At 45.7% G+C, this 144,179-nt stretch overlaps 2 protein-coding genes across 20 annotated transcripts; one reads left to right on the top strand and one right to left on the bottom strand.

The window, feature by feature from the left end:
* Positions 1–12,848: 12,848 nt before the first annotated feature.
* Positions 12,849–115,587, bottom strand: LOC125147929 (vegetative cell wall protein gp1-like). 19 transcript variants are annotated; one of them, XM_047825424.1, is made up of 8 exons: positions 114,419–115,468; positions 106,238–106,400; positions 104,569–104,741; positions 16,414–16,739; positions 15,170–15,277; positions 14,371–14,830; positions 13,542–13,667; positions 12,849–13,350 (listed from the first exon to the last, which is right to left on the bottom strand). In XM_047825424.1, exon 1 carries the CDS (start codon positions 115,444–115,446, stop codon positions 114,472–114,474), a length of 975 nt encoding a protein of 324 aa, XP_047681380.1. In that variant the 5' UTR covers positions 115,447–115,468; the 3' UTR covers positions 12,849–13,350; positions 13,542–13,667; positions 14,371–14,830; positions 15,170–15,277; positions 16,414–16,739; positions 104,569–104,741; positions 106,238–106,400; positions 114,419–114,471. The 19 variants fall into 19 exon arrangements, with proteins under 19 accessions (XP_047681380.1, XP_047681396.1, XP_047681377.1 ...); XM_047825440.1 differs by having other exon boundaries at positions 12,849–13,667; positions 114,419–115,587; XM_047825421.1 differs by having other exon boundaries at positions 12,849–13,667; positions 14,614–14,830.
* On the top strand, positions 115,450–117,346 carry ADRB1 (adrenoceptor beta 1). The gene has a single exon (XM_047825419.1). It carries the CDS (start codon positions 115,585–115,587, stop codon positions 117,004–117,006), a length of 1,422 nt encoding a protein of 473 aa, XP_047681375.1. The 5' UTR covers positions 115,450–115,584; the 3' UTR covers positions 117,007–117,346.
* Positions 117,347–144,179: the final 26,833 nt, after the last annotated feature.

Consider the following 144,179-nt stretch of genomic DNA (forward strand, 5'->3'; position numbering starts at 1 on the left):
GCTTCGGATTCTGTGTCTCCCTCTCTCTCTCTGTCTCAAAAATAAATGAAAACACTAAAAAAATTTTTTTTAAAAAGAATGAAATTTTAGGGGCACCTGGGTGGCTCAGTCAGTTAAGCAACTGAATTCAGCTCAGGTCACGATGTCTTGATTCTTGAGATCGAGCTCTGCGTTGGGCTCTCTGCTGTCAGTGCAGAGCCCGTTTCAGATCCTCTGCTCTCCTCTCTCTCTGCCCCTCCCCTGCTCACTCTCTCTCTCTCTCAGAAATAAATAGACATTAAAAAAAAAAAAAAGAAATTTAAAAAAATTTTTAAATGCTGAAGAGCCCATAAACCCTCCAGAGAGTCATGGTGTGGATACAACTTAATAACGGGAATCACTGAGCAGGACTTGGCTTAAAGAAAACTGAGTGTGTATGGTGCCTTTTGGTCTACTCCCCATCAGAATCAGAGATTTGAATCCGGATGACTGGAAAGTAACACTTCACTTCTCTTACCTCACCTGCTTCCCCACTCAGTTAAGAGAAAAACTCCTAGAATAGAAATGTCAAGACCAATTACATGTACGGTTCAGAACTTAATTTTTCTGCCTTTCCGGAAGCTGCTGCATTATCATTCATCAAGGCAAAGATTGCAACACTGTAGCTCTGCAAAACCTTCACAGAATCATCTGGCCCTTGGGTTGTTTTTTTTTTTTTTGGTTTTTTTTTTGTTTTTTTTCTACTTTGTTCCTTTTCAGTTAATGCAAAAGAATTTTTTCCCCCTAAACATCTCCCACTTCAGGAAAGACTTTGACAACCCCTCATAAGCCTGCATATTTTGTGACAGATCTATGATTATATTTAAGGAGGCTTGTCAGGGGAAGCACACTCAAGCTTTTTTTGTTGTCTTGATTTTAAAGAGTGCAGTGAACTCACTGATGTTCTAATGAGGGCCTTCTGCATCTCAGAAAAGGGGGCGGGGAAGGATGGGACTTACAGAAGGTGGTAGTTACCATTAACAAATAAAAAGCAAAATAAATAAACATTCTGAACTAAGCCATGCTAAAGAAAATCGGTCTGGATCAGGGAAGCTGGGGCAACATGAGCTGAAATGCTCTGGTTGAGTAAAGGGGTCCATAGTGGGGACAAGTCTCCCAGGACACAGAGGTTGTAGGTTTTGTTGTGGTGGTTTTGCAAGGCAGCGGTCAGTGGATACAGCAGGAGACCAGATTCCCTCTGATTACAGAGAAGAGCTTTACAACAATGAGACATGTTTGCAAATGGAATGGACAGAAAAAAAATCACGCACTCCCATTTCCAGAAGTGTTCAGGCAGAGGCTGGGTAATCACCCGGCAAGGAGCGTGTGGAAAGTGTTGCTCCTTTGGGTTGGAGGCAAAACTAGATGACAGAAGGCCAAAGGCGCCTTCTAGCTCTAGAAGTCTGCCATTCCCTGGCTTTGGACCACCAACAACCCACTCCGGGTCTCGATTTCCTTTTCAGAAAGATGAGAGCCATGACACAAGATAGATATCTAAGATCGTTCCCAGCCCAAGATGGTGTAAGGTCATCATCACTTGGTAAACTAGTGTATGTTGGAAGGACTGTTCAGGCATCCTAACTCACTGCCCAACTTGGAAGAGGTCACTGAACTTCCCTGGGCCTTGCTCTGGGGTCTTTCCTATAATCTGTAGACAAGATTGAGGACTGGGTCACAGTACGCCCACCAAATACTTGAGGCACCCCAGTAAAGGGCAATAGGTCGAATGACTGAAGTCAAAACATCTGTGAGACAGAGGTTTTCTGAAGCATATTACAGATGATATCAATGAGAAGGAGCACTGACAAGGCCTCAGAGTTTCCAGTCACAGGATGTAAGAGGGCTCACCACGAGGCTCATGATGGTGATCCGGCGTGGGGAGCAGGTTTCGGGTCTAAAGAGCCAACTCCCCAGCGGGGAGTAGGCACTACTCCTGCCTCCTTCCCAGAGGACTTTACAACTTGCTGTACCCCAGGGACTCTTCCCTTTTCAGCCCCATTCATGTTTGGTATACAGCTGGTGCCTAAAATATGTTCGGATGAACAAAATAAGTTTTGCTGAGGGAAAACATCCGTCTATAGCAAATCTATTCTAAACTTCTATATCAACTTCAAAGATGCACATTATATAACAGATAATTACCTTGATAATTGTTGTTGAAATACCAGAAAGGAAGGCGGGGTGGGGGGGGGGGGAGGATAAGGACATCTGTGGCAGCATAGGGACATGTGTCAGGGCTACCAGGCTGGATGACGGCCTGGATGCCTTGAGACCGTTCCCTAGCATGCTCCCTAATTTCTGGTTAAATTTGTCCATGATTGAATGAACATCTGCCTCCCAGGGAACCATTTGTCCTTATACATAGAGAAAAGGCATTCACACTAATCCAAAAAGCATGGTGACTTATTTTCTCTCTAAACTGTTGGGAAAAGAAGAGAGTAGGGCTTCTTTACCTATACAACTGAAATGCAAAGACTTTAAAGGCTCTTTTCCTGCTTCTTATGGTTTGGATCTCCAGGCCCCCGACCAGAGAGCTCCTGTCTAAGCGGCCTGCCCCTGAGTGAAGTAACAGAATGACGGGAAGAATCAGATTCTCTCCTGCTCCCAGGACCCTCTCTCATCTTCTTCCCACTTCTGAACACTTACCCCAAGGCCCAGTGATAATACCCCCTAAGCATTCTGTTGATGCCTATTTTGTGATAGTCATCAGATTTCATTCCCCATTCAGCTCAACAGTCCAAGGCTCCCGGATACACTCACGTACCTCTGTATCACATGAGCAGTGCCCTCCCTGTCCAAAGTGGGGCTTCAAGTGATTGCTGAAGATGTAGCTAGTCTATGGCTTAGGGTGTTACTCTTCTAAGAATAGATACATCCTAAGACTTTGGTCCAAAGAATGAATCTGTTAGAGGCAAAGAAAGAAGGGGATAGACAAGTTAGATTTGGTACAGAAAACCCTAACTGCGTGACATGCAGCTCTTCCCGAACAACGGTGAGGACACATGAACTGAAAAGAGACTATTTTCAATTAGAGCTATTTTGAAAAATTCAGAGTGTATGGTTGCCAAGTATATGGCACTTTTCAAACTATACAGGTCACCCTTCTTTCAAACCCACTTTTCAAACTATACAGGTCAATGGATGATACCTACTTATGAGTCTATGGCCTCTAGCGACAATTATTTTCCAACTCTTCAAATGGTTTGCAGAGAGGAACTAGTCTGTACTCCCTTGAAGGAGTCTGGTTTGAGGTCTCATCACTTGCATACAAGTGTTTGCTCTCTGCTTAGACAGTAAGCTCGTTGACAGCAAGGATCTTGTCCTAATCATCTCGATAGCCACTGTGCAATACATATGTGATGGGTAGATGGGTGGATGGTTACACCTCACTGGGGCCCACAGTGGAAACTGGAGATGCTGTAGGGACAGATTTGTACAGGTAGATGTGGACGTAAGAAGACACCAGAATGCCAAGTAGAGCGAGAAATGGAGGACAGAGCCCTTGGTCCGGCTGGTTTCACAGAGGGACAGGAGAGGGTCTCTGCGCCTTTGTTTCTCTTTCTACCAAAGGAGTAGGTTTAAACCATCTCTAAGGCGCCTTCCAATTCGAGATGCTTTTGGACCACAAACTGTGAATCACCACTCACTGGGCCCTGTAGAACACAAGCTACTTTCATCAGAAGGTCAGTTGGAAGGTGGCAGGCATGTTTTTTCAAGCACTATTTTAAGGATAATCCTTAAACCTTAATCATAATTCACATGATGAGCTGTTTTCCTCCTACAAGAGGAAATTCTTGCATTTCAGAACCTGCAAGCATGAGCAGGAGCCCCTTGTCACAGCACCGAGTCCAAAGAACATCCTTTGACTTCCCTCTTCTTTGGTCCAATGCTACTGATTCCTCTGTGCGAACCTGCCAACTTGGAGGCACCGGAAGATGGGTCCCACACCCATCCCACCACACCCACCCCTTTTCTAGCCGAACCCTGACCTCTGCTTCTTATTATAAGCCAGCGTATACAAGGCAACAGAGACTACCAACAACTCGGTACACACAGAGCTATTGTGAGTCAACTGCTCCGAGCGCATTCAAGTTCAAGGGAATGAGGGGGAGAAGGGCAGAGGGATTCGAATCTTTGACCTGTCACATGGAAGAAGAAAGGAAATCTCATGCTTCTATCCTGTAATGTTTATTATCTTGGATCACAGGCAGTGAATCTACTTTATTATGTCCCTTTCCTTCTCCCAGCCCTAAGTTAGGGCTGCTGGCTTGGAAGGCAGGCTACATGGGCCAGGAGGGGAACTGAGAGACCGCATCTTGGATGGAGCCTAACGCGGAGTAGTTGTGCTTCTTGAACCACCATCGACAAGCCCTTTTAACATGCTGTAGACATTGTGAGGTTTGTGGCTGGAATCTTTTTCTGGGGAGATAATACACGCATCAGTTTCCTGGGGCTGCCATAACAAATGACCACAAACTGAATGGCTTCAAACAACACAAAGTTATTCTCTCATTGCTCTGGTGGCTGGGAATCTGAAATCAAGGTGTTGGTGGGGCAACAGGGCCTCTGTAGGCTCTAAGAAAAGAATCCTTCCTTGCCCCTTCCCAGCTTTTGATGGTTGCTGGTATCCCTTGCCCTTCCTTGGTTTGTAGCTACATCATTCCAACTTCTGTCTCCACCTTTACATGGCATCACCCCCCACGTGCTGTCTTCACATGGTCTTCTCATAAAGTTACCAGCCATTAGACTTGGGGCCTACCCTAATTCAGCATGACCTCATCTTAATTAAATACATCTGCAAAGACCCTAGCTCTAAAGCGGGTCACATTCTAAGGTTCTGGGTGGACAAATTCGGCGGGGGCCGGGGGGATAACACTATTCAACCTAGTACCACAGAGCAAAGGGCAAAGTCCACAGCCTAGAACTCAGGAGATCTGGGTTCAAGGTCTGGCTCTTTTATTTACCAGCCACGCAGACGTGGATGAGTCATTAAATGCCCAATCCCTTTGCTATAACGTGGGAGCAACGCCGACATCTCAAGGTTGTTGGGAGACAGGAGTGAGAACCTCTGGGGGACTGGGGTATGGAATTCCTTTGATGTAATGGTAGCACTCAAGTCCACCACTAGGCTGGCTAAGCCGGAAGTCACAGAACTTTAGGCGACAGACAGCTTCTGAGACGGCCCCCAAAGACTCCCACCTCCTGACATCCACACCCTTGTATAATCCCTTCCCCTTGATTATTGACTGGACATGTGACAACTCACTGTCTACTGAATCTGGCAAAAGTGATGGGCTGTCACTCCTGAGCCTCCAGCTTGTGTCTTGTTCACCGTCTCTTGCTTTCTCACACCCTCGCTGTGATGGACAGCAGGCGCCATGTTGTAACTGCCCTACAGAGAGAGGCCCACATGGCAAGGGACCGAGGGAGGCCTGTGACCGACAGCCCAAAGAAATTGGAGGATCCCGCCATTACCACTTAAGTGAGCTTAAATGTAGATCCCCCTCCCCCCCTCAGTTAACCTTGAGAGGGCTGCAGCCCCAGCCAACACCCGATTATAGCCTGTGAGGGACCCTGAGCAGAGGATCCCATCCAGATTCCTGACCCACAGAAGTTAGGAGAATAAGAGTTTGTTATTTTAAGCCACTAATTGTGGGATAGTTTTGTGTTGTTTTTTTTTTTACACAGCCATAGAGAACCAGTTGCTACAGATTGAATGTTTGTGACACCCCCATCGTCTCCTCATTCTTAGGTTGAAACCTAATCCTCAGTGTGATGATATTAGGAGGTGGGGCTTTGGGGGACGTGACTAAGTCATAAGAGTAAAGCCCTCATGAATGAGATTCGTGCCCTTATAAAAGAGACTCCTTAGAGCCTCCTCTCCCCTTCTACCATGAGAGGACCCAGCGAGATGACAGCCATCTATGAAATGGAATATGGCCAGACACTGAATTTGGCAGCTCCTTGATCTTGGACTTCTCAGCCATTCAGAACTGGGAGAAATAAATTTCTGTTGTTTATAACCCATCTCCAGCCTGTGGTATTCTGGTACAGCAGCTTTCACTAAGACATTAATTCAGTTTGTTAATCAATTTAAAAATTGAGAAACAGGGGTGCCTGGGTGGCTCCGTTGTTTGAGCATCCCACTTCGGCTCAAGTCTTGGTCTCACGTTTTGTGAGTTCAAGCCCCTCTTTTCTTTCTAGGAAGCAACTTTGTTCGTGCTGGCACTGCTCAGTTGGGTTCGTACTCGAAGAACTGAGCCCCGAACACCACGTGGCATAGTTTTTTATACATTTTCTGCTTCTTTGTCTCCCATGTACAGCAACACACAAACATGCAGTCTGATTAAGTGGTCTCATGTTACAAAGTCATGAGGGATGTTGTCACGTACATGTATAGCCAGGTTTCCTTGAGGGGTTTTTTAAGGGTTTTTTGGAGCTTTTTTTTTTTCCCTGTCCTTAGGGAGGGGACCATACCACAGCCACATCTTTGCCACATCTTTTACCTTGCTTAGAATGCCTTCTGCCAAGCCTATCAAACTCCTATTCACCCTGAAAAGCCTACCTTAAGTCCCACATTCTCCACAAAGCCTGCCCTAACCCAGTAGTGCCCTAGAGTTGGCTCATATAAGCTCACAAGAGTCAATTGGTAATTTTTCAGGAATTTTGCAAGCCAATTATTGAACAGGGGCATTGTTAAAAATTCTGCAAACTTACAATGAAAGAAATTATATTAAAGACAGAGGTAGTAAATGCTCAGAACTCAGTATTCTGAACTATCATAATACATTGGACAATAATCTATGCTGGAGCTTAACTGCCCCGCCTCACCTTTGCGGTGGAGCTACTCTATCATGGTGTGTCCTTGTGTGTCACTTCCCAACTCCACATCTCGTGAAGTCACCTTGGCGACTTGAAATTGACCGTGGCGGCATTACGGTATTTCCACCCTGGCAAGCGGCAAATGCGACCAAATAAAACTTCAATTTTCTTCCCAGGAGCTGGTCGTTAAACATTTTTACCAGCACCACCACTGAGTCCGGCCAAAGTAATCCCTCTGAATTCTAAACTCTCATAGTGCTTCCTAACTTTTCTGCTCAGTGAACGGTCACTTGGCATTTGCTGCCCTAGTTACCAGGTGCATTTCTTGTATGTGTGTGCACACACACACGCACATATGCCTTCTCCCCCTAACTGGGTTATTGTCAGCTTTAGGGGTGGGAACAACATCCCCTTTATCCTTTCTGAGCTGCCCTTTCCTTAAATAACTGAACAAAATGCATCCTCCTCCCCCGGGTGAAACCCAGCACCGTCTCTAGACTTCCCGGCACTCCTAGGGGCTCACATTCTCACCATCCCCCCTACTTCCATTCTGGCTCCTGGCCTCCCCTTGCTGCTACACTTCTGTTTCTGTCCCCCACCAGCCGCTACCATTCCTCCTTCACCACCACCCCTCTCCCCAGCCCAGGACCATGGACATGGCAATACAACTTTACCAAGGGTTTGGATTAGATGGAACTGGAGAACAGCACAGGAATCAGTAATAATTCACCATCAGGCATCACTTCCCTGATAGACACATTCCCGTCACCAGGGATCTCTCCTTGCCCTTTTTCTCAGTGGTCCCCTCTCCACCAGGACCTTTAGCTCCATGTTTAAGGGATCTCAACCTTAGGGGCGCCTGGGTGGCTCAGACGGTTGGGCGTCCGACTTTGGCTCAGGTCAGGTTCTCACAGTTTGTGGTTCGAGCCCTGCATTGGGCTCTGTGCTGACAGCTCAGAGCCTGGAGCCTGCTTCTGATTCTGTGTCTCCCTCTCTCTGGCCCCCCCTCACTCATGCTCTGTCTCACTCTCTCTCTCAAAAATAAACACTAAAAAAAATTTTTAAAGAGTTCTCAATCTTCTGTTTCCTTACCCACAAAAGGAAAACCACAATTTGTATAACTTTATGATGCCAAGAGATTTGCTATGAATCACTCCCCAGCTAAGGACCCATTTTGCACGTGAAAAAATTACGATGAAAGCTCTCAATAAGTTAGGTATAGAAGGAATGTACCTCAATATAATAAAGGCCATATATGACAAGCCCACAGCCAACATCACACTCAATGATCAAAAGCTGGAACTTTTTCCTCAAAGATCAGGAACAAGGCAATGATGCCCACTTTCACTGTTTTAACTCAACATAGTAGTAGAAATCCTGGCCAGAGCAATTAGGCAAGGAAAAAAAGCCATCCAAATTAGAAAGGAAGAAGTAAAATTATCTCTATTTGCAGATGACATGACACTATATATAGAAAACCCTAAAGACACCACCAAACACTGTTAGAACCCAATAAACAAATTCAGTGAAGTTTCAGGATGCAAAATCAATTCGCAAAAATCAGTTGTGTTGTCATACCCTGATAATGAGCTATCAAAAAGAAAAATTAAGAGAACAATTTTATTTACAATTGCATCCAAAACATCTAGAAATACATTTAACCAAGGAGCCAAAAGACTTGCACACTGACAACTGTAAAACATTGAGGAAAGAAGTTGAAGACACAAAGAAGTGGAAAGATACTCTGTGCTCATGGACTGGGGGAATAAATATTGGTAAAATGTCCACACTACTCACAGGAATCGACGTATTCAATGCAGCCCCTATCAAAATCCCAATGGTGCTTTTCACAGAAAGAGAATCAGTAAACCTAAAATTTGTATGAAACCACAAAAGACCCCCAACAGCCAAGGCAATCTTGAGAAAGAAGAGTAATGCTGGCTACATCACGCTTCCGGCTTTCAAACTCTATTACAAACCTGTAGTAGTCAAAACAGTATGGTATTGGCATCAAAATAGACACATGGATCAATGGAACAGAACAGAGAGCCCAGAAACAAACAAACAATTATGTGGTCAATTAATTTACAACAAAGGAGCCAAGGAAACGGGGAAAGGGCTGTCTCTTCAATAAATGGTGTTGGCAAAACTAGACAGCCACAAGCAAAAGAACGAAACTAGACCACTGTCTTATGCAAAATAACTCAAAATAGATTTTTCAAAACTTGAACACAAGACCTGAAACCATAAAATTCCTGGAAGAAAACATAGGCAATAAGCTCCTTGACGTCAGTCTTGTGATGAGTTTTTTGGACTTGACACCAAAAGCAAAGGCAACAAAAACAAAAATAAGCGATTGGAACCACATCCAACTAAAAAGCTTCTGCACAGCAGAGGAGACTATCAACAAAATGAGAAGGCAACATACCGAATGGGAGAAAATGTCTGCAAACCATGTATCCAATAAGAGGTTAAAATCCAAAATATAGAAAGAACTCATACAACTCAATGGCAAATATATATATATATGTGTGTGTGTGTGTGTGTGTGTGTGTGTGTGTACATATATATATATATAATTTTTAAATGGACACATATATGTATATATGTATATATAAATAAAATATAAATATATATGATTTAAAAATGGACAGAGAAACTGAATAGGCATTTTTCCAAAGAGAACACACAGATGGCCAACAGGCACATGAAAAGGTGCTCAACATCATTAATCAGGGAAATGTAATTAATACTACACTGAGATACCACCTCATACCTATTAGAATGGCTAGTATCAATAATAATAATAATAATAATAATAACCAGCATTGGTGAGGATGTGCAGAAAAGGGAAGCCTTGTGCCCTGTTGGTGGGAATGTAAGTTGGTGTAGCAACTATGGAAAACAGTCTGGAAGTTCCTCAAAAAATTAGAAATAAAACTACAATGTGACCCAACAACCCCACTTCTGGGTATTTATCCAAAAGGATTTATTTCTTTTAAATGTTTATTAATCTTGAGAGAGAGATTGAGAGCAAGCAGAGAGAGAGGACAGAGAGTGAGGAGAGAGAAAATCCCAAGCAAGCTCCATCCTGTCAGTGCTGAGCCCAACGTGGGGCTCGAACCCACAAACCGTGAGATCAAGACCTGAGCCAAAACCAAGAGTAGGATGCTTAACTGACTGAGCCCCCCAGGTGCTCTAACAAAAAGAATTTATTTATTTTTTCTAAATGTTTATTTATTTTTGAGAGAGAGAGAGAAAGAGACAGTCATACAGGCAAAGTACGAGCAGAGAGGAAGACAGAAAATCCAAAGCAGGCTCCAAGCTCTGAGCAGTCAGCACAGAGCCTGATGCGGGGCTCGAACTCACAAACTGTGAGATCATGACCTGAGCCAAAGTCAGACGTTTAACCAATTGAGCCACCCAGGCACCCCCCTAATCAAGAGGATTTAAAACAGGATGTTGAAGAGATAGCTGCACACCCAAGTTCACTGAAGCCTTTATTCACAATATCCAGGAGGTAGAGGAAATCTGAACGTCCATCAACAGATAAACAAAATATGGTCTATACATGAAACACAATACTATTCAGCCTTAAAAAAGAGGAAATCCTGTCATGTGCTATAATAGGAATGACTCTTCAGGATATTTTGTTAATGTAATGGGCCAGTCCCCAAAAGACAAATACTGCATGTTTCCATTTATACAAGGTATCTAAAGTAACCAAGCTCATAAAAACAGAAAATAGAATGTGGTTGCCAGAAGAAGGGAGAGCGCAAAAAGAGGAGTTCTTGTTCAATGAGTCTAGAGTTCCAGTTTGCAAGATGAGAAAGTTCTAGAGGTCTTGTTGTACAACAATGTCCATACTGTTAACAAAATTATAATGTACCCTGAACACTTAAGAGGGTAAATCCGTGTGTTTTACCACAATTTTTTTTTTAAAGGGCACAGACCAATCTCCTTCTGAAAATACGTGATTCTATGACAGAACTCTAGAAACAATACGAGGCCATCATGCGTGTGCCTGATATAAATTAATTTTGGACTCTCTGTGGTTTTGGAGTATCTAGACTGCTCTTCCCCACCAGCATCGTGGATAAGTAAGAGGTAAGTTTAATGAGGTGTTCAAGTGTCTCACTGAGCCCACTTTTAGTCTTGGGACATTCCATACACTCTATATTCTTCTTACGATGGGAAAAACCGGCTTCCCTCCCGTTACAAATGCAAACGCACACGGCAGACACAGCCAAGGGATGGCCCCACATAGGGAGTCCTGGACAGAGCCTGTTATCACCGCTCGAGGCTGGTCTAGTTCCTGGCCCAGCACTTGCCTCTGCTAAACCTCCTTGTGCATCCAGAACCCAGACGACTGCTGCTTACAGATGAGCTTCCTTTCTGCCGGAGAGCAGCCTGCTGGGAAACACCACCCTACCTAAGTGAACTTACAGTAGATTCTTTAGAAGCTGAAAAATCCTCTTCGCCCTCCATTCTTTATTTTGTGAATTAACATTTTTGGTAACAGTGTTTTCTTGAAGCAGGGTTTCCACTCCAATCGCACGGGATGGTTTTTCTAACGCTTATGCCAAAGGATGGCCACCCATCATCATAGTGGCTTTGCTGGAGACTCTAAATGGCTTCCCAAGGCCGCAAGCCTCACGTAGACTTGGGGTTGGGAAAAGACCAGTTTGGATTTTGCAAGTGCACCACAGGCCACCTCCCACGCCTGAACGCATTTATCAAAATGATTTGACGTCCAAATTAACGTCAGACGATTTTAACCCATTTATGTCATGAAGTCACACATTTTCAGAGCCAGAAAGGATCTGAGAGGTCTTCTAGGTCAATGCCCTCATGCTACTGAGGAGGTAACTGGCGGGCACTACGTAGAAGAGGGCCATCGAATAACACCTGCTGGCCCAACAGAGACTGGGCCAGAAGCCAGCCAGGCCTCCCAACTCCCCACTATTGTATCTTCCCATTACGGCCTGTCAGAGTTTCCAGATAACCACAATATTGACAAGACCCAGCCAGCGGCCCACCAACTTCAGTCAATATTTGCTACGAGAAAATTCCAGCAGAACCTAGAGATTTGGAAATTTGTGTTCATGGGGTTCGATGTGTTCAACCGGGAAAAGAGGCTTTTTGACTTTTCTGTAAGCGATCTGTTTACTTAGTTCACTCCTGTTGAGTGTTTTGTACCAGATTCATGCTCAGTAAATTCACGTTCCACAAACATCCAGCCCATGTCTCCTGCATCCTCCGCACCCCTGGAAAGGACGCACATGACAAATGCCTTCTGGGCCCTTGAGGCAGTCTAATAGGGGTAGCAGGTTAGGTCTAGGATGTTTTCGTATTCGGTCCCCTGGGACTTCACTTAATGGGACCAGTGATTCAAAAGCCAGAGGACCTGGCTTTGAATAGGGTCTGACCAGTCCCTGTCTGACTCCCTCAGAAAGGTTCAGTCCTGACCTGGCCTGCAGGAGGGATTTTTTTTTTTTTTTAATTTTTTTTTTTCAACGTTTTTAATTTATTTTTGGGACAGAGAGAGACAGAGCATGAACGGGGGAGGGGCAGAGAGAGAGGGAGACACAGAATTGGAAACAGGCTCCAGGCTCCGAGCCATCAGCCTGGAGCCTGACGCGGGGCTCGAACTCACGGACCGCGAGATCGTGACCTGGCTGAAGTCGGACGCTTAACCGACTGCGCCACCCAGGCGCCCCTGCAGGAGGGATTTAAGAAGCTGTAGCCCTGAACTCTAAGCTTCACCTCATGCCAACTGCTAATTTCCTAAGTCGGCATCCACGCTTTGTTCTACTGAGCCCAAGGGGTAGCCTCTCATGGCATCATCTTCCGGGTTCCGTGGTTTGTTCTCTGCACACTCATTCACTCACTCTCCCCCGCAACCTTACGACAGTTGTCCCTACTGCTGGGTTCTGGATTCCCTGTGCCTATATGCTGCCCTCCTCTTGGGACACAGGACAATCTTAACTAGACTTCTTCAGGGCTGAAGGCTCACCTGGCTGGTGGTTCTGATCCTACATGTCTATACATTCAGCTCGTGCCCCAGAAGAATGGGGGGCCTGTAGACTAAACAGCTCTCTGGCTTCCCTTCCAGTCTCTACTACGTCTGACCCATCCCTCCTTCAGCTCTTGGGTCCTGCTCCAGATCAAGCCTATATTGTTTTATGAAAGTCAAGGGGGGCAGGCTAAATACACATGACTTAAAGAAGTGCTGTGCACACATAAATATACAAGCACATGTATTATTTCTCTGGTCGTTGGCATGAAGGCATACAGGACAGGGTGCCAAGAATTTGGCCACTAGAACATAAAGCTGTTGGGTCTCATAAGGTAAGCCTGATTATTTATTGTCTCTAAAGTCATCTGGTGTTGAACAGGGGCTGAAACGTTCTCACTGAATGCAGATGAAAACTTTGAGGATCTGAACATGGTGATGGGTCCATCCTTGTCCCCGGGCTACCATGGACGTCCCTGATATGTGGAAACTCACTAGCCATAGGAGAGAGATCAAAACAAGACTTTGAATATTGAGCACCTATTCCGAAAGCATGTGTGTATATGTTCCTTATAAAAATACCAAATCGGGTGACATAACGAATAGTCTGTTTCTATTTAAGTTTTGTTGATCAGCAATCCGGGTCCATGATTTCTTCCCCTTGACAACTGCCAAAACCACGCACCTTCTTTTATACAGTTCTCAAAAACGAATCCAGCCTGGGCCGCTGTCCTCCGCTCAAGACTTGGCTTTTTCCTGGAGCCCTGAGAAAGGTCACGCAGGAAGTGGAGTGGGAATAAGCTGGCGACCCCTGGGTGGAAAACAGTGCAGCCTTAGCTGACAGAGCAGCAGAGGAGGCCCCCAGAGGCCCAAGAAGATGAAGGCTCCCAGTTGATTTGGTGATGGGGCGGTAAACACAAAGTCAGGGGTGTGGTGGTCACGGAGGCTGACCGCGCTGAGTACGTTACGGAACAACTAGCGACAGGTCCCCTTTGACCTCTCGTTCTGTTCTGACCCCAATAATTCAGAGATGTAAGATTTGTACAGTCAGCTCTGAAGTTATTTCACATGGTAATTCCTTACAAGTATGTATTTGGCTCGCAGACCTTTGAAATGATGTTGTAAACTGTCTTCAGTTGGATTCACCAGGAGTAGAGTTCGAAGAAGATTCACGTGTGAGTGATTTACAACGGAGGCGCTCCCATGAGAAACCAGCAAGGGGGCGGGGGTGGGGGGAAGGCAGCAGCTACAGCAGCCCCAGGGCCATCCACCAGAGAAGGTCTCAGGTGGGAGCCTCTGGAAGCAAAGCACTCAGAAACTGGGGGATGGGCGCACAGATCCAGTGAGCAGGCTCCGGCAGGGTCTGGGGGCAGCACTCATAGTGTTGCTACACCTAGGCCAGCTCACTTGGTCCCTAAACAACTCAGGGAGGCAGGAGGGATTATATCCTCCATTTACAGACTGGGGGAGCTGAGATAAAGAGAAAGTGCACCCGAGGTCACACACGAACTCACCTGGCTGAGTGACTCAGGGTGGCTCCGTCGGTGCAGCATCAGACTCTTGATTTCGGCTGAGCTCATGGTGCCACGGTCACGGAATGGAGCCCCACGTTGGGCTTTGCACGGACAGAGTGGATCCTGCCTGGAATTCTCTCTCTCTCCCTCTCTCTCTCTCTGCCCCTCCCCGGCTCGTGCATGTGCATGCGCTCTCTCTCTCAAAATAAATAAATGAACATTAAAAAAAAAAAAACAACTCACCTGGTTGTGCCTGGTCTTCCAGACTCTTCTTCCGCTCTGCCACAGAAAGGGATTCTTCCTACTGTCCGTGACAGTTTCCCACCTGGCCTTGGCGATGTGTGTTGTGCGTCCAGGGGGAAGCAAGGTAATTAGCAAGTCAGAGCAGCTGCGTTCCAAAGCCAGCTGGAAATCACTTTTGGATTTGTTGCTGTTGTCAATTATCCAGCTTCTTAGCCCCCTAAATCAGAACAGATAATTAGGATTTGGGAACAGTTGTGTGCTTAATAATCTTAACAGCTCTAGGAAGCGGACTTCAGAATAGGGCTGTTTTGGATAGACATTTTGATAGACATTCTCCTAATGTGCCTTTGCGTTGCCCCAGCCTGAATCTGGGCCGCTCCTGTCTGGGGCAGGGCCCTCCCTTCTGCTCATTCTCCACCCACGTCCTCCTGGCAGTCAAGACCCCCTGCTTTAAGCCTCTGGGCAAGCCTTGCCGGAGACCCCCATTGCCCCCAGAGGGACTCCCCACTGTGGACGTTGGCTGTGCAGCCTTTGGGTGATGTCTCGTCCTGCCTACCTTTCTAATGGGTTTGCTTCTTTCTGCCCAAAGCGAAGATCTGCTTCTTGGGACCGGGTTCACATCCAGCGCCACATCTGAGTATCGTCTACGAAGTCCAGCATGATGCTTTGAAAACAGCAGATGCTGGCACGTGCAGTCACTCAATTTCGGAGACCGAGAAATGGAAGCGCTAGGAGAAGCCCCCCCCAGATAAAGTGCAAGCCCCGGGCAACGTTTAGCTGGGAAACGCTTCCTGTCGGTTTTCCTGGTTGAAACCAGGATGGATCTGAGATCTCTGTTGGAGACCACCCCTTTTAGGGCTGGCAAAGAAAGGCACAGGCTCTGGAGTCAACCTGACGGCCTGCGATATTAAGCGTGTGACCTCAGGCAAACCTACGTCCCTTTTCTCTGCCTCTCTTTGCCACTCTGTAAAGAGAGGTAAGTGATAGCTCCTGTCTCATACGGTTGTGGGGATTAAATGAGTCTCAGGTGTATAAAGAGCTTGGAAGGGTGCAGATTAAGCCTGCCAAATCTATTATTATCGTTACTATTGTTCTAGTTTATCCAAAGGATAAAGAATTTGCCTAACATTCCCTATCTGGGAAGACTGTGCTCACATATCACCTTCTCGGTGAAGCCTCCCCCAACCGCCCTGTCTAAATGGCAACCCTCTCCCTTCTCTGTTCTCCTTAACCCCCTTCCCTGCTCATCCCCTTCTAACCTACTCTGTCATTTGCCTATTAGCTGTTCCCTTCACTAGGGGGAAGGCAAGGGCAGGAGTTTGTGCCTATTTTATTCCCTGCTGGACCCCTGGGGTCTAGACCGGTGCCTGACAGGACGCACGGTAGCGGCAGGAGAAATATCTACCGAATGATGACGCGACCAGCCTGGGATGGGGTACTGCCCTGGCCGCTGTGAGCCCCACCACAGACGGCCTGGGTGACGAGCTGGGGTGTGGCTCCCAGGCTCCCTCCCCACACCCCCACAACTCCCAGCACGCGCAAATACACAGTGACATTTCAGCAGCAAACCCCAGAGAAGTTTCTACATCCACGAGCAGGTGCTGCAGGCATTAGAAGGAAGAGTGGTGGGGCTGCTTGGCAGAGACTTTCAACTCCCGGTGTGGCTAGCTGTGAGACTTGGATAAGGCCCTCTGCCTCTTTGGACCCCCACCCTGTCTGGGGCCTGTGGTCGCCAGGCTCCTACCCCCCGCCCTTCCCCACCCCAGACTCCTGGGTCGTGTGGCTTCAAGCCTTCCTCACTTGCGGATTCCAAGATGCCAAGGTCTTGCGCAGCTCGCCTGGTCTTCCCTGATTCAAATCAACAAAAGTGGCTGCGGGCGCAGCCGCTGTGAATGGAGCCCTGGCCCAGGGGAGAGGAAGGGGCTGCACCTGCCTCTGGGGTTGGGGGGTGCTGCGGCCCTGCCCTCCTGTGATCCCGGGCAGCGGGACTCAGACGCTCGCTGGATCCCCTGAAGCTGGGAGCTGCTTGGGTGGGGCACGCGTCTGCACCGGGCAGTTTTTTTTTTTCTTATTGCCAAGAATTTCCGCTTCCAGTGGCATTCATCTTTCCCAGGAACACCCCTCAGCTAAAAGCAAAAAGAGAAAGCAAACAAAAGAAACCCTCCCGGAACAAGGAGACTTTCTTTCTCTGACTGCGAGTCCCTGATAAGGAGAAAGCCTCTGCCAATTGTGGCATCCTGTTCTGGACCTGCCCTGCCAGCTCCTCTCCCTGGCAAGGCCCTCGGGGCTCCTCTGGGTGTTATTAATGGAGGTGGGGGGTGGGGGCTGGATGGCTTACAAGGTCAGCGGTAGACAATCTTTTGAGAATTGGGGACATGAATTCAAGCTGTCGGCCAAGTGTGCAAAATTGCCCAGCTGAGGCTGATGAACTTTCCCTCGCTCCTATATACACTTCTTTTTTCTTTTTTCCTTGTTTTCCTTATTTTATTTTATTTTTAAGTAAGCTCTACGCACAACGTGGGGCTTGAACTCATGACCCTGAGATCAAGAACCTCAGGCTCTACCGACTGAGCCAGCGGGGCACCCCATCTCTCATACACGTTTCTGAATAATACCTTAGATGCATTCCTGCTAGATGTTTAAAAAATAGAAATGACTGTATCATCTTTCCTAGTCCCAGAGACCTCTTCCACTTTCGTAACAAAACCCACAGGCACGGACCCAACAGAGACTGAATTGTGTTGTAGAGGGCTCTGCAGTCCAGTGTAGAGAACTGAGCATTCAACATGCGGCTAGTCCCAGGGCACCTGGGTGGCTCAGTCGGTTGAGCGTCCGACTTAGGCTCGGGTCATGATCTCGTGGTCCGTGAGTTCGAGCCCCGCCTCGGGCTCTGTGCTGATGGCTCAGAGCCTAGAGCCTCCTTCGGATTCTGTGTCTCCCTCTCTCTCTGCCCCTCCCCTGCTCATGCTCTGTCTCTCTCTGTCTCAAAAATAAATAAAAACATTAAGGAAAAAAATTTTTTAACAAACACACAAAATGCGGCTAGTCCCAACCGGGATGGGCTGTGAGTGTAAATGCATACCAGACTGCAAAGATTTAATAGGACCAAAAAAATGTAAAATAGCTCAATGGTAATTTTTATACTGATTACACATTAAAAACGATTATATTTGGGATCTATTGGGTTAAATAAACATATTAATAACAGTCTTTTACTCCTTAAAATATGCCTACCGGATAATTTAAAATTACATACATGGCTCCTGTTATGCTCTGTTGGATTGTACTGATATAGAACTCAGTTTTCCTAGAATTCTTTCTAAGTCTCTAAATTCCAGAAAGGAAGACAACACTTTGCCTTGCCCACTGTCCTTGGATATTTGATCCATTTTTTCCCAGATTACAAGATAAGCAAGAATAATGCTTTCCTTCTCACTGGTTATACATTCCAAAAGCCCTGAGAAGGGAGGTGAGCACAGGGCTTTCATCAGTCAAAAGCTCCAAAAGGCATTAAGTTCTCATTTCTTTTTTTTTTTTTTAATTTTTAAGTTTATTTATTTATTTTGACAGAGACAGAGACAGTGCGAGTTGGGGAAGGGCAGAGAGAGGGGGAGAGAGAGAATCTCAAGCAGGTTCCCAGCTGCCAGCACAGAGCCCATTGTGGGGCTTAGACTCACCAAACCGTGAGATCATGACCTGAGCTGAAACCAAGAGTCGGACGCTTAACTGGCTGAGCCACCCAGGCACCCCTAGTTGTTATTTCTCTCTGCAGGCAAGCCACGGTGGTTTCTGCAGTGGGCAATCTTCATTTCCAACCACAAGTCTTACTTAGAAATATCATTATTTTAGACTCTTCTTTGTAAAACCACTTTTCTCCTCATTGACCAATCAGTGGAAGGTGTTGGAAAAGCCATTGATCAGCAGCTGACATTTTTAAGAATAAGTTACAGCCTTATTGCTACCTGCTGCCCTAACTTGACTCTCAGAAGAGAAGTTTCTATGACTGGTACCCAGGAGACATGAATGCCAATACCATTCTTTGACTAGTCGTTACATGATCTTAAGAAATCCACTTCCCTGGGCTGCAGTTCTGTCATCCATAAAGTTGGCAGGTGGCTTCTAAAATTCCTCCTACTTTTTGTACTAGATTCAAAATCCTAGACTTAAAAAAAAAATTCAATTTTTTCATCTTGCTTCTTGATTATGACAAGCTTAATGATTTGTGTCACAGATTAAAATGCAACACCACAAATACACTTCTTGTAGTCAACTCTTCGATATTGTGCAGGAGTTTTCGGACTACCTTCTAAAGATTTTTCTTCTTTGAAGTTCAGGATTATCACATCTAAGCAGGAGAAGGACCCGTAGCATGTACCTGATTATTTTATAGGAAAAACCATATCCAGCACGTGCAATTACCCCAGAAGAGCAGTTTGGTTATGTCCACCAAGAACTTCAAAGTTCATCTGCCATGATCCTAGAGTTCCCTTCTTGGAATCTATCACAAGGAAACTACCAGGAATTTGAATAGATTTATGTGGAGAGTTAATGAGCCAGGCTCCTTAATATAGCATAATAGCAATAATAATAATAATAATAATGATAATAGGGAAAAGTCAGATGTCAGGTGAATGGTAAAATAAATAGATTAAGGAAGTCTACAATAGAATGTTATTACAGCATTAAAAATGGTTTTATTTTTTTAAAAAAATTTTTTTAATGTTTATTTATTTTTGAGACAGAGAGAGACAGAGCATGAACGGGGGAAGGTCAGAGAGAGAGGGAGACACAGAACCGGAAGCAGGCTCCAGGCTCCGAGCCATCAGCCCAGAGCCCGATGCGGGGCTCGAACTCACGGACCGCGAGATTGTGACCTGAGCTGAAGTTGGACGCTTAACCGACTAAGCCACCCAGACGCCCCTAAAAATGATTTTAAAGAGCTATTTCACAATCTAGGAAAGTATTCCCAACACATATTTTCAAAGTCAGGTTATAAGGAAATTCTTCAAAATCATAACAGCAATGCTTCCCACATAGTAATTTTGTGAGTGATGTCTATTTTTACAGTCATGCTTTTCTCTGTATTTTCCAAATTCTTTAACAATTCTAATTCCTTGAATAATCAGAAAAATGATGACCTTTACCGCGAAACTCATCACGCTTTTCCAAGCCCCATAGTGCCCCAGGCTGCATTTGCTTCCGTGGCAGATTCGTAGCCGAACTGGAGAATCGGGGGCTCTAATTGTTTTAGAACAGTGCATAGTAGGGCTCAAAGATTTGGTTAATGACTGACGAATCGGAGGGAAGATAATACATTACAAAGAGTCAAAATAATTTTTAAACTTCAGGTTTAATTTTCAAATGAACGACACGGAAAAAAATCGTTATGGGTTGAGAGCAAAAACGATTGTGATGAACCTGAGTTCAAAGGACTTTACAGAGGTCTTTACAGAGGTCATCTCCATCAGTGCGTTCAGACCACCATCACAAAGCACCACAGACTGGGGCGCTTCAGCAAGAGAAGTTTATTTCTTACAGTGCCAGAGGCCGGAAATCCAAGGTCAAGGTGTCTACAGGTGTGGTTTCTCCTGTGGCCTCTCTCCTTGGCTTGCACATGGCTGCAATCTCGCTGTGTCCTTGTATGGCCTTTCCTGTGTGTGCTCCCAGCCCGGGTGTCTCTTTATTTGTTTAAATTTCCTCTTCTGATAAGGACACCAGTCAGACTGGATTGGGGCCCACCCTAACAACCTCACCTTAACTCAGGCTCCTCTTTAAAAGCCCTATCTCCAAATATAGTCACATTCGGAGGTCCTGGCGATCAGGAATTAAAATTCAACGTGTGAAAATTAGGGGCACACACTTCAGCCCATAACAACATCCATCTCAAGTGGTTCCGTTGACTTTAAGTCTTCTAAGTAATCCCAGCTGATTCCTGGCTTCTCAGAGGCTGACAGGCCAGGAAGCTGGCAGGGTGCTTATTCATCAATGGCTATAAACTATTGGTTACGGGCTGCTAGTGAAGAAGTGGGAAGAAGGAGGGGCTCAGTGCCAGGACTGGGATCTAAGAAACCAAAGATTTTTGTATGGAGCAGAGGGTCCCTTCGGGGAAGTTTTTGGAGGGAACATCTTAGAAGAGTCAATGTAGCAAATGCTTGCATCCTTGGCTAAGAAATTGGACTGGATCCTGTAGATGATGGGGAATCATTAGACAGTATTAATATAATGCTTGTGCGACTTCCCCGTTTCTTGTTTGTTTTCTTTTATTTTAATACTGGCAGCTGAAAATGACCCTTCTGGTCTACGTGAGCCTTCAGAGCTACTGCTTATTAACACAGAGCATTTAAGTAAAGACAAGCTTGGCAAACAAGACTTGGGGTTAAAAGAAAAGACAGCCTTTGTTCCATCAAATACAAATATCACAGAATTGAATAAGCCCTACTCTGTTTCACCGGGCCTACACGGCCAAAGGAAAAAAGTTAGGTCAACTATCCTGATAATCCTATTTTTACTTATGGAGGTTTTCGCTCTAGTGGAGGATGCCTACCTAGTCTTACTCCCCTTTAGAAAATCATTAACTCCTGAGCCATCTAAATGCTGGAGGTAAAATGGATATTCCTTCCAGAATTTTCTTTTTTGGAGTTCCTCTATGGCACAGGCTGATTCTTTCTTAACCCCTGACTTCCTCTGCTACCCTTGTGAGTTGCCAAGGTCCCCACCCAAAGATCCCCAGAGGAAGGCAACCAACCACAAGAATACCCACTGGCTGTGATGGAACTTGCTTTTCTCATTGAAATGGAGATTGAAGGTCAGCGAACCAAACAAAAACCAAAGCATAGCGAACTCATCAAAATGCAGGCCCCTAAATTGAGACTAACACTGCTTCACTCTTCATTTAAAAGAGAGATGGAACAGAATGCCACTGGCTTCCCAGAAAACATGGCACTTTTCCCTAGTTAAGCAAAAGAGATTTAATTTGCCTTCTATTTTAAGGCTTGGCCCTATATTTTGTCTCTATCCGTGTCCTTTTACCTCATTTCTCTTACCGACTTCCGATGGTTTTTTTTTTTTTTTTTTCATCATTGCAAACACCTTAAGTCTTTTTTGGAACGAGACACACATACAGACACACTCGTCCCAGCAAATAATACTTGAAGGTCCTCATTGGTCACGCTACTGCTCAGGCTCTTTTCTTCCCCTGACTCTGTCTCCTGGAAGGCTGGACTGTGCAAAAGGAAACAGCTCAGTCTGCCATCTACATTCTCAGCTGGGTGTTGGGCAAGGTGAAGTACAGAGAAGATCGGACAGAGGGTCTATTATCTGTGCCCCAGGAGGGTTACGATGTGTTATGGACTGAATGTTTATCTGCCCCCTACCAGATTTATATGCTGAAGCTCTAAAACCCACTGTGATGGTATTTGGAGGTGGGGCTCTTGAAAGGAAATTAATGTTTAGATGAGGTCATGAGGGTAGAGTGCCCATAATGGGACAGTGCCCTGACAAGAGGAGGACTAGATACCAGATGTTCCTTTCTCTGCCATGTGAGAACACCGTGAGAAGGTGGACGTTTGCAAGGTAGGAAGAAAGCCCACACCAAGAACCAAATCTGCTGGCACCTTGACCTTGCACTTCCCAGCCTCCAGAACTGAGAGAAATAAACATACGTTGCTTAAGCCATCCAGTCCATGGTGTTTTGTTATAGCAGCCCAAGCTGACTGAGACACCATAACTGCACTGGCCAAGGCTTGAAGATAAAGCCGGAAACTTCCCAGTGGGTTTTGCCTCCAAGCCTCCTGGCAAGTCATGTGCATGACCCACAGACAACTCTGATGGGTTTCTGTTAGCTTCTTGCTGAGTGCCTGTGACTGGTGTAGCCCTTTTCATCCCGGAGGATCCCAGAGCCTTCACCATGTCATTTCTTTCTCCCTTAGAAAAACGGAAGCACCAGTCCTCAGACACCAGCTTTTGCTATACCCCAAGGATCTGGTGGCATTTCACGGGAAGTATAATTTTCCTCTTGTGTGTTCTTGGGAGCTGGCCTTTTCTCTGCTAATGTTGCAGTTTCCATAAAGTTTCACCATGTGCCATCTCTCTAAATTTATGGCTAATTTACTTTTTTTCTACCCCATTCAATGAAAACCAATCACAATAAATTACACATTGCGTTTTTCAGCCCGGCAGACATTCCAGTTGACGACAATATGTTAATTACAGAAGCTGGCACTGTTCAACTAAATGAAGACTGGTAAGACCTAATTGCCTGAATGGGGCGGGGGGGATGATTCTAAAACCTGTGCCATTGCCAAGGTCTTTGCAGCCTGCTAAGCAAGCTGACCGCGTTCCCATGAAGCAGCTTACAGGGAGCACAAGGGAGTGGAGTTAGAGTGATTATTCTGAAATTAATCTAGATGAAACCTACCTAAACTCCGGAGACATTTGGATTGTGATCAAACACTTTAACTCTTCCTGTATTGTCTCTTTTAAATTTTATCCAGTGAGGGTCCTCATCTGTAGCTGGGTGAAAATTCTAGCAGTTGCTCAGGGCTTTCCACCTCTCACAGTCCCTTGAAGCCCCAAACAGACTTAATTTGGTAAACAGAATGTCCTTCCTCCTTCTCAGCATGGCATTATTTGGGGTGGGAAGCCTGATGGTGGTGGGGGGGGGGGTGGGCACGGTTCTTCTGATCTTTATTCTGTCCTCACTCACCTGCCAGGTGGAGGGAGCAGAGAAGCAGAGGCTGCAGACAGCTCCTATTCCAATGGGAGCTCCTCTTCCAATGGGAGCTAAGTGAGGTCTTCTTTTTGGCCTGGCAGAGTCCAGGCTGATGCTCCTGTGGGGCCCTTTCAGAAATTGCCTGCTGGTCCCTCTCTCCTGCAGCTCCCTAACAGGATGGTTAGATCCTTATTTTCAGCGGCCTTCTTCATCAGGCCATCCTGACCTCCTCCAGGTTATCTCTCCATGTCCCTTGCCTGGGTCTCCTGGCCCCTCCAAGCTGGTCATGGAGCACAAGACCCAAGATGGCCCCATAACTGCTCTTCTGTTCCCACAGCTGTGGGGAGCAGGGAGCTCCCACCCCACACCTCTGACACACTTAGTCCTCTCTGGCCTTCCAATTTCCCACAGCACTGAGACCCTAGCCCATGGAGTCAGAGGTCAGCCCCCCTGGGTCTCCCGACTACATCAAGACATTGTCAAAACTCTCGAGGGCTGCTCTGGAAATCCCGGTGGCTTAGGCTTGGGTGAGGGGCGGCTAGAACTCACCGCACAACCCCCCGCTGCCCCTGAGCACTCCTTCCACCATATCTGATCCCCTCTTTGTCATCTTCGTCCTGGCTTGGACGTCCAAGAGTCCCGAGGGTCACGCCCTTTGGAAAGCTACATATAGGAGCTACGTATGGGGAGAATTCCATGTCTATCCTGGAGTCCACTGGTTCTCAGTCTGGCAACATGGCCACCTAAGAAGCACATGGAAATGTATGAGGACCTTCTGGACACTTGCTGAAACCATGGATGGAGAGATCCTCCTAGCATTTGGTGCCTGGGAGCAGGAATGCTAAGTGCTCTGGGATATGCGGGACATCCCTACACATTGACCCAAAGGTCAGAAGGATTTCCCCCCTGGAGATATACTGGTCATCAAAAGTAGAACAAAAGAGCCACATACTTCCCAACGCATGTATTCCGGAGACCCCTTAATGCTTAGTGAGAGCTTCTCCTAAGACCGACTCACTGGGCTATCATCGTTTCCTTTTACCCAAGCCATAACACCTCGGCTGCAGATGCCATTTCCGACCCTTTGAATGGCACTCTGGACACAGTGGGTTCCAACAAGGTCTGCTGAATTTGATGAACTAAATTGCGTCCCACCACTTCATGAGAGTACAAGCAAGGACCCAAACACATAAAATCTGAGAAGTAAAAGATACAAGCCCGGACTAGACAGGAAAAAACAACAACGGTGTTCAGGAAGTGTGTTCACTGTCCATTCATGTGTTCGCTATCCCTTCCCCGATGGCTTCTACTTCCCCCCCAACCCCACCCCTCCCCGCCCGCCGGCCTGGCCAAGAATTCTGTACATACCCAAACACCAACTCTAGGCCTCCTGCTGATCACGTAACGGAGGAGAGCCATGACAAGTGACAGAAATGGGAAAGATGTGCCTCGGGGAGGCAGAAGTTACCACCCTGGAAGGTTCGAGGGCCTTAAGGAATCTGCACGGAAGGCAGGGCCTGGAGAGACAAAGCGTGGGCAGGGCCCTGGTGGGAAAGAGCCCAGAAATGGGGGGAGACAGGCTGGGAATGGTTTCACCAGGGCAGAATTAGGGGACATCTTCTGAGGGTCTTGAGGCCCTTTCTGCTGGTTTGTGTTCGGCTTTTGAGCTTTAGGTGCGGGAGTTCACAAAAGGAGTATGCTCTGTGAATACCGAGTCAACAAATAGCTATTACATGAGGGTCCTCGATACGAAAAGCCCAAATTGTCTTTGAAAAGCATTTTTAATTGTGGCCAAAGACACATAACGTAAAATCTACCATTGTCACCATTTTAAGTGCATATATCAGCGGTATTAAGTAGGCTCACGCTGCCGGTGCAGCTGACGTCCGGAACCCTTCCATACTCGCTAAACAGCTCTCCCCATCCCCCTCCCTCCAGCCGCTGGCAGTCCCCACTCTCCCCTCCGTTTCTAGGAGGTTGACCTCATGGACGTGGAATCCTATAGTCTTTGTCTTTTTGTTGAAGAGCCTGCACTTTTAAGTCCTCCTCTGTGTCTGTGATCGCGCGTGACCGTGAGATATGGGAGGGAGGGAAGTTTAAAACTGGGGTTGTCAGTTTGAAATTGCCACCAATACTGTCAGCGAATCCGGGAAGAAGCCAGCCCTGGCGATGCCCCTCTCCCACCACCCAGGCCCATGGCAGAGGTGCCCTCGTCCAAGCTTTGATTCTGGTCCTGACTTTCCTCCCTCCCCCCGTCCAAGACTGCTGGGACCAACTGTCACATTGGACCCCGGAACAAACTAATTCACACAAAGCTGCTAATAGCTGACAATGTAAGAAGTCACATTGTGTTTCAACATAAAGGACTAAATCTCTACGAGTGGAATTTCAGATGACAGCCTGCTATAGAGTGAATGTTTGTGTCCCCCCACCCCCCACCCGCTGCCAAATCCCCATAGGGAAACCTACTCCCTATTGTGATGGTATTTTGGGAGATAATTGGCTTATAAAGGTGGAAGCCCTCATGAATGGGATTAGTGCCCTTATATAAGAGACATTAGAGCCCCCCCTGCTCCTTCTGTCATGTAAGGACCCTCCAAGGGGACAGTGGTCCGTGAACCAGGAAACAGACTCTTATCAGACACTGAATCTGCCGGCACCTTGATCATGAGCTGCCCAGCTTCCACAACCGTGGGAAGTAAATGTTGTTTACAAGGCACCCGGTCTATGGTATTCTGTGGCAGCAGCCAGAAGTGACTAAGACCCAGCTGTAGTTTGGTACGGGAGACCCCATCCACAGCAGCCCTTTGCACATCTACACAAAGCAACGGGCTCCGTCTCTGGCCACCACTTTGCTTCTGTGGTGCTCAGATCTGAAACACTTTGCCTTGCTGATGCCTCCTAGGAAGAATTCACCTACCGAGGCCAAGGTCAACTGGCAGAGCGCTTTCCAGCGATGTGACCTGCTGCCTCCCTGTGTTGGAGCAGGGCCACCACAATCAGCCTCTGCTGCCCAGGCAAGCTTCTAGAAGAACTAGGGAAACCACACCGGGTCGGGAGCCATCTATGGCACCAGGGGAAAGACCTCGGAATGCCAGCTCTTTGGGGCCACCGATCTAGAGATGCACTGTCTTAGCTGAGGCTCCAGAAGCAGAGCCTGAGACGGGGCCTGGAGGCACGTGATTTATGGAGGGAGTTCGAGGAGGGCAGTGCAAGAATCGCTCTCAAGGAAAGGTGAGCCGTGACCTGAGGCACAAGGGCACTGGAGTGTTTGCAGGTGGCAGCCGCGCAGTCCTTTGGGGCAAGGGGCTGGCCTTTTGTGCCCCCTGCGGTGGTGGGGCAAGCCTCCCCAGTGAGCAGATTGGCCGGCCCTGGTAAAAGGACACGGCTGGTTCCTCTGGAGGAACATTAACACCTGCGTGACTCATGTGTGCAAACCACCCACATGCTAGAAATCTGAAGTGGTTGCCCCTGGAAACAGTAATCAACTATGGTCCAATTATGGAGAGATTTCCCTGGCCACGAGGCAGCCGCGGTGAAGAACGACCCAGTGCGAGAACTCAGGCTGAGCTAAAGGTGCTGCTAATTTACGTAAAGGGAACATAGCCCTTACCCGCTACACGGGACGACATGGACGCGGCACTTTTTAAGAGAGAGGAAAAAAATACCTCGCTACACGAGTTTACTGCCTGTGAAACCCACTATCATAAAATTCCCTCTGATATGAATCAGCACCAGGCAGGCCTTGAAATATTTAGCATCTTCTTCGGAGATGTAATTACCACTGTGCTTTGTCCGTCTGTGTTTGCTGTACCCTCTGGACGGAACAGGACGTCGTTCTAACGATTTGGCAGATTTGTCCACCTGGCTTTTGAGCACTTGGTCATTTTTCCATCTGATGGCGAATGCCTCCCCCTCCCCCCAGCTTCCGCCCGCAGGCCGGTCCCCCGCCCCCCACCTCATTGCTCCCCAGTCCAAGAGGAAAGCGCTAAGAGAACTCAACAGAGGAGGGCTGGTTTTCCCGTCGCTTGCCTGCCCTCTCTCTGATCCTTCCGGAAGACGCAATGGGCAAGCCACTGTGACGTTAGCGGGGGGCAGCTCAGGAGGCCAGAAATGGCATATGCCTCGATGACGTACCCTGAGGGATAGCACCTGCTTGTTGACAGAGTGGGTGGGCCCGAGTGAGGCGTGGACGGGCAGAACAGGGACGGGCCAGCTGGGAGGCCTGGGTGCGAGCGCAGCTGGCTGGCAGAAAGGAACGGCCACTGCCATCCGATGGAGCTTGAATCTGACCTTCTAACCCGATGAGTCATCTCCTCTGGGTTTCCCTTGGTTTCTGGCAGGATTTGTAATCATCAAGGTAGCCCTCATTTCAAGGAAGTACCTTCTTTATTTCGTTATGGCTGAACACGATATCAGTGAATGGTTTGCCCAACCCAGAAATTCCAGTGACGAGACTATGCCCTTCAGGGTGGGGTGCACCCCTCCACCTCCTTCAGCCCGTGTACACACGTGCCTTAGTCCCCAGGAGTCAGCCTCTGTGGGGGAGTTTCCAGCGCTGGGGCCCAGCCGAGAAGAGTCTAGACCCCCTGATCGTATGAAAGAAACGAGTTGCTCCTCTGCCAAAGTGCATTGCCTCCTCTGTCCCAGGGTCCCTGTAGTGCTCTCCACGCTCTGGAGTGGGAAGTGTCGGGACCGGCAGGGATGGGGACATGGTCCGGCACAAGGGGCTTCCCGCTTGCTTTTGTTCAGCCGTCTTCAAACCGAGGCAGAACGCGAGCAGGGGGCCGAACAGGCTGGTGCAGGGGGGACAGCTGGCTCCCTGCTCGCTCAACTACCTTGGTCCACAGGCCCTGAGGGAGCTCCCTGGAACGCGCTGGAATCCCCAGAGCCTTTTGGAGACCACTGATCCCGTGCCACACCATCTTCCGCACATGAAAACAACAAATAAATAAATCCGGGCCTAAACAGGAAAACAAGAAACACAGCAGGTCCGTGGGGGAGCTGGGCCTGAGACCCTCCCCAGTCCCCAGGCAGATGGCCTGTCCCATAAGCATGAGAAGGCTCCCACTGGAGCCACACCCCTTCCCACGTCAACCGCTCTCCTCAGTCACTGCTCAGCACTGAATTCCAGGCAGGGTTTTTGTTGTTCCCAGACTCAGGTCTCTGCCTCTTCAGCCCCTCTGGCCCCCGGCTCCATCCATGTGTGTCCTGGGAGCGACGTGTCCAGGCTGGGGCACAGACTGTTTGCCTTGTTGGGGCACAGGGCTAGCGTGACTTCCTTTGTTTGATGTTGCTAAGCTATCAGAAAAAAAATAATAATAATAATAATAAACCCACAGCTCCACAATGACGCTTTAGGTCTCCCGGGCCACGGGGGCTGAGGCTGGGTGACAAGACCACGGGGCAGAAGACAGCAGTGTTGCGACCAGAAGACAGACAAACGGCAAGGGAATGACATTAACCTTCCGGGACCTTCCGGTTCTGTCCCGTCCCCTCAACGGCATTTCTCACCTCGGGAAATGGGCAGGGCTCGTGCCTCCCGTCTCTCCTCTTCTGTCTTCTTCTTTCTTTCTGCGCTCCTACCCCCTGCCTCTGCCCTCTGTCGCTCATTTCCTCTCCTTGCGTCTTTCACTCACTCATTCTTTATGTCTACACGTGTCTGTGTCTCTGTCTTTTTCTGTGGGTTCTCTTTTCCTGCTAGGCTTCCTCTCTCCGTCTCTGTCTCGTTTTCCCTTCGGTGGCCCGTGGGATCGCACACACGCGCATGCGTGCACATGTAATATACACACACGGACTCGCGCAATTCATATTCCCGGATACAAAGACACGTCCCACCCGGTTCACGCGCGTACACGGTCCCACCCGGTTCACACTCACACAGACTCACACAAACACACACTCTCTCACCCCCTCCCTCTCTAGCCTAGCTAAGTGAGTTCAGAGAAACGCCAGCTCGTCCCCACAGCCTTACTGACCCCTCTTTGTGTTAAGAGCGGTTAGTAACCATAGGAGTCACGCAGTTAGTCAAATAGGTCCTCGGGGGGCTAGGACCAATAAGCTGGAAGGCCTTGGTTACAAAGCTGGTTCCAGCCACACCACCCCCTGGAAAGGGGCCTCCTGTCTCAGTCATCTGAGCAGGTGGTGAGTTCGGCTGCTGCAACCAGATCGAGAAACGGAACATCTCGTATGCCTTTTTGAAGATGGTCGTGGTTGGAGCCTGGAGGCCTGTGTTGGGTTAGATTTTCCGAGACTGGATTTAGAAAGGAAATATTGTTTTGAGAAGGGAAACCATAATCACGCTGGTTTGTTTGGGCGGTGGCTCTAGTCTTGTTTAAAGGACCCCCCAGGAGAGGTACTGAGGTTGCTATTTAAGTCGAAAGCAAGAGGGTAGATTCACCAGGTCAAGGAACAGAGAGAGACTAAGGGATTCTGAGTTTTCCCCATGGCCCTGTTACAGATCGCCTGCTTGACAAGCTGGCCAGTTAACTTCCTGCGTTACTTAGCGTCATCATGCCAACAGCCCGATAAGGATGACACGATTAACTACAAAGTTTGTGCACAAAATTCATTATCAGGGCCGAGAGGTAACACGCAGGAAACTGCAAAAATATTTTTATTTCCTTTTAATGTATTCAAGGCAAACGTATGATTTAGAATTCCCTTTTGCACGCTAGCCTGGGGCCGATTATTTTGAAGGCAAGTAGCCACACAGCTATAGGACAGGGGTACCTGAGCAGAAGATCAGGAAAGGTCATCTGGCCAGAATAAGGAAGGTGGGACAGAATATTTAAAAGTGGAATCATTCCAGAAAATCTGCCACATACGGTCGTTTTCCAGTACTTAGCCACAACGGTGATGCCATAGTATTGGGTAGGAACTAATGCTCAAAATAGGAAATCCTCCCACGCGGCACAAAAATGTTAAATAAAGTTTAATGTATTCTGCTTAAGTAGAAAAGAATATATAAGCATATACCCATGTAGATGAAGAAATATTTATGTGTATGTATATATATAATATAGATCTCTGATTTATAAAGACATTCATCTCCCCTAAGGGTAAAATGTTAAACTTGAATGTTCAACTTAAAATGTGAAATTTTAAACTTCTTAAAAGTTAAAAATGCTCACCTTACAAAATGGTTAAAATAAAAAACATTTGGGGTCTCACATGAGTAAATCCTCAGCCATTCGGAGAAACTCCGTTATCACCTTGACAAATTTTGCAGGAGCCCCAGGTAGCTGAGATCTCCCGATTACGTGATTTATAAACAATTCTCAAGTGCCTAGTTATTATGAAGAATTGGTTGTCTTTGTATCTTTTGAGGGCATGCCCATCTGGACCAGGGCGGTCTATCAGTCACCTAATGCCGCTGTAACAAATCACAACAAACTTAGTGACTGAAAACAACACGCGCATTGCATTATCTTACGCTTCTGTGGGTCAAAAGCCTAAAATGGGTCATGCTGAGCTAAATTCAAGGTGTTGGCAAGACTGAGTTCCTCTCTGTAGATGCTAAGGAAGAAACTGATTCCTTGCCTTTTCTTAGCTTCCAGAAGCTGCCCACACTCCTTGGCTCATGGCCCCCTTCTTCCATCTTCAAAACCGGTAACGCTGGGCTGAGTCCTTCCCCCATTACATCCATCTCGCCCCTTCCTTCCGCAGTCACATCCCCTCCGCACAGACAGGGAATGTTCTCTGTTTTTAAAGGATCCATGTGATCAGATTGGACTCACCTGGATAATTCAGAAAAATCTCTCCATCTCCCCAATCCTTAATCTCATTTGAAAGTCCCTTTTGCCTAGTAAGGTAATACATTCATAGGTTCCAGGGATTCAGTAGTAGATATCATTGTGGGCAGGTAGCGGCCCGGATTCTAGACCTGGAATTAACACAGATTCGTTGAAACTTAAGAAATGTCAACACGCAGGGGCACCTGTGTGACTCAGTTAAGTGGCCAACTCTTTTTTTTTTTTTTAATGTTTATTTATTTTTGAGACCGAGAGAGGCAGAGCATGAATGGGGGAGGGTCAGAGAGAGAGGGAGACACAGAATCCGAAGCAGGCTCCAGGCTCCGAGCTGTCAGCACAGAGCCTGACACGGGGCTCAAACCCACGAACCGTGATATCATGACCTGCGCTGAAGTGGGACACTTAACTGACTGAGCCCCGCCAGGCACCCCTGTGGCCAACTCTTGATTTCTGCTCAGGTCATGATCTCACGGTACGTGAGATTGAGTCCCGTGTCAGTCCCATCCTCTGCCCATCCTCCCTTACTCTCTTTCTCTCTCTGTCTCTCTCAAAATAGATAAAACACATTAAAAGAAAAAAAGAAAGAAAGAAAGAAAGAAATATCAGCACGCTAGAGCAAGACCTGGAATTGCTCTGAACTTTTGCTTTCTCCTCTGATCAAATAAAAAAAATGGGAGGAGTCTTCTACTTGAGTGACTGTGTCAGACAGCAATCTGGGACTGTCACACTCCTAAAGCATGGCGTGAAAACCTGGAACGAGGCTGTTTGCAGTGTCCTGGGGGAAGGAGGGTACAGAGGAAGCTCCGTGCATGTCAGAGCACGTGATAAACAACCAGCTTCTGACAGAACAGCTACGGGCTCAATATGCCAGGCTTGACATCTTTGAGCAAAGTTGTAGAGTGAACTGGCCTGCATTTCAGGAGACTCAGGTTCTCATGCAGTAAGTAAGGGACTAATGCTAGGGGGTAAGGAGAAAACCAAGATGATCGATACCCTTGAATCTCTGGATAGAAGCTATATTCAGTTCTGTGAAATATCACACACGTGCATAACACAGATGCACGGCAGGATGAAACGGGCTACACAACATGCTAGAAGGCTCGTGCCATGGTCTTTCTGGGCCATTTTGTGTCTCTCCCGGAAACGAAGCTGTCCCTGTTTGAGGGACAGCTCAGACAAACTGAGAAGGTCAAGGATATCCCCTAAGTCTGCCTTATTTCTAATAGTCTGTTACAGTTCTCTCTTGCTTTATTTTCATCTCATTTTTAAAAATATAATGCAGGGGCGCCTGGGTGGCGCAGTCGGTTAAGCGTCCGACTTCAGCTAGGTCACGATCTCACGGTCCGGGAGTTCGAGCCTCGCGTCGGGCTCTGGGCTGATGGCTCAGAGCCTGGAGCCTGTTTCCGATTCTGTGTCTCCCTCTCTCTCTGCCCCTTCCCCGTTCATGCTCTGTCTCTCTCTGTCCCAAAAATAAATAAACGTTGAAAAAAAAAATTTTTTTAATAAAAAAAAAATTAAAAAAAAAAAAATCTAATGCAGTTGTTAGACCTTTCAGAATCCCGCAAAGGACGCAGAGTGAATGTGGTGCTTTTTCCTTAAATAACATAGAAAGAAGTTTATGAGACACCTTTTGTCTTTGTTCCCACTTGGGATGAGGATGAACTTGCAATCTGCCCCCCCCAGGGATAAGGAGGCTCTGGTGAGGCCCATGTTTTTTGAACTCAGTGTTGGCAACCGTGACTGATACCCAACTGTCCAGATGTTTCTATAGTGCCTACTGTGTTCTTAGCGGTGTGATTATTCACCACGCGAGAATGGGATTTTCAGCATGGAGATGTCGTAGCGTTTGGGTTTGGGTTGTTTTTGTTTTTGGTTTTGGTTTTTTTTTTGGCTCATTCAAACTGATGCAACGATATAAAAATAAAGACACAGCGAACAGTTTGTGGGTCGAAGGTGAGTGGGAGCAGAGGTGTGGAGGAGGATGAGAATTTCAAATACCTTACAGAGAATGACGACATGAGAGGGATGGTTGGTAGTACAAGAAATGGACATCTAGGCACACGTTTGAAGTCGTGGAGACAACTGCTGGAGGGACCGAGGGTGGTGTGTTTATTTGGCAGGGAGGAAGGGGCGGGGCGGGGGGGGGGGGGACAGCCGTGGAAATGGGGATGGCGTGGGTGGAGCTAGTATATGGGAACTCCACATCTCTCAAGGCAGGAAGTCAACAGACCAGGTCTATCAGTTGATACAATGAGATAGGGAAATAACCACCAGAAGCAAAAAAACCCAGAAGTGAGTGAATGCAATAGTTCTCAGGAGCAGGACTGGAGTTGTGGAAAGTTGAGCACAGGCCCCATGCTCTTCACGCTAAGAGCCCTTCTATCCCAAGCGATTTTTTTTTTTTTTTAAATTTTTTTTTCAACGTTTATTTATTTTTGGGACAGAGAGAGACAGAGCATGAACGGGGGAGGGGCAGAGAGGGAGACACAGAATCGGAAGCAGGCTCCAGGCTCCGAGCCATCAGCCCAGAGCCTGACGCGGGGCTCGAACTCACGGACCGCGAGATCGTGACCTGGCTGAAGTCGGACGCTTAACCGACTGCGCCACCCAGGCGCCCCAGCGATTTTCTAAATACCAATGTGTATGTGTCATCTGAGGGGAAAAGATGTTACGCAAATTAACACGATGAAGTCTCCCTATTATTCTTACAATATTCTACTCTACTAGAGGGATGGAATTCTTTTTAGGAGAAAGATGCCACGATCGTAATAAATATTAGTGCCACACGTAGAGCATAGGTATCATAGGTGTGTCTATCTATGCAGGTATATAGATCTTAATTACTACACTGAGTTTTTTCATTCTTTGCCAAGATTTCATGATAAAAATTTTCCAACATGTAACAAAGTCGAAGAAATTTGACAGTGACCCCTCATAAACCCACCACCTAGATTCCACCATTAATATTTTATTATGCTTGTTTTATCAGCTCTCTGTCCACTTCTGCATTTCCCCATCTGTCAATCTGTCTTGGGTTTTTGAGGCGTTTATTACACTGATTTTCTTATTGTGGTAAACAACATATGGCATAAAATGTATTGTCTTAATTTCTTTAATTTAATGTTTATTTATTTTTGATAGAGAGGGAGACAGAGCACGAGCGGGGGAAAGGCAGAGAGAGAGGGAGACACAGAATCCGAGGCAGGCTCCAGGCTCTGTGCTTCAGCTCAGGTCATGATCTCATGGTTCACGAGTTCGAGCCCCACGTTAGGCTCTGTGCTGACAGCTCAGAGCCTGGAGCCTCGTTCAGATCCTGTGTCCCTCTCTCTCCACTCGCACTGTCTTTCTCTCTCTCAAAAATAAATACAACTTAAAAAAAAAAAAGAAAAACGGAAAAAAATGATAGTAGCCATCCTAATGGAGGTGAAGTGGTTACTACATTGACGTATTTTTCAGTTAACCGTGATCCAGGTAAGTGAGAAAACGGGATTCCCAGGAGAAATTGCAAAGCTAATGACTAGACAAAGCTAGACAATTCTAAGTAAAAAAAATTTCCTTAGCAGTGGATGGTAAGTGAGGAAGCTCTGAGGGCAAATCTGGGGATGGAATTTCTCTTCCCAGTAAATTGGGAAGAGAGTTTTCTTTTATTGCTTATTTCTTTTATTAAGTCAGTGTCAGTGCACAGGTCAGTCCAAAAGGCTACATTGTAACCACTGCGGGTGCTAAGAGAGGTGTAAATTCTTTCTATGTATTAATAGTCAGATTATGCACCTGGCCAAACCAAAGTTCACTTGTTCCGTATCCTGAATTTTCCAACTGATTCGGAACCATGGGGGGTAGGGGGGAGGTGGTCCTTGCAGTGTCTTTCCCAGATGAAGGCTTTGTTCTCTGGTGAAAACATCTTACAGATTAAAAATCTCTGTTGTTGAGCCAAAGTGACCGTTTCGGGCTCCTGGAACCTTTGATTTCATTTTCCATATATCGAAATGTATGTCCCTCCGCTAGACAGACATTCTCCTTCTGGTTCCATTTGTGCAGCTAGCCTGGTGATCACCTTTTTTACTTAACTCACCAAGAACTCAGAGTCTGGAGTGCACTCAGGCCTCATCGCATTACTACCTGAGAGTTGCATTACGGCAGACTGATCTAGGACTAAACCTGACCTTGGGGTATTTGTGAAGCTGGTAAGGAGATTAGCAAACAGAAACCTTAAGAACGACTAATCCATTTCACACAACTGCCATGGCGGTTGCTCTACAAAGACAACTCTGAGAATGATTTCTTGCTCGTTTCTAGTCCTGCGCTTGCATTTGTGGCCCAATCAAGAGGCTGGAGACGACGGAGTATGTGGAAAAGCAGGTGATTACCACGCTTCAAACACTATGCGACACTCAGTCAACCCTGACATGGCAGCGGGCGGGTAATCCCACCATACTTGGTTGATCTTGACTAATCCTCTCTCTAGATTGTGTTTCCTTGTCAGGTCACAGCCGTCATCTAATTAGCATCTTCAAGATTTTTCTACCCCCTAAATGGACCCCTTGGGGGCACCACATACACAGGCAGGCTTGATCGAGAACCAAGGCGTTTGCTTATGATACCCTTCTCCTCTTTGATTACTAAACACACTAATATTACTTAGCCAACAGAGCACTTACCATGTAGTCCCAACTCTACGCAGAGCATTTTAGCAGCGAGACCTCATTTAATTTTCACTGTTCTACAAAAGAGGCCCTTATCATTCCCACGTAGATAGGCAAAGTGAGGCTTAGAGAGGTTACGAGGCTTGCCTGTGGAGAGCTGGGATTTGAACCCAGTTCTGTCTGAGTCTGGAGCAGACCTCTTGCCCACCTCCTGAATTACTGTTCTTTGTGCTCCTGTGTTCTTGGAGCTACTCCCCTCCGGTGAGCTAGTTCATTGCTGTTTCCCAGGTTAGTTACAGTCCCCAACCAGACCGTGAATTCTCCAAGAAAGGACACTGCCTCCTGCACTTCACCTGACCCAGGCGGCATAGTTCTGAGCCCCTTGTAGGTAGTGGGTGAAGGCTTGGTGATTGATCCTCGTGCCTCCATACAATCCCTGCACTTAAACCTGCCCAGTCGGCTCAGCAGCACACACGGCACTGCACACAGTGGGCAATTTGGCTTCCAATTACACCTCTGCCCCCCAAATGAGAGTGGCCCTGGACGAGCAGCTTAGCCTCCCTGGGCCTCTTTACCTCTCCCGTAATTTGAAGATTTTAGCCACAGGATCTCTCCGGAGATTTCCTGCAATGAAATGCTACACTTGTAAATATGACTTCTAATAAAGGTATTGATGTGACTTAGGGCCCCACACCTGTGATGAGGGCCCAGAGACAAAAACAGAATCTGCACACCCCAGCCTCTGAAAAGAACCATCAGGTACGGGGCCAGGGAACCACTGCTGCACTTCCTAAGAAACGGCAGACTCTTCCTCCCTCTTCCCACATTCGGTCCACGAAGGGCATGGGAAGTGGCAATGCCGCTGTGGTCTTTGGTCTTTGGGGAGGCCCACCATCTGGGAAAAGCGGTTCCCTTCCAGCCTCGTCAGGGGGGAGAGAAGAGTGCTTCTCTCTGTGGGGGTCCGACCTAAGCCAGGTTGACGGTTCACAATTGCAGGGTGGTTTTCTCAGGTAGTATCGGTAGCTTCCGACAGTTTGAGGTAGGAGGGGGTGAAGAGTCTCTCACTTCACAATCTAGAAGTACCAGTCAAATTCTGACGTGCTCACTAACTTTTATAAGCAAGCAGGCATAACAGAACAAAGCAAAAACAGTCATCCAACCTGCCTGCAAACTTGATAAAGTTTGCACTCTGTCCTTGGCTTCCCTTGGGGCAAATGTGAGAGTATTCTACTGACGAGTCTCAGCCAGCTGTCCAGTTCTCACTAAGACCCCTATGGTCAGGGGCAAAACAGGTGGGTGGATCTTAGGCTCAAGATGGCGATCCAGAAGGAATAGGCCGTCGAATTTTCTCGGCTCTGTCACTCTATTTGTGCAAGGGCAGAGGTGCCCATACACCATTTCTAGCCAATTGACTCACATATTTGAACGCCACGCATATCAGCAACGTAAGAATCACTTCCAAACATTCCCATGCTCATGAATAAACCTGTTAGTGTTGAGTTGAGGTAAAAGTATTTCTATCTGTCAAAGTCCTGGCGGAAAACGGATGGCACGCTCAAACGAGGTGATGGGAGAAAAGTTTAAGAAGGGACCTGTTGCAAAGGAGAGGTCAGAGTCAAAGCCACAGCAAAAGGAGGCACCCCAGGGTGCTCGCAGCTGTACGAGGCTTTGCCATCCTTGTCCCGAGCCTGAAGGGACACGAGAAGAGTGTCTCAGAACCCGGAGGGAGCGGTAGCCGACCACAGGTTTGCTCAACGGCAGCTGCAGCCTTCGGTAAAGGAAAGGGGGCACCACCAATCTGCAACCCCGAGGGTTTGCCTGGGCTGTGGGTGGGGAAGAGGAATAAATACCCCAGCCTCTCCCTCCTTCCAGACTGCAATCTCCTGCCGTACCTTCCACCAGCTGAACCTTATAGGAAGCCAGAGGCAGGGAGGATGAGTTATTGCCTTTCATGAAGGTCAGCTCTCAGGGCCTACACACGGCAGGGTGGAGGATGGAGAATGTATCTGGAGGTCATTAGCATAACAGGTGAAAGCTTGTAGTGACCTTTAGAGTTTTCAAATGCAAACTCACCACTGCTAGAGTGTGGGTTCCTAGTTCGCGTACTCCGAGTGTCTAGTGTCGACTAGCTTCCCGGAGTTTAACACCGAAGATGTATATATCATGTTGGGTATGGTAGTGTTTGAAGATGTATATATCATGTTGGGTATGGTAGTGTTTGAAAGTAAATTACAGGTAGTATAACATCCTCCCTGAAGTCAGGCATCCTTGCAAATTGAGGGTACCTGCAAAGTGCAGAGACTGGCATGTCATTCTCCAATTGGATATCTGTCGCGGCAGCTGACTTGGTGATCTGTCCTCAACAGCCGACCTCCCAGAATACTGGAACAGCCTTCTAAAGAGACAGCTGAGTGTCAACTCAGAAGAAGCCCTCAGAAAAAAGTGGTGTGCATCCTTTAGGATGCAGTATGTTTATCAAGTCAGAGACTCCTGTATGGCATTATGTCTCCAGAAGGAAGGCTACGTGAGTTTAGAAACCAGGGCGGGTAGAGGCAGCAGTGGCCCCACTTGCCATCACTCCTGATGACCCACTGGGGATCTTGAGCTTCCTGCCGCTGCAACTCTGGACTCTGCCTGGTTGAAGATCCTGGTCTCCCAAAGGGACCCACTCTTGGTAGGGAGCACAGCAAGGGCCCCTTTAGACTATAATTTATGACTGCCATCAGTGTGCTTTGAACTCACGCCCAAGGATCAGCAGGAGAAGACAGAAATCATTATACTGGCAGGGGCTATTGAGATTGATAATCCAGAGAACAGAGAGCTGCTTTTATATGATGGGGGCAGAGAAGAATTTGTGTGAATCCAGGCGATCCACTTGGGTACCACCTGGGACTCCTTTGCCTCCCTGTAACTACAAGTAGACATGAGCACCAACCCAAGCCTGGAAAGGGCATGTTATCAAGGATTTAGGCATCCCCAGGAATGGCGGTTTGGGTCGTACCACTAAGTGAGCCACCAAGACTTGCCACAGTGAGAGCAGCAGGTAAGAGGCATTTAGAATGGAGAGAGGAGAAGGGAGAAGATGGGTACCGATTGTGTCCAAGATCAAGTGCATTGAGTTGACTGTGAGAATGTGTCAGTAGACCTCAAACTACAGGGAGTGAAATCAACCTAGGGCCCCAGCTGCCACCCCTGAAATCCACAGCTGGCCTTTCACAGAGGCCAGTGAATGACGTGGTGGAGATTCTAAGTTGGCCCCCTTTCTGAAAGACATGAGACTCCTCTCCCAGCCAGTTTTGGCTGTCCCACCCCAACAGCCTTGTGAACCTGCCTTGGCCTGCACAGCAGTCTAGGATGCTTCCACTCAGATCAGACCTGCCTTGTGGTCTTCTCCAGCTCCCTCCTCATTTTCCCACACACAGGTGTGTTCTTTAATAGTATACTGGCATATCGAATTCTGTCTTGCAGACTGCTTACTAGGGGACCAGACCAACACAGTGACCACAAAGCCTTAGGTAAAGCCCTTCCTGCCTTCAGGTCTCACTGTCCCCTACTATGAAGTAAGGATGTCCTCTAAAGTTCCATTTTGCCCCTAGTTTAGCTGGTCCAAAGGCTGGCCCAGAGGGACATTATAGCCAGGGCTGGGCATGGCCCTCTGGGTGAGCCAACTCTCTTAAGCCTCATTCTGAAGATTCCAGACCCTGATCTAGAGCAGAGTATGTGCATAAAGACCCTTCTGTCTTGTTATAGGATCTGTGCAGGGACAGCAGCAAGGCTCTTTTCCATACTGTCTGCGTCAGTCTTTTCCATGCAGCCACTCACCATGCCACTGGACCACAAGTCAACCCACGGCCACCAAGGGTCATTGTGCTTCTACAAGCTCTAAGTAAAGCCTACAAGTGCCATACCTGGAGACAACTTCACCCTTAGAAACACACATTCTGACTCAAGGTCTAATGTCCTCTCTGCCCCAAGATAAAGAACCAAAATAAGTCTTGGGAAAACTGTGGTTTTTGCTGAATCGAGGCCTTCAAAAAAATTTTTTTTCCACCCTGGGAAAAGTAGGCTCTCCCTTGCTACTTCCAGAACAAAGGGTAACTGGTCTTTGGAGGAGAAAAGACTTATGTTCAGCTCTATATCAAAATGTCTCCTAATCTCGAGATTCTATCTGGGATAGCCTATATCTTCAAGCTTCAGTTCAAGTTCACGTCCTTTGGCTGCCCTTAACTCAGCATTTTCTCCATCGCTGACGCAGGGGGAAACATGTGCTTTGCTCTCAAAAAGAAAAAGAAAAACAAAAAAAAAAGAAGAAAAAGAAAGTTCACATCTCAGGGGTTGGGTTTTGTTCTAGATTAGGTACTGAATTCAGACACGTTGAGTTTCAATTAAGAAAGGCCATTTGGATTTTCTTTACCGGGCCGCCTCCCCCTCTCCTCCTCCTAGCACCATCAGTCAGCAGGCCTGCATTTTATCTGCTTCCGTTTCAGTGGCTTTCTTCCTCCGCAGAATTGGGTCTGATACCAATAGAACCAACGCAAGTGGCAGAGCACAGGCGTTATGGTGAACCGATGTGTCACTCTATCATGGTTTGGGTACTTTTATTCCCCCAAGAGGCCACGTCATTCGGCAGGTGACAAACTTCTCAACAGAAGGAGAAGAGCTGCCCAACTCAGAGAGCACCGCAAATATGGAAACCACAAGTGAAAACAGATGACAGGGGCTGAGGTGGGTTTTCCCAAAAGTCCTATGTCCTTCGGCTTCCACTGAAGCCTTGAGCAATGCATTGACCACCGAGCCCCTGGAGGTGCAAAGGCGCCATTAGGCAGCGAAAGGTCCTGGGTACAGCTTACCCTCTCTGACTTTATCCCTTGACTGTATTTCTGCCTGCCTTCCCCCGCACAATTCAGTGCTGGGCTCTCAGTAAGTAGAATTATCAACCAGTGAGCTTCCGGTTTTGCTGTTTCACAGACATACAGAACCCTAAATCTGAATAAGGGAGGCCTTATTCAAAGCAGTCACCCCGAAAGCGGCCCCCACCCCCGCTCCGTTTTTAAAAACAAGACTATAGTTGCTCCACATAATTTGAGCTTTCTTTCAGAACCACCTTGCAAGACAGTTCAAATAGCCTTGCAGGACATTGGGCTACAATGACTATACCACATCTCTGAGCAGTTTGTGAACCAGATTGTTACCCCCTTTGAAACTAGCACGTTTCTCTCATTGCTGCTTCTTGGAAGGAATCATTCAATCTTCATGTTACCCTTTATGTCACCATCAGGCAGTTACGCATGAGCTGCTGTGGTCTGTTTCTGGTAATAGGCCAGATTGGGTTATGCAGCAATTGATAACAAATACACCTTCAGAGTGAGAGTGAGTTAGAAGTCAATGCAGCCCACCGCCCACCCCCCAGCTCTCTGTTGGGAGACAATTCTGCATGGGTCTCTTATATTTCTGCACATCTTGTGAGCACAACCACTAACTACCTTCATTCTGGATTATTTTTTCAAGGATGTTTGCATAACCAGCAGCCTGAGAAGACGTGGTTTCTCCCTCCTGAGGAAAGAACAGATTTGCTTACTGTCTTGGAAAATAGAGATGGTGTCTCCCCAGAATAAAGACAGGCAGACTTATGATCTGGCGTAATAAAGATACTGTCTCCTTGTCAAGCCAGAGGCAGGCCTGTTTACTGACCAATGTAAAAGATTCGGCTCACGGACCTCAAGGTTTCGTTCCTATAATGAAACCCACTGTGTGTGCGGGTATTATTTGGTCCTCGTCGCATCCTTGTGGGAATTGGGGTGCAGGGAACCCTACACAAGTGCTCTGGCCACTGATGCTGCTGTGAGACGTAAACATTCGTCTCGGACCTGGCAATCTTACGCCTTCCGCCGACATCGAGGAAACTGGCGGGCTGACCTGTGGGTAAAATGTCCTGCATGGTTTTTGATATCTCTGTTCCTGCAAGGAATGCTGTCTTGGTGCTAAGCAAAGCAGGCTGGAGAAAGGGAACAAGAGAAATTGTAATAACAGGCCAGTCCTATTTGGAGCCTGTATTGGTTTCCTGTAGCTTCCGTAACAAAGATCACCAACCAGGGGCTTCAAACAACAGAAATTCGTGCTCCCACAGCTCTGGAGGCCAACAACCTGAAGTCAAGGTGTTAGCAGGGCCGTGCTCCCTCCAAAGGCTCTAGGGGAGATTCTGTTCTTTCGCTCTTCTCCCTCCTGGCTTTTGACATTCCTTAGCTCTGACTCCTCTACTCCGTGCATCTTTCCTCGTGTGTCTCTTATGAGGACCCTTGTCATTGGATTTAGAACCCACCTAGATAACCCAGGATGATCGCAGCTCAAGATCCTTAGCTTAATTACATCTGCAGCGATCCTTTTTTCCAAATAAGGCAACATTAATAAATTCTGTGGGCTAAGAAGTAGGCATGTCTTTTTGAGGGATACCATCCAGCCCATCACATGAGCCCAAATTCACATCACCTGGATGGTCAAAAAAAATCTGAAGCTTCTAATATAATTTAAAGGGGTTCTGAACTGGTAGAGTTTTTAAGTGCCTGGCAGAAGCAAACACAAATCCTCTTTGAAAAAAATGCCTCTCCAACCTAGGTCTCAAAACAGTCCTACAAATAATTTCCCAAGGAAAATGAGCAGGTCATGGTAAAATAAATAAGTAAATAAATAAATAACCAAGTTGCAAGAAAACAAGGCACCGTGAATGAAAACCACAGAAAAAGATTTACATGGGCTATTCTAGGAAAAAGGTGTTGCCATGTAACTAAAATACTAATGCCAAAATAACCTCCCCACCCAGCTACTGGCATTTTTAACCAGGGACCCAATGCTTCCCTAGAGATCTGTGGCTGGGTCTCAGGGATGGCTGAATACCCTTTGCTGTTTTGTGCAGACATTTTTCTATGTGTATATATTTTTTTCTCAGGAGAGAATTCATAGATTTCATGAACCTGTGATTAAATTTTAAAACAGTATCTAACCCAGGAACAATTTTAGATCTATTCCAGGTCCACCATGCACCAAGTAGAAGCTAAAGGCACTTTGGAAGATGTTGAAGATGAGTTACTGCCTTCCAGGAAGAACTTTTAAATCATAGAAAGTAAGATGCTATGAAATTCGAAATTATGTCTATTCTTATCACGGTCATTCCTCATTGAGGATGAGTTTCTCGGTGACATGGGGATCATGAAAATCCCACTCGGGATTTCCAGAAGACCAGCACTATCAATCTTGAAATTAACATAATAGTAGAGATTGTTGGTTATGAAAGGGATGCAAAAGAATTTTTCATCCTGAAAGAATTTTTGTTTGAAATCAATACATGAAATCAACCTTAGGAAAACAATGCTAAAGTAACAGTGTTTTCACTTTTAGGTCCTGCTCATTTCCTCCTTCCTACCTTCTTCCATGTTTTTTCACTTGGAAGGCTTTCCCTCATCCCACCCTTTATCTTTTCATAGTCCATCCCTCTTCAATGTCAAGTTCAATCCTCATTATGAAGTCTCAAGCCTCCACGAAGTCTTTTCCAGATTCTTGGGCCAGTGCTGCTTGCTGGCTTAATTGCTAGCTTTCTGTCTCTCTTTCTTTGTCTCTCTTTCCCTTGGATGCCCATAGCTTTCAGAGTTTTGCTCATTTCACAAATATTTCATTTAAATGCCAGATTTAGCATTTGTTTTAATTCAAAACTCCCTTGGTTGCATAAGAAAGTCCACTTAAATTAGCTTAAGCAAAGAGAGGAAGAGGGAAGAGAAGGAGAAAAGAAGAGAGAGAGAGAGAGAGAGAGAAATGGAGAGAAAGAATTTATTGGACCTCTGAACCAAATACCAGGAAGAACAAGAACAAGGGTGGAGCCCACCTTAGGCTTTTAGGAGCCAGAGCTGTCGAGCTTCTTTCTCAGTGTCTTGTCCCCACTTCTGTATTTTATTCTTTCCACCACACGATGGAGGATATGGCTGCCAGCAATAGAAACTCATAACCCAGCAGCTCCATGATCAGAGACAACAAAGGGGTCTGCTCCCTTTCAGAGCCATTGTTAAAAATTTCAAAGAAGAACTCTTATTGACTCTGTTGTGTCACAGGTTCACCTTTGACTCAATCACTATGGCGAGGGAGTTGAGGTCCAATGATGAACCTATCCTGGGTCACGCAAACTCTGCTGTGGCCTGAGATGTCTCTTATAAGAAGGGAGGCAGGGTTGTTAGACGGCAAGAACATATCCTATACTGGTTAATATTGACCTGCCTTTAAGTCTTATGTAACTGTAATAAGCTCTTTAGAGAGTTTGTCTTATTTTACGAGAGAAGTCAAACATTGCCTTTCGTACTTACTCCATTCTTTGAGAAACTGCCTGGTCCACAGACCCTACTGCCTAGGAACCTACATTTTGAACCAGCTGATACTGACCTCTATCCTCCACCTCAGCCGATGATCAAAGTGGACATCAGACCCAAGGACAGTCCATCTTCTGGCGGGCTCAAGACATATGACCTAGTACAAACGGATGACCTAGCTAATTGGTTTTCTCTCTCTCTGCCTTCCTCCCTCCCTTCCTTGCAAGAATTTGAGCTAAGAAATTAGGCTACCCTAGTTTACTAACTGACTTGGTCAGCTAGTGGTGGAAGCTAAAACCGAAAGGTCAAAATGGAGAAGAGGTTGAAAAGATCGTGATGGGTGCGATCCAGAGATATGGGGGAAAACACTGGAAAAGCAGAGGCACCAGAGGAACCAGCTGAGAGCAGGCCTGATAGAAGCAGGCACACAGAGTTAGCTGGTCATTGAAATGGTGGAGCATAAAGTGAAGACCCATGAACTCACTGAACAGAAATACAAGAAGGACTTCCTTTGGGCCACACTTTGGGTTGCTTACGGGGACACAGCTGTGAGTAAGATGAATGCCTTTCTTATACCTTAGCAGGAGGGCAGAGCTCAGTAAAAAGCACACAGTACACACATTTCCAGGGAGAGGTATGAGGAGGAAGAAACCTGCTGTTGGCATGCCTAGCGTGAACGCACAGTCATCTCCCCTCTCCATCCTCTGTGACACTCAGTGCTCAGAGCCCTGTTCGTGGATGTCCGTGAAATTTTGCCAGAGGAATCCTTATCTGAGCTCAGCTGAATAGGTCTCTGTTACACGCAATAAAGACAGTCTCCTCTTCTATTCTTTACCTCCAGCAGCACAGGCAGAAGTCAATAATTATGGGCTGTTGGGTGGTGTGAAGCAGCGCAAATTGACTTCATACAAAGGCCTACTCCCTGGAATCTTGGGCACAGGCAATTTTACGGAGACGGAAGGGGAAGGACTTCTAGTTGTATCAGCTTGCTGCCCCAGCTTCTGCCCCAGTGCACAAATTCTAACACCACGACATCCTATCCATTCAGGGCTCTTGGGCTGTTACAAGTCCAAAACTATTTTGTGGGCCTTGGTCTTTCTAGAATATGAATTAGAAAGACCAGGATTTCCAGTGGAATGCATGCTACGGGCTCAAACAGGGAAAAGATGAGCTGAGGTCAAAGAAAAGCTCCTGAATGGGACATGGCCCAGTGACAACAGAGAAGTGCATGTAGCCCTTTAGGGTGCAGGGATGGGGGGGGGCGCTCACGCTACTGTCACCTTCGGGCACTAAGGCAGACTGCAGTGGATGCATGCTCTTTCTGCCCGTGTTGCTCCCAGTTACATGACCCAGTCAATTTCCAGCCCCCCCCCCCACCCCCTTCCCACCCTCTCTGTGTGCTTATAAAGTAGCGCATATTGGTTTCTATCGCTTGCTACCAAAAGAGTCAGGAAGGTTCGATTTGGTTCTGGCTCTGCCTTCAGGAATCACACACTTTAATTTTTTTTTTTTTTTAACGTTTATTTATTTTTGAGACAGAGAGAGACAGAGCATGAACAGGGGAGGGTCAGAGAGAGGGAGACACAGAATCTGAAACAGGCTCCAGGCTCTGAGCTGTCAGCACAGAGCCCGACGCGGGGCTCGAACTCACGGACCGCGAGATCATGACCTGAGCCGAAGTCGGCCGCTTAACCGACTGAGCCACCCACGCGCCCCTCACATGCTTTAACAAAGGAAGCCTAGGAGCCCTGTAAGTGGAAGATCCCACGGGATTAACAGAAGCTGACTTCCTTATGGAGAGAGACTTACCCACATGCCATTGCCCTACGCGTGAACATGGGGCCTGCGCAGGCTCTCTAGACCACATGTTGACTTAAGATTAAGTTGCAATGGTATACTCTACCTAAGAGCTATTTTGATTGAAAGAACAAACTAAAAAATAATAATTATTATTATCATAGCTCATTTCCTTCACTGAGTTATACCTTTCTGTGAAGGCGAACTTGAAAACAAGAATCTCCCTTTTGTGTGCAAATGGAAATGAGATCCGAGAATAGTGCACACTATGGGTCACAGCTTTTGGCATTTCCCTGTTCGCTGCCTTTATTGCTCTCAAAAGAACAGGGCGCTCACATTTTTCTTTGTTTACATCACAATTCCTTTATCAGTGGTTTCCTTTAAAAAAAAAAAAAAAAAGATGTCATTCGGTTTTCTTTATCTATTTTTAAAGAGCCCCGTTCATCTCAAAAGCAGCTTGCCAGTCTGCTGACCACAAAGTTTCCACCCTTGCTAGCATGGTCCAACCTCGCGTTAGCTCCTGGGTGTCTTTCTCTCTCTGGCCTCTCCAGGCATTTTCACGTGGACAGAGTGTGAAGGGCCAGGCCCTTAGGAAGCCACACAAACGCTCTGATGCACCGTCTTGCAAAATTTCCCAGGGACCCATGCGGAGTGAAAAGTCCAACCTTCATTCTAGCCTGCATGAAAGAGCCCAGTGGTCGAGGACAGTGACCCACGTGCCCTGGACGACCCCTCCTGTGACCAGTAAAGGCCCTTTTCTGTAAGAACTGCAGGGGCCGCCGGGGGAAATGCTTGTCCGGCCTCCTGGGGAACCCACAGCCCAGGTCTCTTGCCTGCTGCTGAGCGGGGCCGGAAGTCCAAAGGGAGCCTGTTCCAACTCCACCGCCAGGCCACTCGAGGTCTGCAAAGCCATTCCAGTGCTCCATGGAAGAACATAGAGCGGCCATTGTCATGGAAAATTCGCCTGGGCAAAGCCCCAGAGAACATACTGCTGGATGCCATCCTGTTCTCCCTGCGCAAGGGCATGTGTTAGCGTTTTCCCAGGTTCATACTATCCATCTCCTACCTTTAATCTCCCCCACCCCTGCCCTGGGTTCATTGATCACCGTATTTTCTCCCAGACGCACCCAGGAGAGGCAAAGCTCCTCTGGTGGCCGTGAAGGGCAGGGACAATCCGAGGACCGAATCCAGCCGCCTCCTATCTGCCAATGCTCCATGGAAAGCACATCTCTGCACCAGGTCAGCCGACTGATCTGCCTCCCCTTCCAGGTTTGCCTCTCTCTCTCCATCAAATGTCTACTTTGCCCAAGCTCCCCCTTCAGCCTGATAACACAGAATAAGGCCACTGTCTGGTTGTCCCCCTGAGGCCTCTCATGCAAAGCCAAGCCTGCTGACATTCTGCATAATACCTTCCTCAAGGAAGTTTCCCCCTCCATTCCTATGCAAAACACGGACCTTGCCAACAGCAAATTGTTCTGACCCACGAGAGCCAGCTAGCGCCAGGACAACTTTTTTTGTAAGCCTCCCATCAATTACTTTTTATTTTCCAAGCTGGCCACGCCCTGTGGAGCAGGACTAGAGGCCGAACTAGGCTCAGGGACTGTCCTGGCAGGGTGCTAAAAGAAAAAATCTAAGCTCTCCCCAGCAGCTCCCCTACCGAGGGGGCCTCACAAGCCACAGCAAGGATTCATCTGAACGCTGTCATGTGCTGGCATCTCGGGCTGAATTTTCCAGGACACAAAGGCATGAGGTGTTCCATCATCTTGATCATTTTTATGGCCGGTGGGGAGGTAGACGGGAACAAACAATTGGATGCACCGAGCTATGGAATAAATGAAACGGTAAAACACTCGTGATCAAGTCCTGGATCAAAGTAATTGGCTCTTAGGGATGAAAAAAAAAAAAAAAAACCAAAAGACTGGCTTTCCTCAAAATAAGAAAGGAAGGTGGAGGCTCCAGCAATGGGTGTAAAAGTGAGTCTTTCCCAGGCTTGCAGACGCTTCCAGTATTTCCCATTAACCAGCCGACGCTCAGGATAAAGTGTCATCTAAGAAATTGACTGTGGGTTACAAACCAGGGGGAAATACTGGAAGGAAGTAAATGAAAGTATGCACACCAGTTTGTGCCATAATGATGGGATTACTGGGAGTTGTTTTCATTTCTCTATTTTCCTAACTTGCTGTATACCATAATAATAATATTTTTTAGTTTCTTAGGAGAACCCCCCCCTTTTTTTAGCATGCTAGCCCCCCAAACACCCAGTTAAAAATTTAGCACTCATCCTTGACTCCTTTGTCTTCCTCTGGTAAATATCTCAACGCACGTGTACTCTCTTTTCTGTCTCTGCCTTCTGGTCCCTAGGGCCCACTCAGTGCCAAGTCAGCCCTCGATCTGGTCATTGACATCCTCCCCTAAATGGCTTCCCCACTGCTGGTCTCACTAAGCATCCCATTCATCCAACGACAGCAGCCAGGGTGACTTTCTAAAATAGAAACCCCGTCACGTCACATTCCTGCTTAACTTCTTCAACAGCTCCTCGTGGCCTCCAGGAGACAATTTAAATTCCTTTCTGTAACATGCAGGGCTCTTCGAAAACAAACCTGCCCCGCTCTCCCACCTCAGCTCTCATTCCCCAACAACCTTCCCGGTGGCCACTAACATTGGGGGTCCTCCGGGTGTCTCGTCCCAACAATAGGCCTTTACCCAAGACATTGCCTTTGCCTGAAACGCCCCACCTCCCCCGTGGGCAGCCTCCCAGGCCTCCGTGGAGCTCAAGCATCCCACGCTTCCTCACCCAAGGAAATGCCGACGGCCATGTACTCTTTGTCATGACACTGAGCCTGTCCGCGTCACAACGCTGGGCACACGGCTTCAGAGCTACTCACGCCTGTATTTGTCTCTCTTGCTAGCATGTGGCCTCCGGGAGGGAAGGGACCCAGTCTGATTCCTTTCTGGATCCTCAGTACCTGGCTTCTATAATACTTGGTAAAGGTGAGAAGTTTGGTAAATAATTGTTGATTTCAGAAAAGGAGTCAGTCAAGGAATTAAAATGTGGCTTTCTGCCGTAGTTGTTCTATTATTTAGAACTGTGCATCCACTTTACCACAATTAGAAATTTTTTTTAAAAAATGATATTGTCTAAAATACTCTAGAAAAGCCAAATCGTATCAAATGCCTACTGGTTCCCAGATTCTAGGCTTTTTTTTTTTTTTTTTTTTTTTATCTCTCCCACTGCTTACACTCTCCTCCACTCCCCATGCCAGCCCCGAGCCCCCTTCCACTGGCCAAGAGGTGTTTGCAAGGACAATACGAAAGGGAACCTAGAGGAGTTTTGTTGTCTGAGTTTTTCTCTTAAACGTTTATTTATTTATTTTGAGAGAGAGGGTGCACATACCCATGTGAGCAGGGGAGGGGCAGAGAGAGAAGGAGAAAGAGAAGCCCAAGCAGCTGTCAGCGAAGAGCTCAACACAAGGCTCCATCCCGCGAACCGTGAGATCATGACCCGAGCCAAAATCAAGAGTCGGATGGTTAATCGACGGAGCCACCCAGGCGCCCCTTGATGTCTGAGTTTTAGCATAGCTGTGCTCAGGATCTCACTGGCAAAAGAGTATAGGTGTCAACATTGTATTGCAGGAGGGCGTTCCTGTTATAGGAGTATCCACCATAATGACAGAAGCCCTAACTCAATCTCTTCATGCAGGTACAGGTCACTCAACTCCTTGACAGAGGATGACATGAACTTACAGAGAAACTGGAAGCCAAAATGGCGGAAGCTTCTGCCAAACGAAGATTAGCTAGAAATGTAGGCAAAACAGCCCTGAAATTATAATGTGAGTTGGGAATGAAGAGTGTGCTTACGCACAGCAAAGAGCCCAGAGTCCGGGTTCTTGCCCATCCGTCCATTAGCCGTGTGACTTGGCGTGAGTCACCCACCCCTAGGGTACCTCAGTTTCCTCAGTGGAAAATGAGGAGGAATGGGAGTTAGTTATCCCATGAGAGCCCGTGAGATTGTTCCGTAGCACTGAAAGTCTCTGCGCTTGAAAGTGAAAAGGCAAGAGCCTGGGCTGTGGACGGAGAGGGCTGGCATTCCACGTTTGAGTGCATACCCTTGGGCAGATCGCCTGAGCTCTTTGAGCTTTGGTTTTCTCGTCTGAAGAACGGGGTTTATAAATGGAACTTCCCGAGCTGTCGGGAGGCCTAGACAGCCGCACATACGTAGTACACGCCATTACTATTGGGTTTGGAGACCACAGGGCATAGTATGTGCACATCACAGGATAGAGGCCCATCTGGTTTCAAATGCCAGTTCTCTTGTGTCACCGTGGGCCCCTAGGTCTGCTTCATGCTTCCTCTGAGCCTCTGCCTGTTCCTGTGACAAATGAAGATAACGGTTGTAAGGACCCCCCAGGGTCGTTGTGAGGATTAAATAAAATTGATGTAAATAAATACATGGAGGGGAAGCGCTCAAGATCTGGCAGGCGATACCTTCACCCCTTTTCCCGTCTAACAGGTGCACCAGACCAGGTGCTCACCCCCACTTGCGCTTCTTCTCAGCTCCTTCCCCCCTGAGGTCTTCAGGGTCCCTCCTTCCCATCCTTCCAGAGGGAAGAGGGAAGCAAGGTCACGGGCGACGGGAGAGGGACCCAAGGTGACCTTGGAGGCAGAGAGAAACCCGGCCTGGAACTCATCCGCCCTCAGTGCCCGCCGGTTCACCCCGCCTAACCTCCCTTGGTTTCCGAAGCTTAAAATAGCCTGAACCGGTGTGGCCACATTTTAGTGTGCCACTCAGAGAGAACCCCTAGGGTGTTTGCAAAGTCAGCTCTGCACTCCTCACTAGCCAGGCTCCAGCTATGAGTTATTCATACACACCAGGCTCCACCAGGTCTGCCACGAAAATGCGTTCTGAGTGCTTTTCTGCTTAAGGCCCCTGTACAGGCAGCTGTGCTTGCTTAGAGGGGTCAGGCCGATCGGCTTCTTTCACGAACTGGGACTGTGAACCCCTACCAGCTGCTGGGCAGAGGAAAGGGCTGACAGGCTCTAAATGGAGGCCAGGAGCACATGACGGGAAAAAGCCCGCAATGGGTGTCAGGTGTTCTAGACCCAGCTCTGCCCATCCCTGTTGTGTGACCTTGACCAGGTCGCCTCCCCTCTCCGGGCCTTTAAAGAGGTGTCACGGAGACCGGGTCATTCTAGATCTCTCAAACTGGCTCGGCTCTCCAAGACGGCAGACCTTAGCCGATGTCCGGATGGCTTCCAGCAGCTCCAAAGGAACTCTACTCATGTTCACATCCGGCGGGAAACAAAGAGACCTTTTCTTCCCCCTCTTTGGCCAAACCCAAGTCCTGACTCTTGTTGTGTGAGTTGGGCTATGTGCCCATCTGGTGGGAGGTCACAGGAACGGGCCCTCAGAGCCCATTCCGACCCCTTCTAGGAACGCCCCCCTGGGCTGCAAAGGCTACAACCCGAACATCTATATCCCCAGCCTCTTGCTCGGCTCCGCAAAATAGCAGCCACCCGTCAGCTATCCTGGCGAGAGATCTGGAAGGCAGCAGCGACAGAGGTACCACTTTCCTGCTGCTTTGGCCGCGGCTCCCGGACAAGAACAGCTGTTCCGGATATACTCTCTAGCTTCACGGCTAGTTCAGAAGCTTCTCAGGCCTGGACCGTAACCACTGGGGACATTCTTGAATACGATGGTTTGGGCGGTGGGGGCTGCTTCCTCTCCATCTTCTTACTTGATCTCTGATGAGCCTGAGCATCTTTCCTGGAGACCCAGTCAGAGCCTACTCCTCCGGCCCTTCCGGGGACCTTATGAGCACCTGTTCCCCAGTAGAAAATGTATCTCTGCTCAAAAATTTCCAGAGTCATTCCTGTTTCCTGTATTCAACTCCTGACTGGAGTACCATCCCTGAGCGAGTCACAGGGCTGGGAGGGAAAGGACTGTGCTGAGCGCCAGGGCCTTGGGCACTGGCTCACCCATGAAGTCTACGCTAGTCAGTTCTGCGAAAAGATACACACTGAGAATAATTTCCTGAGATTACTCCTAGTTTAGTATTGCCAAATTACCTAATAATGATGAAATTACGATTATCGAAGGAAAGACGGAATCGACATCGGGCAATCGGAAAACAACAAATGTCCACTACATGTTCCCACCCAGACGTCAGGGTAAGAGATCCTGGAAGACATAAATGGAATAGTAGAAGGTATCAAGATTCGAGAAGCTCAGGCCAAAGTTGGGGCGCAGGAGACACTGACGGGACCGGGCCAAGATCCTCTCCATTTCCCTTCCCGTCTCCCGTGTCCAACACCTGGCCCTGCGTCTCTGCTTTTGGCCTGCACCCGTGGCTCACTCCGGAAGACTACTCTGTGTGACTGTGCTCACAGAGAACCGGGGTCACCTGGGAACTCACTTGGTCGGGTTGGCCCTTGACCAATGAGTGACAGGTGCAGAGAGAAGGAAGGTGAGCTCTCCTGGCCCAGGTGTGGACTGACTCTGAGGTGTAACTGGCATTGCAGGGCTCCTCTGCGGGCTCTGGCTGAGGTAGGGACTTAACAGAAGAGCACATCTATACTTGGCTTCTCCCACTCCTTGTCCTGCTCCCCCAAGTCCCTGGGAAGACTTCTTTTGTAAGTCATTTGCACATGAATCCCCCGTCTCAGGGTCTGCTTCTGAGGAACCCAGACATACTGAAATGGCCAGAGGTATTCGCACCTATGAAACCCTTAGTTTTTACTCTGCCTCACTTGGAATGCGACATGGTCAACACTGAGCTAGGATTGGGGATGCAAAATGGTGTCCCCCTTTATAGAAAAGAGATCATTGGGGCACCTGGGTGGCGCAGTCAGTTAAGCGTCCGACTTCAGCCAGGTCACGATCTCGCGGTCCGGGAGTTCAAGCCCCGCGTCGGGCTCTGGGCTGATGGCTCAGAGCCTGGAGCCTGTTTCTGATTCTGTGTCTCCCTCTCTCTCTGCCCCTCCCCCGTTCATGCTCTGTCTCTCTCTGTCCCAAAAATAAATAAACGTTGAAAAAAAAAAAAAGAAAAGAAAAGAGATCATCACATGGGGAACATCCGTAATTCCTTCTTTGCCCTTTGACCAAGGTTATGGCTGTGCAAACCTAGGAAAGAATCCATTAATCTTGGTTTTATTTTCACTGTTCCTTGATTAGAAAATGCTAATGGTTACCAGAGGGGTCCACTTAAACCCCAAGTTCCTAAACAAGTATTTGAGGAAAGAACAATTTTCCTGACATTCACTTACAAAAAAAAAAAAAGACCAATCCGGTGAAGAGAGGCACCCTAAGGTACAGGAACTTCTTGGCAGCTCTGGTCCCACTGAGTTTCCTGAGGAAGGGGAGGAAGGGGACATAGGACAGGCAAGCCATGGGGAGCAGGTGGAAGGATGGATAGGAGGTCTCCTTTCTGGTCTGCTGCTGACAGATGAGGTGAGCCGCCATCACGGAACCATAGGACGTCTCTGAGTCCATTTCTTCATCTACTGAAATGGTTGCCTCACGGGTCCTTCCTAGCCCTAAAGTTCTCTATCCCCTCCAGGAACAATGTCCAGACGGCTCCGTGGCGCTCAATTTTAACATGGCATATTTAGCATTTTTTTCATAGAAACCAAAGGGGAGTAGAAGCAACTTAATTTTATTGTGTCCTTTTATTTTTCTAAGAAGTAAGCACATTCATTGCACGACAAGCAGGTACATAAAACCGAAAGGCTGACCTCACAGCATCCAAGATGAACCAAGACCTCAGCCAAGATGAACACTGGGAATTTTCTTCTTACGCAGCTGTTTGAGCGTCCAAATCAGTAACATCTTTGTCTTGGACCCATGCGACACACAGTCTCTCTACCTCCCACCAGGAGGGACCATTATTTGGGGGATGGTTATATTGTAAGAAAACCTCTACTTGCCAAATTGGAGGTTGGGTAATTACAATTCCAGGACTCCATGTAGGTGGTTGCTTCAAAGGCTTTCATTTATTGCTGCTTAGTGTAGAAGAAACCTCATTTATGTCATTTCTTTTTCTCCCAGGGAAGCTAAGAGCTCAGCACAGCTAATGTACTACGTATCACTGACTTTAATATGGCTCTAGGCAACTTAACGCTAAAGCAATTTGATGATTTGATATTACAAAAGGCATCTATTTTTACTGAGAATGGAAGATCAACCACTCAAGCGTCCATCAGAAAATGATGCAGCTGCTAAAAAGCATTTTTAAAGGGAGGAAGAGAAAGAGAGAGAGAGGATGGGAAGGAGGGAGGGAGGGAGAGAGAGAGAGAGGGAGAAAGAAAAGGAAGGAAGGGAGGGAGGGAGGAAGGAAGGAGGGAAGGGAGGGAGGACAGATAAGTTTATACATGCTGCTGAATTTTAACCCTAGGCAGACTAGCCTGACAATGTCCAATAGAAATATAATGTGAGCCACATGTGTAGTTGAAAAGTATCTAGTAATCATACTAAAAAAAATGTTACAAAAAAATAGTTGAAACTCTTTCTCTTAAAATTTTTTTAACGTTTATTTATTTTTGAGAGAGAGAGCAAACAGGGGAGGGGCAGAGAGAGGGAGACACAGAATCCAAAGCAGGCTCCAGCTCTGAGCTGACACAGAGCCCAACGTGGGGCTCGAACCCACAAACGCGAGATCACGACCTGAGCCAAAGTCGGATGCTCGACCGACTGAGCCACCCACATACCCCAGAAACTCCTTTTAATGACATATCTTCTTTGACCTAATACACCCTAGCCTCACCTAATATATTTGAAATGAAAAGGCCATTTCAACATGTGATCAAGATAAAAATTATTAGTAAGTCATACTGCCTTCTTTCTTTCCCTGCTAACTTTTCTAAATCTTCATAGTTCAGTGTGGTTTCTTGCACTTGGAGCACAGCTCGACTTGACTCGCCTCGTTTCAAGTGCTCAGCCGTCACGTGTGGCCATCGCGTCCAACAACGCAAGTCTGGTCTCTGCCTGTGCTCTCGACTACAACTCCTCGCAGAGAGGACGCCAGTGATCTGTCATCATCCAGCCAGCTGGTCTCTTCTCACAAGCCTCCTCTGAGCTCTCTTTCAAGTCGTTGCTCCTTAAGGAACATTTGATTGCCTTCTCCTTGACACTTTTCGCTCCCGTGGTTTACAAACCCTATTTTCCTGGGCTTCTCCTATCCTTCCACTGATGTGCTCGCAGAGCTCTCGCTGCCCTCAAAGCAGAAACTGTCCAGCTGCCAAGCTACCTCTTTCTCTCTTCTCTCTCACTCATCCCCTCTCTCCCTCCCGCTCTCTCTTTCCCTCCCTTTCTGTCTGCACAGCTCCCAAAGCCAGGCTCCCAGGTTGGACCTGGCCCCTCAGCTCCAGTCACACATCGTCAGTTACCCAGGTGCCTCGCACCCCTCAGCTCCTAAGAGCAAATGTTCTAGACCAATCCTACTTTCTCCTCCTACCCATGCCAGCTTTTTCCCCCCAACATCTCCGTTTCTTTTCCTGTCAGCATCACCACTGAACAAATATTTAATGAGTACCTACTATGTGCCAGCTGCATGGGTAAGTCAAACAGAAATACGTCCTCATGAAGCTGACATTCTGGTGAGGACAGTCAGATGGCAAAACACAATAAAGTAAAATATAGAGTATGTTAGAAGGTGAGAATCACTAAGGAGAAAAATACAGCAAGAGAAGGGGAGTGGGGAGTTTAGGAGAGGGGAGGTTTTCCGTCTTTCCTCTAATCTTCCAAATCTGTAGTATCATTTTGTTCTTAAAACAAAGTGTTGGGGCGCCCGGGTGGCTCAGTCAGTTAAGTGTCTGACTCTCGGTTTTGATCTGTTTATGAGTTCAAGCCCCTCGCTCTCCTCCCCTCCCCTGCGTGTGCTCACTGTCTCTCTCTCTTTCTCTCTCTCACAATAAGTAAATTTTAAAAATGGTTTTCAAATGAACAAATCAAGTGTTTACAATTCTTTAAAATCACTATCATTCATCCTGGGTCATCAACGATCAGACAAGCAATTTAACTTCTTTGAGCCTGTCTCCTCAGCTATAAGAAGGGGAAAGGATTCTTACCTCATAGGGTTGTAGTGAGAATATGAGATTGTGCACGTAAGAGATTAGGTATGGAGACTGGCTCATGGTAGCTGCTCAATAAAATGCGGAAATGATGTTGATGATGATGATGATGGTGATGGCGATGATGGTGATAGTGGCAGTGGGTAAGAAAAAAATTATGACTTCCAATGAGCTAAATATGAAGTGCTAAAAGAGAGCGTTCTGTCCAGGTGGCTGGGAGACCATACCTTTCAGAGTAAGGTCATTGAGTTTTCCCTTCATGTGACGCTATTCACAAAAGCAAAGGTCACTGACATTTTCATAACAGGTTCCAGGCACATCAATCATTCATTCCCACACGTGAGACTTTGAAACAGACAAGTTTCATACTGGGAGTACAGATGACTAAAAAGAGAAAATTCCAGTTAGCCTGGCTCTTTCGTGTTAGATCGTGTAAAACTCGTTTTGTGGATGCATGGGTAGTTTTTGTTTGGTTGTTGTTGTTGTTGTTGTTGTTGTTGTTGTTGTTTTTATAGAGGAGCAAATCTTTCCCAAAATAATTTCGGGGCTTTCATTTGTATATTGTAAAATGATTCAGGTTTATTGTAGCAAATTTGGAAAACACATAAAAAGTGGAAAGACTATGAAATCGCACATAATTCCACTATTTAGGGATAAGAGCTGTGTACATTTTGAGGTACACTTCTCTGATCTCTTTTCTTTTTTCTTTCCTAATAATTGTAGGGGAAATACAATGCATCCTCTTTTCACTATGCTACTGTTTAGTAATAATTTATTAATTTGAATTCATTTTTCTCTGATTATCGACGGCAAGGATGAAATAGTGCCCATTGCCTTTTATGTAAAAGATGACATTTAGTACACTATCCGTTACTTTCTATTTCTTCCAACCATTCCCAGCTGTGATTTATTACTAGGGGATTTGGGCTTAAATTATTATTACTAATAATATTTATCTTCTATCTCAATAATTGTTTTGATATTTATGTGAAGTTTTATAACCACATTAGGCATAATTCTTTAGATTTATGTGTATTTCACTGGTCACGTAACTTGACATCCACATACTTATACTGGGTCTTCCCCATTCTTAAGTCATTTGTTTGGCTTCATCTGCTAACTGACTGGAATTCTTCTTTGGGTTTGTTTTTTTTTTTTTTTTTTTTTGAGGCAGGGCATGTAGGTATTTGACTTTCTGAGGTCTGGAATCTGATAACGTCTTTGTGAACATTAACCTGGCTGAATATCGGAATTATCGGTTCGTAAACATTTCTCCTAAAAATTATGTCGATGCTGTTCGATGACTCCCTTTGTTTCATGAAATAGAAGAGAAATCTAAAGGCACACCGATACATATTCATTTGTATTCAGTCTGCCTGGAAGCTTACATATTTTGTTTTTGTTCTTTACCCTTGAAATTCAAAAAATTCATGAGGGCACATCCGTTGGTTTAAGTAATAAGTTCTGTGTGCTACTTAATGACCCTTTCCCATCCCTTGTCTATAGTAATTTAAGGTCACCCTGTTTGATAGCAGGGTCACAGCTAATGGATTTCAGTGTCTGAAATCCAAGAAAACCCTGGGCTTTTCAAATAATGGCATTGAAAACCAGTAAGCTGTGGTGGTAGGAACACAGTCTTTGGGGCAGCTCTGTGAATGGTCAGCTGTACGACCTTGGATGTGTTACCTGATTTCTCTCCAAGCCTCGGTTTCCTCCCCTACACGTGGGGACAGGAAAACCTCCTTGCAGATTTGCTGGGAAGATTAGACAAGGCAAAACAACAGGCCCACCATAAATCATATCTGCTATTCTGGAATATGAGAAGACAGATTCTTCTCCAAGCCAAGACCACAGAAATTTGGTTCAAGAAAATGCCAGATTCTGTCTTAGGAGTCAGAGTGGCTCCTCTTACTAACTGGAAAGGGCCTTGGAGAAGTGGCTCCACCCATGACAGATGAAAATATCCTAGGGAGCAGGGTGTTGCCAAGGGGGAGAGTGAACACCAGCTCAAATACAGCTCCAGGATTGTGAACTTGAGCTGTGAGAAGAGGGGAGGGAAGAGAAATGTTGTTTCTCTCTTGGTCACTGGCATAGGCCTCTCAGCTCTGTCTTGGGCACTCCCGTTGTCTTTGTCCCTTTCACGGTGACTCAGAACTTTGGACACGGTGTCAGTGGAGCCCATGAGGTCGTTAAACCTTGCCACCTAAACAGCATGGGCCACAGGCCAGCAGCTTCAGCGTCACCCAGGAGCTCGTCAGAAATGTAGGAGGTCAGGTCTCACCCCGGAGTCACTGAATCAGAATTTGCATTTTAACAAGACCCCCCAGGGGAGGCACATGCCTGTCAAAGTTTGGGGAATTCTAGTCTAGGCCCACAAGTTTCTCAGAGCTGAAGTTTTAGGTGGCTTCTTGGCCACTAACCAACGATTCTATTTGCATCCCTTTTAAAAAAAAAATTATTTAGTTAACATCCGGTGTAATATCGGTTGCAGGAGTAGAAGTCCGTGGTCCATCACTTACATACAACACCTTAGTGCTCATCACGACAAGTGTCTTCCTTAATACCCATCCCCTATCTAGCCCTTCTCCCACCCACCTCCCTCTGTCAACCCTCAGTTTGTTCTCTATCATTAAGAGCCTCTGAGGTTTGTTTCCCTTTCTTCTCTTTTTCCCTCCCTTCCCATATGTTCATCTGTTTTGTTTCTTAAATTCTGCATATGAGTGAAATCATATGGGATCTGTCTTTCTCTGATTAACTGACTTCATTTTGCATAATACATTCTAGCTCCATCCATGTCACTGCAGCATTTGGGCTCTCTCCGTAGTTTGGCTAGTGTTGATAATGCCGCTATAAACACACTGCGTGTGTCCCCTTGAATTTTGATTTTTGTATCCTTTGGCTAAATACCTAATAGTGCAATTGCTGAATCATGGGGTAGTTCTATCTTCAGTTCTTTGAGGAACCTCCATACTGTTCTCCAGCATGCCTGCACCAGTTTGCATTCGCACCAGCAGTGCAAGAGGGTTCCCCATTCTCCACATCTTAGCCAACACTTGTTGTTTCTTGTGATGTTAATTTTAGCCATTCTGACAGGTGTGAGTTGATGTCTCATTGTGTTTTGATTTGTATTTTCCTGAGTGATGCTGAGCATCTTTTCATGTGTCTGTTGGCCATCTGGATGTCTTCTTTGGAAAAGTGTCTATTCATGCCTGCTGCCCATTTCTTAACTGGGTTGTTTATTTTTGGGTGTTGAGTTTGGTAAGTTCTTTTTTTTAATTTTTAAAATGTTTGTTTTTGAGAGAGAGCATGAATTGGGGAGGGGCAGAGGGAGGGAGGGAGAGAGAGAGAGAAAAGAATCCAAAGCAGGCTCCAGACTCCAAGCTGTCAGCACAGAGCCTGACGCAGGGCTCGAACCCATGAACCATGAGATCATGACCTGAGCCGAAATCAGGTACTTAACCGACTGAGCCACCCAGGCACCCCTACTTTGATAATTACTTTATAAATTTTGGATACTAGCCCTTGATCAGATATGTCATTTGCAAATATCCTCTCCCATTCTGTCTGTATTCTGCCTCTTAGTTTTGTTCATTGTTTCCTTCGCTGTGCAGAAGGTTTTTATCTTGATAAAGTCCCAATAGTTCATGTTTGCTTTTGCTTCCCTTGCCTTCAGCAACATGTCTAAGCCTCAGCAATCAGACAACAGAAAGCAATAAAGGGCATCTAAATTGGCAAGGAAGAAGTCAAACTTACACTCTTTGCAGATGACACAATACTACTCTATGTAGAAAACCTGAAAGACTCTACAAAAATTGCTAGGATACATGAATTCAGCAAAGTTGCAGGATATAAAATCAATGTGCAGAAATCTGTTGCGTTTCTATACATCAATAATGAAGAAGCAGGGGCGCCTGGGTGGCGCAGTCGGTTAAGCGTCCGACTTCAGCCAGGTCACGATCTCGCGGTCCGTGAGTTCGAGCCCCGCGTCGGGCTCTGGGCTGATGGCTCGGAGCCTGGAGCCTGTTTCCGATTCTGTGTCTCCCTCTCTCTCTGCCCCTCCCCCGTTCATGCTCTGTCTCTCTCTGTCCCAAAAATAAATAAACGTTGAAAAAAAAATTTTTTTTTAAATAATGAAGAAGCAGAAAAAGAAACCAAGGAATCGATCCGATTTGCAATTATAGCAAAAACAGATACCCAGGGATAAACCTAACAAACAGGTTTTTAGTTTTCAGTAGTTTTCAGTACTCTGAAAAACTATAGAACACTTCTGAAAGAAAGTGAAGAGGAGACAAAGAAATAGAAAATTATTCCACGCTTATGGACTGGAAGAACAAACATTGTTAAAATGTCTATACCTCCCAAAGCAATCTACACATTTAACGCAATCCCTATCAAAATACCACCCGCTTTCTTTGCAGAGCTAGAACAAACAATCCTAAAATTTGTATGGAACCACAAAAGATCCCAAATAGCCAAAGCAATCCTGAAAAAGAAAACAAAACTGGAGGCATCATGCCGTTTTAAAATAGAAATGAAAGCACGGCAGAAGGTTCCAGAAGAAATGAAAGTAAGGCATATAGAATTTTAAAATGTAGACTAAAGTCCAGTGGTTTCCCATGCAGACAATTCCATGGGACTGGGGAAGGGCCTTGTTCTCCTCCCAGAGGCCATCTTAACCTGCTTTTCTGCCCTTGGCACTCAGCTGGCATTACTGGGCCATTCTTCTTAGAACATGTTCTCAGCCTCTCTGCTTGATCACAGAAATGAGGACACAGCTCTGAGAGCCACAATCATACCATCCTTGGCTTTTGTGGTTCCCCACACACCTAATTCTGGGGGAATCACACTGTGACCATGGATTTGGTCACAAAGCAGAAGCTGGCATCTGCTGCTTCTATGGGTGTTCTGTGGCCCCAGCCTTGACCTTCCTCTGGGCCCCAGCTATCTCTGGGGCTGCAGCCATCGCCCTGTGAATGTACGCCCCCAGCTTGGGCCAGAGCCAGAGCCACAGCCAGAGCTGGAGTCAGCTGTGGGTGGTGACTCCAAGACCTCACTTTGGCATCTGGGGGACCCCAGCACCCTCAAGGACGTTCTGAGCTCTGTGAGGCACAAGCTCTTCTCCAGGCCTCGCCTGTTGGTCCAACCTGAATTCCCAGAGGTAAAACAGAATGTGGCTGGAGCAAGGGCCCTCCGCACCTTCGGGGGTTCTCAGTGGCCGTCACATCTCACGTGCCTTTCTTCATGAGCTGCACGTGTTTGGGAGCATGCCTGGCTTGTCCACTCTTGTATCTGGAGTGCTCACTGGAATGCCTGGCACACGAGGGGCACCAGATATGTACTGGAGCCTAACCCCCGGGGCAGCAAAGACCCTGTTTGGTCTTAGACTGGAACAGGGCAATCTGAGGTTTAGTGAGAAATAAAGCCACTCTCCCAATGACCAGCATGGCCTTGGAGGAGAGCAGCACGATTCCTTTCCGCTGTGGACTGTCGCTTCTGTCTTTGATCCCTGAGGATGAAAACATTGTCATGGGTCTGGTGGGCCATTTGGTGGAGGGAGGAGGGGCCACCTGGGAACAGTCCTCCTGGGAAGGATGAGCTCAGGAAAGCACGGAGGCAAAACAAGTGGGCAGACTGTGGAGACTTCAGGGCAGCCCAGGGAGGGAATAAGAGGACCCAGGAGCAGAGCAAGACCCCCAGGACCCGAAGAGGAAGAAGGCCAGGCTTAGGTCAGCACCATGTAACATTGACTTGGAGCTCCAGCCTATCACTCCCGAGCCTGCCGCAAAGCCAGCCAAGTGCCACAGTCTTGTGGTAGAGGGTCCTGCAGGCAGGGGGCTGCATTTGACACTAGGGTGGAAGAGAGAGAGAAAAAAAAGAGAAGGGCCCAGGAAAGCACGTGGCTGAGCAAGGAAAGTCCGTGTCAGAGGACTCGCGGCCTGGTGAGCAGAATGTAAGCCTCCATCGGGAACCTACAGAAACCCTGACGTGGACGCCAGATGGTTCCCGAATGTGGGATGGGGCTGTGAGTCAGTAAGCACCGTACTGAAAGGAAGGAGGGACCCCAAAACCTGGAAGATTAGAGACCACTGGCTGCTTCCACGTGGCTTACTTTGTCCCATTGATGGAGCCACCTCTGACTCTGGGACAAGCAAATCTTTGGTCTGTGGGATCTACCAGCACATGACTGAGTTTTAGTCACAATGTTGTAAAACCTCCCTGGAGATTCCTGGAGGAAAGTGAAAACTGTCACTACAAAATGACAAATGAACCAGAATAACTGTGGTTGGATGACCTCCACTGGTCACCAGGCCTGCTTCCCATAACAAAACCCTCCCCACATAAGAAACCAATGTCCCTTTTACCCCACACGCCTTCTGGTTGGGAAACCCACCCCCTGAGGAGGGGACTTTTCAAAGAAACCCACCTGAGTTGGGCTCTGGGGCTCTATGGAAGAATAGGAAAATTCGCAGTGGTGCAGGGAGGAAAAATAAATGATCTTAGTATTTGGACAGAGTTATTTCAAAGAAAAATTCTATTTAAAAAACCAGATGGTTCTTTTGTTTCCAATAGCTGCCTGTAAATTCTCTATTTTCCTGTTCTGTGGAATTGAAATTGATTGAAATTGACATTTTTTTATCATGAGTCAGGTGACACGAAAATTGAAAAAACAAAACAATGGGTGTTTTCTCTCTGTCTCTCTCTCTCTCTCTTTCTCTTTCTTTCTAACTTTCCAAGAAGTTAAGTCCAGAGGTTCAGAAAAGTTGCAAAAAAGAAAGAAAAAAAAAAGGGGAGAAGAGAAGAGAAGCATGTCAATGGTCTGTTTTTAGAAGTTGCCAGCAGTCGCCTTTCTGAAGTTGCAGTGCAGCTTTGTGGATGCACTCTCTATCCAGCCGCTGCACATCTGGAATTTTGGGGTGGTACCTCTGGTGCTCCATGCAAAATAGCAAAAAAACCACCTTTGGTTTTTCTGACCCATGTGGTTTCATAGCCTTTTCCAGACTTGAGCTGTGGAAAATTGCTGCTCTTGGCTTGAAAGTCACAGTTTAGCAAGTGGTGTTTCAGGGGAACTGGTGGGCCCGAAGATTAATTTGTATTTGCTGCCTCCTGGGGCTCCCAATCAGCCACTTGGCTCCCAGAAGCCCCCAGCCTGAGTGTTGCAATGGACACCAGGGGCGGGAAGAATGTGGCACAAATGTCGCCAGTGAGAACAGCCTCACTGTCCAGATATCTCCTGGTTTGTGCATTTTCCCCCAAATCACCATCAGATATACAAAAAGAGAGATGGGGGACATCTGTGTCTGTCACCAAGCATAGAATGCCTCCTGTCCCAGGGACCTGGAGGTGGTGGCACTTTGGTATGGCTTTGCCTCGCTTCTTCTCCCAGCCATGTGACCCACCTGAGATGCTTCATGCCAGGTCTGCTGATTAGCACGAGAAAAGAGGTTATGGTGACCAGAGGGAATCTACTGACCAGCTAACTGAGCTTATTTTTCCAAACACAGTACAGTACATACGGGAGAAAGGTCACTGGGCTCTAAATGTAGTGAACTGGCTCAGCAAATAGTCCCTTTCCCACTCCTAAGTAGCAGTGGGTCCCAAAGGATGTTGAATTTTCCCTGTGTGACTTTGAGAAATGGAGTCGAATTTTGGATGGGCGTGGGGAGAGTAGTGCACAGGTTTAAATAAATAGATACAGATATATTCTCTTTGTTCCAATGTACAATCATCCACAGCATTGTGCTGATCATTAAAGTGCTTTGGGGAATGGTATTTCCTTTGATGCAAAGCGGTAAATGAAAATGAGAAAAGCAAATGGGATCCCAGTCCCAATTTTGCATGGTGCTCACTTTGTGCACAAACACGGATTCCAGCCCCCTATCCCCCCATGAAAGCTTGCCTGCATTTGCTTCCTGTGAACTCTTACAGCAGCATCCGGCATCTGTAGCCCTCATTTTGCATGGAACATTTCCTGACTCTAATAATAATAATAATAATAATAATAAATTAATAAACTTCCCAGGCATTTCCATGTTTCCGTTTTTCTCGACTCTCCCATAAGACCCTGGAAGGCAGATTTTTGCTCACTGTATCCCCAGCATCAAGTTCAGCGTCCTCCCTTTTGGGGGGGGGGGTCTCAAAATAATTTAATAGTGTGGAAATAATCACATAGGTCAGATATACAGCCCATCCCAGCAAGGACAAGTATCCTGCAGTAGGAAACGGCCGTTCCACCCAAGAAACACTCGCTGATGTCTTCTTGGGGTCATGGCTCACAGTGACTATAACGGCAAAGAAGCTCCTAGTTCCAGAGGTAAATGCCCTTGTGCTGGGCACTTGGCCACCTTCCATGTGAACTGAAGGCACAGATACAGGAAATGGAGAGAATCTGGGTATAGCCTAGCTTTATGTTATGGAAAGAAAAGGTTTGGTACGCTGAAGTCAGCTGTTACACGCACAGGAAAATTACAGGAATTTTGAGAGCCTGTTGTTAAATCATTGGTAACGTGAAATTGGCTGTGGTGAGAGTATTCACACCATGGAAATAGGCAGACGCCACAAATCAGGCTCCTCCCACCCCACCTCATTGTGGAGAGCTGGTTTACCAGAACACTACTGCCAGCATCTGACCATCTGCGGGCAGGCAAGAGTAATTTTTCTGAGCAAAAGCTTCAAGCCAACTGTGATCTTAACTGCCCTTCGTTGCACAAAGCACCAGCCTCTGCCAACAGCAACCTTTGGTCCCAGGAACGAAGGTTGGACATTATCTGTAGCTGAGAATGTCTGGTCACTTCTAGGTCTTGTCAGTTACATCTGCTAAGCAGACAACACTTACACCATAGCTTTTCTTACAAAGGACTACAACATGTGTCCATATATATTATGTGGTTTTTGAACTTGTACGATTCTTTGATTATGGACTCTCAGAGCACTGCACAAATTAAATCAACCATTGCTTCCAAGAGTGGTCCCCCAGTGTGAACGAGGAATAACTGTAGATGGCATGAGTATCCATGCCTGACACTTTCTTCGTGGATTTTTGCTGCCTTTTATTTGTACTTCTCTATTTATAACATTTCCCCGGTTGACTTTATCTAGTCCCACGGCATTGATACTCTCGTATGCAGATAGCACCCGAATCCAGCAATAATGTCTCCACTGACTGCAGACTCCTATCCAAATTCTTCCTTGACATCTCCACCAGGATATTTAAAGGGTGGCTCAAACCCCTTGAAAGGTTAAATTGGCTCGTGTCACTCCTTGTTCCAAAGGCTTCTCATCTCATGCCAAATCCCAATCTGCAACATGGTCCGATCGAGATCCCCAACCCATCACTTCCCCGTCCTCTCACCGTTCTCCCCACTGCCCTGCTGGTTTCTGTGCTGTCTCTCCAATGTGGCAGACAGGCTCCAACTTAGGAGACTTTGCCATTCCCTCTTCCTGGAAAATTCTTTCACCAGGTGTCCTCATGGTTTCCTCCCTTACCTCCTCCAAGTCTTTACCAAAGGCTTGCTAAGGAGGTCTTCCTCAAGTACTGTATTTTGAACTACAACCTCCCTTCACACTCCCCACCCCTTCCCTTATCCCCACCGCCTATCACCTCTTAACAAACTACATCTTACTGACTTTCCTGTTTACTGGGTTTTCTTCCCCATGAGAGTGTAAGCTGTCTGAGGGCAAGCATTTTAGTCCAGTTTGTTCACCGTTGTACCATTAAGACTTACAGTGCTCGGTACATAGTAGGGATTCAGCAAATACTTATTGAATGATAAATGACAACCTTGGTGTCTGTCCTCAGACCTCCTCCTCTCCCAGTCTTTGGCTCTGCCTGTGGGAGCACCATGTCACTCAGGAACTCAGAATAAAACCGTGAGCTACCCTCACCTTCTACATCTAGCCCATTGGCAAGTGCTGACCGCTCTACCACTGAAATATATCTTGAATCTGGGGCACGTGGGTGGCTCAGGCAGCGAAGCATCCAACTCGGTTTTGGCTCAGGCCGTGATCTCATGGTTTATGGGTTGGAGCCCCAAGTCAGGCTCCTCACTGAGAGTGCAGAGCTTGCCTGGGATTCTCTCTCTCCCTGCACCCCCCTCTCTCTGCCCCTCCCCTGCTCACTCTCTCTCTCAAAATAAATAAATAAACTTAAAAAAAAAAAGGAAAAAATATATCTTGAATCTGATCACATGCTTCTCCTTCCCGACAACCACCATTCCCATCGCAACTGGACGACTGCAATCATCTGCCCCCTGGGCTTCTTGCCTCCGGGCTCAGCCCTCTCCCGATCCCTCATGCCCACCCCTTCACGGGCACACACTGCCAGAGCGAGCTTTTCAAAATGTCAAAAAGAACACGACTCCTCGGGTGCAAACCTCCCCCGGGCTTCTCACCGCATTGAAAATTAAATCCACGCTGCCCGACTTGGCCGGACTCTTCCGGACTCATCTCTGACACGCTCCCCTTGTTCCGTCTCCTTCAACTTTCCTGCAGTGACTGCCCACTCTGTGACAGCGCTGTTCGAGGTGTCCGGGACACAACACGAGACAAAACGGAAGGGTATCTATGCTCTCGTGGAGCTCCCGTTCCAATAAATGGCAAACCGGAAACACGACAATAATTCATAATATAGGACGTGAGAAGGTGAGGAGTGCCATGGAAAACAGAGAGAGAAATTAGAGGGAATTGGAAGCGCTGAGTTAGGGCAGCGAGAGCAGTGTTGAATAGGTCGGCGCTGGGGCAGGCAAGGCAGGGGCAAAAATGAGGGAGGCGAGCCACCCTGGTCATCCCTCGCCATTCCGAGAACAAGCTGGGCTGGGCTCCTACTGGGTCACCCCAGCTAAGCTCGAACTCCGTTTCTTAGAATTCCTGCGCGGGCACAGCTCCCGATCAGCATGGGCCACGGTGGTGCACGAGGCGTGGGAGGCAGAAATGGAGCCCCAGCAACATTCTTTTCTGCAGGGAAGGTCAATGCCAGGCGCCAGGTCAATGCGGCTCTCTCACACGGAGGCCCTTCCGCGGGCCTGTTTGGCTGGACAGCAGCCGAGCCCCGGCACCTCCGGGACCCAAAGGATCTCTTCTTTCAGGAACTCCAGCTCCCACCCAGGTGTGCATTTAGCTCCGTGACAAAGGGCATCGAGATCGGAGGCTCGAAGGCGCCTGCAAGACCCATCAGGTGGCAGCCCATCCTGGCGGCGACCAGCCTGTCCTTGCTTCCCTCGCTCCACGGCCTCTTGCATTATCCCCCCGCTGCCTGTTCTGCTGGCTTCCGATGGAGCACGGAGAGCGCACTGCACAAGCCACAGCCCCAGGTCCACCTCGAGGTAACCACCCCCCACGGCCCATGAGGCCAAATCCCGAAACGGCTAACTAAATGCAGTCTTATAGGATTTATTATAAGGATAATATATTTTTACTACCTTATTGTACACATAATGGCTGGCCCCTTATTTAATCTGGGCTCATATGTCACCATCCCATACACATCGTAGCTGAGCACCTAAAACAGAACTTTCTCTGGGGCGCCTGGGTGGCTCAGTCAGATAGGTGTCCGACTCTTGGTTTCGGCTCAGGTCCTGATCTCGCAGTTTGTGGGTTTGAGCCCCGCATCAGGCTCTGGGCTGGCGGTGGGGAGCCTGCTTGGAATTCTCTCTCTCTCTCTCTCTCCCTCTCTGCCCCCTCCCCTGCTTGTGGTCTCTCTCTCTCTCAAAATAAATAAAGAAACTTAAAAAAAAGAAGAAGAAGAAGAAATGTCTGCAGTCATTCCACATCCCCACACCTATTTTTTTTTTTTTCTCTTTTGGTGGAGATTACTCCCTGAAGTTATTTATTTATTTATCTGTTTATTTATTTACTTTAATTTTTTCTTATGTTTTATTTTGTCTTTGAGAGAGAGAGACAGACAGAGTGTGAGCGGGGGAGGAGCAGAGAGAGAGAGGGAGACTCAGAACCCGAAGCAGCTCCAGGCTCCAAGCTGTCAGCCCAGAGCCCGACGTGGGGCCTGAACCCTTGAACCGCGACATCATGACCTGAGCTGAAGTCAGACGCTTAACCGACCAAGCCACCCAGGTGCCTCTGAAATTATTTATTTATTTTTGATTTGGTTACTTGTTTACTACCAAGGCCTGTCCTATTCATCGCTCTGTCTTCAGTGCCCAAAACACAGACCGCTCACGGTAGGAATTCAAAAAAATAAAGACTGAATAAATGTATCTGATGTCTTGTTTTTGGTGTCTGCCAACAGATTTCTGAATACCAAAGCAAGCTAAATGGCTTCAACTACGCATGCAAATCTCACATGGACTTGATGAAAAACCTCCAGCATTTATACATAAAGTTTATAAATGAAAACATAAAGCATTTCATTGATTCTATTAGTCAAAATTACTTTTGCCAACAAATGTTAAAAGCACAACCAAACCAAAAACAAACCTTTTTTTTTTTTGTATCATACTATTCATTCCACACAAAACAACAACAACAACAAAACCTTGTGCTTCGTAGAGCTAAATATTAAAATAGCTACAAGACAACGTCTTCGGTTAATAACTTACACCCAAACCTAAGGGGCGAGAGCAAATGTTCAAGCTTGACATTAACTCTCTCGCAAGAAATCGAGCTAAAGGTTTTTCCTCGCGGGAAAATCCAGAGTTAGAAGGTTTTAAACATTAAGCTGAAACAAGAAAATGCTTTAAAGCAAACGACTGTGTTTTATACTTTAACAATGTCCAGCCAAAGACGCTACTGAGTTGAAACTTCTCCAGCTAATGCTGCCATGGAATAGTGCTCCTCATTTTTGCCAATAGCCCATTTTACTGGTCACCGGTTACTCCTTCAGGACATTAGGCTGACGTTTGTTCATCTTACTTTTGTTTCCTTTACAGTCTCGACTCTTAGCAGCCCACCTCGCTGCAGATCTTTGGCACCAAAAGCCCCACTTAAAAGAACACAGTGTCTTCTTACCGGGGCCGATCCCGGCATGATTTTTTTTTTTTTTCCCTCCTCAACGTCGTTGCATGTTAATTCCTGCGTCGAACTAATATGTATTGATCATCTATTGCGTTCCAGAGGCTGTTTGGGTTTCAAGGTCATTGTCTGGGAGGAGTTCCTTCCTTTTCTGGCCCGGAAATATTACACTGCTGACCCGAAGCAGCAAGTCTGGCCCTTCCTGGTTTTCCCGGACATTCTCCCCGAGGCCATTCGGGGTGGAACGCTTCCTGCTGCCATTCCTCCAATTCTCTACCGCCGATTTCTATCTGCCCCTGGTTAAGTGCTCTTCCTTCCCATTTTTGTTCCTGCCCTTTTAAAGTCTGAGGGCATCAGAGGACTTCCTGCACGGCCTCTGGTGTTACTAGCTCCACTCCCCTTTCTGCTGCAGGAGGGTCATTTGCAATTGCAGGTGCAGAGTGACATTTCTGAGAGCATCCCAACCCCCTTGAGACATCATGCATTTGAAAATCTCTGACCGTGACATCTGGCCTGTCTCTCCTCTGATCTTTGGGAAATCTGCTTCCCTCAAGTCTCGATTGTATGTTTTACTGCAAAACTTTCCTCATCCTTGGCCATCATGCACTCAAAAATGGATTCTGGGTCCAGGAAGCCATGGATTTGAATCCTGGGTCTCCCACTTATGGGCAATGTCACCTCAGCAAGTCAGTGAGTCTGCTTGTACCTAAGTTTCCTGACCTGTACAAAAGAGGGGCTACTCACAGGGCGCCTGGGTGGCTCAGTCGGTTGAGCATTCAACTTTGGCTCAGGTCAGGATCTCATGGTTCATGGGTTCGAGCCCTGCCTCGGGCTCTGTGCTGACAGCTCAGAGCCTGGAGACTGCTTTGGCTTCTGTGGCTCCCTCTATCTCTCTGCCCACCCCCACCCCCCCGTTTGCTCTCTCTCTCTCAAAAATAAATAAACATTAAAAAATTTTTTAAGGGGCGCCTGGGTGGTGCAGTCGGTTAAGCGTCCGACTTCAGCCAGGTCACGATCTCGCGGTCCGGGAGTTCGAGCCCCGCGTCGGGCTCTGGGCTGATGGCTCAGAGCCTGGAGCCTGTTTCCGATGCTGTGTCTCCCTCTCTCTCTGCCCCTCCCCCGTTCACGCTCTGTCTCTCTCTGTCCCAAAAATAAATAAACGTTGGAAAAAAAAAAATTTTTTTTTTTTAAATTTTTTAAAAAGAGGGTTACTCTGAAGACTATATTTTCCAAAGATGGCCACATCAATAAATATATATGCGTGCCCCGTCCCATATTGTTTTCTCACAACACAATACGGACACCTCCATATCTGGGCAGGCAGAAACATGGATTACCGAAAAACAACAAATAACTTTTTTGTGTGAGTATGTCCCAAATACTGCACAGGACATATGTATACTAATAGAGCTATTTGTTGTTTCTCTGAAATTTAAATTTTAAGTGAATGTCCTATATTTTATACGGGAAGTGCACTTTGGAGCCCAGAGCCAGCACATAAGAAGTTTGGCTCCCCTCAAACTACTGGGTATTCCAGTTCCTCAGTGTTTGAGTGTTCCCAACCCAGGCACCAGACATATGTCCAAAGAAGCCTCAGGAATATTCCTTCCTCGGCTATCGTCTGCCTTAGACGAACCCAATCAATCCTCGGAACCATAAGGGATGATAATGATAGATAATTATTACTGGTTTTAAGCCATTAAACTTGGGGCCAGTTTGTTATACAATAGATCACTAATACAATTAACTACTTCATAGAATTGTGGCACTGTTTTAAGAACATAACATGGTAATGCCCCTAGCATAGCCCCTGGAACAAACAGAATTCTCTTCCTCTCCCCCCAGCCAACACATAAAACCATCTGTACACACGCGTGATGCCCCACGGTCTTTTTTCTCCCAAGCTTACTTTTATTTCCACTGAACTAATTTCTCTTTCTGGCCAGAATTGGATCCTGAGGGGGTCAGTTGTTTCCCCAAAACACTTTCCCAAATTTCTGGGAGATTAAACTGATAGCAAAGCAAGAAATGTCAGACACTGTGTTCTAGCTCTGAGACCCCCTCGCTGAAGTCCCCACGCTTCTCTTTCTCATGGCCCTCTGTCAATTCTGTGATCAGCTTTGACAATCTCTTTTTATCTACCCGTAATATGGCCCCACAAAAGCCACTTCTGTTCTTGTCTCTTTTTGTCCTTACACAAAGACTACTCACACCTCCATCAATTTCCATGAAGACGTTCACAGATTATTTGTATGTTTGCTTGTCTTCACGTGTCTTCTCCTATTGTGTGCAGAGCCAATATGTCATGAGTGTTAGTTTCTGATGATTCAGTCTCTCCAGTGTCCTACCCCATTCCGCTTCAGTCAGGTCAATGATACATTCGTGTCTATTCCTCTCTTGCTGTATGTTTAGACACGCTGATTATCACTCAAAGCAGAGGCATAGGATCTTATGGTAGGCTGAATAATGGCTCCCTATTCACCCAAAGATGTGCATGTTTTAATCCTTGGAACCTTTGAATATGTTATCAAAGGGACTTTGCAGGTATGACTAAGTTAAGGATCTTGAGATGGAGAGATTATGTAGAATTATCCAAATGAACCCAAAGTAATTACAAGGGTCCTGATAAAAGAGAGGCAGCAGGGAGAGATAGAGATGTGTTGACGAAAGCAGAGGTCAGCATGATGTGTGGCCATGAGCCAAGGAATGCAGTGGCCTCTAGAAGCTGGCCAAGTCAGGGAAATGGATTCTCCCTTAGAGCCTCCAGCAGGAATGCAGCTCTATGGACACCTTGCTATTAAGCCCTTTGAGGCTGATTTTGGACTTCTGACCCTCAGAACCCAAGTAAATCTGTGTTATTTTAAGTCACTGAGTTTGTGGGAATTTGTTGCAGCAATGGAAAACCAGCACAGACCTCCATGAGTCTTACGAAGTTACTTACCCTTTGGGGGAGGGGAACTTTCTAGCCTTGTTCAAGAAGAAAGATTATTTACATGCTGTAAGTGTATTTGTTTGTAATTATGACCTCACCTCCTTTCCTAAAGAGTTTGAGATGACACATTAAGAAATAGACTCTCTATTTTTATTTGACCCAAATGAGCTCCAGTTTTAGAGAGAGAGAAAGGTACAACAACTCACGTGTGAGGATGGAGTACGTTTAGAAAGATGAAAAGAAACAATTCAATCCCACTGTGTATCTGCACTCCCAGGTTTCTTACATTCGGGATTCAATCTGCCTCTGGTTTACAGTGAGAAGGAGACAAGACATTGATCTGTGATTCACACTGCTAGCTTTCGCCAAACCTACACCCTCTCCTCCTGGGCACTAGCTGGACAGCACTTCCCAACCATCTTGCAGTCGGGTGGCGCTTGGGACTGAGGTCTAGTCAATGGACTATGAGTGGATGATGTGTGCCACATCCAAGCTTGTCCTCCCCCAAACCTCCCAGGCATGTTTTTCTATGTTCTTTACCCTTCCATTGGCTTGAGACAGATAATCACAACCTTGAAAGCAACACGTTGGATATATCACAAAATGAAAGGGACCTGGGTCCCTGAATCACTGCTTGGAGGAGAATTACCACCCCATCAGGGACATCTGTTTTGGACTCTAAGTGAATGAGAAATTAACTTGTATTGTTTCGAGCAATTACTCATCTTGGAATTATTTCTGATTGCAGCCAACATTACCTGAAGGTAACACACAGTGCAAATCCCAAGTATTTGGGGTAAGTACAGCCTGTTTTGCAGACAGGTATACCATGGGATCAAAGCCACCTGTAAGAAGCTGATCAAGGCTTATGTTTCACTGCGAACACAGCAGGTTTTATAAACATGCCTTGAAGAATGGTTCTTTGTAGGTTTTCCTGGCTTGGCCCAACGAAAGCCACTGCTGATGCAACAAACCCTTCTCCTAATGCATTACATAACTTGTATTAACAAAAACAGCATGGTTTTAATATTTTCACTGTGGTCTAAGTCTGAATGAGGAAATCACTTAATACCCTTGACTTTCTCAAAACACATATCTCTGGACACAGCCGTCCGAACATTCTTTGAGCGTCCAAGAGCAATGCCACCCCACAAGTATACACTTGTCTCTGAACCTAAGATTAGGGTGACCAACCACCCCAGCTTGCCTGAACCTGAGGGGATTCATAAGATGTGAGACTTTCAGTTTTAAAAACCAGGACAGAGCCAAGAAAATTGGAAAAAGCTGGTCACCCTTCGAGATACTATTCTGCTGGAAGCACATCTACATAGATGGCTGAAAATCCTGAAGGGAACAAAGAAAAGGGAATTTTTCCCGCCTTCTACCAGGAAGGGCATACTCTCAATTTAGGACATGACAGGCGTCCTTAAGGCACTACTCACCAGGAAAATCCCAGAGATTCTGATTCATCCAGTGGTTGTGCCCATGCCTCACAAAGGCCAAGGGCCAATGAGGAAGTCAGATGGCTGGGAATGTGTCCTCAGCCTGTCTTGTGTTCTCTCTTGCACAGCAGGGCAGACGGCGAGAACGCTTCGGAAGCAGAATGATGGCGCTACATAGGGAAGGTGGGCGTGGATGCAGCAGAAGGAACTCTAACAGGAGACAACAGCTGGGGTGGAGAGTGTAGGGGGAGAGTAGGGCACCAGGTGGTACAACCATCTGCTCTTCTGCCCTGGAATTTCTTTGTCACCCTGCTAACTCACAAACACTTGCCATTGGATTAGCTCACGTAGTGGTTCCTAGGATGCTGGGCTGTTAATTCATCTGCGTGGTCCTCATTCCACAGTGCCGTCTACCCCACCCCAGGGACATGGAGAGTCATCCCTCCGACACTAACTTACAGAAGTAGAAGCAGTTCACTGTCACCCCAGTGAAAATCAGGTCAGGCAACGTGAGGGAATGCAACTCTTAGCCTTCCCTCTGCCACTGTCTCCATGTTGGCCAGGTCTCATGCTCTCTCTACTCTTAACTACCACAGACGTTTCTGTATATTGCCTCACTGTTTAAGTTTAAATAATTGTGTTTGAAAAGGAAATTTCGTATCACCCACATAAGTTAGAAAACCAGTATCCTTTGAGAAAACCATAATTATCATTAAAAAAATCAAATACAATGAGGGGCGCCTGGGTGGCGCAGTCGGTTAAGCGTCCGACTTCAGCCAGGTCACGATCTCGCGGTCCGTGAGTTCGAGCCCCGCGTCGGGCTCTGGGCTGATGGCTCGGAGCCTGGAGCCTGTTTCCGATTCTGTGTCTCCCTCTCTCTCTGCCCCTCCTCCGTTCATGCTCTGTCTCTCTCTGTCCCAAAATAAAAAAAAAAAAAAAAAAATCAAATACAATGAAAGCAAAGCGGTGTTATTCGATTCCTACTGGATGTGATATCAGATGGAAAGCTCCAACTGTGAGGCCTGCTCTCTCTCTTGATTAGAAAGGGACATTAACAGGAGCTAGAGAAACCCTAAAGATGTACTCAACACCACACTGAGGCTTTCGCCTTAGTTACTGAAAGAGAAGGGGGGCAGAATACAATGTTCCCACTCTGGGATTCACTGGTATTTAACCCTGTGTTCTGCATCACCAAAACCTACCTCATACACAATCATGGGCTAATTGAATTGCACTTTAAACCATTGTCTGTCAAGTCCTCAACACAGCCTGAGATTCCAATTCCTTCTCTCCCTAGTAGGCGGATTTTCCCACCGAACAAGATCGTAATCCCAAACCTTTTCCTCTCTGCTCTGTCCACACCCCAGCTCTCAGTGGCCTCTTACATATTTTAGAAACTAATAGCAATTAGCTAGCAATCTCACTCTCTGTCCTTTCCTTCAACCTCGCTAATGAACACGTACACTCCTATCTCTAATCTTAAGAGGAACCCCCTTTTTTCATCCACCTCCAGCCACTTTCCCATTTTTCTGCTCTTTCTCACATCCAAACTTCTCAAAGGAATTGTCCACACACCCACTGGATCCACCTCCCTTTCACTCCTTAACCTACCATAATCCAATTCGACTCTTTTCTCCCTGTCCTTCTTCTAAAATTTCCCTGGTCAAGGCATCCAGCTTCTCCATCTCTCCCTCCCTCTCAAGGCATTGTTCTTTCCTGGCTCCTGTGACTCCCATGTTCTTGGCTTCCTTCTATTCTATCTCTGCCTCTTCAGAATCTCCTTTGCAAGACCCTTTTCCTCTTTCCCACCTCTCAACATCTGCCAGGGCTTGGCCCTCGAGCCCCTTTCTTAGCTCCCTCCACACTCTATCACAAGAAGATCTTAGTATTCCCACAGCTGTATCATCCATAATCTGTAAATGCCTCTCCAACCTGAGTCACCACTGAGCTCTGCACAGATGCTCATTGAATATCTCCACTTGGATGTCTTACAAGCATTTTAGATTTCATATTCCAAAATGATCTTGTGATTTTTCCTCTTCCCTAGTCTTTCTCATTTCAGTGAAGGGTACCACCATCACCAATGGTCTGAACCAGGATCCTGGGAGTAATGCTTGGTCTGTCCCCCTCTGTCCCTCTCTCCTCTTTCTCAATCCCACTTCTATGGCTATACTTTCAGGATATATCCCCAACCCATCCTCTTCTCTCCATCTGCACTGCCACCTCCCTAATCCAAACCACCACCATTCTCTCTTCTGGATTGTTGAATGGCCGTATCTTTCCCATACTCTGGAGGTATCTTCATTAAACATATCATATCACATTTTTTCGAAGCCAATCTGTGGCTTCCTGCTGAATACAGAATGAAACCCAAACGTACTACCAAACCTCCAGAGCTCTACAAAATCTACCTCTGCCAACTTCTCAAATCCCATCAAATGTCTCTCTCTGTCTCTCTCCTACTACCTTGAAATCGCCACTGGCTTTCAATAAATGAATGGCTTTGAATGAATTAATAAAATGAATGAATGAATGCATGCATGAATGAAATCGCAACACTTACAAGCAAGTAAACCTTGATATAAGGTTTTCAGATAAAAAAAAAGTGTTTTGAAGAATTAAAGGGTTTTACAGGGAAAAATACACATGAGAATAAGAGAGTAGTCTTAGAACCAATGAAAAGTATTTGTTTAAAATTTTCCCAAAGGTACCTGGGTGACACACATACCCAATCCTGAAAATTGCTACTAAACTCCTGGTTTGAAAAAAGTGTTTACATTGCCCTACATAAGGAGAGAATCACAGCTATTTCAAATTAATTAGTCCTCTCTCTCTTTCTCTCTCTCTCTCACACGTACACGCGCGCGCACATATGTAACCTGAAAATACTGTCGATATTCCTAGGAAGGAAAAATAAGAGGGACTTGTGCCCATAAAAATAAAGCTCTTTTTCATAATAATTGGAAGATAATCATGTGCCACATCTTTTGGGTGTAGACATGGTGATTGGGTGGTCTAAGATCTTATTTCAGGCCACCACAAATCACTCTGACTTCTTTTTTTAAGTTTATTTATTTTTGAGAGGGAGAGAGAGCACGAGCAGGGAAGGGGCAAAGGGAGAGGGTGAGAAAGAATCCTAAGCAGGCTCAGCAGTGTCAGCACACGGCCCAACGCAGGCTCCATCCCACGAACCGTGAGATCGTGACCTGAGCTGAAATCAAGAGTCGGACACTTAACTGACTGAGCCACCCAGGTGTCCCCACTCTGACTTTTTATAAGCAACCCAACATCCTAGTGTCTCTACCTAACTGTCTCCCCTCCCCTCAGCGTTGTCAGAACTACAAGCCAGATCATTTCCAAGGTGTCACATTATGTTATTTGGGCAAGAAGTGTCACATACATAAATCCAATCGATATAGAAAACTCTGGTACTGAGCAATGGGAGACTTGCATGTGCTAGGAGTGTCTGAATCCACAGCCTTAACAGGGTAAACTATAGTTACAATGAGGGTTCTAAGAATTATCTGCTTGAGTTACATAGAAATACATGCTGGGTCAAATGTGTAAGAAAACTTAATGCCATAATTACAAGCTACTCTTATTCCAAAGGTTGAACACAGTTACCATATGACCTAGCAATTCCACTCCTATATATACCCAGAAGAACTGAAAACATATCTCCCCACTAAGATTTATATAAAAACGTCCACAGCAGCATTATTCATAACAGCCAAAAAGTGGAAATAACCCACCTGTCCATTAACTGGTGAATGGATAAATAAAATGTGATCTATCCATACAATGGAATATTATTCAATCATACAAAGGAATGAAATACTTCTACGTGCTACCACATGGACGAAACTTGGAAACAATAAATCAAGTACAAGAAGACAGTCAGAAAGGAACACATATTATTGTATTATTTCTACTTGGATGAAATGTCCAGAATAGGTGAATCTATAGAAATAGAGAGTCGACTGGTGGTTGCCTAAGGCTACAAGTGATGTGGGGGGAAGGGAGGGATTAGACGGTGATGGCTAAGGGATATACGGTTTCTTTATTTTGATGTAAATATTTTATAATTGACCATGGTGATGACTGCACAACTCTGTAAATATACTAAAAGCCACCGAATTGTACATTTTAAGTGGATGAACTGCATGATATATGAATTACAACTCAATAAAGTTGCTAAAAGCAATAATAATATGCTGCTTTCCCTAAGTTACTCCCTTTTCCCATTTTCAAAGAAGGATTTAGCACGTTAACTTAAAATCAATAGATCACTACTATTTTGTTAAATGCCATCATAAATATTTAGATTTTTTTAATGACACGAAAACCACTTAACAAAAGTTGACGAAACAGCTCATGGTTATAACCTGGTGGATTATATTCCTAAAACTTTTATACATGTGTTTATTTGTAATTACTTTCTTTGCACAGCCTCTAGAATGGACATTTAATTTTAGCAAGGAGTTCACCACTTCAAGGCTAGATATTTTGTGTGCCTTTGGGGGTTTCCCTGGCTGTTTTCAGAAGACACAGCACCACTTGTTAGAGGAATTTCACAGCCTCTCCCGACTGGGTATCCATTTATTTTAAATGTTTAAATATTTAGATTGAGTCCCCACTTATAAATAAAATGCCACTTTGACTAAAAATTATGTTCTTACAATGGAGGTGTTCGATCACCATAGTAAACAGTCTTGATCTTGTACTTGCTTCTTGTCACCCACTCAGCTATAGCTAAGCTTTCTGGTATGGTCTGAACTTGACCTTGAGACAATGACATCCCGAGCATGTTGTTAGTTTAGTGTCATGCCAGAGCTGTGACCAACAATAGCCATAATTGTGTCCAAACAGTCTCAATAGTCAACAATGTCAAACAAGACTCTCAAGGGTGCATTGTGCTTGTAGAACTGAATTTGATGACATTGGCTGCTCTTTCTAACAAGTGTTCTAGATTAGTCTTTATTTTAAGGTTTTGCTCTTTTAAGTTGCTCTGTAAGACGATTTTACAGTTCAATCTTGTAGAGTCTCTGTTTTCAAAGTAGATAATCATTTTAATGGCCGAGTTGCTTCCATGTTGGCTAAGGAAAGTGATTTTTTCCAAAGTCTTCAAAGAATATGGTGCTTTTGCCTGGACATGGTGGCTTTTTAGAAAGAATGCCCAAGAACATACTACCATTATTATCAAACACGAAACAAAACAAAACAATATTCTTCAGTTACTGCGAACAAGTGTCTTACTTCGTGGTGATAGATTTTAATAACTTTGAGTTAAATTATTGCTGCACAATCCCACATTGATTCGTGTAGTACCAAAGATACAAAAATTATACTATATATTCTAAATATTCCAAAAGAGAAGATGCTTAGGCCAATGACAGGGTTTATATTTATGAAACACAAATGTAACAATTCCCGCAGACTCTGAAGCACTGTTCTCATCAAGAAGATGGTAACGGGCAGTACAAAACACCACTTGTATTGAATTGCTGACCTAATTTTCCTTTTATAATAGTGCCTGTGATGCTAACACCAGGAAGTATGTCACTAGCTTTTATTTTGTTTGTGGTTTAAGGATTCCATACAATAGCAAGCTGGGAACATATTTTATGGGGGAAGAAGAGGAATCTCTTCCTTTCCGCAAAACTCAAACCAAGATGAATTCAAAGTTCCCCCAAATAACTGTCCTGAAGATTATAAACAAGCACTGGAATATTCCAAGCATGAATCACTCATGTTTTTGAGGGAGCAATCAGGAACTCTAAAGCCTTAGAAAATAGGGACTGCTGGGGGCTCATGAGTGGAAGGGTCTGTGTAACTTGGGATCAGTGCAGGGGACAGGTAATGAAACCTCCATTTAGAGAAAAGGTGTCAATACAACGGTGAGTGATTAAAGTCAGACACAAAATCTAGCGAAATGGGCAGAGGCCTGCGTTGCCAACTCCAGCTGTTGACCAACAAAATAAATGATGCACCAAGCTGATGTTTCCAGGAGGAGTGGACTGGAACCTGGCACTCAGCAAATGCTCTTAACATACGTGGCAACCGCAGACCCGGGCCAACGGTCCAGGACTTCTGGGCCTTTGAAACCATCCTGACAGTGCTATGCTCGACTCCTTCTATGCACCAAAAGTAACCCATCCCCACTTTCTTTTTAAGAAAACTAGTAACATTCAATTTTCCTGAATATAAAAACAACTTACATTGTGCCTTACAGGGGGAAAAAAAGAAAAGTATAAAGAAAAAAAAGTCAAATTACCTATAATTGTTCTGTTCTGAAATAATCATATAGCATGAAAAAGAATAATAATAAAATTAACATTTTAGTATTTTTCCTTAAAATCGTTTTCTATACAGATATGCTCTTAAAAAATCAGAACCATGAGAAATATCCAGTTTCATATCCTGCTTTTTCACTTAACATTATATTGTGAGCATTTCCTCATATCCTTTAATATCCTTAGGAACGTGATTTTTTAATGGCTGTATAATATTCTATTGTATGGATATGCCATGACGAACTTAACTGTACCCCTACCTTAGACACTCAGATTGTTTTTAGTTTTCCATTATTATAATAGCTCTGTGATGAACATTCTTCATAACTTATTTTTAACAACCAGGGGGGAAACTTTGTGTTCAGCGTGGGAAAAATTACTACTGTTATAAGTAAAGACCATAGAATTAGGAAGAAGTTTCAGAAGAGCGCGTCCATCGAAGATTTAGACCTGAGTGCTTTCAGCGGGAGCAGCTCCACGGAGGAAGCTCAAAACCATCCTTCATTTGGTCACCATTTTAGGACTTGACTCCACGGGGTCTGGAACAATTCTGGTTATAACACAGGTCAGGCAACAGCGCCCTCTTATCGCGTTGCTACGTCTCACCTACATCCAGCAGCACAGACCTTCGTGACACAGAAGCATCAAGTGGCATTTGCCAGATGCTCAGTGACCATAGTAAAACGATGAAGGGAAGAAAGGAATCTGCTCTCCACTGCCCTTTGTGTATCTGTTTGTTTTCATGGTGGCAGAACATACGTAACATACGGTTTGCCATTTTAACCATTTCTAAGTATATAATCCAGTAGCATTAAATGCATTCACTCTGTTGTGCAACCATCGCCACCAGCCATCTCCAGAACCTTTTCATCTTGCAAATTGAAACTCTATACCCATTAAACAACTCCTCTCTTCAGTCTCCCCCCAGCCCTTGGCAACCACCACCCTCCTTCTGTCTCTGTGAATGTGACTACTCTAGGTACCTCCTGTAAGTGAAATCATACATTTGTTCTTCCGCGTCTGGCATGTTTTCAGCAGGCATGTTTTCAAGGTTCATGCATGGTGTAGCATGTGTTGGAATTTCATTCTTTTTAAAGGCTGAATAATAGTCCGGTGTGTGTGTGTGTGTGTGTGTGTGTGTGTGTGTCACTTTTGTTTATCCACACAAAACATATTGATGAATATTAGGTTATTTTTACCTTTTGACTATTGTGAATAATGTTGCAATAATTCACATACTTCAACATTCTGGCGCAAGTATCTGCTGGAGGTTTCGCTTTCAATTCTTATGGGTATCCACCTAGGAGTGGAATTGCTGTGTCATAAGGTAAGTTTAACTTTTTGAGGAACCACCGCAGCATTGTGCCATTTTAGATCCCCACCAGCAACTTGGGATGGTTCCCATTCTGCTTGTCTTCATCAACACTTGTTATATTCCTTTTTCTTCTTCTTTGGCTTTTGTTTTTTTTTAAATAATAGCCATCTTAATGGGTATGAAGTGGTATCTCATTGTGGTTTTGATTTGTATTCTCCTAATGACCAATGACATTGAGGATTCTTTCATATTCTCATTGGCCATTTGTATATCTTCTCTGAGGAAATGTCTATTAAAGTCCTTTGCTCCAGGTGCCTGGGTGGCTCAGTTGGTTAAGCGTCTGACTCGATTACGGCTCAGGTCATGAACTCACAGTTCCTGAGATAGAGCACAGAGCCTTCTTGGGATTCTCTCTCTCTCTCTCCCTCTCTCTCTCTCTCTCTCTCTCAATAAATAAATAAATATTTAAAAAATAAAAAAAAGTCCTTTGCCCATTTTTGAAATGCATTGCTAAAGATGTTGCTTTTGGGGGCACCTGGGTGGCTCAGTCGGTTAGGCGTCCGACTTTGGCTCAGATCATTATCTCACGGTTTGTGAGTTCGAGCCCCACGTCAGGCTCTGTGCTGACAGCTCAGAGCCTGCAGCCTGCTTTGGATTCTGTGTCTCCTCTCTCTTCCCCTCCCCTGCTCATGCTTGCTCTCTCTCTCTCTCTCTCTCTCAAAAATAAATAAACATTAAAAAAAATTTTAAAGACGTCTGCTTTTGATGGGACAGACAGACACTCAGCATCAGAGTGCTCTTTACCCAGAGTATTTGGTGGCAGGAACAGATATTGATGATTCTCAAAAAGCAGGGAAGTTATTATAGAAGGAGGTTATTATAAGGCAAAGGGGGCCCCTCCTGGGATCCTAGTACAGGAAGTTCAGTGGGCCCCCAGGGAACTGGAGAGGCGTCAGGCTGCTACCCTGTCCGTGTCCCTCTCTCTGGGGCAGGGTAGTCCTGTCTCTGCCTCTGCTTGCACGTCTGCCTTCCCTGTGTGAGGCACGTAACCCCCAAGCTAAGCAGCTCGCTTCCCAGGACACATGCCCAACCGTCATCTTCACATGACCTTAGGGCTCCAGGGGCCCCCAGTAAACTCCAGCTTCTCTGTCCCCATCCAGCATTTGTTCTCTGAGGTCAGGAGCCCCTGTGACCCAATCAGCTGTGGCCATAGGGCCGATGACATGCGACAAACATTGCCAGATCAGCCCCTGCCTTGGGTGAGGCCTGTGGATGGAGAGTAACTTCAAAGAAGGGCATATCGAAAGGCAGCCATGATGGTTATGCTTAGCACCCAGAGGAAAGTTTCAAAGCTTTTCAACAATCTAGTATTACATTATTATGTCCATCTCTCAAACACTCAAGAGTATTCTACACTTGATATTATTTACCTTTAGCTTGACGTCTTTGTCTTTCAGGGTAGTGCAGCTGTAATGTTCAAAAGGCACCATTCAAGGTTGATATGATGGTGGTGCGTCCAATGCTGAGAATAGTTCATAAGCTTGTGATTGCACTTCAGTTTCAAAGTTTGAACACTGACCTAAGCAAGGCAAACTTGCTTGGTCCAGAATATTTCTATATGGATGTGCTGTTTACTAGTCTCCCTAGCGTTAAATGTAAGCTATAGCCTCTCCCCCGTCTTTTCATTTGGTTCAATAATAAATAAACGTTAAAAAAAAAATTAAAAAAAAAAAGATGAGAAATTAAGGCTCAGAGAACTGGGTAAGCATTCAGATGAACCGGCCAAGAGGGGGGTGGGGCCTGGACCCCGAACCCAGACTACAGAAACTGTACTTAACCCCTGCCCTGCTCAGCTCAATTTTTGACGCCTCTATAATGAGCATCATGACCATTTTTCTCTTGCACCAAATGAAATGATATGGAGATGTTATAATTTGCTATTATTATTATTATTATTATTATTTACTATTATTATAGATTTGTTCCACCGCTTAACTTAACTGCTAAAAGTTTATTTAAAAAATTTTTTTCAACATTTATTTATTTTTGGGACAGAGAGAGACAGAGCATGAACGGGGGAGGGGCAGAGAGAGAGGAAGACACAGAATTGGAAACAGGCTCCAGGCTCTGAGCCATCAGCCCAGAGCCTGACGCGGGGCTCGAACTCCCGGACCGTGAGATCGTGACCTGGCTGAAGTCGGACGCTTAACCGACTGAGCCACCCAGGCGTCCCTAAAAGTTTATTTAGAGGAGCACCTGGGTGGCTCAGTCGGTTAAGCATCTGACTCTTGATTTTGGCTTGGGTCATGATCTCATGGTTTGTGAGTTCGAGCCCCGCATCAGTGCAGAGCCTGCGTGGGATTCCCTCTCTCTCCCCTCTCTCTGTCCCTACCCTGCTTGCTCTCTTCCTCAAAATAAATAAACTTAAAAATGTTTTAAATAAAAGTTTATTTAGAATATGACATGTACATGTACACGGGGGAAATAGCCATACTTCTTTTTGTCTTAATATGAAGTTACTTAGAAAAATAGCCAAATGGGACTATGTCAAACTCGATAAGCTTTGTGTGTTAAAAGATACAGACGAGAAAGTGAAAAAGCAGACCGCACAATGGGAGAAAAGACTTGCAAATCATGTACCTCATAAGGGGATAGCATCCAGAATATCTAAAGAATTCCTATATCTCAGCAATGAAATAACCAAATAACCTGATGTAAAAATGAGCAAAGGACTTGAATAAGCTTGTGTCCAAAGATGATCTACAAATGGTCAACAAGCATACGAATATGAAAAGATGCCCAACACCACGAAATCATCAGAAGAATGTAAATCAAGACCACGAGTTATCACCTCACACCCATGAGGATGGCTACTCTGAAAAAAAAAGAAAAAAACAGAAAATGACAGGCGTCTGTGATGTTGTGGAGAAGTTGGAACACTTGTGCCCTATTGATGGGGTTGTAAAATCAGAGTAGCCACTATGGAAAACTGCAGAGGTTCCTTAAAAAAAAAATCAAGGGGCGCCTGGGTGGCGCAGTCGGTTAAGCGTCCGACTTTAGCCAGGTCACGATCTCGCAGTCCGTGAGTTCGAGCCCCGCGTCAGGCTCTGGGCTGATGGCTCAGAGCCTGGAGCCTGTTTCCGATTCTGTGTCTCCCTCTTTCTCTGCCCCTCCCCTGTTCATGCTCTGTCTCTCTCTGTCCCAAAAATAAATAAACGTTGAAAAAAAAATTTTTTTTTTTAAATGAAAAATAGAGCTACCCTACGATCCAGCAACCTTACTTCCGGGTATAGGCCCAAAAGAATTGAAAGCAGGGTCTCAAAGGGAGATCTGCACACCCATCTTCACAGCATTATCCACAACAGCCAAGAAGTAGAAGCAACACAAAGATATACTGACAGGAAGGGATCCGCAAAATAGGGTATATACACACACGATGGAATATTACTTGGCCTGGAAAAAGGAAGGAAAATCTGACACCTGCTACCACATGGGTGAACCCTGCCTAGTGAAAGAAGCCGGACACAAAAGGACAAATGCTGTATGATTCCACTGGTACAAGGTACCCAGAGTCGTCAAATTCACAGGGACAGAAAGCAGGATGGCGGGTGTTTGGAGCCAGAGGGAGAGCGGAACGGGGAGTCAGCGTTTAACAGGCACAGAGTTTCAGTTTTACAAGACGAAAAAGTTCTGGAGCTGGATGGTGGTGACAGTCACACAACAATGGGAATGTACTTCATGCCATTGACCTGTACACTGAAATAAGGCTAAAATGTCAAATTGTATAATGTCAAATGTGACATATATTTTACCATAATTTTTTAAAATTAAAAAAAAAAGTTCTTGGGGCGCCTGGGTGGCGCAGTCGGTTAAGCGTCCGACTTCAGCCAGGGCACGATCTTGCGGTCCGGGAGTTCGAGCCCCGCGTCAGGCTCTGGGCTCAGAGCCTGGAGCCTGTTTCCAATTCTGTGTCTCCCTCTCTCTCTGCCCCTTCCCCGTTCATGCTCTGTCTCTCTCTGTCCCAAAAATAAATAAACGTTGAAAAAAAAAATTAAAAAAAAAAAAAAGTTCTCTACATTTTTTTTCTTTTGAAGGAACTGGCCTGTTCAGAAAGCTTAACCACCACCGGAAATGTGTCCAAGAGAAGAGTAAAGCTTCCAAAGCTTCTAGAGCTCTATGGCTTTCTCAGAAGTCACACACAGAAGCCCAGACTCACGGCAGGTCTTCGCTGGCACTGAATTCCAAGTTGTGTTGGGTCTTTCATCGGAGAGAAGGAATAAGCAACTGCAAGAAAAGGGAAGACGACCAAAGGCCTGCTCCCCTGACCAGCTGGTGGCTCCAAAGAGTCTTGACATTCAAGGACTGCAAAGATCAGCTCCCTTAATGCCCACAACAGCCCCGATACCTGTGGGCAGACCGAGGCACGGGTGCTTTGAAGCCAACTTGCCCAAAGTCACACATAAACGAGGAAGCAGAGCCAGGATCCAAACCCTCACAGTCTGACCCTAGAGGCCACATTCTTAACCACTGTGTTATTCTGCCTCAGAGGAGGTAAGGGACCAACCAAGCCGAAGGCACGAAAGCAAACAAGGCGAAGAAAATGAGGACATGCCCACCTGTGCCAGGTGTGAATCTTAGCTCATCCAGCCATGGTGCCCATCTAGGAGGCAGTGGTGATCTCTGAACCCATTTTAGACACAACAAAGCTGAGGTCCCAAGACCATTAAGTCAGCTCCCCTTAGGTCTCACAGCCAGTGGGCCCCATTTCTACTCGCCAATCCTGCCTTTTCCCGGTTGCTCGTCTTAGTTTGAAAATTATTGGAAGATAAAGGGATCGCTGCATTATGCTGTTTCTCAGAGGCACCACTGGCCCAGACTGCTAGAGCTGTTGCCTTAACTTGTAACTTTAAAATCCCGACCGGGGCGCCTGGGTGGCTCAGTCGGTTAAGCGGCCGACTTCGGCTCAGGTCACGATCTCGCGGTCTGTGAGTTCGAGCCCCGCGTCGGGCTCTGTGCTGCCAGCTCAGAGCCTGGAGCCTGTTTCAGATTCTGTGTCTCCCTCTCTCTGACCCTCCCCGGTTCATGCACTGTCTCTCTCTGTCTCAAAAATAAATAAACGTTAAAAAAAAAACTTTTAAATCCCGACCTTTCCCAGTTGCAGAGGGCTAGGAGGTGCTGTGACCACTTCACCTCTTTCCCAAAGACCAAGAGGCCGGTGAGCAACCGTGGCTGGAAGGGCTGTGCAGCCAAACACGGGGAGGGACAGAAATGACCGAGGTCACAGGCATGGGCGGTGCCAGCCTGAGCCCTGTGTTTTTGAAACACAAGATTCCGTCTCGGGTGGAGGAAATGACGAAGCTGGAGGAAAATGTTGAAAATGGGAATCCACCAACGTGGAAGGCTTTACTCAAGGTTTTTTAGGCTAAACGCTGTAGGAAACAGTGGCAGATGGGGGCACCATATTGCAGGGCGCGATGCGGAACTTGGTCCAATGCAAGGAAAACTCACAGGCTCCCAAATCACGTAAAACACAACTGGGGAAAATGTGAAATAATTTGTTGTGGTGGAGAGCAGTTAAACTTGTCACACACTAATGAGTTCAGGATACCCAAGGAACAGACCTCTAGCCAAATCCGGCAGCAGCCAGAGGCGAGAAGCAACAGGGGTTCTCCCAGGAGCAGAATTCAGGACTAACAAGGGCTCAGGGACTTTGCCAAAAGGGGGTATCTTAGAGGAGCCGGGAAGAGGGTCGCTCCGGTCAGCCACAACGGCGGGAGGAGCAAGCGGGATGATCTGATGCCTGGACAGAATCAGCCATCAAGTCTGGTCGGGCTCCTGCATTCATGGCATTCCTCTCTGCCTGCCCACCCCCCCAACCCCTCCACCTTCCTGAGCCAGACGCCCCCCGCCCCCCCCCATCACCTCCCGCCTGCTCCCAGATGTAGCTTCCACCTGCCACATGACCTCCCTGCTCAGAAACCTCCAGGAGCTCTCCCCTTCCTACAGATAAACCTCCACCCCCACAGCTTCTCCCCCACGGATCCCCCAGACCGACTTGCCATAGCTCCCAGCTCATCTTGTGTCCAGGTCGCACTGTACGTGCCGTGAACCTCCCAGGACAGGGAGGATGCCTGAACATAATAGATTCCCGGTGAATGTTTGCTGCATCGGTACCATGCTTTTAGAGTCAGCAGGGTCGGGGTGGAATTCCAACTCCACCACTTAACGGCTTTGTGATCTCGGGTAGGCTCACCTCCCTGAGCCCCAATTTCAATTTTGGAACATGGGGGCAAGGAGGTCTTCTTCGTGGGCTCATTCCAAGAATTAAATGAGACAAAGTAGGTCAAATGCTTAGTCAGTAATAACTTCTCAATAAATGCTTTAAAAAAAAAAAAACAATTCCTGCCCTGCTTATCTGAAAGCCACCTGTGTCACAGCGCCCGTCACCCTCGAGACTTAAGGACGGAGACCCTAATAGAGACCAAATAAAGGATTCGTGTGGCACTGACTGAAAGGAGATGGTTTGTTCCAGTGCCCAGCTGTAGTTATTTCATAAGAAAGGCAGCGGAAAGAAAACAGGCTAGAGAAGGAATTTTTTAAAGGATTGGACGAAGAGGAAAGAAAAACAAGCCAAAGATAATTATTGATTCAGAAAGAGATGGAAACACAGCCTAAGTGTTTGGTCTTCCAGGGAGATCATAAAATCTGCTCAGTTCCCGTGCGTTTCAGCTCCTCTAAGAGAAGTGTTATCAAATCCAAGGGCAGTAAATTTCAAATAACTGAGGGTACATTTGCTTGAGGTTGGGCTTGTTCTATTCGCTGGGAAGGAAGGAAAATTCCTCTCGTTGTCACCTCTTCAGCCACCCACCTCTGCCAAGTCAGAGGGGCCTGGCTTCTTCATCACATAGGACTTACCGGGATGGTAAGCCCAAGCCCTGGAAGAAACTAGACGAACAAGGGTCCGAGTGGCATCTGCGTTCCTAAGAAGGTCCTCCCACCCACGCTCTAACACCGTCCACCGCCAGGTCACGCCCCCCCCCCCCCATACCATTCTCCCAAGCCCTAGTCCTCCAGGGTGGTAAGTAAGCATCATCCTCTCCCTCTTTATCCTTCAGTGTTAACAGTTTGTGAAACTCTTTTTAAAATTGCAAGATGCAACCCACAAGTGTTGGCAAAACTCATTCAGTGGGTTGCAGTCGACTCTTCTTTAATGAGATAGAAAATAACACAGCACACTACACGTGGTAATGTTAAGTACCATTTTACGAAACTTTCGTTTTGGTTATTTATAGAGAGTAGGATGAATTTCTCACTGCGGGTCTCAGTCAAAAATATTCAAAAAGCTGACTTGGAGGCCCGTGCAAGACTGGTTAAAACCTTCATGTTTGATTCCTTTTCATATCTACTACTGCACCTACCATAACACAAGGGAAGGTCCATGAAATACTTGTGCATGCATGGATGATGAAGTCGGGGACGGGGGCGGGGGGGGCGGTAGCTAGAGACAGGAAGTGCTTGCAGAGTAAGAAAGCAGATGCAGTAAGCGGCCAAAAAAAAAAAAAAAAAAAAAAAAAAGAGAGTGTCTTTGGGCGAATTTCTCTTGCTTTTGGAGAAAGTTGACTCATCCCAAACCTCTAGGACCTGGCCCATGGGGTTCAACTGAGGTTTTAACTGGGCGGAATATCTGCCTAATAACTTCCCGCTTTCCAACGTGTTTTATATCGTGTGCACCCAACAGAAGTCTATTTCAGAACTGGTACAGCAACATGATGACCCAAAATCGGGAGTGGATCCAATTGCCAGTTCACCACGAGTGTCACGTGTTACTTAAAATTTCCAGTGACAGAGTTATTATAGCAAAAACTGGAAAACCTCTAAATGTTCATCAGCTGATGACAAGATTCACAAAGTGGTCTAGCCATACGATGGGACACTCCTCAGAAATAAAAAGGAGTGAATTACCCATACGTGAAACAACATGAATGAACCTTAAAACCGTGGTGCAGAGTGAAAGAAGCCAGACGCAGAAGACAACATGCTGTATGATTCCACTTATGTGAAATTTCTAGACCAAAGAGCAGATGAGAGGTTGTCTGGGCCTGTGGGTGGGAGAAGAGATTGACCGCAGAGGGGTCTGCGGTGGCTTCGGGGATACTGGGAGTGTTCTATAACTGGATTATCCTGATGGCTGCACGATTGTATGAATTTACTAAAACTCGTTGAAACGTGCGCTTACGGTGGGTGGGCTTTTATGCCAAATGATACCTTGATGGAGCTGTTAGGAAAATCACGGGTGCTTTGAATGCCTCCATAGCTGGACGGTACAGGAGAAAGTTCTCCTTATACTTCTCAACTGTGGCTTTATTATATTGGAAAAGGGTCTGAACGTCTCTTAAAGCCAGACTGTTACGTAACCTGGCCACTGCCCCCTTTTCCGTGACTATGGACAGAACATCAGTGTCTATCTATCTGCCTGCTGGTCTGCTTCGTGGTCCTGAAAGACCACACGCTACCAACTGGCATGCAGGGCCTTGCTGACCATTGCCCCGCTCACTCAGCAGCCCGGACGCCAGGGCGGAAAGATTTCCCTTGAAGCCCTTTCTATACTGTTGCCTACTGCTGTTCAGCAGACAGGAGGCAGGGTCCTTTCCATGCTGCCCAAATCAGCAGCAATTGTAAAAAAGAAAATAGCAGACTGGTATAATAAGTTTGTGGGCTTTCGCTCCCCCAAATAACTCATTGGGCGTTAGAAGTGCAGAGCAATTATGATATGTTCAACCTGGTAACCTAAAATCATACATCTATTCAAAGCTAATGATCAAGGTAGACAGAATTTTGAGAAGAACAATTGCCATTTTCCTTCATACTCATTCGCGTAATGAAGGAATGTGCCTTAGACATCTGCACATTGTCCTGCTCCTCTTCCAAATAGTACCCTGAAACTGCGCTCAGTGCGTAACAAGTCCTGGATAAATACTTGTTGGTTTGAATGATTCCTCGCCCCGTTGACTATGGCCAGATTAGAATTGATGAGACAATTTCCATAAGGCTGGAAAGGAACACCATGTACCCCCGTGGTCCCGGTAATTTGACGGATGCTGATGGGTTTTATAATGATTCCTTTCAAACCTCCAACCTCCAGAACCTCTCAAATCCAAACCAGAAAACAAAGTTTTTAAAGCGGAACAATATTTTAGCTCTCGTCAGCTCATGCCAAAACGGCAAACCAAATCCAAGTAGGTGAAAGTTATTATAACTCAGAATTCCATGAAAGTCAATTGCGGTTCTGCTAATGTTTAAAACAGACAAGTGTGACATTCAAATTTTTGTTTGTTAAAAAAACAACAACAACAACAACAATGGCACCAGAGTTTCCATGTAGTTTGAAATCCTGATTCAAAAAAGCCCAAGTATACATGGCTAAGTCTTTGGCAAAATGCACAGGAGACAAACTGAAATGAACAATAAGGCACAACTGGGGATGACATTTGTGCTATTTTTTTTTTAACTTTTCCGAGTATTTCTTCTAAAAACCCATTCCTGGCTTCCCCGTACACACATATTAGATAAAGGGAGAGTAACAAAGATGGCCCCCGTCCAGCCCACTCAGCGGCCTAACGTGAAAGTGATTCCTGGGCTTCATCTACCAAGATCGTCAGTGAGGAAACACGCAGCAAAGGGCCCTCTCTCGCTAGCAGTGAAGACAGCCTGTTAGGGAGAACTTTCTCCATGAAAGGCTTTAAGCCACAGAAGCATTGTCTCTGGAGATGAGGAATGTGGGCCAGAAAGAGGCAAGAGCCACCTACTCGCTACAGTTATTCCCCCCGAATTGAGGAAAGTCAGGCTCAAAGTCCCTTATTCTCAAAATAAATGATGCGGAGAGCGAGCTGGCGATGGCATGTCTCACCACACACCTGTGGTTTGTTTCTATTGCCTTTCTTCGGTATTTACTAAAAGTTGGCTATGTGCCCAATGCACGTGTAACTCACTGAATTCTGAACGTATCTCCCTTTTGGCTGTGTCCAACTCTCAGTGCTTTGAAAGGTCCTTGAGGAGTAGAATTGAGCCTTTCTATCTTTGTTGCCTTGGCCTCCAGCCCAGGGTCTGGCAGAAAGTATGCATTCAATTAATGTTAGTTGAATGGATGGATGGGTGGGCCGGTAGATAGGTGGGTGGAGAGATAGGTGGGTGGGCGGATGGGTGGTAGATGGATAGATGGATGGATGAAGAGAATAGACCAATCAGTCAATAAGTTTCCCCACTTTTGAGATCCTACATATCAAGGTGTCCTGGTATACAACTCTTACATAAACACATGGCATTATCATTAAGTTCCAGACATCCATCTGTTTTGATGATACACACGGCAGGAACACGCAGGGGGGAAAAAAAGCCCCTTGCTTCACTGATGCCACATGTAGAAAGATCTTTGCCAAGTGTACTATTTATCACCTGAAAACTACTCTTCCTGATATCTTATTCCATTTATAGATTCTGGCTCTGGAGTGTAAGATTCTATTTTTTGAATTAAAATGTGATAAGAGACATTTCAGTTCCCAGAGTCTCTTCTCCGTCTGTAGGTCAGAAGTTATTGGCTGGAGTCCCAGCATCTCCCTTGAGCTATTGCTTCTGCTGACCAAACCTCCTTAGCCTTTAAACCAAATGATATCATAATCATTATGGTGCATTGTTCTAACAGTTGACGTTCATCTACGTATGCACAGGTATCTTTGAATTTCCCCCTGCTTATCGAACTCGCAAACAGGTGAGCAAGTTTTAATCTGTATTGTGAGTGCCTCGAAGAGGGGTTCTGATGATGATCCTAATGAAAACTGCACTGGCATTTGCTGAACTGACTACTGGTAACTACATGGTTGTTGCATATTAGATAATGTGATATATAATCACTGACAGAACAATGCCTCCTAGAGACACTGTACTTCTTTAACAGAAAAAAAAAAAAAACTATGACCATAAATTCTATTCATTAAGCACCCACCAAACTCCAGGTGGTCTCACACCAAACGCAGGGTTCTTACACACATTAGCTTCTTCATTTCCCATTAGAGTCGTAGGAAGTAAGGAATGTTATTTCCGTTCGACTGATGAAATGACTGAATCTCAGAGAAACAAAGAGCATTGCTCAAGGATCTAGGTGTGAGTGGTGAGGGAGGACTTAAACCTGGGTCGAGCCTGCGTGTTTTCTATTCTCCCACTTGGGTTAGGCAGTTCTAAGAAAACCGTATTTCTCTTGCTCATTTCTTTTGCTTATGACACAGGATATTGTGGTATTGCTCATGTACTAAAAACCATGCTCAGAGTTCTTGTGGTTTTGAGTTGAAAAAAACAAAAAACAAACAAGATCAGATGTGAAGATTTACTTCGACTTTAGTACAGTGTAACCTCAAAAGAAAAAAAAAAAAAACCCTTAATCTTTCAAGTTCCAATTTCCACAACATGCATATTCACACAGCTTCTGAAGTGACTAGGGAGAATGAGTCTAGTTGATTACCTCCAGAGCAGTAAGTCGTGTCCCCAGTTACAAGACTGGAGGGACGGTGAGACAGGACGTCACAGCCCTTGACAATCTTTGCTTATATTTGAGTGCCCTCAATGTGAATTCGGGGCACATTTACAGCACCTCTGTTTGGTTTTTCTTTTACGTAGTTTTTAACACAGTGGCAAATTGGAAGTGACTGCCAGCCGGCTGAAATCTACAGCTAATCGGAAAGGTCAAACAGCCTCCTTTGTTCGACATACGCTGTCCCTCCCCATTCCTTCGCAGTCTGTGCAGTGTGACCCAGCGAGGAACATGTCTGCTCTTGTCCCCCGTGTGTTGCATTGACGCCGAGGTGCTGAGATGCCCCCGGGCTCATCGAAGGCCGGCCTGTCTCATGTTTCATCATTGGCCCAATAGGCACAGAGCTTGTGGTTTACCGTCTATCTCTGCGAGCACTCAAGGCCAAGGCAGACTGCCCAAGACTGAGAACAAAAGAACACCCAGTTGCCCAACGCTTTAAGACACTCTAGCCAGCCTCCTCCTCCCCAGGTAGTGCGCATGTGTCTCCCCACCCAACACATGCAAACTCTTCCTCCCCCTTCTCCCTTCACATCTGTACCCCCTCAGCCCCACCTTTTCCATAGTCATTCAGAAATTTTAAACCTAAACTATAGCAAGCGATTTCTTCCTTGATGAATCGCCCCTTCTCCACTCCACCCTATAACCTGGCCTCTGAGGTAATTTCCTAATTCTTTTAGACAAGACAGTTTACTCTTGATGAGGATTAAAGGTTATTTTTAACCTGAACCACACACGAGGAAATGATGCAATAATTTCTTTGAGCTGGCTGAATGGTTCCTCTTTTTCTTTTTGGTCCGTGAATCAAGATGATTCTGAACTTGAAGTTGTTTCTGGCCTTTGTGAGTAATTTCATAATCGCAGAAGAAAGTCCACCACTCCCAATTTAAAGGGCTTGCGAGCAGCGATGGTTTCCTAAATGACTGGCATTTTTGTCAGATGTAGACCCCGGGGTTAAAACTCAGAGTGATTTTATTTTATTTTTTAATTTTTTTTAATGTTTATTTATTTATTTATGAGAGATAGGTAGAGAGCGAGCGGGGGAGAGGCAGAGAGAGAGAGAGAGAGAGAGGGAGGGAGACAGGATCCCAAGCAGGTTCCGTGCCATCAGCACAGAGCCCCATGAGGGGCTTGAACCCACGAACCGTGAGATCATGACCTGAGCTGAAATCAAGAGTTAGATGCTTAACCAACTGAGCCACCCAGGCTCCCAAAACTCAGAGTGCTTTTTAGGCCAGCATACACACGCACCCTCCCGGTCCCTTTCACAAAGCCTGCTCCAATTTGAAAGAAAGGTGGTTAACTCTGCCACCTGGGGCTATTCTGATAGGCATCAAGTTGTCCGCCGTCCCTCCAATCTCTTGTCTAGACCTTCTAGACAGAAGGTAGACATTTCTCAATCGATCACTATTTTTAAACTGTTTGTGCATTCAAGGCCGTATGTTTATATCAGGGTTTCTCAACCTCAGGACTGTTGAAATGTGGGGTCAGGTCATTCTTTGTCGTGGAGCTGCTTATGCACATGATAGGACTCTTAGCATCGCTGGGCTCCCTCTACCTGCCAGATGCTGGCGGCACCCTCTCCAAAGTCACAACCACCGAAAATATCTCCAGACATTGCCAAGTGTCCTCCAGGGAAGCAGAATTGGTTGAGAAACACTGGCCTTTCTGTTGGTTTCAATTACAAGTTCCTTTTGGACCGGAACTCACCGAATTTGTACAGACTTCACCACAGGAAGGTGTGGAGAGAAAGCTGTTGAATGATGATCACAGTCACCAAAAATGTATCGAGGATTTTTGGCTCCCGTTTAAAGAGGACTGACAATTTCAACAGATGATCAAGTAAACAGTAGATAATTTGTCTTATTCAGCCTTCTGTTCTAATCAATAGGATTAAAATGGCAACACTTAGCTCTCTTTTTATGAACCACCGGGAGGAATTAAAAATCTTTAAGAAAGAACTCATCTCCTCATAATTAAACTGCTCCCACAAAATAAGGTAGGAGGCAGGTAGAGTGAAACCACGCACAGCAGTGTGAGCGAGCGAATGGCAAGCCTCAGAAAAAGGAGTCTGCGCCTGGATAAACATTCCTTTGCAATTACTGTTCTGCGAGGCAGGGACTGAGGGCGGCACCCCATCCCCTCGTGAGAGCTGGCCCTCATAAACTACATCCAGTATCTTTCATGGCTGGAAAGCAAAAGATAGATATGAACTCATATGTCATTATAACTGCTGTGTTTTTCATCCATTCAAGTGGCATTAAACTGCTGGGTTTGGAAAAGACAAGTTTCTAAACGGTCTCTTTCCAGCCCTCTCTCGGGGCAAAAGAACAAAACCTTTTATCAGTTAATCTGATGGATGACATGGGGTTATTTTTATTCTGTTCACAAGAGACAAGGCATGTAGGTCCCCCCGTTCTTACATGCATTGGTTAATAATTCAATTAAACAAATATTTATGGAAATCATGGGCAAAGCAGTTTGATAGCCACCAGTGACTACAGTGGAAATGAAGATCTGCCCTCTGAGTTTACATTCTGTTTCTCTAACAATTGGCTGTATATTTTTATTATATTCCCATACATACTTGGCATTGTATACTTTAAGGGCCGATCCAGCGGATTCAAACGTCTGAGTGCCCATAGGTGATGGGTCATCCAGAAGGAGTTTATGGACACATGGCTTTTGACATAAGGGTGGGTATTCAAAACAATATTAATGGTGAGAGGGTTTTTTTTTTCCTGATTAGAAAATTAATACATGTTGCTGTTTTTAAATTTTTTTTTCAACGTTTGTTTATTTTTGGGACAGAGAGAGACAGAGCATGAACGGGGGAGGGGCAGAGAGAGAGGGAGACACAGAATCAGAAACAGGCTCCAGGCTCTGAGCCATCAGCCCAGAGCCTGACGCGGGGCTCGAACTCACGGACGGCGAGATCGTGACCTGGCTGAAGTCGGACGCTTAACCGACTGCGCCACCCAGGCGCCCCTACATGTTGCCGTTTTTAAAATAAAATCCAGAAAACAAAGAAAAGTTCAAGGGGAAGATGGTCTCCCATAAGCAGTGGAAGGTCATAGCAAAGGCATAGGACCCAGCATGCTGGGGACAGCAAAACCTGTGTGGGATCCTAAGGAGCCACCCAGGATCATGGGGTGGGGGCCTGAATGTCAGATCTAATTAAGAAGACAATAGGGAGCCACTGATGGTTGTATGTTCTGGGCATCCTCGTGACAGAGTCAAGGTGCCCGTGAGGTCCTAGTGGTTCTGCTCAATTGTCACATGTGGAGCCAGAGGATATAAGGTATGCATTAACCTGTCCAAGGTCATGTAGCCAGTAGATGGGAGGACGGGCAGTCCCAAACCCCATGTCCCTCACACAAAGTAGGAATTGAGTGCAACAAGACAAGGGCTGTGATTTAAAGCATCATGTGTCTAGCTGGGGCAGATACACCTTTGACCCAGGGGAATGTATCAAAAGATTCCGTAGGCACAGAAAAAGGATCTTACTTACTTTGTAGATAAAAGACCAGCTGACAGCCCAGAGACATCTACGCAGAGCAGGTACCCTTGGGTGGAGGGCACCTTCCCTGACTGTCGGGTACCCAGAATGATATACCACTGCCAAGTTACCACCTGAATGAAGTCAGGGGCTTTGGAGCTTTGAGCGGCTTCCCTTTGGCGCTTTTCATGGGGAGTTCATGCCACTGACCCATAGCAATCGTTCTGGACTATCTATCTGGTTAAGAGCCAGCCTGCTCACCAGGTATGATGGCTGGAGCCCCCAATACATTCCCGAGACACTCCGGGATGCATTCCCAGCTTTCCCATGCCCCTGGTAGATCCAGAAGTCATGCCAAGACAGGACAACATATCAAAGGGAGATTCATGAATGTGAACAGGGGTTGACAATGTCAGATGCTACAGAAAGGGCATAGTGCACAAGGCAACTGGTTTTGACTCTTCCGGAAATCTTTGAGGAAGCACTTCTGAATGGTAGTGGGGGGGGAAGCTGGGTTGTTTAGGGTTACAGAGGGGAAGAAACATGACTAGATAAATACATTGGGTATGATCTGCTCCTTCTAGAAGTATGTCGGTGAGGAGGAGAAGAAAAGTGAGCCATGGTAGTGATCAAGAGGGTTTATTCAGGACCAGGTGGGAGTCAAACTCTTCTCCTTCAACAGCGTCCAACGAATGCTTTCTCTGTGCCTCGCAGATGCCAGGCGATATCCAAGGCCTGGAGAGACAGCCACAAATACTGACAAAATTCCTGTCCCCGTGGGGCTTATATTTGGGGAAAGGGGGAGGAAGGCAGGGCACAAACACCAAAAAGTGAAAAGAAACACATAGATATAAATAAGGTAATTCCATACAGGGATGTGGAGTGTCAGCGATATATTAATGAAAAAAAAAAGAGATTGGTATGATAAGACCATGACAGGCTGAGTTTGGGGAACGGGGTGGTCAGACAAGGACCCCCTAAGGAGGTAACGCTTGAGTGGAAGCTTCAGGAGTGAGAAAGAACCGCCGTGGAATTTCTGACAGAGGGACAGCAAGTTCAGGGTCCCTGTGGCAGGCACCAGCTCAAGGGACAAAGGGGCCAGTGTGGTAAAGCACAGAGAGCCAGGGAGATAGAAGGAAAGGGGAGGCAGCCAACAGATTACCACACGCCTGCGACCACAGAAGCAAGTTTGGGTTTAGTTCTAATTGCGATGTGAAACCACTGGGGGTGTTGAAGCAGGAAAAGCTAAGTGATCTTTTTTTCTAATTATTATTTTAAGATCATATATATCTTTTTAAAAGCCACTCTTGGCTACAGAGCAGAGAATAAATTCTAGGGCCAGGAGTGGAAGTTGCCGGCGTCTGTTGCGGGGGGGTCTAGTGGGAGACCAATGGTGGCTTGGACCAAAGTAGCAGCAGGGAAAAGGTGAGTGTGTCACAAACACAGAGCCCACAGCACTTGCTGATGGACTGCATCCGGGGAGGGGTGGAAAGGGGCAAACTCAGGGAGAGCCCTTGGGTCTCCACCCAAGTACCTACGTGAATGGCAGTGCTATTTCCTGAGCTGGGAAGACTGGAGGAGGAATCTGGAGGGAGTAGAGACTAACAGTCTCAGTGCTGGATAAGTCAAGTCAACTGTAAGACGTCTGAATCCCAGAAGAGATCTAAAGGAGAAAGTTGGGAGAAATCAGGCCAGGGATACAGATTTTGGAGTCATCAGTCTATGGATGTTAAAAAAAGAAAGAAAGAAAGAAAGAAAGAAAGAAAGAAAGAAAGAAAGAAAGCAAGCAAGCAGTTGGATTAAACATAGAATTACCACAGGATCCAGCCATCCCACTCCCAGGTATAGACCCCCGATAATTGGAAGTAAAACTCGTACACAAATATTCACAGCAAGACTACTGAAAACAGCCAAATGGTGGAAACAACCCAAATGGCCACCAACAGCTGGATGGATAAATGAAATGTGGAATAACCACACGACGGAATACTATTCAGCCGCGGAAAGGAAGGAAGCCTTAATACGTGCTACAAAGTGGATCGTGAACCTTGAAAACATTACGCTAGGCGAATGGTTCCATTTATACAAGAACATCCACGATAAGCAAATCCAGAGACAGAAGGCAGACGAGCAGTTGCCAGGGGTTAAGAAAGGAGCAAATGGGCAGTGGCCGCTGAATGGGTACAGAGTTTTCTCTTGGGGTGACGGAGGATGTTTTGGGACCAGACAGAGGTGGCAGTTGCACCATAATGTGAATGTAGTAAATGCCACTAAACTGCACGCTTCAAAAGGGTGGAATTTATGTTCGTGGGTATTTTACCACGCCAAAACACACATACATACATAACAAACATAGGCAAGGGGATTGGACGAGGTGACCTCCGGATCAGGCAGAGACGGACAAGACAGCCCTGGACTGAGCCCCAAGCATGTGAGAATTTAAGAGGTCAGCCGGAAGAGGGATAGTCAGCAAAGAAGGTTCGAAGGCACAAACCGTGACACCTGGGGAAAACCAAAGATGCTGCTGTCCTAGAACCCAAAGGGAAATCGGTTGCAAGGAGAGTCAAGTGACCATCTGTGTCAAAGAGTGACTTCGTGTGCGGTTCGGGGGGGACACTGCCACATTCGCCTGCTCCGTGGCAGAACCATTTTGCACTCTGATCAGCACTGCGTCAGAGTGCTCCCGTCCGCCCTGCAATGGAGTACTGTTGCCAGACCAGCGTACCGTCCTCCCTGAGGCGGAAATAGATCCCAGGGTAGATTTCACCTGCAACTCCTCTGAGAGTGAGGCTGAACATCATTACAGACATCCAGGGGCCATCCGTCTCTCCTCCATCGAGGGCTACCTGAGCCCGGTCTTCTCCCATTTTCTGTTGAGCTGAGAGTCTTCTCACTCTTGATTTCTAGGAGCTCTTGAAGTATCAGGGAGCTGGTCTTTTGTATCACCCCCTCTCTTGAAGCTCTTCTTTCTTCGCTACCTTGAAAGTATTCTCTTCTAGGTGTTCTTTCGTCTCCAGGGTCTCATGTGAGCCTTTGGGATGCTTTCCCCTGGGTACGTGGGGTTCTCCCTGACTCGGCATTTCACATGTTAGCGCCCCCAACCCTTCGTCTCCAGCAATCTCACTTCACTACATGCCCTTCTCGGGCATCCCCCCCTTCCATCACTGCCTCCGCCATGATTCTGATCACAACTGTGTGCTGAACTCTCCCTAAACGATGTGCAGCAGGGTATTAACAAAGGACTTCTCAATGCTCAGGGCGGGCTGAGACCCCACAGCGGAGAACAAGGTGTGTTAGGCACCCAAGCATTCGAAAGAGAGGGGCTAGACCATCCATGCAGACCTTACAGAGGATGACCCAAAACACCACACAGGGGCCTGGCCTTATCATGAGGGTCTTTACCAGAGCCTTGAGCGTTGCTCCTTAGTTCTTTGCAGAGGCATGGCTCTTTCCCACTGCCCTCAAACCAAGCAGAAGGCTTTAAGAGAATCTTCTGGAGAGCCTGGCTGGTGTCTTATGGAATTGAGGGGACACAGGATTAGCTGACTTGTGTTGGAAAAGCTCTAAAGGTGAAAGGCTGGCTTGCTGCCATGGCCCCAAGTGGGGAGAGGAGCCCTTTTGTCAATGCTGTTCCCGGTGGTGGCACCCCCCAGTTAATGGTCATTTTCTCCCTGTTGGTCACGGAAATTGGAACAAAATTTTGAAAGTGTTGGAAGGGCATAATTGTTGCTTCTGCACAGTGAAGGAAACAATCAACAAAACTAAAAGGCAGCCTATGGAATAGGAGAAGATATTTACAAATGACATATCTGATAAAGGGTCAGTATCCAAAATCTATAAAGAACAGGGGCACCTGGGTGGCTCCATCGGTTAAGCATCTGACTTCAGCTCAGGTCATGATCTCATGGCTTGTGAGTTCAAGCCCCATGTGGGGCTCTGGGCCGACAGCTTAGAGCCTGGAGCCTGTTTTGGATTCTGTGTCTCTCTCTCTCTGCCCCTCCCCTGCTTGTTCTCAATCTCTCTCTCTCTCTCTCTCTCTCTCTCTCTCTCTCTCTCTCTCAAAGATAACCATTAAAAATATTTTTTTTTTAAATTTTTTTTTTTCAACGTTTATTTATTTTTGGGACAGAGAGAGACAGAGCATGAACGGGGGATGGGCAGAGAGAGAGGGAGACACAGAATCAGAAACAGGCTCCAGGCTCCGAGCCATCAGCCCAGAGCCCGACGCGGGGCTCGAACTCACGGACCGCAAGATCGTGACCTGGCTGAAGTCGGACGCCCAACCGACTGCGCCACCCAGGCGCCCCTAAAAATATTTTTAAAAAAAAGAACTTATCAAACTCAACACCCCAAAAACAAATAATCCAGTTTAAAAATGGGCAGAAGACATAATTAGACATTTTTCCAAAGAAGACATCCAGATGGCCAACAGACACATGAAAAGATGTTCAATATCACTCATCATCAGGGAAATACAAATCAAAGCCACAATGAGATACCACCTCACACCTGTCAGAATGACTAAAATTAACAACACAGGAAACAACAGATGTCGGCAAGGATGTGAAGAAAGGGGAACCCTCTTGCACTGTTGGTGGGAATTAAAACCGAAGCAGCCCAGCCACTCTGGAAAACAAAAAGTTAAAAACAGAACTACTCCATGACCCAGCAATTGCACTACTAGGAATTTACCCAAAAGATGCAAAAATACAGATTAGAAGGGGCACATGCACCCCAGTGTTTCTAGCAGCATTTTCAATAATGGCCAGACTATGGAGAGAGCCCAAATGTCCATCAACTGTTGAATGGATAAAGACGATGTGAGATATATGTACACACACATACGTACATGCAATGGAATATTACTCAGCCATTAAAAAGAATGAAATCTTGCCATTTGTAACAACGTGGATGGAACTAGAGCATATTATGCTAAGTGAAATAAGTCAGAGAAAGACATATGCCATATAATTTCACTCATATGTGGAATTTAAGAAAAAAATAGATGAACATATGGAAAGGGAAAAAAAGAGAGGGAAGCAAAACACAAGAGACTTTTCATGATATGGAAAAACTAACAAACCGAGGACTGATAGAGGGGAGGTGGGCGGAGGATGGGCTAAATGGGGGATGGGCATTAAGGAGGGTCCTTGTCATGATGAGCACTGGGTGTTGTATGTAAATGATGAATTACTAAAGTCTATTCCCAAAACCAATATTACACTGTCTGTTAACTAACTAGAATTTAAGCACAAATTCGAAGAAAAACCCCGCAAATTTAATACAATTTAATTTTTGAAACTAGAAGGGCATAATTATTGACTCTCCAGGAAGCCGAGAGGCAGACCTAACATGGTAACAGCAGAAGAGAGGAAATGCCAAACAGGCAGAATTTGGAAACTCATGGAGAACCGGCCCTGTGCATTCATGGAAAACGTCCTTATAAATAAAGTTTTTACAAAAGCTAAACACAGAAAAAATTCACACGATGTTGTTGCATAGTATTCACTTCAGATTTTCTTAAATCACTTGAATTTGGATCTTAGTTTCAGAAAATGAAGCTGCTTCAAGACAGGAAAAAAATAAAAATGAGGCATTATTTTAGAGTGGTCAAGAGCTCTGGCTGGGGCGTCACACAGACCTGGGTTGGAAGTCCTGCTCCGTCATTTATTAGTTGTGAAACTTGAAGCAAATCGCTCAACTTCTCTGAGCCTCAATTTCCTCCTGTACAAAGCAAACATGATACCCGACACGGCTGTTACCAGAAGTAAATGGGATATTGCAAATGACACCCTTAGCACGGTGTCTGGTGTTCAGTCACTGGTTCCGACCCATCACGAGTGACACCCATCACTCGTCATCAGGGAGATGCAAATCAGAACCACATTGAGATATCACCTCACACCTGCTAGGATGGCTCTTATGAAAAAGACAAGGGATAACAAATGTCGGTGAGGGTGTGGAGAAAAGGGAATGCTCGTGCACTGCTGGTGGGAATGTAAACTGGCAAAGCCATAATGGAAAAAAGTATGGAGGTTCCTCACAAAACTGAAACCAGAACTACCATAAACATTCAGCAACCCCACTTGTGGGAAAATCAGGACCTCAAAGAGATATCTGCACTCTCATGTTCATTGCAACTTTTCACAACAGCCAAGATGTAGAAACAACTCAAATGCCCTTTGACAGACGAAGAGATAAAGCGAATGGGGTGTATAGATACAACGGAACAGTATCTAGCTGCGACAAAAGAAGGAAATTCTGCCATTTGTGACAACATGGATAAATCTGGAAGGCACTATTCTCTGAAATAAACTAGACAGAGAAAGACAAATACTATAGAATCTAAAACAAAACAAAACAATAACAAAATTTCATGGAAACAGAGAATAGGAGCATTCTGACTACAAAATAGAAAAGAGTTAATTAACTATGGTAACTATATGAAGTGATAGACGTGTTGACCTCCGTGATCATTCTACAATGTATATGTATATCAAATCATCACATTGTATACTTCGAATGTATGTACTATTGTATTTGTTCGTTATTCCTCAATGAAGTTAGAAGGAGAGAAAGGAAAAGATGAAAAGATGGGAGGGAGGGATGAAGGGAGGGAGGGAGGGAGGGAGGGAGGAAGGAAGGAAGGAAGGAAGGAAGGAAGGAAGGAAGAAAAGGAAACTCTCTAAAGATAACTTCTTGAAGACAGGGTCCAAGTCTTCCATACAGACTTCCTATCCTACATCCCATGGCAAGTGGATTTTTACAGCTGTATATTACCATTAATACTGTGACAATAACAATACTTCAATTAACAAAAGTATAAAGATTCCAGGGGCGCCTGGGTGGCTCAGTCGGTTAAGGGTCTGACTTCGGCTCAGGTCACGATCTCGCGGTCCGTGAGTTCGAGCCCCGCGTCGGGCTCTGGGCTGACGGCTCAGAGCCTGAAGCCTGTTTCCGATTCTGTGTCTCCCTCTCTCTCTGCCCCTCCCCCGTTCATGCTCTGTCTCTCTCTGTCCCAAAAATAAATAAACGTTGAAAAAAAAAAATGAATAAACGTTCAAAAATTTTTAAAAATTCATAAAGATTCTTGGTCACTCAGGAGTGATGGCAGACATTTTACATGGCCACAGACAATGTTTTTAGTAAAGATAAAAAGAAATAGGAAAAAAAAAGAAAAAGAATAAAAGAGAATGTGACATAGATCTAGGTTTCTGTTACATGGCCCTGGAAAGAATGCACATGCCCTATCATTGTATTTTACATCTTTAATTTTGGTTGGTTTGGTGCTTTCTGACGGATGCTGTTAACTTTATAGAGTTTCCAAAGAAAGTTCTCTGTAATGTGCTCTGAAGGAAACTGAGAAGAAAATAAAGCACACTGCAGTAACACAGCCTGGGAGTGCAGAAAGACTATTTGTTCATCATAAATTAAGTTAAAAATATAGTTGCACAAGCAGATGACTAAATAATACTTAGATGCACAGATTTGAGCTTTTCTTTAAGTACAAGCTTATGTAAGATTGTTCCACTGAACTAATCTCGTCATTAACAACGCTTCAATGTGACATTTTTAAACATACTGTTTCATATACATCTAAATTCATGCTGTGTACACAGCACGCACGTAGCAAATTTATCTGCAAGGAGGACTTGGCATCCCTGCGACACAGAATGTCATACTATGTTAGAGAGATCCTCGGCTTTCACACTGTGTTAGAGAGATCCTTGGATTTTATACTAAGAGAGAGCCTCAGATGTTTACACTCAGGCATCCGGTTCCATATTCGGCCCCTGTAGCAGGGGCATCCGGGACAGCTGAGAGCCATTCTTTAATATCAAACGGCAACACAAATGATCAGATTGGGTTCTTGGAACTTAATCAAGTGGGGTTTTTTGGTGTTTGGATTGGGGGCATACAAGTCACGTTCATTCGGTCTGTGGCCATGCACAGGTTAAAACATTACCAGCTGTGTCCACAGAGGACAGTTAGATGTACCACTTAGGGATGGATAAAATTAAGATGCTCGTGAGCCTCAGATTTCATCATAAATCTCAATCAATATACTGAAGGGAGTTATTTCTTAGTCAGACCCCTGCTTGCCAATATTTTAGGATCTGAATCACCTTCTCCATCAAAACCATTACTTCGAGGTCAGAAAAATCCTGTTTTTCCGTGGATTCTATAGGAGAGAGAACCTGAGTTTATCTTGCCTCAAAGGCCAGTTTTGTTCTTCAGCTATAAAGGTTTGTTGTATCTCTCCAACCCCGTCAATCGCCGTTATGCTAGTTCTGGGTCAGAAAAAAAAATTAATAATAATAGTAACACCCATGTTGCAGCTGGCAAGGCCAACTGTGGGTCCACACAATGTCAGAGCAACCTGCTGAAAAGTAGTCTGTACGATCAACCAGTTGGATCAGCTGGTTTTTCTCCTCGAGCGGGAATTATTAACGTGAACCTGAATTTTTCTATTTCACTTGCAAGACAACAGTCGGGTTTCTTGGTTTGTAATGACAGCTATAAAAGGACAGCCCATTTAACCCTACCGTAAGCACACACTGACAGGGATGTGGCTTACACACGCCCCTCCCCCTCTGAATGAAGACCCAGGCTACTTACTCAGCATACATGACGTCTTGATCTGACCACAGTCAGCCTGTGGCATTCGTGACTTTGTGCCCGGCTGTAATCCTACAGCAAAGGTGACTGTTCTCACCAGGGTCTGCGTGTCACTTATCTGGGGGGCCATCTTTAGTGTGAAACATGAGAAGCCATTCTGCTTGCCCTCAGTCCTAGAAAACATAATATGAATTCCAGGACATAAGGTGTCAAACTTTCTTACGCGCGAGTAACGTCTTGTTATGGGTTGAATGCGTCCCTCCCCGCCCCCAGAAAAAAACACGTGTTGGAGTCTCGGGACTCCCTTAGTCTCTCAGAATGTGACCTTATTTGGATCTTCAAATGTGATCTTTACAGAGGTAATGAAGACAAAATAAGGCCATTAAGATGGGTCTAATTCAATATGACCGGTGTCCTTATCAAAAGGAGAAATTTGGACACAGACCAGCACAGAAGGAAGACGGCCAGCCATAAGCCAAGGGGAGAGGCCCCAGATAGACCCTTTTCTCACAGCCCTCAGAACAAACCAACTGGCACCTTGATTTTGGACTTCTAACCGTCTAATTCACACCTCACCGATCCAGCGTCGTTGGAGAACGAAACAATCCATATAAATTCATTTTCTAAATAATGAAAGTGTTCCGGAAAAGAAGTTCCAAAATTTTCATAGTGCTATTTCTTAATAAAGATATTTCTAAGATGCACACTGCATTTCTTTTTTTTTTTTTAAGTTTACTGATTTATTTTGAGAGTGAAAGAGAGAGCAGGAGAAGAGCAGAGAGAGAGGGTGAGAGAAAATCCCAAGCAGGCTCCGTGATGTCAGCACAGAGCCCAGTGCAGGTCTCAAACTCACAAACCATGAGATCATGACCTGAGCTGAAACCAAGAGTCGGACTCCTAACTGACTGAGCCAGCCAGGCACCGCACACACTGTGTTTCTTAAGCCGAGGACGGTTTAAGAGACACAATCTAAACCTTCTAAATGATGTGGGATCATCAGGTGACTGTGGGGTACAGAACACTGTCTCTGCAGTAAATGGCATCACTCGCGTCCCTGTTTTCTCACAGAAAGTTCCCAGATGTCCTCTCTGCCCGCCCCGTGCACCTTTCTTACTCCTTCGCTCCGGTTTGTTTCTCCCAGTCTGTTACGAAAGAACAGAATCCGGAAAAACAAGGCATTGAAACTGTGTCTGAAATAAAATTAAGAGTTCCGAGTTAGGATCTGAAAGACTCTCCTAGGGGCTGAACCTCAGAGACTTGGGAAAACTTCCTTTGTTGCTGACTTCTCTACCAGCAAGGGATGATATAGTAAGACCCCTTGTACTCGGGATAACTGCAGGGCTCGGCTGCATGGACACAAAGCAGGTCACCAGAGAATTTTCCAGCCTCCTTGAGGTCTTAGGAATTTACACCATGAAAAGCAGCAGCTTGGATCAATACTCTCCAGGGAAATAGACTTCTCTCGCAAGAGCCCAGGGGGGCTTTCTTTTGTCATTGTTGGTTTCATATACTTGGAATATGGCTATACCATAGGATGGAACTCTCTCTGGAATGACCTTTCCATGATGCAAAATTAGTTTAGGAAATGCTAATTCCCCAAGCGGAACGATAATCAGATTAAATGACCACAAAGGAATAAACTTGCCTTTGAAACCAAAAGAGTACTTACCAAATTAGCTACTTTACTACATCCTCTCGCTTTTAAAAAAGAACACATTGATTCAATTATCCAATTTCCACTCGTTGGAAGCTGCCTTCTTTGCCACCCTTGGTTTTGCATAAAACGAAGCATTTTCTGCTTTATGCCGCGGCCTATAGCGGTGCTGCTGGAGCTGGTGTTAAAAACAAAACATGGGGAAGAAAAGAAAAAAAAGCACCGATGTTTATTAAGTATTTACGAGAAGCCAAGCGCTAGGACAGATGCCTTTATGCCCTATCTTATTGACTCCTTCCAGACAGCGCCCGAGTAGGGGGGACATTGTTATTTCCATCAAACGGACGACGAAACGGAGGCCGGAGGTGTTCAAGCAACTTGTTCCGAGTCATCCAGCTGCTAAGTGGCAGAACCTGGATTTTAACCCAGGCAGTCTGATTCCAGAGCCCGCATTCTTAATCATTAGGGTATAGAGAGAGGTAAATGTCAAAACTAATCACCAAAATTTGGGGCACCTGGGTGGGTCAGTCAGTTTAGCATCCAACTCCTGATTTCCGCTCAGGTCAAGATCTCCCAGTTCATGAGCTGGAGCCTCCTGTTGGGTTCTTGTGCTGACACACGGGGCCTGCTTGAGATTCTCTCTCCCGCTCTCTCTGCCCCTCCCCCACTCGCGTGCACAAGCGTGCTCTCTCTCTCTCTCTCTCTCTCTCAAAAATAAATAAACATTTGAAAAAAAGAATCACTAAAATTAGCATAATCTTGCTTAAATGCCATAATTTGAAATTATGTAATAAAAAGCATTCTGAAACAAAACTGCATAGGCCAGGGATATTTTCAGACTCTCCCATCCAGCCCGGCTACGCTATAAAATACTGAGCATGATTTTTTTTTGCAAGGTTAACTGTGGCCTTTTAACTTACTTAATAAATTACTTTCATTCTAAGTCACTTCCCAGATGAGGATTTATGAAAACTATACATATGAGGATATATGCATGGGAATTTTATAAGCCAAGACAATATTGTGATCCACAAGATAGCTACGAAAAGGCACACAATAAATTAGTAATGGGGTGGGGGGAAGGGCGATGTGAAAAATGCTGCCACAGAGCAGTCAGCAGCAGGAGAGAGAAAAACCAGGGAGTGTGATGGAGATGATGACAGAGTAAAAGTCAGAGTAAAATCGTCACTTCAGACATTCGCAGGATAAGTAAAGAGGTATTTTCAGAACTATGCCAATACCATTTTAGTGCCTTCTCCAGGCATTTCAGAGACCCTCACAGCTCCACCTGGTTTGGAAAAGGATGCAGAATGGCCAAGCACGTTCAGCTTTGTTTTTCATTTTCTGTTCCCAACTCCCAAGCAGCTTTATCTAGACTCTTAAATAAAATCCCCAAGGTTGTCACAACTTTTTGAGTCTTTCATTCTCAGCAAGAGTCTTCCGTGAAATCTTTTTCCAGTTACAGATTTAAAAACAAACAAAACAATAAAGCCAAATTGCTTAATGGCTTGGCTTTTCTTTGGTGTTCTTTTGTCTTCAGAGTTAGCATTCATGTGGCAGTTTTGGAAATTCACACTGAAATGTACTCACAATGAGAATTTCATTTGTGTGGCTAAATATGATTATTCTTCCAGACCTATTATACTTAAACCAATTGAACAATACAAATAAACATTGCATGATAGAATCTCTTCACTTGTTCAGGGCTTTGTATTCCAAAAATTACTCCATGACCTGCTCCAGGCCCCAAATATATCATGCAATTGAATTACGCTGACAAGTAGCCAGAGGTGAGCCAAAATCTGTTAAGGATGCAGGTTCTGGTAATTAAAGATTAGCTCAGGAGGCAGGAAAGTCAAGAACTCCCTTTCCCTTTCCTTGAAATCTTAAGCACGTCTCCCTCTTATGCTTCAGTTTCTCCAGATTAAAATGGGGAGAAAGGAAATCCAATAATTTCTCCGCCAGTGTAAAAAGAAATTTCTATTTAGAAGGGGTTTACAAAGAAGGGCACTGCCCCCACAACATTTAATTAGGGGATAATGCTCTAGAAACAGAAATCTACCATAGGATGAAGGTCTCTAATAGGCTTTATTCAAGGGGCTGCAAAGCTGAGGCATTGTGGAAAACAAATGGCATATCTCAGGTTGATGCGTATTTTCAAAGCATGAAGTCTGACCACACTGGTAATCAAAATCCAAGTAGCAGCAACATGGTCTCACGAGTGTCTTCAGACTCGCCCCTTCCAAGGCATAGGACCTGACATGCCTCTATATAGTGAGTGGTTCTGGATGGGCTTTTATATAGTACACGCATAATGAGTAGGTTAACTAGAAAAATAGCTATACAATGCAAAGAAGTGAAAACACATATGAAAGAAAATACCTGTTTGGTCTACTCAAAGTACTGAATGGAGAGAAAGAAATGTAAATGATTTGGTCTACCACCCAGAGGCTGAGCAGACAACCAGCTTCTTCCACTGGTTCCCATTGGCAATCCCGTTCGGTTGGGTGACCCAGATGCCATGTTCCATGGGTGAAAGGAAAAGACAATGTCTTCTTTTATTTGGGAGAATCTACTAGACACGAGCTTTTAAGTGGTTCCTCTATCCCACAGGAATTTATGAAGGATCAACTACATGGCCAGAATAAATGGGAACTAAAATGTTTAAAAGGGATCTTTCCTCCTCTTCAGAAGCTTAACACAGGGCTTAGGGGATTCTTGGTGCTGCAAACTCCTTAGTTTGGTACAACATAATCGTTTTATCCGGGACATGGTAAGATTCTGTTAAAATAAAATCTAGAGTTTTCAATAATTAGTACAGCTTGCAGTCACCAGAGGCTCTGGACTCGGGCACACTGAAGGACGACTCCCAGCCAAATGTTCTTCATGTGCAGCAATGATATTCCTGGTGCCAGGGGCACCTAAAGGTAAGATTTCAGCTGACGAGCAATCCATTTTTATTTGTAATATAACGGAATAAAACCAGATTTGTTAAATTATTTATTTGTTTGTTTGTTTGTTTATTGAGAGACAGGGAGAGAGAGCAAGCCAGGGAGGGTCAGAGAGAGAGGGAGAGAGAATCCCAAGCAGGCTCCGTGCTGTCAGCACAGAGCCTGACGCGGGGCTCCGTGCTGTCAGCACAGAGCCTGATGCGGGGCTCGAACCCACCAACCATGAGATCATGACCTGAGCCAAAATCAAGAGTCGGGACGTTTACCCAACTGAGCCACCCAGGTGCCCCAAGAACAGAATTTTTGAAAGTTGGCTTTAGTTTTATATTGCACTGCCTTCCTCTTTTTTTTTTTTTTTTTTTTAAGTTACTAGTCATGGCACTAAGTAGATGACTTGAGGGAAAAAATCCTTCCTTTACTTCTAATATTTCACCACCGAAATACTTTAAAGGAATTTATTTCAGGGACTCAAATAAACAACTACCTTTAAAGAAATAGAATAGGGCATATACTAGGGAAGGGCACACAAGAAAAGGGGGGGGGGACTTTTTTTAAAAAGATAATTTAGCAAAGATAAAAGCATTTAAACACAGTTCACTCTGATCCAGCCTCTGAGTCATGTTAATGTCTGGTGCGAGAAAAGAGTCCAACTGATAAAGAGAAGCTTATTTAACTGAATGGACTTCTCATATGAGCAAACTGACCCCTTTCACGTGCTGAAATGTCATGAGGATTGGATCAGACGGAATTTGACGTGTTACAAACACACGGTGCTATGTGAGATTTCAAGAAGCTTTCGCATGCATTCACATACATTTACCATGAACCGACGGTAAATCCATTTTAAAGATGAAGCCACTGCAGAAGGTCAAACCGAAAAGTGACAAAGCCAGGATACAAACCTGGATCTTCTGCCTCCCGGGTCGGAACACTTGCCAGGACAGCCAAATTTTGAAAAATATTTTTATTGGCTCTAGCGTTGTTCAGTGTAGTCATTGGACACACCGGGAACAGGAGGAGGTGGGAAAGAGGGAGGAAGTGGGAGAGAGGAGAGCTTTTGAACTTTCCAAACAGTCCAGGCTTTGCAGTGATTACACTGTCCTCGTTATCACAATGGATGGAGTTGCTTGCCCCTGTGTAAATTGTGGCTGCCAACCCAGCATATGACCTTAAGTGCCAGCCACGGGTGCAGGCTGTTCTTTGGTTAGTTAGCCCTGAGTGACTGTTTTAGCAGTTTTGCTTGATGGGAAAAGTTGTGTATCTTTCCTCTGAAACAGCCGCTTGAGCTCTGATTAACAAATCCCGCCATTTACCATCAGCCTCAAGGCAAATTTTGCTAACTTACCGGTTTGATACACTTCTTGGGGCTTTGCTTGGAAATTCCCCCCAAGATGTCCTTTGGCCCACATCCCAGCAGTTGTCCAGTTGGGCTATTAACTCTTATTTTTATCAAAAGAGTCAAAACTCAACGCAAGAATGGAAACGTGTTAGCCAAGCTCATGGCTGACAACCACAGGTGGGGGTAAACACTACCAATCACTCCTGGGCAGACCTTTAATTCAATCTAGAACTTGCAATGAGATTCCAGTCATCAGCTATCCTCACAGAGCAGAAATGCCTATATATATGGTATCACAAATGAAAGCTGAGGAAAAAGGTCATTCACCTGAAATATTTATGAAGATTAGGTCGTGTTTTTCATCGATGCGGACTTATGTGACCCCTTTCGAAAACCCGTGACATGTGTCCCACTTTATTCATTACTGAGTATGATATGGGTTTATTTATCTCACGAGCCTACCTTGAATTTTATAGTTTGTAATGCTTACGTGAAAAAGTGGACTGGACTATAGGAATATGAATTTTTACTGCAAATTCTAAGCATGAGGGAAGACTGTAACTCCAAAAACACTCAATTCTGTCTCCATACTAGTAAAAATGAGATTTTAATTAATTAAACATTAACTATCTATGACTCAAAGCTTAATGTGAATTAAGTAAATATGAATAAACATGGGAAATATAAAAACTATGGGACAGTTCTGGCTCTAGAGCTTACAGTCCATATGAGAAGAGAAAAGAAAAACAGATGAAAATTAGGAAAACAATATAAGAGGTGTCGAAAGGCAATATATTGTTAATTGCCTTGTGAAATGCAATTAGCAAAGTAATTACTATAGGTGGAGGAAGGAGGGATCATTTCCAGAAACAGTGGGCAGGGATGACTGTAAAATAAATAAATAAAAAACATACCAGCCAAATCTTGAATACTGAATCCATTGAAATGGACATGAAGGAGGAGATTCTTAGTGGAAAGAACCCCATAAGAGTGAGAAAGACCACAGACGCAAAAAAGAAAAAAGGAAAAAAAAAAAAAAAAGACGAAGAGTACAGATCCAAAAAGGAAAAAGAACACAGAACTGCAAGTTAGGGTGACAGGGACAAGATAATTCTAGAAAGGCCATTTGGAACTGGACTTTTAAATGCCAAGTTGAGGAGTTAAGGTTTCTGAACACAAAAGCATCTTGCTTCAAAGCAGCATTTTAGAAATATTAACTTGACTATGGTATCCCAGATTAAATGGAGCAGGGAGATACAGAGACTGGGAGATCAAAGGGAAACCGTGGCACATTCAGATATGGAACGATGCGAGAGGGATAGAACAGAGGTGGGGGTAGGAAATGGGAGGGGGAAGAAGCCTACTACCTCTCCTGGTGCTTATCAGCATTTATCTTTGGAGCTTTCTGTTGTTTTGTAAACTACTGTCCAATCAGTGGGTTCCTAAGAACTGATTCCTTTCTGCAATCTCCAGGAGGGAATGGGGACGTGGCGGGGTTTCATTTTGAATTTGCAACATGTGATACCTGTATAAGGGGATATGTTGTGCCTTTTCTTCTTAATCTATATCCTCCTCTAAGGGCAAAAAGAAAGTTAGCTCAAAAAGGTCCCCCCGAAAGCGTCATGGAATGTAGGATTTAAAGGAGATCTGAGAACATGTTATTTAAAAGAAAGCTAACTCCGGGGTGCCTGGGTGGCTCAGTCAGTTGAGCGGCAGACTTCAGCTCAGGTCATGGTCCCACAGATCATGGGTTTGATCCCCGCGTTGGGCTCTGTGCTGATGGCTCAGAGCCTGGAGCCTGCTTCGGTTTCTGAGTCTCCCTCTCTCTCCGCCCCTCTCCCAATCATATCCGGTCCTTCTCCATCAAAAATAAGCAAACATTAAAATAAAAAAAATTTTTTTAACTTAAAAAAAAAAAAGAAAGCCAACTCTAGTTGAGCACAGAGTATTTCAAACTTTTCCATAAGTATAACTGAAAGAAAGCCTCAAAATGCCAGGGACCCCTTTACGCCTGCAGCTCTATGTTGGAACTCCTATTAAAGTAACCTTCTGGTTTTGGGGCACCTGGGTGGCTCAGTCGGTTGAGCGTCGGACCTCAGCTCAGGTCATGATCACACGGTCCGTGAGTTCGAGCCCGCGTCAGGCTCCATGCTGACAGCTCAGAGCCTGGAGCCCACTTTGGATTCTGTGTCTCCCTCTCTCTCTGACCCTTCCCCGTTCATGCTCTGTCTCTCTCTCTGTCTCAAAAATAAATAAACATTTAAAAAAATTTTTTTTAATAAACTTCTAGTTTTGAATATTTGTGATTTAATGTATTTATTATCCAGAAATTTGGGGAAATTTGACATATCTCTGATTTAACAGGAAAAAAAAGTTTCAGGAGAGTTTTGTGACAAGTCAAATCTCACGCTCAAATACATGGTATGTTTACACATGTACGTACATACGCAAATACATGTATCTATACATAATATCTATGCATGCAAATACATAGATATTTATACCTATGGTAACGTTACTGGCATCCAGGCCTCTGTACTGAACCTCTCCAACCATGTTCTGGCTTTATCGCTCACAGAAATGCAATCCCCTGGCCCATCATGGGCACTTAAGCTTGGCACACAGTATTCCAGTAACACCTCTTGACAGAAGATGGAGCAGGATAGAAGGCCTCCTCCCACATTCCCTACACCTCACTCATGGCCGGGCACTCAGAACCCCTTTGCTGGGTAGCGTCAGGTTCAACTCTTTCCCACCCCTTGGCTATTCTGAGGCTGTCTTTCGAGGGAGGAGGGAACAGAAGGAAGCCTGGAGGGGAGACAAGTTTGCAGTGACAGGTAACTAAGGCTCTCATGAGCTTCCTCTAAACTCAGGGTGCCGTCCCTGTCCCTCCCCTCTTTCTAGCCCTCCTCCTTTCCTGGTTCCCCCTTCTCAACCTTCCCGACTTGGCAGAACTAGGCTGCCAAGTCCTGGCGCAAAAGGGTGAATAAACAAATCACCCACACCCACCCGCCCTGAAACACTGATTGACTATCCAGTTTGGGCCTAGAGCAAATTTACGTTTGGATTTAAGTTAAGAGAAGGTAGTTAAAACTGCTTGACTTTATAAACTGAATCAGCATTGCTTTTAAGCTCCTGACTGGGGTTGCTGTGAAATTCAGTCTCTCTCTGCAAGGTAAGAATTTGAGTTTGGTCCAGATGTTGGGGTTCCTTCCAGACTGTATTCTTTTTCTTCCAGTGCTAGGAAGATACCCAGTGTGGGCATTGTATAACGTTTTCAGGCACCCTTACATGGGTATTTAGAAGCTGTTTACTTCTCAAGGATTCCATTAAAGGCTTTTTATTTTCAAGGCTGAGCTGAGGACGTCACCATGGCCAGAATAGAGAGGGGGCTTGCAGTCCCACTGTTGTTACACTGTGTTCATGGTGGCTGTTCCCTACATAGAATCCACCCACAGCTGGGCTAACAACTCACCAATTTCAAACTGATTCATTGGCCGACTGGAAAACCAGGGATAGAACTTTAAACGCTATAGGATATTAACCCTCCTGAGTATTTACATATTTTCTCCTCTCATCCCTCCAAAACTAATCCTAGAGTTTTGAGAATCTGGGAACTTGGGCAAAGGAGACAACAGGCAAGCCGAGCGGGAGGAATCTGAAATGTCAGCTCACGACGTCAACCAAAACGAACAGCACCTTTTTGTTTGCAGTGACCCAGCTCAAAATATAAAACCATGTGAGTAATAAAACACAAAATACAGGTGTTATCACTGAACGTGGAGAGTCTGAAATGCAATCAAATGTGTTCCTTGTTCTTGGCGGTGTCATTTACTCTACGTTCACACTTGTGTTTCCCTGAGCCTCTCTTTTTAATATCGACACACACCGTGGCGTCATACTCACGTAGTAATTAGCTGGGGCTGAGGAGCCTGTGATTTTCCAACTGGTCCTCAGCGTTAGCTGTTCAGATGCACAAACCTTCGCTTGCCTTCTGCGTCTAGTGCACTGGAACAGAAGCTCCTTGCAGGAAGAGCGCAGAGAGCGTTCTTGACAGATGCCAGGTTTGCTCCGGCAAGGCGGCAAGGCGCTCTGCTGGAAAGTTTTCCTCTAACCACTGACACCCGCCTCCGGTCCCCCGAGCTGGCAGGACGCAGGCTGGCTGGGTCCCCTCTTGACGGGGGAAGGGTTTTACAACACACTCTGCAAGGCTGCCGGATCCGAGAAACAACCCGGCAGCCGAACTCCTCCAACCCCAGCGGACAGACTGTCCGAGGCGCTCCGGCGCTCGGCAGGGAACGCCGAGGCCCCCTCCCCGCTAAGGCGAACACGCGCTCGGCTCGGCAGGGAACCTGGGCACTGGAGGTGGAGAGGATGCCGGTGGAGCGGGGGCGCAAGGAGGGAGCCAAACGCCAGAGGCAGAAAGGGCGCGGGAGGGGGCGGACTGCGGGAGAGAGTGGGAGCTTCGGGGAGCGGCGGGGACGGGTGTGGGAGCCGGGCGCAGGGGTGGGGTCGAAGGGCACGGGGCCCCGGAACCCGCGAGCGCGGGAAGGGCGCGCCCGCAGGAACCGGCGGGGGCGGGGGCGGCGCTCGTGCGGCGATCTGCCCCCGGACTCCCCCGAGCAGCAGAACGGCCGGTGGGAGGGGGGTGCGGGAGGTGGGAGGGTGCGGGGGGTGGGGGGGGGAAACAAGATAGGGGCGTGCCTTTGCCCGGATTGGCTGCAGGAGCCTGACGCGAGGTCCCGGGGGTTGGCTTGGGGGAGTGGGAGCGGGGTGGGGTGGGTGCTGGGTGCCGGGGCTGCGGGCTCAGCACGCTCAGAAACATGCTGAGGTCCCGGCGGCTGTTCCAGCAGCGGCAGCGGCTCCAGCAGCAGCGGCGGCGGCGGCGGCGGCGACAGCGCACGGCTCCGGCGGGGAAGGCGCCCGGCGCCCATGCCTCCGGCCCCGCGCAGCGGCTGCCCTGACCTGGCCGCGACCTCCCTCCGCGCGCCCCGCCGCCCGGGCCCCTGGGGTGTTCCCCAACCACGGCCCAGCCCCGCCACACCCCCCGCCCCCGGCCTCCGCAGCTCGGCATGGGCGCGGGGGCGCTCGCCCTGGGCGCCTCCGAGCCCTGCAACCTGTCGTCGGCCGCGCCGCTCCCCGACGGCGCGGCCACGGCGGCGCGACTGCTGGTGCCCGCGTCGCCGTCCGCCTCGCCGCTGACCCCGACCAGCGAGGGCCCCGCGCCGCTGTCGCAGCAGTGGACGGCGGGCATAGGCCTGCTGATGGCGCTCATCGTGCTGCTCATCGTGGCGGGCAACGTCCTGGTGATCGTGGCCATCGCCAAGACGCCGCGGCTGCAGACGCTCACCAACCTCTTCATCATGTCCCTGGCCAGCGCCGACCTCGTCATGGGGCTGCTGGTGGTGCCGTTCGGGGCCACCATCGTCATGCGGGGCCGCTGGGAGTACGGCTCCTTCTTCTGCGAGCTCTGGACCTCGGTGGATGTGCTGTGCGTGACGGCCAGCATCGAGACCCTGTGTGTCATCGCCCTGGACCGCTACCTCGCCATCACGTCGCCCTTCCGCTACCAGAGCCTGCTGACCCGCGCGCGGGCGCGGGCCCTGGTGTGCACCGTGTGGGCCATCTCGGCCCTGGTGTCCTTCCTGCCCATCCTCATGCACTGGTGGCGGGCCGAGGGCGACGAGGCGCGCCGCTGCTACAACGACCCCAAGTGCTGCGATTTCGTCACCAACCGGGCCTACGCCATCGCCTCGTCCGTCGTGTCCTTCTACGTGCCCCTGTGCATCATGGCCTTCGTGTACCTGCGGGTGTTCCGCGAGGCCCAGAAGCAGGTGAAGAAGATCGACAGCTGCGAGCGCCGCTTCCTCAGCGGCCCGGCGCGGCCCCCCTCGCCCGCGCCCGCGCCCGGCTCCCCGCGCCCCGCGGCCACCGCCGCCGCCGCCGCCGCCCCGCTGGCCAACGGGCGCATCAGCAAGCGGCGGCCCTCGCGCCTCGTGGCCCTGCGCGAGCAGAAGGCGCTCAAGACGCTGGGCATCATCATGGGCGTGTTCACGCTCTGCTGGCTGCCCTTCTTCCTGGCCAACGTGGTCAAGGCCTTCCACCGCGACCTGGTGCCCGACCGCCTCTTCGTCTTCTTCAACTGGCTGGGCTACGCCAACTCGGCCTTCAACCCCATCATCTACTGCCGCAGCCCCGACTTCCGCAAGGCCTTCCAGCGCCTGCTCTGCTTCGCGCGCCGGGCCGCCCGCGGGGGCCACGCGGCCGCCGGCGACCGGCCGCGCGCCTCCGGCTGCCTGCCGGGGACCCGGCCGCCGCCGTCGCCGGGGGCCGCCTCGGACGAGGACGACGACGACGACGTCGGGGCCGCGCCGCCCGCGCGCCTGCTGGAGCCCTGGGCCGGCTGCAACGGCGGGGCGGCGGCGGCGGCGGACAGCGACTCGAGCCTGGACGAGCCGGGCCGCCCCGCGGGCGCCTCGGAATCCAAGGTGTAGGGTCCCGCGGCCGCCGCCGCCCGCGCCTCCCTCCCCCGCCCGCGCCCCGGGAGCGAGAACGCCCAGGCGCCCCCACTGGCTTCCCAGGGGAGAGAGATCCGTGTTTACGCAAGCCCCAGAGCAGGTGAACTCAAAGCCCGCAAAGCTGGTCTGAATCCTCCAAGGCGAACGCAAAAGCCGCGGACCGTTGCACAGAAAGGAAAGTTTGGGGAGGGCTGGGAGAGTGGCTTGCAGATTTGTCTTGGTTCTTTTTTTCTGTGCGTGCTTCGGCCTTCTTTGGTGTGTGCGTGTGATGCATCTTCCGTTTTGGGGGGGTTGTCTCCCCCCCCACCCCCCCACCCCCACTTCCAGGTGGTTTTTGACACTTGCTTCGAGGACTGGGTAGTAGAAAGGAGAAGCAGGGAGTCTATCAACTGGGCTTCCGTCCCATTCCCGGGAACAGGAGCAGTCAACCGGAGAGAGAAGGGGGAATGACAGTTGTCAGGACATGTTCCCTTTGCTTTGCAGAGAAAGTTCCTGTTAATTCCTGAGTAATGATGGTTCCTGTTCTTAAAGCAGAGGGAAAGGATGGATGCAAAGGAACGTTTCAAGAAATTTTAAGCTATTCTTGGAACAAGCGTCACCTTGCTTTCTGTTTGTAGGGCAAACCTGCAGTCCCCGCGCGCCTCGGTGGTCAGGCTGAGGGGTTTCTACCTCACACTGTGCAAATTGCACAGCAAGATAGAAAGACTTGTTTATATTAAACAGCTTATTTATGTATCAATATTAGTTGGGAGGACCAGGCGCTGAGCCTCTGTGACATGTAACTCTGTCCATTGAAGACAGGAGAGAAAAACAAAAACAAAAAACAAAAACAAGAGGAAACAGTTCAGATTACTGCACACATGGGTAAAAAACAAAAACAAAAACAAAAAACACAAAAAACCAAAAACAACAACAACGACAAACAAAACAAAGAGTGGTTCCAAATCCCATTTTGCACAGTGTTAGGAATTGTAATGTCCACAGAAGGTATGACTTGCACAAAAAGAAATCAAATATTTTTTAAAGGGGAAGGGGGCAGATCTTAAAAAACTAAAATAAAATTCAAAACTCTACTTCTGTTGTCTGTTATGTTCTTGAGCTAATGATTTGTTGGAAAAATACATTTTTATACTCTTATCATGGTACTGTAACTGTATCCATATTATAAATATAATTATCTTAAGGATTTTTATCATTATTTTTTTATGTCCAAGTGCCCACGTGAATCTGCTGGTAAAATTTAGCACCCGCCTGTAAATTGTATTTCCTCCGTGTGTTTTACCAAGTATTTATACTCTGGTGCAACTAACTACTGTGTGAGGGATTGGTCCGTGTGCAATAAATACCCATGAAGCACAATCAAGATTACGTACCGCGTGTCTGTAAAGGGTCAGTGATAATGGAAAAGACAGTTTGTTTTGTTCAAAATATAGGCTGGGTTTCCCATAGCGCTCTTTTAATAGCTTTTCATGACTCAGTAACATAGCAAAATGCCTCTAGACCAAATAAGGCATGCACCTACTGAGAGCTGCAGACTTGCCCTAAATTTTCACAGCCGGATTCAAGGTATTCTAGACTACTGAGAGATGTTTTCAAGATCCCATCTGCTGCACTTGACTTAAGAAGTAACATTTGGGATGGTGTGGCTTTAAAAAAAAAAAAAAAAAAAGTGATACAGCCAGGTAGCTCAATTGCAATTTTGCACAGAAACGCAGGAGGAAAAAAAAAAAAAAAAAAAAAAAAAAAACCAACTCCTTGAATAATCAGTCGCCTACTTGCAATGAGGTAAGTGGCTTCCACAGCTTGTTTGTGTTTTCCAATAGTAAATCACAGCCTACAGATGACAATCAGTGTGTACAGATTTCTCCAATGGCTGGTTAGCATGAACACTGCTTTTATGCTTAAGTAAAAATGTATAAAAACAGCTTTTAAGTAAACGTTTTTCTTCTCTTGTATGATTAAATAGACCATTTTCCCAGAATTTTAGGGTGGGAAGGTCACAGGAAAAGGCAAATGTGAAGATTTGTAATTTCCTAGCAAAGTTGTGACACCCAAATGGATAGGATATTTGTCATAAAGTTGATTCCCCAAGAAAGTATAGTGAAATTCCAGCCTGGGATCGATTCTGCATTCTCCAAAATAAGTTTAAGTATTTATCTTTGTATTTTTAAGCAAGCTTTATATTTCATGACTGTAAAGAAACCAAAGTGAAGAGTATAAAGTTTTTGACTCATACTGAACTTTCTGATGAAGAAACTATTTTCTCAGGAAAGTCAAGATTGATTATCCTTTTTTTGCAGTGGAATATTCATTCTAAAGACCAGGAGACAGTCTTCTGAGAAAGGCTAATGATGTAGATGTTTTAGAGACCAACAGAAGGTTGTATGAACAAAAGCTGCTATGAAGTTTAACCCCTTTAGAAAGAAAGAAAGAGGAAGGAAGGGAGGAAGGAAGGAAGGAAAGAAGGAAGGGAGGGAGGAAGGAAGGAAAGAAGGAAGGAGGGAAGGAAGGAGGGAGGAAGAAAAGTGGGGAGGGGGAAGATGGCAACACTTATTTAAAAATACAAAGAAAAATACTGAAAGAAACTTAGTTTGCAGAGTATAAAATGGATCTCAGAATGAAATCTCACTCCCCAGGGTAAGAATAGAGCCCACTTTATCCTCAGTTACCCCACTATGAGTATGTACGATGCATTTTGTAAGGGGTTTTGTTCTTTATTTTAATTTATAGCAGACAATTAATAGACAACACCTACAGTTTTATCTGAAGAACATTCAAGTACCAGGTTAATGCTTCACTTTCTGACTTCCTCACTGTTATTTTGTTTAAATAAGTCTTTGCATTTAAATAAAAAGACATTTTTCCAGGCCCATCAAACCTCAGGTTTTAAAATCATGGAACGCTTTTAAACTTTAACAAACAAACAAATATATATAATTTAACTACGTAGTCTAAACTCTTTAGTGAATTAGAAGAGACAGCTATAATCTTGGGACCAGTTTTATATATTTGTAGGAAATGGGAAAAGATTTTTCTATGATCCCTTGAGTCCCCTAAGGATTACAAGGATTCGGGAACAGACTGTGTCGGTGATTCCAACTACCCATGAATACTACTTTTTGTTATTTTTGAAGAAGACAGACATTGATTTGCAATAGAAATGCAGGAAGCTGGGCTGTCAATCCCAACAGCTGTGGCAATGGGAGGAGAGAACTGCCAATCCTGTTTAATCTGGTAAAATAATACACACCAGAAGTGACAGAGGAAAGCAATGAATACGCAGAAAGTCAACCTAATGCCATGGGCTTGTGTGTCACGAGTTCCAAAGGCATAAACCTTAAAATTAAAAGAGTGACCTTCTATGTGATCGAGATTCGTTGATCCTCGCTACATTGGAAATTCTGTTTCCACTGCACGCTGCAAAGTACTCTAGTGTAACAAGATATTCCAGCCACTATAAATTCTCCCTCCAAAGAAGAAATGTATAATTGGTATAGCACATAGCTGAATCCCTTGGTGAACTTGTCTATATAAAACTTTGCAAATGGAGTTTATTTTTTCAGTCCATTCTTTCTTTGGAACTGGAATTATTAATAACTTCTTTTTCAGAATTATTAATAACTTCTAAATGGCTATTGTGAAACCTTTCCTTGTTGAAGCACATTTTCCTAGCTTATTTTGATTTTGCATTTTGAACATGCTAACTTCCTCTGGCAAATATGTAACGCTGCCAGACGGAAATTCTACACCGAAAGTTATCAGGATGATATTATCATTTAAGTTTTTAGCAAGAGCTTCTAAGTCAGGGTCTAATGGAAAATTATGAAGTTTTGCTGCCATATGTGAAAAGCTTTAAAAGAATTTCTTTAACAAAGCTGGACCCATTAGTTCTTTTGAAGGAAAAGCATAAATAAAAAACCTTAGCACTAATTCAAATTAAACACATTGGCACAGATAATTTAGTTTTATTCGTACGTTTCTGGCATAATGTGCTGAGAAATACTAATTCTTTTGAATCCCTGCCAATTTGCTACTAATCAAAATGGAGAAGATATGCACTGTTTGGATTATACCTAAAAATAGTCGTGCTACAGTCGCATCAGCAAATGGAATTAAATTAATTTCTCTTTCTTCCTCTTCACACATACCCTCCATATTATTTACATTTGCATCAAGAAAATTGCTTCTGAGTCCTCAGAGTTTGTGATTCAGTGTGTCCCAAATTGCATTGCTACATTGCAATGATTTTTAAGCAAAACCCCATAGAACTATTTTCTGAGAAATACACCTCTCCTGAAATTCCCACTTTCACCTTGCTCTCATTTAAAGGGTCTCTACTAAATAGCCCTCATAATGTAATCAAAGGGAAATCTAATTGTTCTAAAGACAGACTGGAAAAACAGCAGCCCCAAGGAGAAGCTTACGCCATAAGGTCATAGTTAGAGCATGATCTTTGCCGTAATGTCAGCAGGACCCAAGAAAGCCTTGGAAGGAACCGTCTACGCCCTTTAAGCCTTTGCCTTCACTTGGATGTCGTTCAAAGACCACTCTGAACACACCTGAAGCCAGTTCTTGTCTGGGACCCGCCACACTCCCTGGCCCTTCTCTTGAGTACTCCCTTCAATTCTTCTTGAATGAACTCGAAATATCTAGAACATCTAGTTCTAGGTAAACTGTCTTCACAGCAGCATCAATTTCCCATGAACAGTTTCCTGAAGCTCTGATTTTCAACATCTCTCAACGTGTTCATTGCAATTTCTTTCTTCTCTCTCCACCATCCCTTGCTCGTTGTAGCTGTTAACTAGTATCAGCAAGATCACACTGTTTTCTTCCTATTTATGCCACGAAACTTACCTATGATGCATTTGAAATGTCTTAAGTTTGGATTTCTTCCTGAGAATTTCAGTATTGCTCATAATTATTCATGGGAAAAGTTTTAACTTTCACTTGTATATTTCCTATACAAGGTCTTCACGTTGAGTGCAGGGTGTGGGGCTTTCTTAGGATTTCTTTTTCTGGTTTTCTTTATTTTTCAGTTTTGAACTGATGGCTTTGTCAGTCTTTCAGTATCCTGCCTGCAAAGGATAACATTAGCTATTCCACTACAGCTTACTGTAAATCAGTTTTCCTAGCCATTACTAGGCTCGTGTGGGTCAATTTCTACTCTTGGAGAGCAGAAAACTTGTTCGAGCAGATGGCCCAAAGACTCTGGCTGCTCTGGCTGGCCACTGTGGGCAGTGACCTTGGGAAAGTCAGTTGGTTACCCTGCACCTCAGGTTCACTTCCCACAAAGCCCGATCAGTAGACTTTGTTTGTGAAATCCTTTGAAATAGAAGTTTATTGCTTTGCAAAGTCTATCATTTCAAATGCTTCCTCTTAACTTTCTTTTCCCTTTCCTTGTAACTCCACCTATAAAATCCTCGGTGGCTGGTTTTTTTTTTTTTTTTTCCTTTATGAGTGCAAGGAACGGCTAAGAGGAATAAAAAAATATATAATACCCCATGCATCCAAACAGTCCTTCCCTTTTTATTACATTTAAAGTTCTGCAGAAACCGCAACTGAATAACCTTCCCAAACATCGGATTAAAAAACCTGTTTGCCATGTGCTAAGCAAAAATGGTTGTTCAATGATTTTTAACCCACAGCCTCTGTGAGAAAAGTCAATTTGAAAAGTTGCTCACCTCTACAATTTTGACTGAGTTGTAAATGCTAAAAGCAACTCTCTGAATTGTTCTCTTTTCTGGGCATCGCAATTCAGAGATGAAACGTGCTAAGTTTGTCTTTTTTGTTTACCTCTTTTGTGGCTTGCAGGGTATTGGGTTTCATTGTTCCCAACTCCACAAACAGTGGCAAATACACGGGAATTTGACCGACTTAAAATATCTGTTATGTTAACTAGAGGAATTCACCTGCAATCTTGATGTCCTTGTTAAAAATGCTTTTAAAGAGTACACATTAATAGATGTTCCAATGAGATTTTCTGCACTCCAGGGATTTTTCTAAAGCCATTAAAGGTAACATTTTGGTAAGACGCTCCTCTTAAAGAATTCCTTGTGCTTAAATGAGTCTGTGATCAGCCCTGAAATAATTTTTTTTTCTTAAAATAAGCATACTTAAGTAAAACTGAGTCACTAAGACAAATTCCAGACTCTTTGGTGTGGGAAAGACATTGATATGTCTGGTAAACAACACCACTTTACTCAAGCAAGTCTATACCTTGATCAGCGCAGACCCCCCGAAATGGATGGCATTCAGTTCGAGATTTAAAGACCCGCTTTACCATTTTATAGCCTGTCCTATCAGCAAATAGTTCCTTTGTAGCTAACACAAATCCCTCTCGCTGTTTTGACTCATGGCTGATCCCAATATAATCTGACAAAGGATGACTGATCCACTATTTTCTGTAAAAATCCTTCTGATGACCCCTTCTTCAGCTTTCTGCGCACTGTTTCCATTTCCTCTGGCAAACAACTTCAAACTCTTTCATTCTTTCTGTTGTTCAAACGGGACTCACCCCAGTGACAGGGGTTCCTCCTGGCCAGAGACCTGAATGAAACAAGCGTTAAGTGTGGCACCTGGCCCAGTGCCATCAACATCCCATCCTTCCTAGAACCGTGCTGCTGGTTTTGTTTTTCAGTATCACCAGAGCCACAAAATTCTGAAGATCTGAAAAATGATTGTACAAAGTGACAAAGTTTAACATGAAAACTGATAGGTCCTTACAGCCCGTGCCTAAGGCATCCTTGTGAACACAGGACAAAACGGACAATGTAAATCTTTCTCCACACAGGCAACCAATAAAACTCCCTCCCCAAAGGGCAAACGTCCACAGCTTTCTTCAAATTTTTTTGAGCATGAATATACCTATACGGAAAAATAAATCTTTTCAGTTAGATGTGCTCAGGAGACACCTGGGTTACTCAGAGGATTTCTGTGATTAGTCTTGGAGATGTGATTCATATGCTCAGCTGTTCTCAAAAGATGGGAAGGTACTATGCATTGAAAGAGTGTGCTGTCTGGAACGCAACCAGCCGAAGACTCTGAGCCTGTCCCCAAGGCACTCCCTGGCTGGGGAGATTGGAACTCCACATGTGAAAAGTGACTAAAGGGGAGCCTGGGTGGCTCAGTCGGTTAAGCGTCCGACTTCAGCTCAGGTCATGATCCCAGGGTTGTGGGATCGAGCCCCACATCAGGGGACCATCTGCCCTGAGCATGGATCCCGCTTAAGAATCCCTCTGTCCCTCCCCCGCTTGTATTTTCCCTCTCTCTCTCTACCTCCCTCCCTCTAAAATAAATTTTTAAAAAAATTTTTTAAAGAAATATAATGCAAGTTCTAGATTTAATTTTACATTTTCCACTATCCACATTTTTTACAAAAGTAAAAATAAACAGGCTTAGTATTATCATTTCACACGTAATTGATATAAAACAGTATTCATGAGATAACTTATTTTTACACTACATTTTTTAAATCGGGCGTGTATGTTGCATTTACAGACTATCTTAACTGGGACTCACCACGTTGCAAGCGCTCAATGGCCACACGTGGCCAGTGGCTCCTGTACTGACATTTGAGCTTAGAGTTCAGAGAAGGAACGGTGGGTGGATTATGGGTGGAAGGGTGGCATATGCCGAAGTGGATCTTGGATAAGAGGATAAACACAGCGTGAAAGGCCATTCATTGAGAAGTTATAAGGGGGAGAGGAACAAAACCACAGAGATACGTGTGGTCAGATGAATTTCCAAACAAATTGCCAAGTGCAGACAGTTCGTGTTGATGCAGTAATTAGAAGATGAAGTTGGAAAAGTCATTTGAGAATGGATCAGAAGGCTAACGCAAAAGTGTTGAACTCTAACCTTCCTGAAAGCATGGAGATTTATGAACAAGAGTGTCATGAGGAAAAGAGTGTTTTAGAAAGAGTAACCTGGCATCAGAGGCATGATACGTGGGTATAACATCTTCAACTTCAAAATAATTCTGAGTTAAGTAAATTCAGTGATCACATTTTCCAAATTAAAAAAAAAAAAACAGTAAGATTTGTATAATTTCCTATAATAGATATGAGCTCATTATTAAGTTGGCTTTCTGGTTTTTATATCTCAACCTCAGGAGCTGACCCAGAAAAATGCTTTTTGGCCAAGTAGGTTTCTATGTGCACAGGACTGAGGCCTGGAAAATGTCCAAAGGTCATGCCCCCAGGGGAAGTAAGGAATAAGAGATCAAGCAATTTGTTCAAAGCAACAGGTGAGCGGTTTTGATCAAGTCCCTCCTAAGTCTGTCTCTTATCCATGCACCAAATGGCTTGTCCGTTCCTCACCAAACTAGAAGTTCTTACAGGATAAAGTCTTTGTCTTTTTTTTTTTTTAATGTTTATTTTTTGAGAGAGCAAGAGACAGAGAGACAGAGCCTGAACAGGGAAGGGAAAGAGAGAGAGGGAAACACAGAATCCGAAGTAGGCTCCAGACTCCAAGCCGTCAGCACAGAGCCCAACGTGGGGCTCAAACTCACAAACCAAGAGATCATGACCTGAGCCGAAGTCGGACACTTAACCGACTGAGCCATCCAGGCGCCCCAAGGCTTTGTCTTTTTCTCTTTGACTCTCCAATGCCCGGCACATTGCCCGACACAAAGTATCGACTCTGAACCTTCACTGACAATTTGACTAGGATCAGAGAACCGAGTTCTCCAGCTTCTCCAGCAATCCAGGCACATAGCGATCACAGGCTTAACTAGACCCATGCACTGCAAGCAGATGTGACATGACCCTCTACTTCCTTTGTAAATTCAGATTTTTCCCACAGACGTAAAGGATATTTCTCTAAGAAAGGTGCAAAACCTCCAACAGACCTGCACAGGAGACAACCCCTCCTCGTGTCATGGGAAACGAGGGGTTATTTTCAAACATTTCTAAGAAATGGATTTCTTTCTAGAAATGGCACATAGATTGCCGGAGTTATGTACCTGAGGGTGGGATACTGTATATTATCATTCATTAAAAACAGACACTTCACTAAATCTGTTAACTCAGAATGACATGTTCTAGGCTCTCCGTTCAGTTGTCAATGTGCAAAATCGTAGATTTCCTTGTCACTTACCGTATTCTGTCTCTCCTTTCTGAGAGATCGATAGCCATTATTCTTACTGGACATCAAGAGAAAAAGCCCCTTTCCCTACCCTTCATGGTCTCCCCGGGCCCCAGCTGTCAACATAACTAAGAGAATCATATTCCACTTCACCAACACACAGATTTCAGTTTTAAATGTTCCTTCGGCATTTCTACACTGTGAAAAAAATGACATTATATCCATAAAACATGTGTTCGGAGCAAACAAAACATCCACAGCCCTCTCAAAGTTTGCATCATCGGCTTAGCTCTTTTCCACCTGAAACAGATTCATAATCATTATCTTCCTCTCTTAACACAAGAAATAGAGCTCATGTTGAATCTTTGTTGCAAGGGAAGTTGTATGGATTCTTGCCTTTTGACAAAGCATTAGGACTTTAGCTGGTGTTCTTTTTTTATGTATGTATGTATGTATGTACTGAATATCGCAGAGTTCATTTAAATAGCATTATATTTTTATTACCATACCAAGATTATTGTTTGTGAGAAGCTCAGCACTGAGGTCTCAGAGTGGGAAGGTGGGCAGCAATGCGGAGGCTGGCATGAGGAGACCCCCATGAGAGGCATGGCCTTCAGGCACTTACAGACTCTCGGCTCTAAACGCTCAGAAACCTATTTGCCAAGTGTGCATTTCTCTAGGTCAGTTCCTGAGATCGATGTATAAAATCAGAAAGCCAGTTTAATAATTTACAATGCAGCTGTCACAAGGCCTATTACGCCTCCCTGAGCATAATCAGACATTCTCTCTCTAGGCCCAGGGAAGATAATTACAATCAAAAGATTGCTTAGCAAGCAGGGGGTCAGAACAAGGGAAGCTGGTGGCAAAATTTAACGTTAAGGGCATCAGACTAAAATTTACCAATGCATCCATTTCTAACATGGGCTGGAATACTGGAAGTCTGCTGGCCGTGAGACCAACTCTCCGTTCTTCCCTCAGTGGGGCTTGGATGGCCCCTGTCTCCATTTGACTCTGTGTCTTACCATTTTCCATCATCAGTACCCCCACCTCCCAACAGATACATTCCGACTTTGTAGAAGTTAAGATACTCAGGCAGTTCACTGTCGAGTCTTCCTGATTTGGCTGTCTTGTGACGAAAGCAGTCTATCTCTGCTCTCATCGAATATCTCTGAGTTCATGAAGGGTGGGAGTGGGGAGGGTATTTTGCTGGCTTCCCTACAACATTGAGATTAAAGCATATCCCCCACTAGAAAAGCTCCTATGTCTGTTTTTACATTATGAGAACCTAGCTATTCGATTCTATTAGTCTTGCTAAAAGAAGTAACATTGTTTCCATTTCATGTAATGATCTATCTATATCTGATTCTACCTGTCTACCTCTACATATCTATATATCTATATCTGTATCTGTATCTATATCTATATCTATATCTATATCTAGCAAGAGAGAGAGAGAGAAAGGGAGAGAGGTTGGGCAAAATGTGTAGTATATGTCTACAAACTCTTATTTGAGGCTCTGTGGGGCCAGATGTGCTTTGGAACTGTTGAGAATTTTTGAGTTTTAGGAAGGTAATATGCATACACCACATATTATAAGACCCTAAGCAGGGTCCGGGTCAGATTTCTACAATCAAACATTAACATCTCTGCAGTGAAATATTTGATTATTCATACTAAGTGGATAAATGACTATAAATAGCCTCTCGCTAGTTCAGGTCAGGTTTTGCTGCCAAATGAATCCAAGGCAGGTCACATTTACTCTCAAATGAGTTATGGAAAAACTCTCTCTTCAGCTTTCCGGATTAGGGAATGGAGAATAAGAAACTGTGGACCCGTAATATGGAATGTTCCTTTGTGGTATGCCATCGGTCTTTTAGGGAAGGCAATGAAACATATGTAAACCTACTAAATATGTTGAATCAATTCATTTATGAGCAATAGTCAATAAATACTTGTTTTCTTATTTTTTTAATGTTTTTATTTATTTTTGATAGAGAGAGAGCACAAGCACGGGAGGGAGAGAGAGACAGGGACACACAGAATCTGAAGCAGGCTCCAGGTTCTGAGCTGTCAGCCCAGAGCTCCATGCCTGGCTCGAACCCACAAACTGCAAGATCATGACAAAGTCGGATTCCTAAGTAACTGAGCTACCCAGGTGCCCCTAAATAGTTGTAAAAGGGGGAATAAACACAGTTACTGAGACAGTGGCAAGTGCAGGGAGATTTTAAAATAACTCAAGCTGCATCCTAGTAGCAGACATTAACAATGGCCAAAGGCATGATGGTGATTGGTGGGCAATGTCTTAGAAACAAGCAGCAAATTTTTGGAAAACCATAACGACGTATCATATACCCAGCCTTCCGCTTGTCTGCTTATCTACATGTCTACATCTACATGCCAAGAAAGTATCCTTGATTAACCCATGGGTAATTCCAAGGAATCTCATGATTGGAATAGACCTTTAAAATCACTATCATCCAACCACCTCTTAGAGCAAAGAATCTTCTGATCCTTCAGTCACCAGTGCCTTTGAAATTACAAAAGAAAAAAAGAAACAAAATGTTACGATCTTTGCTGAGAAAGATGCAAATACATAAAAAGTGAAAAGAGTCACATTGTCAAGGGGTCTTGTGACCTCTGGTTACAAATTCCTGCCTTAGATGTTTACCATATTTGCAAAGAAAGCTAATGCTTTATCACTTCACAGCAATCTTAGAACCCTGGAGGGCTTCTAAATTAAGTTGCCTCATAAATTGACTGTGGTTATATGTTTCAGTGGCTTCTGTGACATTCATCTCGACTTATGATTTTCTATGCAATATTTATAAGATACAATCTTTTGAACCCATTGTAACCTTTTGTCTTCATCTTTTTAAATTTTTTTTACAACATTTATTTATTTTTGAGAGAGAGAGAGAGAGAGTGCGAGTGAGGGAGGGGCGGAGAGAGAGGGAGACACAGAATCCAAAGCAGGTCCCAGACTCTGAGCTGTCAGCCCAGAGCCCGATGCAGGGCTCAACCTCACGAACCGGGGGATCATGACCTGAATCAAAGCCGGACGCTTAACCAACTGAGCCACCCAGGCACCCCACCCTTTGTCTTTATCTTAAAGGTGGAGAAAAGGAAACAGGATGACATTTTTAGCTTTCCTTCGTGTACTTTTACATCCCATATCACGCCTAACTCAGAAGGGAGATGAACAGAAAAAGAGGTCCTGTAAGGAAAGGACGTAAAATTTTCAACTTGTAAATATCTCAAGCGTCAGCTTTCAACTGGACACTAACTGGGAAAGGAAACGATGAAGTAAATTTTCTAAGTGCTGAGCCATCACTGGAGAAAAGATTTGTATCAGTCTCTGGCATTAAATCACGATTCAGATTTGTCGGTATCAGGCACGCCATTTCTTCTTTTTGATGTTTTTCGGAGTCCGACAGGAGAGAATTCTGGGTGTGCTCCAGTATGCACTTGCCTCCGCACACTTATCTAGATGGTTCTTGAAGAGCATCCTTTTCGATCTAAGCGTCTCAAAGAGATTCGCTCACCAGCTCCAGCGCCTTGGCACACAGCTGCAGAAGGATGTACACGAACTCAGTTCACGATCACACTGCAAAGACCGGCTCCCATTTGCACGAGAAGTTAAGAAAGCAATGGTTCCCGCCAGGTGTGGACTGAAAAACTTCCCCGCAGCCTCTTTCCATTTAGTCTGGCGAAATTAAATATGAACTGTCCTAAGGGCAACCCGGATCCTAGCTGAAATCTCACTGTGTTGCTAGGCTTCATTCAACAGCTCGACGCACTGTCTTCATGAACACACGGGGAAAAGACCACGTAGGTCAACAAAGGCACCACCAAGTCAGGTGACTGGTTCCTCGCCCTTTCTGCACCTGCTCTCCTTACCCGGCTCAGCCCTGAGCCTGGGGAAAGTGACGGAGAGCTCTCCTTGGGTCACTGTTACCTTTAGGACCGCTTCTCTTTTCCTAGTAGGAGAAGAACTCTCAATCCTACTGATTAATGTAATTGGCTTGTTCCTTTGCTGCTCTCCAGTGTCAAAAATCTACCATGACCATTAAAAAACACAAAATATGATAGGAGCTTGAAAACATGATGCCAAGGGGAAAAACCAGACACAAAAGTCACATATTGCACGATTCTATTTAGAGGCAATATCCAGAATAGGTAAACCCACAGAAACAGAATAGAGGCTTATAGTTGCCAGAGGCTGGGAAGAGCGGGGAATGGAGAATGACCAGCCTTAATAGGTATGGGGTTTCCTTTTGGGGTGATGAAATTGTCCTGAACCTAGAGATTAGTGATGGTTGCACAACCTTTTTATTATTTTATTTTATTTTATTTTATTTTATTTTATGTTATTTTTGTTTGATGTTGTGTTCTTTATTTTTTTATTTTATTTCTCTCAGCGATGTTTTGTAATTTTTTTGAGTAACCTTTACACCCAATGTGGGGCCCAAACCCTGACCCTGAGATCAAGAGTCACGTGCTCTACCAACGGACTCAGCCAGGCACCCCTGCACAACCTTTTAAACGTGCTAAATGCCACTGAATCGTGCACCTCACAATGGTTACAATGGGGACATTTTAGGCTATGTGTCTTTTGCCACGATAAAAAGAAAATCCAACAGGGTCCTTTTCTAGTAGGCTTGCAATTTACTTAGATAGACAAAACCACGTAAAACAAAAATTGGGGGAAATATTCCAACACAAGAGAAAGAGAAGGGGAGAAATTCTATTCTAGCTTTAAAAATAGTTAAATGGATTTTCATCGAAGTTGATAGCAAGCAAGGAAGAATCCTAATCTTCGTGAGCCAATGTGATTCCCTCATTTCACAGATCAGGCAACTGAAGCTTCCATAGTAACCTGGTCCTGGAAAGCGGACTTCCAGATTTGAATCTGGTTCGGCAGATTTATTGGCTGTGTGACTCAAGCACGGTCACTTAGTGTCTCTGAGCCTCGGTTTCCACATCAACAAAATGGGATGGAAAGTACTCAGCACTGCACTCCCCTGAGAGTCACCAGTTCATTTGTCGATGCAGCAAAATCAAATTTATTAGAACTTTCTGCGGTTAAGGAAAAGCAACATCTTGACAAAGTCTTAGTGTCTCAAAAGGGGAAGGCAAAATAGATGTTTGGAGGATTTCAGGATCTGGTTGCAGTGATTTACAGCAGGTCTTTGAAGGTGGGGCTGACTGACAGGGGCCGAGTATAATGTATAATGTGTACATATGTGTATATGTATGTGTATAATGCAGTATAATGCGGGCAGCCGGTGGGCACAGCAGGGCAAGGGGTTCGAGGCAAGTCTTGACGAGCAAATTATTGTCTGAATAGCAAGCTGTTTGCCAGGTACCTCTGGTAAACTGATCTTCAGGATTCCCTGAAGCCAAATGTACAGTTATTTACTGGTTTACAGTCTTATCATTCCTGAAGGAAGGGTTCCCGGACCAAGCCGCTAAGTCACGTTGACATGGCTGTTCTCAGTTCCAGGTTCTTCGACTTCTGTCGTGTCTGATGTAGGGGTTCATAGTTCCTGTCAAGTACAAGCCCACCCAGAGCCTGCACCCAGTACCTTCTTTATTTTCTCCCAGTCTCTCCACCAGTCCCACTAAAAATTCGCTTCTATAGGTGCCTGGGTGGCTCAGTCGGTGGGGCCTCCGACTTTGGCTCAGGTCACGATCTCGCGGTCTGTGAGTTCGAGCCCCACGTCGGGCGCTGTGCTGACAGCTCAGAGCCTGGAGCTGCTTCGGATTCGGTGTCTCCCTCTCTCTCTGCCCCTCCCCCACTCGCTCTCTCTCTCTCTCTCTCTCTCTCTCAAATAAAAACATACAAAAAACACCACCCACCCACACACACACAAACTCATTTCTAGATCGTGACTCTCAGCCAGAACTAGAACCAAGTCTTCTGCCTGGCATTCCGGAACCCTTCCCACCAGCCACGGCTGGATTGGGTTCCACTTGTTCCGGCACAAATTAATCCCGCCACAGCAAAACATCCCAAGTCTTTTCACCACTTGGAACGGAGCAGCAGAGCAGCGTGGCAACAGACCTAGGTCCTAGGCTTCCTGTCGATCCGCGACCCTGGGCTGGTCATTTACCTCTTCAAGCCTCACTTCCTCATCTGTTAACTGAGGGGTGACGTTGCTTGGCACTCAATATGATTCAGCCAGTTTTTAAAATGAAGTACGTAAGGGGCGCCTGGGTGGCGCAGTCGGTTGAGCGTCCGACTTCAGCCAGGTCACGATCTCACCGTCCGTGACTTCGAGCCCCGCGTCGGGCTCTGGGCTGATGGCTCAGAGCCTGGAGCCTGTTTCCGATTCTGTGTCTCCCTCTCTCTCTGCCCCTCCCCCGTTCAGGCTCTGTCTCTCTCTGTCCCAAAAATAAATAAACGTTGAAAAAAAAATTTAAAAAAAATTAAAATAAAATGAAGTACGTAAATTCACAGTCCCAAATTCTGATTCAGTTTCTTTTCTAAGTTTGAACAAAGACGACGTTCCTTCGTTTTGTTTTCACTTACCCCTTATCTTCTGGGAGGACTTGGGAGTGGCTAGCAGGAGGCTGAGAGAGCCTTTCCTGTGGAACCCTGACCTGACCTGCTCAGGAGGAGAACATGGAGTACCACGGGACAGGCCGGTCACCAGGAAAATCGGCCACCAACCGATTTTCAGGCTACAAGACAGACTCTCAGATTTTCGGGCAGCCCCAAGTTCAGTTTGATATCGGAACTTGATCAAGCCTAAATCCCCTTTCTTCCTATTTGATTCCTCCCCTTTCCTAAGGCAACTTCCATTACCTCTCCAGGGCAGAGCTGTTGACATTTTTAGCTGCTCCATTTCAACCTGATTTATTGCCTAGAGGTCAAGTACAACCGTTTTTGTTTCGGTATTTATTTATATAAACCGGCAGTTTGTCTGACCTGTAGAATTACCCACATCCATATGGCAGATTAAATCCATGACACGAGAGTATTGTGACTAATTCCTATTCTGGGCACTTCCAATGGAGGCGTCAGAAAAAAAGGCCTCTAAACTAGGGATAGGGCCTGGCATGGGTTCCAGCGCCCTCTGCCCCTAGTCAGTTTGGGGGAGTGATTTCACGTCTCTTAACCACAATATTGAATTTGTGAAAAGACTACTGGTTCAACAAGGTAACAGCAAAGATCTTTTTCTAGCTCTGATTAATTGCAACTACCCTACATTTAACCATGGATGTGTGCCTGAAAGTTCAGATTCTCCTTGAAGAGAAACTCAATAATTTTCAAGCGGTTTTAAAAGAGGGCTAAGTTAATTGATTTATAAATACACACACACACACACACACACACACACACACACATACACACATATATATATATATGGTTGTTTTTGGTTTTTTGTTTTGTTTTGTTTTTTAATCCAGAAACATGTATTGAGCTCCAACTAGAAGCCAGGTACTACCTTAGGTAATGGAAACACACAGCTGCCAATCCTGGCCCCTGGTGGAAGAAGGTGGACAATGTCGGTCTCTAACTGAATTGTGCAGGGTTTACCATGAGACCCCCAAAGAGGGAATTGATCCCCAAATGGGCGGGGGCAAAGATAGCATCACCACAAGGCTTCAAGTAAGCTGGAACTTGGTTGATGAGTGATTGTTGCCAAGATGGAAAGGGCATTCCAGGCAGAGGATAGAACTTTCCAAAGGCACAGAGGCAAGGAAGAAGAGGCCGGATTCTGAGGACAGCGAGAACATTTCGATGGCTGGAGCATCTGGCCGCTGCGGCTAGCACGGTGGGAAAGGATAAACGGTAAACAGGCACAGGCTAGATTGGGCAGGAGTTTATACATCTTACCAAGAATTCTAGACTTCATTCAGAAGGGCAGAGACAGTCATCGAAGGCTTCAAGTAAAAGAACAACCAACTCAGATTTGAGTTCTCCTGCCTGCACTCCATCAGAACACAGAGGATGGACAAGTGGAGAAAGAACTGGAGAAAGGGACATGAGTTCAGTGAGACACAATAATGAGACAAGGCCATAAATGGCAGAAAGGAAGATGAGACTGTTTGCAGGCTTCCTGGGGGGAAAGTTCAAGTAAACAGAGCTAGGCATGTGCTTTGAGCTTCTTGAGTTTGATGCGAACACCCAGGGAGAGATACCCACCAAGCAGCCAAGGAAACAGATTTGTGGCTCAGGATAGGGCTAGATACAGAGATTGGAGGGATTGTTGGCCCACCGCGAAGGAGAACTTAAAAATGAAAACACCGTGCTGGCACCAACAAAAACACAACAAAAAAGGACACCCGAGTGGCTCCGTCGATTGAGCGTTTGACTCTGGCTCAGGTCATGATCTCCCGGTTCATGGATTCGAGCCCCACATCAGGCTCTGTGCTGACAGCTCAGACAGAGCCTGGAGCCTGCTTCGGATTCTGTGTCTCCCTCTCTCTCTGCCCCTCCCCTGCTCACACTCTGTCTCCCTCTTTCAAAAGTAAGATAAACATTAAAAAAAATTTTTTTTAAACACAACAAAACAAGTAAGAGAATCGTGATGGGGAGGGGGCAAATGTTGGGGAAGGAAACAGTCAATCTACAGTCTCCTTAGACTATTTTGCAAAATGATATTTCTTATATCTTCACAGGTAAACTTTTCTTCATTGTAACTAATTCAGATATTGTATGATAACAGGTAGAAATATGGGTCCCAAGATTATTAAATATAATGCATGTATGTGTGTATGTGTGTGTATGTGCACATATATGTGCATGTGTATACATATATATATATATATATATATATATATATATCTCCTTTCTATATTTGGGAATATATGTATATATCTCCTTTCTCATTCTAGGAAAAGATGATGCATCACCTTCAAGCCAGGTGAGTTGCCCAAGAAGAGTTAGGAAAGTGTTATATTCTCTTCTTTACAGTTTTAGTTTGTTGTCCAACTCATGCAGGACTTTCCCCTACATCACTGAAAGAATGTGTTTGGCACCAAGGACTTGGTATCAGGCAGACGACATATTTCTTACTTTAGAAGTGCCACTGGTAGAATAGAGAGCCTGAGAACCGGAACTGCTGCCCGAAATAGCAGGGTAAATTCACCCACTTCCAAGAAGGTCACTCAGTTTCAGAACAGGGTGCAGGCAGATTGAAGCAGATTCTTGGCTCTGTCATGCCGCGTCTGTCTGTTGCATAACTTATGGTTCTTAGTTCCCTTGACCGAGAGCACTGGTGTTGACCGGGCATTTTCTGTTCCTCTCTTTATACTGTTTTCTAGCTGTGTCAAAAATAAATCACTATTATCAGGTGACCTTCCCTAATAAGTCAGTCTCCCTTCTGTTTTTAACAGCTACCTGTTGAGAATCCTATTTTTTTTTATATTTATTTACTTTTCAGAGAGAGAGAGAGAGAGAGAGAGAGAGAGAGAGAGAGAGAGAGATTGAGCAGGGGAAGGGCAGAGAGAGAGAGAGAGAGAGAGGGAGACACAGAATCCGAAGCAGGCTCCAGGCTCTGAGCTGTCAGCACAGAGCCTGATGTGGGGCTCGAACCCATGAACCATGAGATCATGACCTGAGCAGAAGTCGGACAATTAACTGACTGAGCCACCCAGGCGCCCTGAGAATCCTATTTTTTTAATGAACAATTGTAACCCAAGAGCTGTTATCTGTCAGGTTTTAAATGTTTGTTAAAAATAGGAGTCCCAGGGGCGCCTGGGTGGCGCAGTCGGTTAAGCGTCCGACTTCAGCCAGGTCACGATCTCGCAGTCCGGGAGTTCGAGCCCCGCGTCGGGCTCTGGGCTGATGGCTCAGAGCCTGGAGCCTGTTTCCAATTCTGTGTCTCCCTCTCTCTCTGCCCCTCCCCCGTTCATGCTCTGTCTCTCTCTGTCCCAAAACTAAATAAACGTTGAAAAAAAAAAATTAAAAAAAAAAAAAAATAGGAGTCCCAGACAAGTAGTCATTAGACAACAGAAAACCATAAACAATCAGAGAAGCAAGTGACAGCAGATGTTAATTACATCTGAATTCATTACTACATCTGAGCTTGAGAAAGAGCCACAGTCAGTGGCAAATCTTAAGGAAACCGAGGGGGTTTTGCCCTTAAGAGAAGCACTTCTGACCCAGAGGAAACTACAGCACATTAATAACCATAGCTATTCTCCTCATTTTTTGGACCTGTCCTAGAGTAAGAAACTGGAAAAATAGGAGAATACTTCAGGAATGATGCATAAATTCAGGAGAATGCTTTTAAAAATTCACAGTCTTGCTTTAGTGTTTCTTATTTTATTTAGCACTATGGCTAAATGCACTCACGGACTATGTCAGTCAATCTGAGCGAACCCTGTGAGACGAGTACTATCACATTTCACTGATGAGGAAACTGAGGCTTAGAGAGGTCAAAACCCTTCCCCCAAGTTGGACACTGGCTCTACGGGGCTTTAGAAACCCTGGCACCCTCCTTCAGAGTTCCCCGACTTGCCCACTCCCATGCAATGCTCCAGACAGTCCCCGACCCAGGACACCAAGTACCCTTTGAATGTAAACAAAAGTGGAGGGATCACCTCCCCATCCTCCTGCCAGGCTCTCTGATTCTTCTTTGTCAGGTGGGTGGTGACAGCTTGGGTCTTCCTGAAGAGAGGCACTCTCCAAATCACCCTGGAGTGGGGGAGGGAAGGTTGCAATTTATTAGATGGCCGCATTCTCCCCACCTCAACCTTGGACCGCGATGCCATCGGTAATTGTAGCTGCTCCGCGTGTCCAGAGGTGCAACAGCCAAGGATACACCTACATTTGTCGATTGAAGATCACAGTTTTAACACCAGGAGAGACTTCTGCTTCACCCAGAAAGACGTTTTTCTTTTCTCGTGCATGAAGAAATATGTGTTTTTCTTTCTAGTCCGTACCCTACGTAATTCATTTCCATGCTCTTACCCCCGCAGTGTTTTTCCACAATTTCCCCTGATTTAGGGAAATTCAAACTTCCACATCCCCAGAACCCTAAGCTATAGACTGGTTAATGCAGGTGAGCAGAGGAGTTTTCAATAGCAGCCGTAGGTCCTTTGGATCACTTGTTATTAACAACTGCCTGGGGGGAGGGGGTTGGAGTCCCGGCTAATTGACAGTCACCCAGATATGAATATAATAACATCCCCGAAAGGCTAATTGTTAAGTGCTTATTAGAGCCTACCCATACGCCTGTGCTGAAAACTGAAGCACAAAAAACATTTCCAAAGAACTTAGTCTGATTGCCCTCAAAAAGATAATTAGCAGACAATATGACATTATACGTAATCAAGTGTTAAAATGTGCAGAATGTAATTCACTTGATCAAAGGCTGTTGTATAACCATGTTTTAGAAACACACAACATATAGCGAGCTACTATTTTCTTGGCTAAAAAATCAAATAAAAAGTCCGTCATTTTTTATGGAAAGCTATGACATTGGGCGAAAGACGTCAGGAGTTTCCTTCTGGCGTTTACATCCTCCTCTTGTTTTAAACTCATTGTAACATCTTTGAAGTATTTACTGAGCGATGCCGGCCACAAATAGTCCTTTGCGTTGCAAATAAAAATTGTTATCTCATTACCTACTTTGCTCCTCCGAAGTTATTTCGAGAACGCGTTTTCTATTATGATGGTATTCCTAGGATTTTACTTTTGCAATCCAGATAACGATAGCTCCTTCCCTTCCTTCCCCCGAAATACGTCTGCTGGGAGCCCCGATGCCACAGGAAGGATTCTCAAGATCTCCTAGAGAAAATACTTCATAAACTTTACAGCCAACATCAGACTTTGAAGAAGAGAAGACAAGTACAGCTGGCCGTACAGAGGCCTTCTAAATTCCTTTTCCAGCTTGTAGTGCTGCAGATAAGTTTTTCCATGAAGCAGTCCAACCCCTGTTGCCGCAAGACCTGTTTTTTTTTTTTTTTTTTTAAACAAGTCAGTAAACTAACTGGAACTTTCTGTCAAGTCTGGTGACTCTGTATAAATGGGTGCAAATTTAACTTGACACGTTAATTTCTTTCTAGAAAACAATTTATATTCATAGAATCATGGAATCCCAGAGTTGCAAGGACCTTCGCAGTCATCCAGCCCAAACACCAATCTCGCGCTTGAGTTGTTCATTCCGAAAGAAGTCTGTTTTCCAGAGCCACCGAGCGGAGGCCCAGAATCAGATATTTCCAGTGAGCCTGTCCCTTCAGGGCCGATCAGTTCGACATCACCTCAGGGGTGGTTATTCTTGCTGGGGAGTGTGGAGAGATTCTGAGTGCTAGGTTCGGTCGTTGGTGAGGAGAAAAGATTTTACTTCTAATCCTATGTATAAAGAAAGATGTGGTATTACTATTCCCATCTCCCATATGAGAAGACTGAGACCCAGAGCCTGAGTGCGGCGAGCTCCGATCTAGGCATCGGGACCCACCACCTACATTCCTTCTACACTGGTTCTACCGTGTTACCCTACTGGAATATTTGGGGAAACCCAAGAAAAAGTACAGGAAATGGGCGCCTGGATGGCTCAGTCGGTTATGCGTCTGACTTCAGCTCAGGTCATGACTTCACCGCTCATGAGTTCGAGCCCCGTGTCGGGCTCCGTGCTGACAGCTCAGAGCCCGGGGCCTGCTTTGGATTCTGTGTCTCCTTCCTCTCTGCCCCTCCCCCACTTGCGCTCTGTTTCTCTCTCTTGAAAATAAATAAACATTAAAATCTGAATTGTCAATTTCAAAAGAGAACACTTTAAAAACAAAGAAAAGAAAAAATATGGGGAAAAAAAATTTAAAAGAGAGTAAGACGGGGGCGCCTGCTTGGCTCAGTTGGTTAAGTGTCCTACATGAACTCAGGTCATGATCTCATAGCTCCTGGATTCAAGCCCCAGGTGGGGTCCTGTGCTTGTAGCTGCAGAGACCTCTTAGGATCCTCTCTCTCCCTCTCTCTCTCTCTCTCTGCCCGCCCCCCCCCCTTGCATTGTCTCTCTCTCTCTCTCTCTCAAATAAATAAAACACCTAAATAAAAAGGGATTAAGATGATTTGTTAACAGGGTGAAGTAGAAACTAATTTATTTGTGGGCACCTAATAGCCCCAGGTATCTGTTTCTTTGTGTTTCTATTTTTCTTTTCTCTATTAAAAAAAAAAAAGTCTAGGGGCGCCTGGGTGGCGCAGTCGGTTAAGCGTCCGACTTCAGCCAGGTCACGATCTCGCGGTCCGTGAGTTCGAGCCCCGCTTCGGGCTCTGGGCTGATAGCTCGGAGCCTGGAGCCTGTTTCCGATCCTGTGTCTCCCTCTCTCTCTCTGCCCCTCCCCCGTTCATGCTCTGTCTCTCTCTGTCCCAAAAATAAATAAAAAACGTTGAAAAAAATTAAAAAAAAAAAAAAAGTCTACACTTCTGAAAATTCTCAGCCTGTTTGTCATTTTATTATAAATCTCCCCTAAATATGCAAAGATTTGAACAATTCCCCTGCCAGCCAGCCACCCATACAATAGGATGAGTATTTTCAAATCGCAGGGCTGGAAAACGGACCAGACGAGAATAAACACGTGAACCGGCAGAGGCACAACAGGACAAAAGGCTAAAAAAAATCCAAGGCAGTGGCGGAGAGAGTCAGGCACACACTCGACAATGGAGACGCTGATCGGGTAGAGTAGGAGACCCGGGTGTCTAATAACCGCTTGGGGTAACATCTTGCCGGAAAGGAAGCTCTCACCTGTGCAGCGACCTAAAGAACAGAAAGAAGTCTGGCTTGGCCGCAGACAGGAGCAGGAGAGAGGCATCTGATGACAGAATCTAGGCCTGATTAGCCCATTCAACTGAATCGAGATGAATTGACTAAATGGGGTAGAGACTTCCTTGTAATTACTTCTCTGTGTTTAGTCTGTATTCCCCAATCTCATGTAGCAGTGCAGAAAACTATTTTTTTTTTATTGTGAACTGTAATGTTGACTCTGCAGAAAATACAGGGAGGGATTCCAGACGGGGAAAAGCGAGCACCCAGCAATGAAAGGGAAAATCCAGCCCACGGGGGGGCGGGGGGAAGGTGGGGGGCAACTACACGTTTGCAACAGGTGCACCAGGAGGTTTGTGCTTGGGGGAGTCTGACTCACTCTCACCCGAGAATTCAACAGAAGGACCCTGCACAAAGGGTCAGCTTTGATTTTCTATCGTCTAACTTCCTATTTGTTTCGCTCTGATAACAGGGGCTTCATTCCTGGTTGGCACATCCATAATTGACTTCGGCTGAGCTCAGCGGGGTTTTCCTTTCTCTTAAAATTTTACGTTTTATTAAACGGGAAGGTAAAGAGAATGGAAAAGTAAAGATTATTAGGATAGGGTATCCATAGACCACTACCCACTAGAATTGAGTAATATTAACATCTGGACATCAAAATCTTTTAAAAATAAAGCAGAAGGTCCTTGGTTTCCTGCCCTGGACCGCTCTCTGTTCTTCTTCCCCAGAGGTGACCTCTGCCATGACTTTGACGAGGCGTCTCCTCCCAAGCTTTTATACCTGTACCCTATATAAACACACAGAGCACCACATATTGTCTTGTTACTTTTAAAATGTTATAGGCATCATACTATAGGTGTTATTCTACAATTTCCCAGCCAATATGTTTTGAGATCTGGCATTCCACTTCTTACAGAGTCTCTGTGACCATTCCCGCAGGGAAAATGTTGCTGTTAGATAATGAAAGATCAAAGTGATGATATTTATGCACAAGAGAAAGACATTAAAGACTTTTAAAAGAGCACTCAACTACACCTCCAAGGGTATCATGAGGCCCTCTGATCTATTAAATTAAAAAGCATAACATTTTAATGCATTGCAATGAACACTAAGCAGACAACATACTTTTGTTTTTAGTTCACGGAGCTGTTTTACTCAAATGAAAGTGCTTTGAAGATGAAAGCACATTTTTTTTCCCTCCCAGAATTAAATGATTTCATCCCTCGCCCCACAAAGTTTAGTAAAGCAGAAAAAGTAAATAGTGATGTTGTTCCCTTTTCATGGAGTTTCAACCTTTACTTATGCTACAGCTTGCTTCCATTTTCTGTCCTCACGTCTTGTCACAGTTTGTAACTTCCCTGTGCTGAGAGATAGCATCCCTTAAGTTATGCCGAGTAGGGGTCTGGGGGAGGCCTCATTAACCTTATTTTTTGTGTGCGGGTTTTCGTTCATTATTTCATTGCAAGGCAATATTTTTTAAAAGACCTCATGCTGCTGAATGGAAGTTGAAATAGAGCACAACAACTTTTTTGGAGTCAGAAGGTCTGCGATGTAAATACCCAAGTTTGTTTTTAAAAGGTTTTCATAATCCATTGCATAAATATACATATTTACATAATTTCCAAAACATGCACTTTGAAGCCGCAATCCTTTCTGCGTTATCTATCAGCAACTAGTAAACGTGGGATCTGCAAGCTTGAATTCCAACATGTCACTTTGTCATTTTCAAATTCTGTGAGGGCTGGAACTCAGAGGGCGGACTTAGCCCATCTGGCTTCAAGAAACGGCATGTAATCTCCTTTGGAAGGAAGAAGATTCGAGAGTTTTGATAAACTCGGTCTCTGTGGAATTACACCAGAGGGGACTGGAGCGAAATAAATGTTCGTAGGCGCTGAATTTGCAGTTTGTCCTTCCAGGTGACATTCTGCAATTCCTTCTATGGTCTGCTTTTGACTTTGCCCCCTAACTTCTGGCCAAGGCCATGGAGTTTTCCGTTTCAGTCAGCAAAGACAATGCACACTGCCCATGGGAAATATGGAGAGTATTCCTTGTATTTGAGTGGCTTCCCATAGGCTTGATTTACCCTGGTTTGGAGAAGAGGAGCTTAGAGAGAGAAGGAGAGGGCTGATAACAGTTTCAGTGAGCTTTGCTCACCTTTGGCTTGGCGGGGAAAAAGCATGGACACAACATCCCCGGGGTGTTTCCAGCTTCAGAAGTCCGCTGTGGCTGAAACCAAAGAACAAGGTTAGCCAGAGACCCTTTGGTCCAAACCCTCTAGTAGGCCTTGACTGGGCCTGTTACCTGGCCCTCTATATGTTTCTCCCAAGAAGAATCCTTTTCCTATGTTTTGCTTCCACGGTGTGGGTCACATACTGGTATCTTCTGGTCTTGCCAATTAGACAGAAGAGTCTTCTTTTGATCGTTGGCGGGCTTTCTTTTTTACTATTTTGAAATTATTTTTTGTATGTTATCTTTTACTACAGGTTCTTTTATTGCAGTTTGTTTTACTAATGTTTCCTGTGCATTTTCATCTTTAAAAAATAAAATGGAGGGCCACCCGGGGGGCTCCGTCGATTAAGCGTCTGATTCTCGGTTTCAGCTCAGGTCATGACCTCACGGTTCCTGAGTCGGAGCCCGGCGTCAGGCTCCGTGCTGACCGTGCGGAACCTGCTTGGGATTCTCTCTGTCCCTCTCTCTCTGCCCCTCCCTTACTCGTTTTCTCTCTCTCTCACACAATAAATAAATAAACTTTAAAAGAATAATAAAAAGGAGAATAGTGAGGATACGGGAAGAATTTCAAACAAGGGGGCAGGATGCCAACTGTCCCCTGAGTGAGCTCTCCCTCCCCGCCTGTCAGTGGATCTCTCATTTCAGTTCCAGATGGTCCCCCTGACCTTGAAGACAGCCTTCTGGGAGAGTTCTTAGTCTCACACCTAAAATCATTATTCTTGGCAGCTCAGTGGGGGATACAGGCTAAAATCCTCCCTCTGGGGAACTGTAATCCCAGCCCTGAGGATGGCTTTGTGGGGCCCCCAACACACTCTTATCTCAAACTGAGCGAGCTTACCAACGAAACTTCTTGATTTCTCATCTGCGTAACTCTCTCACGCTGAGGTGACTGGGAAGAATGTTGGATATTCTCCTCCTTTCCTGCTATCCACTTTCCGCTCTTCTTCCATCCCAATCCGGCCTCTGAAAACCCTCAATGTAGGCAAAAGTAAATCCTTAAACCAGAACAGGACTAGACTGCCCAGTTCCACGACCACCACCACCATCATCATCATCATCATCAAACATTTATTGAACACCTGCTCTCTGGAAGACTTTCTAGAATAGAAAGAAGTATAAGATGCAGATCCTACCCCAGAGGTGTCTCTCATGGTGTGTGACTATAGGGACATGCATACACTTGCATAAAAAAGGAGACTGATGTGTCTGAAGCCAGTTAATGGGCCAGAGACGGATGCTTAAAAAGGTTTCTTTTTACCTGCCGGGCAAGGGCTGCCTCGTTTCTATATGGGCTGTGTAGTGCGCAGGCCATTTGGTAATACCTAAGGAATATTAAATCACAACGTCTGGGCCTTTGCTATGGAAACAAAATTTTGCTGTTTGTCTTCTGTCCAGTTAACTAAGAACAGTGTGCATTTTTAGCTTGGAAAAGATTGAGAACTATATTTATTTGAGCTAACTGAATTCTAATAACACTGGCACATGTTTTTCAGGTTTTAAAATTAATACACACAGCGGGACGTACGTATTACACACAGGAAAATTTACCCGTTCTGTTACATACAGGAAAATGCACCCCTTTTGGCAGAGACAGTCCTGTGAGTTGTGGCCAATGCATACAGCCACGTAACCACAACCGAGATAGCAAACAGTTCCATCACCCAGAAGGTTCCCCTGTATCTTTGTAGGCAACCCTTCTCCCTCACCTCCAGCTTCCCCTAACCCCAGATCTATTTCCTGTCTCTACAATGTTGCCTTCCCCAGGACGCCGGATACATGAAATCACACATCCTTTTAAGCCTGGCTTCCTTCACTTGCAGCGTCATCTATGTTAAGGTACATATCAGTAATTCGTTATTTTTTGCTGCGAAGTACTATTCCATTGGGTAGACGAACCGAAGAGTGTTTATCCATACAAAAGTGGAAGGACGCTTGGGTTGTTTCCGTTTTGGGGCAATTATAAATACAGCTGCTATCAACATTCACATACAGGTTTTTGTGGATGCAAGCTTTCATTTCAGTGTTGTAAATACTTAGGGGCAGGACTGCTGGGTTGTGTGATACGTATAAGGTTAGTTATCTAAGAAGCTGCCACACTGTTTTACAAAGTAGCTGTACTATTTT

The sequence above is a fragment of the Prionailurus viverrinus genome, chromosome D2, assembly GCF_022837055.1.
Source record: "Prionailurus viverrinus isolate Anna chromosome D2, UM_Priviv_1.0, whole genome shotgun sequence".
Taxonomy (NCBI): Eukaryota; Metazoa; Chordata; class Mammalia; order Carnivora; family Felidae; genus Prionailurus; species Prionailurus viverrinus.

Bases quoted from the DNA above. Each gene is read 5' to 3' on its own strand.
- LOC125147929 (XM_047825440.1), bottom strand. From the start codon at position 115,446: ATGGGCGCCGGGCGCCTTCCCCGCCGGAGCCGTGCGCTGTCGCCGCCG.
- ADRB1 (XM_047825419.1), top strand. From the start codon at position 115,585: ATGGGCGCGGGGGCGCTCGCCCTGGGCGCCTCCGAGCCCTGCAACCTG.